Source organism: Nerophis lumbriciformis, linkage group LG13, assembly GCF_033978685.3.
Source record: "Nerophis lumbriciformis linkage group LG13, RoL_Nlum_v2.1, whole genome shotgun sequence".
Classification (NCBI taxonomy): domain Eukaryota; kingdom Metazoa; phylum Chordata; class Actinopteri; order Syngnathiformes; family Syngnathidae; genus Nerophis; species Nerophis lumbriciformis.
The window spans coordinates 3,491,525-3,617,500 of NC_084560.2; the positions used below are offsets into that span (position 1 = coordinate 3,491,525).

Consider the following 125,976-nt stretch of genomic DNA (forward strand, 5'->3'; position numbering starts at 1 on the left):
ATGTGTACCTAATGTTGTGTCCTATGTGTACCTAATGTTGTGTCCTATGTGTATCTAATGTTGTGTCCTATGTGTACCTAATGTTGTGTCCTATGTGTACCTAATGTTGTGTCCTATGTGTACCTAATGTTGTGTCCTAAGTGTACCTAATGTTGTGTCCTATGTGTACCTAATGTTGTGTCTTATGTGCACCTAATGTTGTGTCCTAAGTGTACCTAATATTGTGTCCTAAGTGTACCTAATGTTGTGTCCTAAGTGTACCTAATGTTGTGTCCTATGTGTACCTAATGTTGTGTCTTATGTGCACCTAATGTTGTGTCCTAAGTGTACCTAATATTGTGTCCTAAGTGTACCTAATGTTGTGTCCTATGTGTACCTAATGTTGTGTCCTATGTGTACCTAATGTTGTGTCCTAAGTGTACCTAATGTTGTGTCCTAAGTGTTCCTAATGTTGTGTCCTATGTGTACCTAATATTGTGTCCTAAGTGTACCTAATGTTGTGTCCTAAGTGTACCTAATGTTGTGTCCTATGTGTACCTAATGTTGTGTCTTATGTGCACCTAATGTTGTGTCCTAAGTGTACCTAATATTGTGTCCTAAGTGTACCTAATGTTGTGTCCTATGTGTACCTAATGTTGTGTCCTATGTGTACCAAATGTTGTGTCCTATGTGTACCTAATGTTGTGTCCTAAGTGTACCTAATGTTGTGTCCTAAGTGTACCTAATGTTGTGTCCTACGTGTACCTAATGTTGTGTCCTATGTTGTCATTATCTCAACTTCAACCACACACTTTATTGTCAACCTTTTTTGTCAGAATGTGTTTGTAAAAGTTTGTTTATGTGTACCTAATGTAGTGTCCTATGTGTACCTAATGTTGTGTCCTATGTGTACCTAATGTTGTGTCCTATGTGTACCTAATGTTGTGTCCTAAGTGTACCTAATGTTGTGTCCTATGTGCACCTAATGTTGTGTCCTAAGTGTACCTAATGTTGTGTCCTATGTGTACCTAGTGTTGTGTCCTATGTGTACCTAATGTTGTGTCCTATGTGTACCTAATGTTGTGTCCTAAGTGTACCTAATGTTGTGTCCTATGTTGTCATTATCTCAACTTCAACCACACACTTTATTGTCAACCTTTTTTGTCAGAATGTGTTTGTAAAAGTGTGTTTATGTGTACCTAATGTTGTGTCCTATGTGTACCTAATGTTGTGTCCTATGTGTACCTAATGTTGTGTCCTATGTGTATCTAATGTTGTGTCCTATGTGTACCTAATGTTGTGTCCTAAGTGTACCTAATGTTGTGTCCTATGTGCACCTAATGTTGTGTCCTAAGTGTACCTAATGTTGTGTCCTATGTGTACCTAGTGTTGTGTCCTATGTGTACCTAATGTTGTGTCCTATGTGTACCTAATGTTGTGTCCTAAGTGTACCTAATGTTGTGTCCTATGTTGTCATTATCTCAACTTCAACCACACACTTTATTGTCAACCTTTTTTGTCAGAATGTGTTTGTAAAAGTGTGTTTATGTGTACCTAATGTTGTGTCCTATGTGTACCTAATGTTGTGTCCTATGTGTACCTAATGTTGTGTCCTATGTGTATCTAATGTTGTGTCCTATGTGTACCTAATGTTGTGTCCTAAGTGTACCTAATGTTGTGTCCTATGTTGTCATTATCTCAACTTCAACCACACACTTTATTGTCAACCTTTTTTGTCAGAATGTGTTTGTAAAAGTGTGTTTATGTGTACCTAATGTTGTGTCCTATGTGTACCTAATGTTGTGTCCTATGTGTACCTAATGTTGTGTCCTATGTGTATCTAATGTTGTGTCCTATGTGTACCTAATGTTGTGTCCTATGTGTACCTAATGTTGTGTCCTGTGTGTACCTAATGTTGTGTCCTATGTGTACCTAATGTTGTGTCCTATGTGTACCTAATGTTGTGTCCTATGTGTATCTAATGTTGTGTCCTATGTGTACCTAATGTTGTGTCCTATGTGTATCTAATGTTGTGTCCTATGTGTACCTAATGTTGTGTCCTATGTGTACCTAATGTTGTGTCCTGTGTGTACCTAATGTTGTGTCCTATCTGTACCTAATGTTGTGTCCTATGTGTACCTAATATTGTGTCCTATGTGTACCTAATGTTGTGTTCTATGTGTACCTAATGTTGTGTCCTAAGTGTACCTAATGTTGTGTCCTATGTGTACCTAGTGTTGTGTCCTATGTGTACCTAATGTTGTGTCCTATGTGTACCTAATGTTGTGTCTTATGTGTACCTAATGTTGTGTCCTATGTTGTCATTATCTCAACTTCAACCACACACTTTATTGTCAACCTTTTTTGTCAGAATGTGTTTGTAAAAGTGTGTTTATGTGTACCTAATGTTGTGTCCTATGTGTACCTAATGTTGTGTCCTATGTGTACCTAATGTTGTGTCCTATGTGTATCTAATGTTGTGTCCTATGTGTACCTAATGTTGTGTCCTATGTGTACCTAATGTTGTGTCCTATGTGTATCTAATGTTGTGTCCTATGTGTACCTAATGTTGTGTCCTATGTGTACCTAATGTTGTGTCCTGTGTGTACCTAATGTTGTGTCCTATGTGTACCTAATGTTGTGTCCTATGTGTATCTAATGTTGTGTCCTATGTGTACCTAATGTTGTGTCCTATGTGTATCTAATGTTGTGTCCTATGTGTACCTAATGTTGTGTCCTATGTGTATCTAATGTTGTGTCCTATGTGTACCTAATGTTGTGTCCTATGTGTACCTAATGTTGTGTCCTGTGTGTACCTAATGTTGTGTCCTATCTGTACCTAATGTTGTGTCCTATGTGTACCTAATATTGTGTCCTATGTGTACCTAATGTTGTGTTCTATGTGTACCTAATGTTGTGTCCTAAGTGTACCTAATGTTGTGTCCTATGTGTACCTAGTGTTGTGTCCTATGTGTACCTAATGTTGTGTCCTATGTGTACCTAATGTTGTGTCTTATGTGTACCTAATGTTGTGTCCTATGTTGTCATTATCTCAACTTCAACCACACACTTTATTGTCAACCTTTTTTGTCAGAATGTGTTTGTAAAAGTGTGTTTATGTGTACCTAATGTTGTGTCCTATGTGTACCTAATGTTGTGTCCTATGTGTACCTAATGTTGTGTCCTATGTGTATCTAATGTTGTGTCCTATGTGTACCTAATGTTGTGTCCTATATGTACCTAATGTTGTGTCCTATCTGTACCTAATGTTGTGTCCTATGTGTACCTAATATTGTGTCCTATGTGTACCTAATGTTGTGTCCTATGTGTACCTAATGTTGTGTTCTATGTGTACCTAATGTTGTGTCCTAAGTGTACCTAATGTTGTGTCCTATGTGTACCTAATGTTGTGTCCTATGTGTACCTAATGTTGTGTCCTATGTGTACCTAATGTTGTGTCTTATGTGTACCTAATGTTGTGTCCTAAGTGTACCTAATGTTGTGTCCTAAGTGTACCTAATGTTGTGTCCTATGTGTACCTAATGTTGTGTCTTATGTGTACCTAATGTTGTGTCCTAAGTGTACCTAATATTGTGTCCTAAGTGTACCTAATGTTGTGTCCTAAGTGTACCTAATGTTGTGTCCTATGTGTACCTAATGTTGTGTCTTATGTGCACCTAATGTTGTGTCCTAAGTGTACCTAATATTGTGTCCTAAGTGTACCTAATGTTGTGTCCTATGTGTACCTAATGTTGTGTCCTATGTGTACCTAATGTTGTGTCCTACGTGTACCTAATGTTGTGTCCTATGTTGTCATTATCTCAACTTCAACCACACACTTTATTGTCAACCTTTTTTGTCAGAATGTGTTTGTAAAAGTTTGTTTATGTGTACCTAATGTAGTGTCCTATGTGTACCTAATGTTGTGTCCTATGTGTACCTAATGTTGTGTCCTACGTGTACCTAATGTTGTGTCCTAAGTGTACCTAATGTTGTGTCCTATGTGCACCTAATGTTGTGTCCTAAGTGTACCTAATGTTGTGTCCTATGTGTACCTAGTGTTGTGTCCTATGTGTACCTAATGTTGTGTCCTATGTGTACCTAATGTTGTGTCCTAAGTGTACCTAATGTTGTGTCCTATGTTGTCATTATCTCAACTTCAACCACACACTTTATTGTCAACCTTTTTTGTCAGAATGTGTTTGTAAAAGTGTGTTTATGTGTACCTAATGTTGTGTCCTATGTGTACCTAATGTTGTGTCCTATGTGTACCTAATGTTGTGTCCTATGTGTATCTAATGTTGTGTCCTATGTGTACCTAATGTTGTGTCCTATGTGTACCTAATGTTGTGTCCTATGTGTACCTAATGTTGTGTCCTAAGTGTACCTAATGTTGTGTCCTATGTGTACCTAATGTTGTGTCTTATGTGCACCTAATGTTGTGTCCTAAGTGTACCTAATATTGTGTCCTAAGTGTACCTAATGTTGTGTCCTAAGTGTACCTAATGTTGTGTCCTATGTGTACCTAATGTTGTGTCTTATGTGCACCTAATGTTGTGTCCTAAGTGTACCTAATATTGTGTCCTAAGTGTACCTAATGTTGTGTCCTATGTGTACCTAATGTTGTGTCCTATGTGTACCTAATGTTGTGTCCTAAGTGTACCTAATGTTGTGTCCTAAGTGTTCCTAATGTTGTGTCCTATGTGTACCTAATATTGTGTCCTAAGTGTACCTAATGTTGTGTCCTAAGTGTACCTAATGTTGTGTCCTATGTGTACCTAATGTTGTGTCTTATGTGCACCTAATGTTGTGTCCTAAGTGTACCTAATATTGTGTCCTAAGTGTACCTAATGTTGTGTCCTATGTGTACCTAATGTTGTGTCCTATGTGTACCAAATGTTGTGTCCTATGTGTACCTAATGTTGTGTCCTAAGTGTACCTAATGTTGTGTCCTAAGTGTACCTAATGTTGTGTCCTACGTGTACCTAATGTTGTGTCCTATGTTGTCATTATCTCAACTTCAACCACACACTTTATTGTCAACCTTTTTTGTCAGAATGTGTTTGTAAAAGTTTGTTTATGTGTACCTAATGTAGTGTCCTATGTGTACCTAATGTTGTGTCCTATGTGTACCTAATGTTGTGTCCTATGTGTACCTAATGTTGTGTCCTAAGTGTACCTAATGTTGTGTCCTATGTGCACCTAATGTTGTGTCCTAAGTGTACCTAATGTTGTGTCCTATGTGTACCTAGTGTTGTGTCCTATGTGTACCTAATGTTGTGTCCTATGTGTACCTAATGTTGTGTCCTAAGTGTACCTAATGTTGTGTCCTATGTTGTCATTATCTCAACTTCAACCACACACTTTATTGTCAACCTTTTTTGTCAGAATGTGTTTGTAAAAGTGTGTTTATGTGTACCTAATGTTGTGTCCTATGTGTACCTAATGTTGTGTCCTATGTGTACCTAATGTTGTGTCCTATGTGTATCTAATGTTGTGTCCTATGTGTACCTAATGTTGTGTCCTAAGTGTACCTAATGTTGTGTCCTATGTTGTCATTATCTCAACTTCAACCACACACTTTATTGTCAACCTTTTTTGTCAGAATGTGTTTGTAAAAGTGTGTTTATGTGTACCTAATGTTGTGTCCTATGTGTACCTAATGTTGTGTCCTATGTGTACCTAATGTTGTGTCCTATGTGTATCTAATGTTGTGTCCTATGTGTACCTAATGTTGTGTCCTATGTGTACCTAATGTTGTGTCCTGTGTGTACCTAATGTTGTGTCCTATGTGTACCTAATGTTGTGTCCTATGTGTACCTAATGTTGTGTCCTATGTGTATCTAATGTTGTGTCCTATGTGTACCTAATGTTGTGTCCTATGTGTACCTAATGTTGTGTCCTATGTGTACCTAATGTTGTGTCCTATGTGTACCTAATGTTGTGTCCTATGTGTATCTAATGTTGTGTCCTATGTGTACCTAATGTTGTGTCCTATGTGTACCTAATGTTGTGTCCTGTGTGTACCTAATGTTGTGTCCTATGTGTACCTAATGTTGTGTCCTATGTGTACCTAATGTTGTGTCCTATGTGTATCTAATGTTGTGTCCTATGTGTACCTAATGTTGTGTCCTATGTGTATCTAATGTTGTGTCCTATGTGTACCTAATGTTGTGTCCTATGTGTACCTAATGTTGTGTCCTGTGTGTACCTAATGTTGTGTCCTATCTGTACCTAATGTTGTGTCCTATGTGTACCTAATATTGTGTCCTATGTGTACCTAATGTTGTGTTCTATGTGTACCTAATGTTGTGTCCTAAGTGTACCTAATGTTGTGTCCTATGTGTACCTAGTGTTGTGTCCTATGTGTACCTAATGTTGTGTCCTATGTGTACCTAATGTTGTGTCTTATGTGTACCTAATGTTGTGTCCTATGTTGTCATTATCTCAACTTCAACCACACACTTTATTGTCAACCTTTTTTGTCAGAATGTGTTTGTAAAAGTTTGTTTATGTGTACCTAATGTAGTGTCCTATGTGTACCTAATGTTGTGTCCTATGTGTACCTAATGTTGTGTCCTATGTGTACCTAATGTTGTGTCCTAAGTGTACCTAATGTTGTGTCCTATGTGCACCTAATGTTGTGTCCTAAGTGTACCTAATGTTGTGTCCTATGTGTACCTAGTGTTGTGTCCTATGTGTACCTAATGTTGTGTCCTATGTGTACCTAATGTTGTGTCCTATGTGTACCTAATGTTGTGTCCTATGTGTATCTAATGTTGTGTCCTATGTGTACCTAATGTTGTGTCCTATGTGTACCTAATGTTGTGTCCTGTGTGTACCTAATGTTGTGTCCTGTGTGTACCTAATGTTGTGTCCTATGTGTACCTAATGTTGTGTCCTATGTGTACCTAATGTTGTGTCCTATGTGTATCTAATGTTGTGTCCTATGTGTACCTAATGTTGTGTCCTATGTGTATCTAATGTTGTGTCCTATGTGTACCTAATGTTGTGTCCTATGTGTACCTAATGTTGTGTCCTGTGTGTACCTAATGTTGTGTCCTATCTGTACCTAATGTTGTGTCCTATGTGTACCTAATATTGTGTCCTATGTGTACCTAATGTTGTGTTCTATGTGTACCTAATGTTGTGTCCTAAGTGTACCTAATGTTGTGTCCTATGTGTACCTAGTGTTGTGTCCTATGTGTACCTAATGTTGTGTCCTATGTGTACCTAATGTTGTGTCTTATGTGTACCTAATGTTGTGTCCTATGTTGTCATTATCTCAACTTCAACCACACACTTTATTGTCAACCTTTTTTGTCAGAATGTGTTTGTAAAAGTGTGTTTATGTGTACCTAATGTTGTGTCCTATGTGTACCTAATGTTGTGTCCTATGTGTACCTAATGTTGTGTCCTATGTGTATCTAATGTTGTGTCCTATGTGTACCTAATGTTGTGTCCTATGTGTACCTAATGTTGTGTCCTATGTGTATCTAATGTTGTGTCCTATGTGTACCTAATGTTGTGTCCTATGTGTACCTAATGTTGTGTCCTGTGTGTACCTAATGTTGTGTCCTATGTGTACCTAATGTTGTGTCCTATGTGTATCTAATGTTGTGTCCTATGTGTACCTAATGTTGTGTCCTATGTGTATCTAATGTTGTGTCCTATGTGTACCTAATGTTGTGTCCTATGTGTATCTAATGTTGTGTCCTATGTGTACCTAATGTTGTGTCCTATGTGTACCTAATGTTGTGTCCTGTGTGTACCTAATGTTGTGTCCTATCTGTACCTAATGTTGTGTCCTATGTGTACCTAATATTGTGTCCTATGTGTACCTAATGTTGTGTTCTATGTGTACCTAATGTTGTGTCCTAAGTGTACCTAATGTTGTGTCCTATGTGTACCTAGTGTTGTGTCCTATGTGTACCTAATGTTGTGTCCTATGTGTACCTAATGTTGTGTCTTATGTGTACCTAATGTTGTGTCCTATGTTGTCATTATCTCAACTTCAACCACACACTTTATTGTCAACCTTTTTTGTCAGAATGTGTTTGTAAAAGTGTGTTTATGTGTACCTAATGTTGTGTCCTATGTGTACCTAATGTTGTGTCCTATGTGTACCTAATGTTGTGTCCTATGTGTATCTAATGTTGTGTCCTATGTGTACCTAATGTTGTGTCCTATATGTACCTAATGTTGTGTCCTATCTGTACCTAATGTTGTGTCCTATGTGTACCTAATATTGTGTCCTATGTGTACCTAATGTTGTGTCCTATGTGTACCTAATGTTGTGTTCTATGTGTACCTAATGTTGTGTCCTAAGTGTACCTAATGTTGTGTCCTATGTGTACCTAGTGTTGTGTCCTATGTGTACCTAATGTTGTGTCCTATGTGTACCTAATGTTGTGTCTTATGTGTACCTAATGTTGTGTCCTATGTTGTCATTATCTCAACTTCAACCACACACTTTATTGTCAACCTTTTTTGTCAGAATGTGTTTGTAAAAGTGTGTTTATGTGTACCTAATGTTGTGTCCTATGTGTACCTAATGTTGTGTCCTATGTGTACCTAATGTTGTGTCCTATGTGTATCTAATGTTGTGTCCTATGTGTACCTAATGTTGTGTCCTATATGTACCTAATGTTGTGTCCTATCTGTACCTAATGTTGTGTCCTATGTGTACCTAATATTGTGTCCTATGTGTACCTAATGTTGTGTCCTATGTGTACCTAATGTTGTGTTCTATGTGTACCTAATGTTGTGTCCTAAGTGTACCTAATGTTGTGTCCTATGTGTACCTAATGTTGTGTCCTATGTGTACCTAATGTTGTGTCCTATGTGTACCTAATGTTGTGTCTTATGTGTACCTAATGTTGTGTCCTAAGTGTACCTAATGTTGTGTCCTAAGTGTACCTAATGTTGTGTCCTATGTGTACCTAATGTTGTGTCTTATGTGTACCTAATGTTGTGTCCTAAGTGTACCTAATATTGTGTCCTAAGTGTACCTAATGTTGTGTCCTAAGTGTACCTAATGTTGTGTCCTATGTGTACCTAATGTTGTGTCTTATGTGCACCTAATGTTGTGTCCTAAGTGTACCTAATATTGTGTCCTAAGTGTACCTAATGTTGTGTCCTATGTGTACCTAATGTTGTGTCCTATGTGTACCTAATGTTGTGTCCTACGTGTACCTAATGTTGTGTCCTATGTTGTCATTATCTCAACTTCAACCACACACTTTATTGTCAACCTTTTTTGTCAGAATGTGTTTGTAAAAGTTTGTTTATGTGTACCTAATGTAGTGTCCTATGTGTACCTAATGTTGTGTCCTATGTGTACCTAATGTTGTGTCCTACGTGTACCTAATGTTGTGTCCTAAGTGTACCTAATGTTGTGTCCTATGTGCACCTAATGTTGTGTCCTAAGTGTACCTAATGTTGTGTCCTATGTGTACCTAGTGTTGTGTCCTATGTGTACCTAATGTTGTGTCCTATGTGTACCTAATGTTGTGTCCTATGTGTACCTAATGTTGTGTCCTATGTGTATCTAATGTTGTGTCCTATGTGTACCTAATGTTGTGTCCTATGTTGTCATTATCTCAACTTCAACCACACACTTTATTGTCAACCTTTTTTGTCAGAATGTGTTTGTAAAAGTGTGTTTATGTGTACCTAATGTTGTGTCCTATGTGTACCTAATGTTGTGTCCTATGTGTACCTAATGTTGTGTCCTATGTGTATCTAATGTTGTGTCCTATGTGTACCTAATGTTGTGTCCTATGTGTACCTAATGTTGTGTCCTGTGTGTACCTAATGTTGTGTCCTATCTGTACCTAATGTTGTGTCCTATGTGTACCTAATATTGTGTCCTATGTGTACCTAATGTTGTGTTCTATGTGTACCTAATGTTGTGTCCTAAGTGTACCTAATGTTGTGTCCTATGTGTACCTAGTGTTGTGTCCTATGTGTACCTAATGTTGTGTCCTATGTGTACCTAATGTTGTGTCCTACGTGTACCTAATGTTGTGTCCTATGTTGTCATTATCTCAACTTCAACCACACACTTTATTGTCAACCTTTTTTGTCAGAATGTGTTTGTAAAAGTTTGTTTATGTGTACCTAATGTAGTGTCCTATGTGTACCTAATGTTGTGTCCTATGTGTACCTAATGTTGTGTCCTATGTGTACCTAATGTTGTGTCCTAAGTGTACCTAATGTTGTGTCCTATGTGCACCTAATGTTGTGTCCTAAGTGTACCTAATGTTGTGTCCTATGTGTACCTAGTGTTGTGTCCTATGTGTACCTAATGTTGTGTCCTATGTGTACCTAATGTTGTGTCCTATGTGTACCTAATGTTGTGTCCTATGTGTATCTAATGTTGTGTCCTATGTGTACCTAATGTTGTGTCCTATGTGTACCTAATGTTGTGTCCTGTGTGTACCTAATGTTGTGTCCTATGTGTACCTAATGTTGTGTCCTATGTGTATCTAATGTTGTGTCCTATGTGTACCTAATGTTGTGTCCTATGTGTATCTAATGTTGTGTCCTATGTGTACCTAATGTTGTGTCCTATGTGTATCTAATGTTGTGTCCTATGTGTACCTAATGTTGTGTCCTATGTGTACCTAATGTTGTGTCCTGTGTGTACCTAATGTTGTGTCCTATCTGTACCTAATGTTGTGTCCTATGTGTACCTAATATTGTGTCCTATGTGTACCTAATGTTGTGTTCTATGTGTACCTAATGTTGTGTCCTAAGTGTACCTAATGTTGTGTCCTATGTGTACCTAGTGTTGTGTCCTATGTGTACCTAATGTTGTGTCCTATGTGTACCTAATGTTGTGTCTTATGTGTACCTAATGTTGTGTCCTATGTTGTCATTATCTCAACTTCAACCACACACTTTATTGTCAACCTTTTTTGTCAGAATGTGTTTGTAAAAGTGTGTTTATGTGTACCTAATGTTGTGTCCTATGTGTACCTAATGTTGTGTCCTATGTGTATCTAATGTTGTGTCCTATGTGTACCTAATGTTGTGTCCTATGTGTACCTAATGTTGTGTCCTGTGTGTACCTAATGTTGTGTCCTATCTGTACCTAATGTTGTGTCCTATGTGTACCTAATATTGTGTCCTATGTGTACCTAATGTTGTGTTCTATGTGTACCTAATGTTGTGTCCTAAGTGTACCTAATGTTGTGTCCTATGTGTACCTAGTGTTGTGTCCTATGTGTACCTAATGTTGTGTCCTAAGTGTACCTAATGTTGTGTCCTATGTTGTCATTATCTCAACTTCAACCACACACTTTATTGTCAACCTTTTTTGTCAGAATGTGTTTGTAAAAGTTTGTTTATGTGTACCTAATGTAGTGTCCTATGTGTACCTAATGTTGTGTCCTATGTGTACCTAATGTTGTGTCCTATGTGTACCTAATGTTGTGTCCTAAGTGTACCTAATGTTGTGTCCTATGTGCACCTAATGTTGTGTCCTAAGTGTACCTAATGTTGTGTCCTATGTGTACCTAGTGTTGTGTCCTATGTGTACCTAATGTTGTGTCCTATGTGTACCTAATGTTGTGTCCTATGTGTACCTAATGTTGTGTCCTATGTGTATCTAATGTTGTGTCCTATGTGTACCTAATGTTGTGTCCTATGTGTACCTAATGTTGTGTCCTGTGTGTACCTAATGTTGTGTCCTGTGTGTACCTAATGTTGTGTCCTATGTGTACCTAATGTTGTGTCCTATGTGTACCTAATGTTGTGTCCTATGTGTATCTAATGTTGTGTCCTATGTGTACCTAATGTTGTGTCCTATGTGTATCTAATGTTGTGTCCTATGTGTACCTAATGTTGTGTCCTATGTGTACCTAATGTTGTGTCCTGTGTGTACCTAATGTTGTGTCCTATCTGTACCTAATGTTGTGTCCTATGTGTACCTAATATTGTGTCCTATGTGTACCTAATGTTGTGTTCTATGTGTACCTAATGTTGTGTCCTAAGTGTACCTAATGTTGTGTCCTATGTGTACCTAGTGTTGTGTCCTATGTGTACCTAATGTTGTGTCCTATGTGTACCTAATGTTGTGTCTTATGTGTACCTAATGTTGTGTCCTATGTTGTCATTATCTCAACTTCAACCACACACTTTATTGTCAACCTTTTTTGTCAGAATGTGTTTGTAAAAGTGTGTTTATGTGTACCTAATGTTGTGTCCTATGTGTACCTAATGTTGTGTCCTATGTGTACCTAATGTTGTGTCCTATGTGTATCTAATGTTGTGTCCTATGTGTACCTAATGTTGTGTCCTATGTGTACCTAATGTTGTGTCCTATGTGTATCTAATGTTGTGTCCTATGTGTACCTAATGTTGTGTCCTATGTGTACCTAATGTTGTGTCCTGTGTGTACCTAATGTTGTGTCCTATGTGTACCTAATGTTGTGTCCTATGTGTATCTAATGTTGTGTCCTATGTGTACCTAATGTTGTGTCCTATGTGTATCTAATGTTGTGTCCTATGTGTACCTAATGTTGTGTCCTATGTGTATCTAATGTTGTGTCCTATGTGTACCTAATGTTGTGTCCTATGTGTACCTAATGTTGTGTCCTGTGTGTACCTAATGTTGTGTCCTATCTGTACCTAATGTTGTGTCCTATGTGTACCTAATATTGTGTCCTATGTGTACCTAATGTTGTGTTCTATGTGTACCTAATGTTGTGTCCTAAGTGTACCTAATGTTGTGTCCTATGTGTACCTAGTGTTGTGTCCTATGTGTACCTAATGTTGTGTCCTATGTGTACCTAATGTTGTGTCTTATGTGTACCTAATGTTGTGTCCTATGTTGTCATTATCTCAACTTCAACCACACACTTTATTGTCAACCTTTTTTGTCAGAATGTGTTTGTAAAAGTGTGTTTATGTGTACCTAATGTTGTGTCCTATGTGTACCTAATGTTGTGTCCTATGTGTACCTAATGTTGTGTCCTATGTGTATCTAATGTTGTGTCCTATGTGTACCTAATGTTGTGTCCTATATGTACCTAATGTTGTGTCCTATCTGTACCTAATGTTGTGTCCTATGTGTACCTAATATTGTGTCCTATGTGTACCTAATGTTGTGTCCTATGTGTACCTAATGTTGTGTTCTATGTGTACCTAATGTTGTGTCCTAAGTGTACCTAATGTTGTGTCCTATGTGTACCTAATGTTGTGTCCTATGTGTACCTAATGTTGTGTCCTATGTGTACCTAATGTTGTGTCTTATGTGTACCTAATGTTGTGTCCTAAGTGTACCTAATGTTGTGTCCTAAGTGTACCTAATGTTGTGTCCTATGTGTACCTAATGTTGTGTCTTATGTGTACCTAATGTTGTGTCCTAAGTGTACCTAATATTGTGTCCTAAGTGTACCTAATGTTGTGTCCTAAGTGTACCTAATGTTGTGTCCTATGTGTACCTAATGTTGTGTCTTATGTGCACCTAATGTTGTGTCCTAAGTGTACCTAATATTGTGTCCTAAGTGTACCTAATGTTGTGTCCTATGTGTACCTAATGTTGTGTCCTATGTGTACCTAATGTTGTGTCCTACGTGTACCTAATGTTGTGTCCTATGTTGTCATTATCTCAACTTCAACCACACACTTTATTGTCAACCTTTTTTGTCAGAATGTGTTTGTAAAAGTTTGTTTATGTGTACCTAATGTAGTGTCCTATGTGTACCTAATGTTGTGTCCTATGTGTACCTAATGTTGTGTCCTACGTGTACCTAATGTTGTGTCCTAAGTGTACCTAATGTTGTGTCCTATGTGCACCTAATGTTGTGTCCTAAGTGTACCTAATGTTGTGTCCTATGTGTACCTAGTGTTGTGTCCTATGTGTACCTAATGTTGTGTCCTATGTGTACCTAATGTTGTGTCCTAAGTGTACCTAATGTTGTGTCCTATGTTGTCATTATCTCAACTTCAACCACACACTTTATTGTCAACCTTTTTTGTCAGAATGTGTTTGTAAAAGTGTGTTTATGTGTACCTAATGTTGTGTCCTATGTGTACCTAATGTTGTGTCCTATGTGTACCTAATGTTGTGTCCTATGTGTATCTAATGTTGTGTCCTATGTGTACCTAATGTTGTGTCCTATGTGTACCTAATGTTGTGTCCTGTGTGTACCTAATGTTGTGTCCTATGTGTACCTAATGTTGTGTCCTATGTGTATCTAATGTTGTGTCCTATGTGTACCTAATGTTGTGTCCTATGTGTATCTAATGTTGTGTCCTATGTGTACCTAATGTTGTGTCCTATGTGTATCTAATGTTGTGTCCTATGTGTACCTAATGTTGTGTCCTATGTGTACCTAATGTTGTGTCCTGTGTGTACCTAATGTTGTGTCCTATCTGTACCTAATGTTGTGTCCTATGTGTACCTAATATTGTGTCCTATGTGTACCTAATGTTGTGTTCTATGTGTACCTAATGTTGTGTCCTAAGTGTACCTAATGTTGTGTCCTATGTGTACCTAGTGTTGTGTCCTATGTGTACCTAATGTTGTGTCCTATGTGTACCTAATGTTGTGTCTTATGTGTACCTAATGTTGTGTCCTATGTTGTCATTATCTCAACTTCAACCACACACTTTATTGTCAACCTTTTTTGTCAGAATGTGTTTGTAAAAGTGTGTTTATGTGTACCTAATGTTGTGTCCTATGTGTACCTAATGTTGTGTCCTATGTGTACCTAATGTTGTGTCCTGTGTGTACCTAATGTTGTGTCCTATGTGTACCTAATGTTGTGTCCTATGTGTATCTAATGTTGTGTCCTATGTGTACCTAATGTTGTGTCCTATGTGTACCTAATGTTGTGTCCTATGTGTACCTAATGTTGTGTCCTATGTGTATCTAATGTTGTGTCCTATGTGTACCTAATGTTGTGTCCTATGTGTACCTAATGTTGTGTCCTGTGTGTACCTAATGTTGTGTCCTATCTGTACCTAATGTTGTGTCCTATGTGTACCTAATATTGTGTCCTATGTGTACCTAATGTTGTGTTCTATGTGTACCTAATGTTGTGTCCTAAGTGTACCTAATGTTGTGTCCTATGTGTACCTAGTGTTGTGTCCTATGTGTACCTAATGTTGTGTCCTATGTGTACCTAATGTTGTGTCCTACGTGTACCTAATGTTGTGTCCTATGTTGTCATTATCTCAACTTCAACCACACACTTTATTGTCAACCTTTTTTGTCAGAATGTGTTTGTAAAAGTTTGTTTATGTGTACCTAATGTAGTGTCCTATGTGTACCTAATGTTGTGTCCTATGTGTACCTAATGTTGTGTCCTATGTGTACCTAATGTTGTGTCCTAAGTGTACCTAATGTTGTGTCCTATGTGCACCTAATGTTGTGTCCTAAGTGTACCTAATGTTGTGTCCTATGTGTACCTAGTGTTGTGTCCTATGTGTACCTAATGTTGTGTCCTATGTGTACCTAATGTTGTGTCCTATGTGTACCTAATGTTGTGTCCTATGTGTATCTAATGTTGTGTCCTATGTGTACCTAATGTTGTGTCCTATGTGTACCTAATGTTGTGTCCTGTGTGTACCTAATGTTGTGTCCTATGTGTACCTAATGTTGTGTCCTATGTGTATCTAATGTTGTGTCCTATGTGTACCTAATGTTGTGTCCTATGTGTATCTAATGTTGTGTCCTATGTGTACCTAATGTTGTGTCCTATGTGTATCTAATGTTGTGTCCTATGTGTACCTAATGTTGTGTCCTATGTGTACCTAATGTTGTGTCCTGTGTGTACCTAATGTTGTGTCCTATCTGTACCTAATGTTGTGTCCTATGTGTACCTAATATTGTGTCCTATGTGTACCTAATGTTGTGTTCTATGTGTACCTAATGTTGTGTCCTAAGTGTACCTAATGTTGTGTCCTATGTGTACCTAGTGTTGTGTCCTATGTGTACCTAATGTTGTGTCCTATGTGTACCTAATGTTGTGTCTTATGTGTACCTAATGTTGTGTCCTATGTTGTCATTATCTCAACTTCAACCACACACTTTATTGTCAACCTTTTTTGTCAGAATGTGTTTGTAAAAGTGTGTTTATGTGTACCTAATGTTGTGTCCTATGTGTACCTAATGTTGTGTCCTATGTGTATCTAATGTTGTGTCCTATGTGTACCTAATGTTGTGTCCTATGTGTACCTAATGTTGTGTCCTGTGTGTACCTAATGTTGTGTCCTATCTGTACCTAATGTTGTGTCCTATGTGTACCTAATATTGTGTCCTATGTGTACCTAATGTTGTGTTCTATGTGTACCTAATGTTGTGTCCTAAGTGTACCTAATGTTGTGTCCTATGTGTACCTAGTGTTGTGTCCTATGTGTACCTAATGTTGTGTCCTAAGTGTACCTAATGTTGTGTCCTATGTTGTCATTATCTCAACTTCAACCACACACTTTATTGTCAACCTTTTTTGTCAGAATGTGTTTGTAAAAGTTTGTTTATGTGTACCTAATGTAGTGTCCTATGTGTACCTAATGTTGTGTCCTATGTGTACCTAATGTTGTGTCCTATGTGTACCTAATGTTGTGTCCTAAGTGTACCTAATGTTGTGTCCTATGTGCACCTAATGTTGTGTCCTAAGTGTACCTAATGTTGTGTCCTATGTGTACCTAGTGTTGTGTCCTATGTGTACCTAATGTTGTGTCCTATGTGTACCTAATGTTGTGTCCTATGTGTACCTAATGTTGTGTCCTATGTGTATCTAATGTTGTGTCCTATGTGTACCTAATGTTGTGTCCTATGTGTACCTAATGTTGTGTCCTGTGTGTACCTAATGTTGTGTCCTGTGTGTACCTAATGTTGTGTCCTATGTGTACCTAATGTTGTGTCCTATGTGTACCTAATGTTGTGTCCTATGTGTATCTAATGTTGTGTCCTATGTGTACCTAATGTTGTGTCCTATGTGTATCTAATGTTGTGTCCTATGTGTACCTAATGTTGTGTCCTATGTGTACCTAATGTTGTGTCCTGTGTGTACCTAATGTTGTGTCCTATCTGTACCTAATGTTGTGTCCTATGTGTACCTAATATTGTGTCCTATGTGTACCTAATGTTGTGTTCTATGTGTACCTAATGTTGTGTCCTAAGTGTACCTAATGTTGTGTCCTATGTGTACCTAGTGTTGTGTCCTATGTGTACCTAATGTTGTGTCCTATGTGTACCTAATGTTGTGTCTTATGTGTACCTAATGTTGTGTCCTATGTTGTCATTATCTCAACTTCAACCACACACTTTATTGTCAACCTTTTTTGTCAGAATGTGTTTGTAAAAGTGTGTTTATGTGTACCTAATGTTGTGTCCTATGTGTACCTAATGTTGTGTCCTATGTGTACCTAATGTTGTGTCCTATGTGTATCTAATGTTGTGTCCTATGTGTACCTAATGTTGTGTCCTATGTGTACCTAATGTTGTGTCCTATGTGTATCTAATGTTGTGTCCTATGTGTACCTAATGTTGTGTCCTATGTGTACCTAATGTTGTGTCCTGTGTGTACCTAATGTTGTGTCCTATGTGTACCTAATGTTGTGTCCTATGTGTATCTAATGTTGTGTCCTATGTGTACCTAATGTTGTGTCCTATGTGTATCTAATGTTGTGTCCTATGTGTACCTAATGTTGTGTCCTATGTGTATCTAATGTTGTGTCCTATGTGTACCTAATGTTGTGTCCTATGTGTACCTAATGTTGTGTCCTGTGTGTACCTAATGTTGTGTCCTATCTGTACCTAATGTTGTGTCCTATGTGTACCTAATATTGTGTCCTATGTGTACCTAATGTTGTGTTCTATGTGTACCTAATGTTGTGTCCTAAGTGTACCTAATGTTGTGTCCTATGTGTACCTAGTGTTGTGTCCTATGTGTACCTAATGTTGTGTCCTATGTGTACCTAATGTTGTGTCTTATGTGTACCTAATGTTGTGTCCTATGTTGTCATTATCTCAACTTCAACCACACACTTTATTGTCAACCTTTTTTGTCAGAATGTGTTTGTAAAAGTGTGTTTATGTGTACCTAATGTTGTGTCCTATGTGTACCTAATGTTGTGTCCTATGTGTACCTAATGTTGTGTCCTATGTGTATCTAATGTTGTGTCCTATGTGTACCTAATGTTGTGTCCTATATGTACCTAATGTTGTGTCCTATCTGTACCTAATGTTGTGTCCTATGTGTACCTAATATTGTGTCCTATGTGTACCTAATGTTGTGTCCTATGTGTACCTAATGTTGTGTTCTATGTGTACCTAATGTTGTGTCCTAAGTGTACCTAATGTTGTGTCCTATGTGTACCTAATGTTGTGTCCTATGTGTACCTAATGTTGTGTCCTATGTGTACCTAATGTTGTGTCTTATGTGTACCTAATGTTGTGTCCTAAGTGTACCTAATGTTGTGTCCTAAGTGTACCTAATGTTGTGTCCTATGTGTACCTAATGTTGTGTCTTATGTGTACCTAATGTTGTGTCCTAAGTGTACCTAATATTGTGTCCTAAGTGTACCTAATGTTGTGTCCTAAGTGTACCTAATGTTGTGTCCTATGTGTACCTAATGTTGTGTCTTATGTGCACCTAATGTTGTGTCCTAAGTGTACCTAATATTGTGTCCTAAGTGTACCTAATGTTGTGTCCTATGTGTACCTAATGTTGTGTCCTATGTGTACCTAATGTTGTGTCCTACGTGTACCTAATGTTGTGTCCTATGTTGTCATTATCTCAACTTCAACCACACACTTTATTGTCAACCTTTTTTGTCAGAATGTGTTTGTAAAAGTTTGTTTATGTGTACCTAATGTAGTGTCCTATGTGTACCTAATGTTGTGTCCTATGTGTACCTAATGTTGTGTCCTACGTGTACCTAATGTTGTGTCCTAAGTGTACCTAATGTTGTGTCCTATGTGCACCTAATGTTGTGTCCTAAGTGTACCTAATGTTGTGTCCTATGTGTACCTAGTGTTGTGTCCTATGTGTACCTAATGTTGTGTCCTATGTGTACCTAATGTTGTGTCCTAAGTGTACCTAATGTTGTGTCCTATGTTGTCATTATCTCAACTTCAACCACACACTTTATTGTCAACCTTTTTTGTCAGAATGTGTTTGTAAAAGTGTGTTTATGTGTACCTAATGTTGTGTCCTATGTGTACCTAATGTTGTGTCCTATGTGTACCTAATGTTGTGTCCTATGTGTATCTAATGTTGTGTCCTATGTGTACCTAATGTTGTGTCCTATGTGTACCTAATGTTGTGTCCTGTGTGTACCTAATGTTGTGTCCTATGTGTACCTAATGTTGTGTCCTATGTGTATCTAATGTTGTGTCCTATGTGTACCTAATGTTGTGTCCTATGTGTATCTAATGTTGTGTCCTATGTGTACCTAATGTTGTGTCCTATGTGTATCTAATGTTGTGTCCTATGTGTACCTAATGTTGTGTCCTATGTGTACCTAATGTTGTGTCCTGTGTGTACCTAATGTTGTGTCCTATCTGTACCTAATGTTGTGTCCTATGTGTACCTAATATTGTGTCCTATGTGTACCTAATGTTGTGTTCTATGTGTACCTAATGTTGTGTCCTAAGTGTACCTAATGTTGTGTCCTATGTGTACCTAGTGTTGTGTCCTATGTGTACCTAATGTTGTGTCCTATGTGTACCTAATGTTGTGTCTTATGTGTACCTAATGTTGTGTCCTATGTTGTCATTATCTCAACTTCAACCACACACTTTATTGTCAACCTTTTTTGTCAGAATGTGTTTGTAAAAGTGTGTTTATGTGTACCTAATGTTGTGTCCTATGTGTACCTAATGTTGTGTCCTATGTGTACCTAATGTTGTGTCCTATGTGTATCTAATGTTGTGTCCTATGTGTACCTAATGTTGTGTCCTATATGTACCTAATGTTGTGTCCTATCTGTACCTAATGTTGTGTCCTATGTGTACCTAATATTGTGTCCTATGTGTACCTAATGTTGTGTCCTATGTGTACCTAATGTTGTGTTCTATGTGTACCTAATGTTGTGTCCTAAGTGTACCTAATGTTGTGTCCTATGTGTACCTAATGTTGTGTCCTATGTGTACCTAATGTTGTGTCCTATGTGTACCTAATGTTGTGTCTTATGTGTACCTAATGTTGTGTCCTAAGTGTACCTAATGTTGTGTCCTAAGTGTACCTAATGTTGTGTCCTATGTGTACCTAATGTTGTGTCTTATGTGTACCTAATGTTGTGTCCTAAGTGTACCTAATATTGTGTCCTAAGTGTACCTAATGTTGTGTCCTAAGTGTACCTAATGTTGTGTCCTATGTGTACCTAATGTTGTGTCTTATGTGCACCTAATGTTGTGTCCTAAGTGTACCTAATATTGTGTCCTAAGTGTACCTAATGTTGTGTCCTATGTGTACCTAATGTTGTGTCCTATGTGTACCTAATGTTGTGTCCTACGTGTACCTAATGTTGTGTCCTATGTTGTCATTATCTCAACTTCAACCACACACTTTATTGTCAACCTTTTTTGTCAGAATGTGTTTGTAAAAGTTTGTTTATGTGTACCTAATGTAGTGTCCTATGTGTACCTAATGTTGTGTCCTATGTGTACCTAATGTTGTGTCCTACGTGTACCTAATGTTGTGTCCTAAGTGTACCTAATGTTGTGTCCTATGTGCACCTAATGTTGTGTCCTAAGTGTACCTAATGTTGTGTCCTATGTGTACCTAGTGTTGTGTCCTATGTGTACCTAATGTTGTGTCCTATGTGTACCTAATGTTGTGTCCTAAGTGTACCTAATGTTGTGTCCTATGTTGTCATTATCTCAACTTCAACCACACACTTTATTGTCAACCTTTTTTGTCAGAATGTGTTTGTAAAAGTGTGTTTATGTGTACCTAATGTTGTGTCCTATGTGTACCTAATGTTGTGTCCTATGTGTACCTAATGTTGTGTCCTATGTGTATCTAATGTTGTGTCCTATGTGTACCTAATGTTGTGTCCTATGTGTACCTAATGTTGTGTCCTGTGTGTACCTAATGTTGTGTCCTATGTGTACCTAATGTTGTGTCCTATGTGTATCTAATGTTGTGTCCTATGTGTACCTAATGTTGTGTCCTATGTGTATCTAATGTTGTGTCCTATGTGTACCTAATGTTGTGTCCTATGTGTATCTAATGTTGTGTCCTATGTGTACCTAATGTTGTGTCCTATGTGTACCTAATGTTGTGTCCTGTGTGTACCTAATGTTGTGTCCTATCTGTACCTAATGTTGTGTCCTATGTGTACCTAATATTGTGTCCTATGTGTACCTAATGTTGTGTTCTATGTGTACCTAATGTTGTGTCCTAAGTGTACCTAATGTTGTGTCCTATGTGTACCTAGTGTTGTGTCCTATGTGTACCTAATGTTGTGTCCTATGTGTACCTAATGTTGTGTCTTATGTGTACCTAATGTTGTGTCCTATGTTGTCATTATCTCAACTTCAACCACACACTTTATTGTCAACCTTTTTTGTCAGAATGTGTTTGTAAAAGTGTGTTTATGTGTACCTAATGTTGTGTCCTATGTGTACCTAATGTTGTGTCCTATGTGTACCTAATGTTGTGTCCTGTGTGTACCTAATGTTGTGTCCTATGTGTACCTAATGTTGTGTCCTATGTGTATCTAATGTTGTGTCCTATGTGTACCTAATGTTGTGTCCTATGTGTACCTAATGTTGTGTCCTATGTGTACCTAATGTTGTGTCCTATGTGTATCTAATGTTGTGTCCTATGTGTACCTAATGTTGTGTCCTATGTGTACCTAATGTTGTGTCCTGTGTGTACCTAATGTTGTGTCCTATCTGTACCTAATGTTGTGTCCTATGTGTACCTAATATTGTGTCCTATGTGTACCTAATGTTGTGTTCTATGTGTACCTAATGTTGTGTCCTAAGTGTACCTAATGTTGTGTCCTATGTGTACCTAGTGTTGTGTCCTATGTGTACCTAATGTTGTGTCCTATGTGTACCTAATGTTGTGTCCTACGTGTACCTAATGTTGTGTCCTATGTTGTCATTATCTCAACTTCAACCACACACTTTATTGTCAACCTTTTTTGTCAGAATGTGTTTGTAAAAGTTTGTTTATGTGTACCTAATGTAGTGTCCTATGTGTACCTAATGTTGTGTCCTATGTGTACCTAATGTTGTGTCCTATGTGTACCTAATGTTGTGTCCTAAGTGTACCTAATGTTGTGTCCTATGTGCACCTAATGTTGTGTCCTAAGTGTACCTAATGTTGTGTCCTATGTGTACCTAGTGTTGTGTCCTATGTGTACCTAATGTTGTGTCCTATGTGTACCTAATGTTGTGTCCTATGTGTACCTAATGTTGTGTCCTATGTGTATCTAATGTTGTGTCCTATGTGTACCTAATGTTGTGTCCTATGTGTACCTAATGTTGTGTCCTGTGTGTACCTAATGTTGTGTCCTATGTGTACCTAATGTTGTGTCCTATGTGTATCTAATGTTGTGTCCTATGTGTACCTAATGTTGTGTCCTATGTGTATCTAATGTTGTGTCCTATGTGTACCTAATGTTGTGTCCTATGTGTATCTAATGTTGTGTCCTATGTGTACCTAATGTTGTGTCCTATGTGTACCTAATGTTGTGTCCTGTGTGTACCTAATGTTGTGTCCTATCTGTACCTAATGTTGTGTCCTATGTGTACCTAATATTGTGTCCTATGTGTACCTAATGTTGTGTTCTATGTGTACCTAATGTTGTGTCCTAAGTGTACCTAATGTTGTGTCCTATGTGTACCTAGTGTTGTGTCCTATGTGTACCTAATGTTGTGTCCTATGTGTACCTAATGTTGTGTCTTATGTGTACCTAATGTTGTGTCCTATGTTGTCATTATCTCAACTTCAACCACACACTTTATTGTCAACCTTTTTTGTCAGAATGTGTTTGTAAAAGTGTGTTTATGTGTACCTAATGTTGTGTCCTATGTGTACCTAATGTTGTGTCCTATGTGTATCTAATGTTGTGTCCTATGTGTACCTAATGTTGTGTCCTATGTGTACCTAATGTTGTGTCCTGTGTGTACCTAATGTTGTGTCCTATCTGTACCTAATGTTGTGTCCTATGTGTACCTAATATTGTGTCCTATGTGTACCTAATGTTGTGTTCTATGTGTACCTAATGTTGTGTCCTAAGTGTACCTAATGTTGTGTCCTATGTGTACCTAGTGTTGTGTCCTATGTGTACCTAATGTTGTGTCCTAAGTGTACCTAATGTTGTGTCCTATGTTGTCATTATCTCAACTTCAACCACACACTTTATTGTCAACCTTTTTTGTCAGAATGTGTTTGTAAAAGTTTGTTTATGTGTACCTAATGTAGTGTCCTATGTGTACCTAATGTTGTGTCCTATGTGTACCTAATGTTGTGTCCTATGTGTACCTAATGTTGTGTCCTAAGTGTACCTAATGTTGTGTCCTATGTGCACCTAATGTTGTGTCCTAAGTGTACCTAATGTTGTGTCCTATGTGTACCTAGTGTTGTGTCCTATGTGTACCTAATGTTGTGTCCTATGTGTACCTAATGTTGTGTCCTATGTGTACCTAATGTTGTGTCCTATGTGTATCTAATGTTGTGTCCTATGTGTACCTAATGTTGTGTCCTATGTGTACCTAATGTTGTGTCCTGTGTGTACCTAATGTTGTGTCCTGTGTGTACCTAATGTTGTGTCCTATGTGTACCTAATGTTGTGTCCTATGTGTACCTAATGTTGTGTCCTATGTGTATCTAATGTTGTGTCCTATGTGTACCTAATGTTGTGTCCTATGTGTATCTAATGTTGTGTCCTATGTGTACCTAATGTTGTGTCCTATGTGTACCTAATGTTGTGTCCTGTGTGTACCTAATGTTGTGTCCTATCTGTACCTAATGTTGTGTCCTATGTGTACCTAATATTGTGTCCTATGTGTACCTAATGTTGTGTTCTATGTGTACCTAATGTTGTGTCCTAAGTGTACCTAATGTTGTGTCCTATGTGTACCTAGTGTTGTGTCCTATGTGTACCTAATGTTGTGTCCTATGTGTACCTAATGTTGTGTCTTATGTGTACCTAATGTTGTGTCCTATGTTGTCATTATCTCAACTTCAACCACACACTTTATTGTCAACCTTTTTTGTCAGAATGTGTTTGTAAAAGTGTGTTTATGTGTACCTAATGTTGTGTCCTATGTGTACCTAATGTTGTGTCCTATGTGTACCTAATGTTGTGTCCTATGTGTATCTAATGTTGTGTCCTATGTGTACCTAATGTTGTGTCCTATGTGTACCTAATGTTGTGTCCTATGTGTATCTAATGTTGTGTCCTATGTGTACCTAATGTTGTGTCCTATGTGTACCTAATGTTGTGTCCTGTGTGTACCTAATGTTGTGTCCTATGTGTACCTAATGTTGTGTCCTATGTGTATCTAATGTTGTGTCCTATGTGTACCTAATGTTGTGTCCTATGTGTATCTAATGTTGTGTCCTATGTGTACCTAATGTTGTGTCCTATGTGTATCTAATGTTGTGTCCTATGTGTACCTAATGTTGTGTCCTATGTGTACCTAATGTTGTGTCCTGTGTGTACCTAATGTTGTGTCCTATCTGTACCTAATGTTGTGTCCTATGTGTACCTAATATTGTGTCCTATGTGTACCTAATGTTGTGTTCTATGTGTACCTAATGTTGTGTCCTAAGTGTACCTAATGTTGTGTCCTATGTGTACCTAGTGTTGTGTCCTATGTGTACCTAATGTTGTGTCCTATGTGTACCTAATGTTGTGTCTTATGTGTACCTAATGTTGTGTCCTATGTTGTCATTATCTCAACTTCAACCACACACTTTATTGTCAACCTTTTTTGTCAGAATGTGTTTGTAAAAGTGTGTTTATGTGTACCTAATGTTGTGTCCTATGTGTACCTAATGTTGTGTCCTATGTGTACCTAATGTTGTGTCCTATGTGTATCTAATGTTGTGTCCTATGTGTACCTAATGTTGTGTCCTATATGTACCTAATGTTGTGTCCTATCTGTACCTAATGTTGTGTCCTATGTGTACCTAATATTGTGTCCTATGTGTACCTAATGTTGTGTCCTATGTGTACCTAATGTTGTGTTCTATGTGTACCTAATGTTGTGTCCTAAGTGTACCTAATGTTGTGTCCTATGTGTACCTAATGTTGTGTCCTATGTGTACCTAATGTTGTGTCCTATGTGTACCTAATGTTGTGTCTTATGTGTACCTAATGTTGTGTCCTAAGTGTACCTAATGTTGTGTCCTAAGTGTACCTAATGTTGTGTCCTATGTGTACCTAATGTTGTGTCTTATGTGTACCTAATGTTGTGTCCTAAGTGTACCTAATATTGTGTCCTAAGTGTACCTAATGTTGTGTCCTAAGTGTACCTAATGTTGTGTCCTATGTGTACCTAATGTTGTGTCTTATGTGCACCTAATGTTGTGTCCTAAGTGTACCTAATATTGTGTCCTAAGTGTACCTAATGTTGTGTCCTATGTGTACCTAATGTTGTGTCCTATGTGTACCTAATGTTGTGTCCTACGTGTACCTAATGTTGTGTCCTATGTTGTCATTATCTCAACTTCAACCACACACTTTATTGTCAACCTTTTTTGTCAGAATGTGTTTGTAAAAGTTTGTTTATGTGTACCTAATGTAGTGTCCTATGTGTACCTAATGTTGTGTCCTATGTGTACCTAATGTTGTGTCCTACGTGTACCTAATGTTGTGTCCTAAGTGTACCTAATGTTGTGTCCTATGTGCACCTAATGTTGTGTCCTAAGTGTACCTAATGTTGTGTCCTATGTGTACCTAGTGTTGTGTCCTATGTGTACCTAATGTTGTGTCCTATGTGTACCTAATGTTGTGTCCTAAGTGTACCTAATGTTGTGTCCTATGTTGTCATTATCTCAACTTCAACCACACACTTTATTGTCAACCTTTTTTGTCAGAATGTGTTTGTAAAAGTGTGTTTATGTGTACCTAATGTTGTGTCCTATGTGTACCTAATGTTGTGTCCTATGTGTACCTAATGTTGTGTCCTATGTGTATCTAATGTTGTGTCCTATGTGTACCTAATGTTGTGTCCTATGTGTACCTAATGTTGTGTCCTGTGTGTACCTAATGTTGTGTCCTATGTGTACCTAATGTTGTGTCCTATGTGTATCTAATGTTGTGTCCTATGTGTACCTAATGTTGTGTCCTATGTGTATCTAATGTTGTGTCCTATGTGTACCTAATGTTGTGTCCTATGTGTATCTAATGTTGTGTCCTATGTGTACCTAATGTTGTGTCCTATGTGTACCTAATGTTGTGTCCTGTGTGTACCTAATGTTGTGTCCTATCTGTACCTAATGTTGTGTCCTATGTGTACCTAATATTGTGTCCTATGTGTACCTAATGTTGTGTTCTATGTGTACCTAATGTTGTGTCCTAAGTGTACCTAATGTTGTGTCCTATGTGTACCTAGTGTTGTGTCCTATGTGTACCTAATGTTGTGTCCTATGTGTACCTAATGTTGTGTCTTATGTGTACCTAATGTTGTGTCCTATGTTGTCATTATCTCAACTTCAACCACACACTTTATTGTCAACCTTTTTTGTCAGAATGTGTTTGTAAAAGTGTGTTTATGTGTACCTAATGTTGTGTCCTATGTGTACCTAATGTTGTGTCCTATGTGTACCTAATGTTGTGTCCTGTGTGTACCTAATGTTGTGTCCTATGTGTACCTAATGTTGTGTCCTATGTGTATCTAATGTTGTGTCCTATGTGTACCTAATGTTGTGTCCTATGTGTACCTAATGTTGTGTCCTATGTGTACCTAATGTTGTGTCCTATGTGTATCTAATGTTGTGTCCTATGTGTACCTAATGTTGTGTCCTATGTGTACCTAATGTTGTGTCCTGTGTGTACCTAATGTTGTGTCCTATCTGTACCTAATGTTGTGTCCTATGTGTACCTAATATTGTGTCCTATGTGTACCTAATGTTGTGTTCTATGTGTACCTAATGTTGTGTCCTAAGTGTACCTAATGTTGTGTCCTATGTGTACCTAGTGTTGTGTCCTATGTGTACCTAATGTTGTGTCCTATGTGTACCTAATGTTGTGTCTTATGTGTACCTAATGTTGTGTCCTATGTTGTCATTATCTCAACTTCAACCACACACTTTGTTGTCAACCTTTTTTGTCAGAATGTGTTTGTAAAAGTGTGTTTATGTGTACCTAATGTTGTGTCCTATGTGTACCTAATGTTGTGTCCTATGTGTACCTAATGTTGTGTCCTATGTGTATCTAATGTTGTGTCCTATGTGTACCTAATGTTGTGTCCTATATGTACCTAATGTTGTGTCCTATCTGTACCTAATGTTGTGTCCTATGTGTACCTAATATTGTGTCCTATGTGTACCTAATGTTGTGTCCTATGTGTACCTAATGTTGTGTCCTAAGTGTACCTAATGTTGTGTCCCATGTGTACCTAATGTTGTGTCCTAAGTGTACCTAATGTTGTGTCCTATGTGTACCTAATGTTGTGTCCTATGTGTACCTAATGTTGTGTCCTATGTGTACCTAATGTTGTGTCCTATGTGTACCTAATGTTGTGTCCTATGTGTACCTAATGTTGTGTCCTATGTGTACCTAATGTTGTGTCCTATGTGTACCTAATGTTGTGTCCTATGTGTATCTAATGTTGTGTCCTATGTGTACCTAATGTTGTGTCCTAAGTGTACCTAATGTTGTGTCCTATGTTGTCATTATCTCAACTTCAACCACACACCTAATTGGACACAATATTAGGTACACTTAGGACACAACATTAGGTACACTTAGGACACAACATTAGGTACACTTAGGACACAACATTAGGTACACATAGGACACAATATTAGGTACACATAGGACACAATATTAGGTACACTTAGGACACAACATTAGGTACACATAGGACACAACATTAGGTACACTTAGGACACAACATTAGGTACACTTAGGACACAACATTAGGTACACATAAGACACAACATTAGGTACACTTAGGACACAACATTAGGTACACATAAGACACAACATTAGGTACACATAGGACACAACATTAGGTACACATAGGACACAACATTAGGTACACATAAGACACAACATTAGGTACACTTAGGACACAACATTAGGTACACATAAGAAACAACATTAGGTACACATAGGACACAATAATAGGTACACTTAGGACACAACATTAGGTACACATAGGACACAACATTAGGTACACATAGGACACAACATTAGGTACACTTAGGACACAACATTAGGTACACATAAGACACAACATTAGGTACACTTAGGACACAACATTAGGTACACTTAGGACACAACATTAGGTACACATAGGACACAATATTAGGTACACATAGGACACAATATTAGGTACACTTAGGACACAACATTAGGTACACATAGGACACAACATTAGGTACACTTAGGACACAACATTAGGTACACTTAGGACACAACATTAGGTACACATAGGACACAATATTAGGTACACTTAGGACACAACATTAGGTACACATAGAACACAACATTAGGTACACTTAGGACACAACATTAGGTACACTTAGGACACAACATTAGGTACACATAGGACACAATATTAGGTACACATAGGACACAATATTAGGTACACTTAGGACACAACATTAGGTACACATAGGACACAACATTAGGTACACTTAGGACACAACATTAGGTACACTTAGGACACAACATTAGGTACACATAAGACACAACATTAGGTACACTTAGGACACAACATTAGGTACACATAAGACACAACATTAGGTACACATAGGACACAACATTAGGTACACATAGGACACAACATTAGGTACACATAAGACACAACATTAGGTACACTTAGGACACAACATTAGGTACACATAAGAAACAACATTAGGTACACATAGGACACAATAATAGGTACACTTAGGACACAACATTAGGTACACATAGGACACAACATTAGGTACACATAGGACACAACATTAGGTACACTTAGGACACAACATTAGGTACACATAAGACACAACATTAGGTACACTTAGGACACAACATTAGGTACACATAAGACACAACATTAGGTACACATAGGACACAACATTAGGTACACATAGGACACAACATTAGGTACACATAGGACACAACATTAGGTACACTACCTAATGTTGTGTCCCATGTGTACCTAATGTTGTGTCCTAAGTGTACCTAATGTTGTGTCCTATGTTGTCATTATCTCAACTTCAACCACACACCTAATTGGACACAATATTAGGTACACTTAGGACACAACATTAGGTACACATAGGACACAACATTAGGTACACATAGGACACAACATTAGGTACACTTAGGACACAACATTAGGTACACATAAGACACAACATTAGGTACACTTAGGACACAACATTAGGTACACATAAGACACAACATTAGGTACACATAGGACACAACATTAGGTACACATAGGACACAACATTAGGTACACATAGGACACAACATTAGGTACACTACCTAATGTTGTGTCCCATGTGTACCTAATGTTGTGTCCTAAGTGTACCTAATGTTGTGTCCTATGTGTACCTAATGTTGTGTCCCATGTGTACCTAATGTTGTGTCCTAAGTGTACCTAATGTTGTGTCCTAAGTGTACCTAATGTTGTGTCCTATGTTGTCATTATCTCAACTTCAACCACACACTTTATTGTCAACCTTTTTTGTCAGAATGTGTTTGTAAAAGTTTGTTTATGTGTACCTAATGTTGTGTCCTAGGTGTACCTAATGTTGTGTCCTATGTGTACCTAATGTAATGTCCTATGTGTACCTAATGTAGTGTTCTATGTCTTTATGTCCCTTTATTGTCAGAACAACATAATAGTGTGTATAAAAGACATTAAATGTCAGAACAACATAATAGTGAGTATAAAGGACATTTAAGGCCTACTTCTCGTCATCTGCATGGCTGACTTATAATCGACCTTCTAGAAGTCCGAGGAGAACATTTGGGATATATTTCACCAGGAGTCAGCTGCTTATCGGCTTGGAAAGGCGGGACTTATATCTCCTTGGACCCAACGTTCCTGTCGTGTCCACTTCCTGCGAGACTAAACATGCTGGATTGGTGATAATAATACGTTCGTCAAATATGGCTGAACAAGTCATCACAGTTTTCTCTCGCACTCAGCGGCCTTGGGGTGTGGAAATCAAACACCCAAGCAGCGGCCTTTTTTCTGAACCAGTCGACAACGGTAAGCGCTTGCTTCTCCAAGGACGAAGGAGGAATTTGGGGAGGAAACATGACTTTTTTTCCCCCCCTCACACCTTCTTTGCAAACCAGATGACTTGTGTTCATATTCCCTGCAGTACTCATTGAAACAGTGACTATGTATGTATGTATGTATATATGTATGTATATATGTGTGTATGTCTCTGTTGAAGCGTCACTGAAGACGGCAGCATGAACTTCCGTGCAAGAAGAGTCACCTTGCCGGCCATCACACCTCTTTGTCTGCAGAAGCGGGTAGGAACCCTAAAAAGTCCTTTTTTTTCTTGTTTCCATTGACTCCATTGTGTCGACGCGCTGCCCTCTGGTACGTGGCCGTGCTTGTGTAAATGGTAAATAAAAAGAGAATACAACAAATACTTTTCAACTTATATTCAATTGAATGGACTGCAAAGACAAGATATTTCATGTTTACACTAAAAAAACTTAATTTTTTTGGCGAAGCGTTTCTGGGTGTTGTTGATAAATATCTGTGGCTTTGCGTAGGAGAGTTTTAACTTTTTACTAGCTATTGGGGGCGGCATGGCGTAGTGGGTAGAGCGGCCGTGCCAGAAACCTGAGGGTTGCAGGTTCACTCCCCGCCTCTTACCATCCAAATCGCTGCCGTTGTGTCCTTGGGCAGGACACTTCACCCTTGTACCCGGTGCCGCTCACACTGGTGAATGAATGATGAATGATAATTGGTGGTCGGAGAGGCCGTAGGCACAAGCTAGTAGCCACACTTCGGTCAGTCTACCCCAGGGCAGCTGTGGCTACAAATGTAGCTTACCACCACCAGGTGTGAATGAATGAATGATGGGTTCTTACTTTTCTGTGAAGCGCTTTGAGTGTCTAGAAAAGCGCTATATAAATCTAATCCATTATTCTTATTATTATTGCAAGGAATTTAGGGATTTCCTTGCAATAAAAAAAAAAAACGTAATTTTTTTGGCGAAGCATTTCTGGGTGTTGTTGATAAATAGCTGTGGCTTTTGCGTAGTAGAGTTTTAACTTTTAACCAGCTATTGCAAGGAATTTAGGGATTTCACCATCTATGCTCCGTAATATCATCAAAGGGTTCAGAGAATCTGGAGAAATCACTGCACGTAAGCCATGATATTACACACCTTGGATCCCTCAGGCGGTACTGCATCAAAAAGCCACATCGGTATGTAAAGGATATCACCACATGGGCTCAGGAACACTTAAGAAAACCACTGTCAGTAACTACAGTTGGTCGCTACATCTGTAAGTTCACGTTAAAACTGTACTATGCAAAGCCACGGCCATTTATCAACAACACCCAGAAACGCTTCGACAAGCAATTTATATTCAATTGAATAGACTGCAAAGACAAGATATTTCATGGTCACACAAAAAAAAAATGTAATTTATTGGCAAAGCGTTTCTGGGTGTTGTTGATAAATAGCTGTGGCTTTTGCGTAGTAGAGTTTTAACTTTTAACTAGCTATTGCAAGGAATTTAGGGATTTCACCATCTACGCTCCGTAATATCATCAAAAGGTTCAGAGAATCTGGAGAAATCACTGCAGGTAAGCCATGATATTACACACCTTGGATCCCTCAGGCTGTACTGCATCAAAAAGCCACATCGGTGTGTAATAGATATCACCACATGGGCTCAGGAACACTTCAGAAAAGCACTGTCATTAACTACAGTTGGTCGCTACATCTGTAAGTGCAAGTTAAAACTCTACTAAGCAAAGCCACGGCCATTTATCAACAACACCCAGAAACGCTTAGACAAGCAACTTATATTCAATTGAATAGACTGCAAATACAAGACATTTCATGTTCACACTAAAAAATGTTTTAATTTTTTTGGCAAAGCGTTTCTGGGTGTTGTTGATAAATAGCTGTGGCTTTTGCGTAGTAGAGTTTTAACTTTTAACCAGCTATTGCAAGGAATTTAGGGATTTCACCATCTACGCTCCGTAATATCATCAAAAGGTTCAGAGAATCTGGAGAAATCACTGCACGTAAGCCATGATATTACACATCTTGGATCCCTCATGCAGTACTTCATCATAAGTGACATCAGTGTGTAAAGGATATCACCACATGGGCTCAGGAACACTTCAGAAAACCACTGTCAGTGACTACAGTTGGTCGTTACATCTGTTAGTGCACATTAAAACTCTACTATGCAAAGCCACGGCCAATTATCAACAACACCCAGAAATGCTTCGACAAGCCACTTATATTCAATTTATTAGACTGCAAAGACAAGATATTTCATGGTCACACTAAAAAAAACCATAATTTTTTTGGCGAAGCGTTTCTGGGTGTTGTTGATAAATAGCTGTGGCTTTTGCGTAGTAGAGTTTTAACTTTTAACTAGCTATTGCAAGGAATTTAGGGATTTCACCATCTATGCTCCGTTATATCATCAAAAGGTACAGAAAATCTGGAGAAATCACTGCACGTAAGCCATGATATTACACACCTTGGATCCCTCAGGCAATACTGCATCATAAGTGACATCAGTATGTAAAGGATATCACCACATGGGCTCAGGAACACTTCGGAAAACCACTGTCAGTATCTATAGTTGGTCGCTACATCTGTAAGTGCACGTTAAAACTCTACTATGCAAAGCCACGGCCATTTATCAACAACACCCAGAAACGCTTCGACAAGCAACTTATATTCAATTTATTAGACTGCAAAGACAAGATATTTCATGTTCACACTAAAAAAAACTAAATTTTTTTGGCGAAGCGTTTCTGGGTGTTGTTGATAAATAGCTGTGGCTTTTGCGTAGTAGAGTTTTAACTTTTAACTAGCTATTGCAAGGAATTGAGGGATTTCACCATTTACGCTCCGTAATATCATCAAAAGGTTCAGAGAATCTGGAGAAATCACTGCACGTAAGCCATGATATTACGCACCTTGGATCCCTCAGGCTGTACTGCATCAAAAAGCCACATCGGTGTGTAATGGATATCACCACATGGGCTCAGGAACACTTCAGAAAAGCACTGTCATTAACTACAGTTGGTCGCTACATCTGTAAGTGCAAGTTAAAACTCTACTAAGCAAAGCCACGGCCATTTATCAACAACACCCAGAAACGCTTCGACAAGCAACTTATATTCAATTGAATAGACTGCAAGGACAAAATATTTCATGGTCACACAAAAAAAAAAGTAATTTATTGGCAAAGCGTTTCTGGGTGTTGTTGATAAATAGCTGTGGCTTTTGCGTAGTAGAGTTTTAACTTTTAACTAGCTATTGCAAGGAATTTAGGGATTTCACCATCTACGCTCCGTTATATCATCAAAAGGTTCAGAAAATCTGGAGAAATCACTGCACGTAAGCCATGATATTACACACCTTGGATCCCTCAGGCTGTACTGCATCAAAAAGCCACATCGGTGTGTAATAGATATCACCACATGGGCTCAGGAACACTTCAGAAAAGCACTGTCATTAACTACAGTTGGTCGCTACATCTGTAAGTGCACGTTAAAACTCTACTATGCAAAGCCACGGCCATTTATCAACAACACCCAGAAACGCTTCGACAAGCAACTTATATTCAATTGAATAGACTGCAAAGACAAGATATTTCATGGTCACACAAAAAAAAACGTAATTTATTGGCAAAGCGTTTCTGGGTGTTGTTGATAAATAGCTGTGGCTTTTGCGTAGTAGAGTTTTAACTTTTAACTAGCTATTGCAAGGAATTTAGGGATTTCACCATCTACGCTCCGTAATATCATCAAAAGGTTCAGAGAATCTGGAGAAATCACTGCGCGTAAGCCGTGATATTACGCACCTTGGATCCCTCAGGCTGTACTGCATCAAAAAGCCACATCGGTGTGTAATAGATATCACCACATGGGCTCAGGAACACTTCAGAAAAGCACTGTCATTAACTACAGTTGGTCGCTACATCTGTAAGTGCACGTTAAAACTCTACTATGCAAAGCCACGGCCATTTATCAACAACACCCAGAAACGTTTTGACAAGCAACTTATATTCAATAGAATAGACTGCAAAGACAAGATATTTCATGTTCACACTAAAAAATGTTTTAATTTTTTTGGCGAAGCATTTCTGGGTGTTGTTGATAAATAGCTTTTGGCTTTGCGTAGTAAAGTTTTAACTTGCACTTACAGATGTAGCGACCAACTGTAGTCGCTGACAGTGGTTTTCGGACGTGTTCCTAGCCCATGCTGTGATATCCTTTACACACTGAAAAACTATTTTTTTTTGGCGAAGCGTTTCTGGGTGTTGTTGATAAATAGCTTTTGGCTTTTGCGTAGTAGAGTTTTAACTTGCACTTACAGATGTAGCGACCAACTGTAGTTTCTGACAGTGGTTTTCGGACGTGTTCCTAGCCCATGCTGTGATATCCTTTACACACTGAAAAAAACTAAAACATTTTGGCAAAGCGTTTCTGGGTGTTGTTGATAAAACTCTACTATGCAAAGCCACAGCCATTTAACTTGCACTTACAGATGTAGCGACCAACTGTAGTTACTGACAGTGGTTTTCCGAAGTGTTCCTGAGCCCATGTGGTGATATCCTTTACACACTGATGTGGCTTTTTTGATGCAGTACAGCCTGAGGAAACCAAGGTGCGTACTATCATGGCTTACCTGCAGTGATTTCTCCAGATTCTCTGAACATTTTGATGATATTACGGAGCGTAGATGGTGAGTCCCTAAATTCCTTGCAATAGCTGGTTGATAAATGTTGCTCTTAAACAATTTGCTCAGGCATTTGTTGACAAAGTGGTGACCCTCGCCCCGTCCTTGTTTGTGAATGACTGAGCATTTCATGGAAGCTGCTTTTATACCCAATCATGGCACCCACCTGTTCCCAATTAGCCCGTTCACCTGTGGGATGTTCCAAATAAGTCTTTGATGAGCATCAGTCCATCTTAGATGAGCTCGGGCCCAGCGAAGCATTTCTGGTTTCTGGGTGTTGTTGATAAATGGCTTTGGCTTTGCATAGTAGAGTTTTAACTTGCCCTTACAGATGTAGCGACCAACTGTAGTTACTGACAGTGGTTTTCTGCAGTGTTCCTGAGCCCATGTGGTGATATCCTTTACACACTGATGTCGCTTGTCGAAGCGTTTCCGGGTGTTGTTGATAAGTGGCTTTTGGCTTTGCACAGTAAGAGTTTCTCACATGACCTACCTTTTTCCCAGGTGTTCCAAATAAGTCTTTGATGAGCATCAGTCCATCTCAGATGAGCTCGGGCCCAGCCAAGCGTTTCCGGGTGTTGTTGATAAATGGCTTTGGCTTTGCATAGTCTTTTTTTCCACCCACTTTTTTTTGAAACACGTCGCAGGCATCAAATTCCAAATGAGCGAATATTTTTCAAAAAAAAAAAAAATAACACAGTTTCTCAGTGTGAAAGCCACAGCTATTTATCAACAACACCCAGAAACGCTTTGCCAAAAAAAAATTTTTTTTTAGTGTGGACATGAAATATCTTGTCTTTGCAGTCTATTCAATTGAATATAAGTTGAAAAGGATTTGTTGTATTCTCTTTTTATTTACCATTTACACAACGTGACAACTTCACTGCTTTTGGTTTTTTTTTTTTTAGATCCTTGGACTTAGTTAAGGGAAGGTTCTTGTCTTTGTGCGCGAGTCGTTTGGAGTTTTTGTGCAGCAGCGTGACCAAGCTGGAGGCCACATCACTCTCAGATAGACTGTGGGGTTTAGGTCAGGGTAGCAGCAGACCAGTCTAAGTGGTGCCGTCCTTGAGAGAAGGTCAACACATTTACTTGGTCTGCACGTCGCCTGCTTTTTGTCAGGGATGCATTTTTTTTTTTTTACACAAATTCATGCTCGGAGGTTTTCTTTCAAGCGTTTCCTGAGATAAATGCAACACATCACAAACCACAATAATACGAGGTTAACACCGGGACTTTTTTTATTTGTCAGGAATGGTATTGGACGGAATAGTACTTGAAATATTTCAATATACAAAGTAACACATTGAAAAACAGGCGTGTAGAGCATCCTGATTGGCAACCAGGAACATTTGTTTGCATAATAATAAACTTCTCCTGCTTTGTCTTACAAGTATTTGACTCATAGCACGTTTGTGTCTGCAGGTCATCAAGATCTACAACGAGGACAACAGCAGCAGAGCAGTGGAGGTCCCCAGCGACATTGTTGCCCGGGACATATGTCACATGTTGGCCTTGAAGGGCCACGCCGTGGACGAACACAGCTTGACTCTGTACGAGCACCTCTCTCACCTGGGAATAGGTAGGTCGTGGGAGAAAAAGACGTTTATCAACAACACCCAGAAAAGCTTCCACAAGCGACATCAGTGTGTGAAGGATATCACCACATGGGCACTTCAGAAAACCACTGTCAGTAACTACAGTTGGCCGCTACATCTGTGAGTGCCAGTTAAAACTCCACTATGCAAAGCCACAGCCATTTATCAACAACACCCGGAAACGCTTCGACAAGCGACATCAGTGTGTAAAGGATATCACCACATGGGCTCAGGAACACTTCAGAAAACCACTGTCAGTAACTACAGTTGGTCGCTACGTCTGTAAGTGCAAGTTAAAACTCTACTATGCAAAGCCGCAGCCATTTATCAACAACACCCAGAAACGCTTCGACAAGCAAAATCAGTGTGTATAGGATATCACCACATGGGCTCAGGAACACTTCAGAAATCCACTGTCAGTAACTACAGTTGGTCGCTACATCTGTAAGTGCCAGTTAAAACTCCACTATGCAAAGCCACAGCCATTTATCAACAACACGCGGAAACGCTTCGACAAGCGACATCAGTGTGTAAAGGATATCACCACATGGGCTCAGGAACACTTCAGAAAACCACTGTCAGTAACTACAGTTGGTCGCTACGTCTGTAAGTGCAAGTTAAAACTCTACTATGCAAAGCCGCAGCCATTTATCAACAACACCCAGAAACGCTTCGACAAGCAAAATCAGTGTGTATAGGATATCACCACATGGGCTCAGGAACACTTCAGAAATCCACTGTCAGTAACTACAGTTGGTCGCTACATCTGTAAGTGCCAGTTTAAACTCCACTATGCAAAGCCACAGCCATTTATCAACAACACCCGGAAACGCTTCGACAAGCGACATCAGTGTGTAAAGGATATCACCACATGGGCTCAGGAACACTTCAGAAAACCACTGTCAGTAACTACAGTTGGTCGCTACGTCTGTAAGTGCAAGTTAAAACTCTACTATGCAAAGCCGCAGCCATTTATCAACAACACCCAGAAACGCTTCGACAAGCAAAATCAGTGTGTATAGGATATCACCACATGGGCTCAGGAACACTTCAGAAATCCACTGTCAGTAACTACAGTTGGTCGCTACATCTGTAAGTGCCAGTTTAAACTCCACTATGCAAAGCCACAGCCATTTATCAACAACACCCAGAAACGCTTCGACAAGCGACATCAGTGTGTAAAGGATAACACCACATGGGCTCAGGAACACTTAAAAAAAACTGTCAGTAACTACAGTTGGCCGCTACATCTGTGAGTGCCAGTTAAAACTCCACTATGCAAAGCCACAGCCATTTATCAACAACACCCAGAAACGCTTCCACAAGCGACATCATTGTGTAAAGGATATCACCACATGGGCACTTCAGAAAACCACTGTCAGTAACTACAGTTGGCCGCTACATCCGTGAGTGCCAGTTAAAACTCCACTATGCAAAGCCACGGCCATTTATCAACAACACCCAGAAACGCTAAGACAAGCAACTTATTTTCAATTGAATAGACTGCAAATACAAGATATTTCATGTTGACACGAAAACATTTTTTAATTTTTTTGGCGAAGCGTTTCTGGGTGTTGTTGATAAATAGCTGTGGCTTTTGCGTAGTAGCGTTTTAACTTTTAACTAGCTATTGCAAGGAATTTAGGGATTTCACCATCTACGCTCCGTAATATCATCAAAAGGTTCAGAGAATCTGGAGAAATCACTGCACGTAAGCCATGATATTACACACCTTGGATCCCTCAGGCGATACTGCATCATAAGTGACATCAGTGTGTAAAGGATATCACCACATGGGCTCAGGAACACTTCAGAAAACCACTGTCAGTATCTACAGTTGGTCGCTACATCTGTAAGTGCACGTTAAAACTCTACTATGCAAAGCCACGGCCATTTATCAACAACACCCAGAAACGTTTCGACAAGCAACTTATATTCAAATAATAGACTGCAAAGACAAGATATTTCATGTTCAGAAACGCTTCGACAAGCGACATCAGTGTGTAAAGGATATCACCACATGGGCACTTCAGAAAACCACTGTCAGTAACTACAGTCGGCCGCTACATCCGTGAGTGCCAGTTAAAACTCCACTATGCAAAGCCACGGCCATTTATCAACAACACCCAGAAACGCTTAGACAAGCAACTTATATTCAAGTGAATAGACTGCAAATACAAGATATTTCATGTTCACACGAAAAAATGTTTTAATTTTTTTGGTGAAGCGTTTCTGGGTGTTGTTGATAAATAGCTGTGGCTTTTGCGTAGTAGCGTTTTAACTTTTAACTAGCTATTGCAAGGAATTTAGGAATTTCACCATCTACGCTCCGTAATATCATCAAAAGGTTCAGAGAATCTGGAGAAATCACTGCACGTAAGCCATGATATTACGCACCTTGGATCCCTCAGGCGAAACTGCATCATAAGTGACATCAGTGTGTAAAGGATATCACCACATGGGCACTTCAGAAAACCACTGTCAGTAACTACAGTTGGCCGCTACATCCGTGAGTGCCAGTTAAAACTCCACTATGCAAAGCCACGGCCATTTATCAACAACACCCAGAAACGCTTCGACAAGCGACATCGGTGTGTAAAGGATATCACCACATGGGCACTTCAGAAAAACCACTGTCAGTAACTACAGTTGGCCGCTACATCCGTGAGTGCCAGTTAAAACTCCACTATGCAAAGCCACGGCCATTTATCAACAACACCCAGAAACGCTTCGACAAGCAACTTATATTCAAGTGAATAGACTGCAAATACAAGATATTTCATGTTCACACGAAAAAATGTTTTAATTTTTTTGGCGAAGCGTTTCTGGGTGTTGTTGATGAATAGCTGTGGCTTTTGCGTAGTAGCGTTTTAACTTTTAACTAGCTATTGCAAGGAATTTAGGGATTTCACCATCTACGCTCCGTAATATCATCAAAAGGTTCAGAGAATCTGGAGAAATCACTGCACGTAAGCCATGATATTACGCACCTTGGATCCCTCAGGCGATACTGCATCATAAGTGACATCAGTGTGTAAAGGATATCACCACATGGGCACTTCAGAAAACCACTGTCAGTAACTACAGTCGGCCGCTACATCTGTGAGTGCCAGTTAAAACTCCACTATGCAAAGCCACAGCCATTAATCAACAACACCCAGAAACGCTTCGACAAGCGACATCGGTGTGTAAAGGATATCACCACATGGGCACTTCAGAAAACCACTGTCAGTAACTACAGTCGGCCGCTACATCCGTGAGTGCCAGTTAAAACTCCACTATGCAAAGCCACAGCCATTTATCAACAACACCCAGAAACGCTTCCACAAGCGACATCAGTGTGTAAAGGATATCACCACATGGGCACTTCAGAAAAACCACTGTCAGTAACTACAGTTGGCCGCTACATCCGTGAGTGCCAGTTAAAACTCCACTATGCAAAGCCACAGCCATTTATCAACAACACCCAGAAACGCTTCCACAAGCGACATCAGTGTGTAAAGGATATCACCACATGGGCACTTCAGAAAAACCACTGTCAGTAACTACAGTTGGCCGCTACATCCGTGAGTGCCAGTTAAAACTCCACTATGCAAAGCCACGGCCATTTATCAACAACACCCAGAAACGCTTCCACAAGCGACATCGGTGTGTAAAGGATATCACCACATGGGCACTTCAGAAAACCACTGTCAGTAACTACAGTCGGCCGCTACATCCGTGAGTGCCAGTTAAAACTCCACTATGCAAAGCCACGGCCATTTATCAACAACACCCAGAAACGCTTCGACAAGCAACTTATATTGAATTGAATAGACTGCAAATACAAGATATTTCATGTTCACACGAAAATTTTTTTTATTTTTTTTGGTGAAGCGTTTCTGGGTGTTGTTGATGAATAGCTGTGGCTTTTGCGTAGTAGCGTTTTAACTTTTAACTAGCTATTGCAAGGAATTTAGGGATTTCACCATCTACGCTCTACGTAATATCATCAAAAGGTTCAGAGAATCTGGAGAAATCACTGCACGTAAGCCATGATATTACACACCTTGGATCCCTCAGGCGATACTGCATCATAAGTGACATCAGTGTGTAAAGGATATCACCACATGGGCTCAGGAACACTTCAGAAAACCACTGTCAGTATCTACAGTTGGTCGCTACATCTGTAAGTGCACGTTAAAACTCTACTATGCAAAGCCACGGCCATTTATCAACAACACCCAGAAACGCTTCGACAAGCAACTTATATTCAATTGAATAGACTGCAAAGACAAGATATTTCATGTTCAGAAACGCTTTGACAAGCGACATCAGTGTGTAAAGGATATCACCACATGGGCACTTCAGAAAAGCACTGTCAGTAACTACAGTCGGGCGCTACATCTGTGAGTGCCAGTTAAAACTCCACTATGCAAAGCCACAGCCATTTATCAACAACACCCAGAAACGCTTCCACAAGCGACATCAGTGTGTAAAGGATATCACCACATGGGCACTTCAGAAAACCACTGTCAGTAACTACAGTCGGCCGCTACATCCGTGAGTGCCAGTTAAAACTCCACTATGCAAAGCCACAGCCATTTATCAACAACACCCAGAAACGCTTCCACAAGCGACATCGGTGTGTAAAGGATATCACCACATGGGCACTTCAGAAAAACCACTGTCAGTAACTACAGTTGGTCGCTACATCCGTGAGTGCCAGTTAAAACTCCACTATGCAAAGCCACGGCCATTTATCAACAACACCCAGAAACGCTTAGACAAGCAACTTATATTCAATTGAATAGACTGCAAATACAAGATATTTCATGTTCACACGAAAAAATGTTTTAATTTTTTTGGTGAAGCGTTTCTGGGTGTTGTTGATGAATAGCTGTGGCTTTTGCGTAGTAGCGTTTTAACTTTTAACTAGCTATTGCAAGGAATTTAGGGATTTCACCATCTACGCTCCGTAATATCATCAAAAGGTTCAGAGAATCTGGAGAAATCACTGCACGTAAGCCATGATATTACACACCTTGGATCGCTCAGGCGATACTGCATCATAAGTGACATCAGTGTGTAAAGGATATCACCACATGGGCACTTCAGAAAACCACATTCAGTAACTACAGTCGGCCGCTACATCCGTGAGTGCCAGTTAAAACTCCACTATGCAAAGCCACGGCCATTTATCAACAACACCCAGAAACGCTTCGTCAAGCGACATCGGTGTGTAAAGGATATCACCACATGGGCACTTCAGAAAAGCACTGTCAGTAACTACAGTCGGCCGCTACATCCGTGAGTGCCAGTTAAAACTCCACTATGCAAAGCCACGGCCATTTATCAACAACACCCAGAAACGCTTAGACAAGCAACTTATATTCAATTGAATAGACTGCAAATACAAGATATTTCATGTCCACACGAAAAAATGTTTTAATTTTTTTGGTGAAGCGTTTCTGGGTGTTGTTGATAAATAGCTGTGGCTTTTGCGTAGTAGCGTTTTAACTTTTAACTAGCTATTGCAAGGAATTTAGGGATTTCACCATCTACGCTCCGTAATATCATCAAAAGGTTCAGAGAATCTGGAGAAATCACTGCACGTAAGCCATGATATTACACACCTTGGATCCCTCAGGCGATACTGCATCATAAGTGACATCAGTGTGTAAAGGATATCACCACATGGGCTCAGGAACACTTCAGAAAACCACTGTCAGTATCTACAGTTGGTCGCTACATCTGTAAGTGCACGTTAAAACTCTACTATGCAAAGCCACGGCCATTTATCAACAACACCCAGAAACGCTTCGACAAGCAACTTATATTCAATTGAATAGACTGCAAAGACAAGATATTTCATGTTCAGAAACGCTTCGACAAGCGACATCGGTGTGTAAAGGATATCACCACATTGGCACTTCAGAAAACCACTGTCGTAACTACAGTTGGCCGCTACATCTGTGAGTGCCAGTTTAAACTCCACTATGCAAAGCCACAGCCATATATCAACAACACCCAGAAACGCTTCGACAAGCGACATCCGTGTGTAAAGGATAACACCACATGGGCTCAGGAACACTTAAAAAAAACTGTCAGTAACTACAGTTGGCCGCTACATCTGTGAGTGCCAGTTAAAACTCCACTATGCAAAGCCACAGCCATTTATCAACAACACCCAGAAACGCTTCGACAAGCGACATCAGTGCGTAAAGGATAACACCACATGGGCTCCGGAACACTTAAAAAAAACTGTCAGTAACTACGGTTGGTCGCTACATCTGTAAGTGCAAGTTAAAACTATACTATGCAAAGCCGCAGCCATTTATCAACAACACCCAGAAACGCTTCGACAAGCGACATCAGTGTGTAAAGGATATCCCCACATGGGCTCAGGAACACTTAAAAAAAACTGTCAGTAACTACAGTTGGTCGCTACATCTGTAAGTGCAAGTTAAAACTCTACTATGCAAAGCCACAGCCATTTATCAACAACACCCAGAAACGCTTCGACAAGCGACATCAGTGTGTAAAGGATATCACCACATGGGCTCAGGAACACTTAAAAAAAACTGTCAGTAACTACAGTTGGTCGCTACATCTGTAAGTGCAAGTTAAAACTCTACTATGCAAAGCCGCAGCCATTTATCAACAACACCCAGAAACGCTTTGACAAGCGACATCAGTGTGTAAAGGATATCCCCACATGGGCTCAGGAACACTTAAAAAAAACTGTCAGTAACTACAGTTGGTCGCTACATCTGTAAGTGCAAGTTAAAACTCTACTATGCAAAGCCGCAGCCATTTATCAACAACACCCAGAAACGCTTCGACAAGCGACATCAGTGTGTAAAGAATAACACCACATGGGCTCAGGAACACTTAAAAAAAACTGTCAGTAACTACAGTTGGCCGCTACATCTGTGTGAGTTCCAGTTAAAACACCACTATGCAAAGCCACAGCCATTTATCAACAACACCCAGAAACGCTTCGACAAGCGACATCAGTGTGTAAAGGATATCACCACATGGGCTCAGGAACACTTAAAAAAAACCCGTCAGTAACTACAGTTGGTCGCTACGTCTGTAAGTGCAAGTTAAAACTCTACTATGGAAAGCCGCAGCCAATTATCAACAACACCCAGAAACGCTTCGACAAGCAAAATCAGTGTGTAAAGGATAACACCACATGGGCTCAGGAACACTTAAAAAAAACTGTCAGTAACTACAGTTGGCCGCTACATCTGTGAGTGCCAGTTAAAACTCCACTATGCAAAGCCACAGCCATTTATCAACAACACCCAGAAACGCTTCGACAAGCGACATCAGTGTTTAAAGGATATCACCACATGGGCTCAGGAACACTTAAAAATAACTGTCAGTAACTACAGTTGGTTGCTACATCTGTAAGTGCAAGTTAAAACTCTACTATGCAAAGCCGCAGCCATTTATCAACAACACCCAGAAACACTTCGACAAGCAACATCAGTGTGTAAAGGATATCACCACATGGGCTCAGGAACACTTCAGAAAACCACTGTCAGTAACTACAGTTGGTCGCTACATCTGTAAGTGCCAGTCAAAACTCTGCTATGCAAAGCCACAGCCATTTATCAACAACACCCAGAAACACTTCGACAAGCAACATCAGTGTGTAAAGGATATCACCACATGGGCTCAGGAACACTTCAGAAAACCACTGTCAGTAACTACAGTTGGTCGCTACATCTGTAAGTGCCAGTTAAAACTCTGCTATGCAAAGCCACAGCCATTTATCAACAACACCCAGAAACCAGAAACGCTTCACTTGGCCCGAGCTCATCTGAGATGGACTGATGCTCATCAAAGACTTATTTGGAACATCCCACAGGTGAACGGGCTAATTGGGAACAGGTGGGTGCCATGATTGGGTATAAAAGTAGATTCCATGAAATGCTCAGTCCTTCACAAACAAGGACGGGGCGAGGGTCACCACTTTGTCAATTTGTCAAATTGTTTAAGAACAACATTTCTCAACTATTCTTTTATTGTTGGTGCAGAACAGGAACAAACGAGGAATTAAATGTTGACTATTGATGTGCATCTGGTCCTGACTAGAGAGGACCATTGAGGACCATGAGTCCATCATGGAGGTCCTCTCCAGCTGGGGGATAGACTCCGACAACCGCTTGCATTTTCGGAAGAACTACGCAAAATACGAATTCTTCAGGAAACCTCTGGTGAGTTAAATAATGTGTTATTCACATACATATATACACTTGTAAAGGATGGACTTGTTTCTTCAGCATTGTCCACACCTTTAAGTCAGGTCAATCTAAAACATTCAGTCTAGCCTGATTTAGCCATTCCTTTACCACTTTTGACCTGGGTTGAAAAGCAGTCGCCAGAAAAAAAAAGGGTGGAAATAGGGCTTTGCAAAACCTGGAATTCTGGAAAATCCTGGAATTTTTTTGAACTTGGAAAAATGATAGTTTGAATGTCCAGGATGAGTGGAATGTGTTGAAGGTGGAATGGTTGGAATGGGTTGAAAAATGTGTAAATGGTGCAACTTCATTCATTTTGAATGAGGTAAAATGTCCCTAAAAACTGGGAAATTCTTGGAAATCCGGGAATTTTTTTTGAATTTGTTGAAGGAGACCACACAATTTTGAAAATGTTGAATATTTTGGAGTTGGAACAGTTTGAATCGGATGAAAAATTGTGGAACTTTGAAAAATGTCCCATTGATTTCAATGGGAATTTCATAAAAAAGCGGGAATTTTTTTTTAGAAAATGTTAAAAGATTTGAATGTTCTAAATGAGTTGAAATGGTTGGTGTTGGAATTTTTCAAATGGGTCAAGAAATGTTGAAGTAGTAACATGTTGAATTGAGAAATGGTATTAAGGAATTCCAGGAATTTCGGGAAAACCGGGAATTTTTCCAGTTCAAAAAATAACTTTGTTTTTTTCCTAATTAAGAGGAATGTTTGAACGGTTGAAGTGGGTTGAAAAATGTGGAAGGAGTAGTCTACAGAAAAAAGGGTGGAAATAGGGCTTTGCAAAACCTGGAATTCTGGAAAATCCTGGAATTTTTTTTAACTTGGAAAAATGATAGTTTGAATGTCCAGGATGAGTGGAATGTGTTGAAGGTGGAATGGTTGGAATGGGTTGAAAAATGTGAAAATGGTGCAAGTTGGAAAAAATGCCCCATTCATTTTGAAAAGAGGAAAAATGTCCCTGAAAACTGGGAATTCTTGGAAATCCGGGATTTTTTTTGAAATTGTTGAAAGAGAACACACAATTTTGAAAATGTTGAATATTTTGGAGTTGGAACGGTTTGAATCGGATGAAAAATTGTGGAACTTTGAAAAATGTCCCATTGATTTCAATGGGAATTTCATAAAAAAGCGGGAATTTTTTTTTAGAAAATGTTAAAAGACTTGAATGTTCTGAATGAATTGAAATGGTTGGTGTTGGGATTTTTCAAATCGGCCGAGGAATGTTGAAGTAGTAACATTTTTAATTGAGAAATGGTATTACGGAATTCCAGGAATTTCGGGAAAACCGGGAATTTTTCCAGTTCAAAAACAACTTAGTTTTTTTTCCTAATTAAGAGGAATGTTTGGACATGGGAACAGTTGAAGTGGGTTGAAAAATGTGGAAGGAGTAGTCTACAGAAAAAAAGGGTGTAAATAGGGCTTTGCAAAACCTGGAATTCTGGAAAATCCTGGAATTTTTTGGAACTTGGAAAAATTATAGTTTGATTGTCCAGGATGAGTGGAATGTGTTGAAGGTGGAATGGGTTGAAAAATGTGGAAATGATGCAACTTGGAAGAATGTCCCATTCATTTTGAATGGGGAAAAATGTCCCTGAAAACTGGGAATTCTTGGAAATCTGGGAATTTTTTTTAAATTGTTGAAAGAGAGCACACTATTTTGAAAATGTTGAATATTTTGGAGTTGGAACGGTTTGAATCGGATGAAAAATTATGGAACTTTGAAAAATGTCCCATTGATTTCAATGGGAATTTCATGAAAATGTGGGAATTTTGGGAAAGGCGGGAATTTTTTCAAACATATTAAAAGACTTGAATGTTCTGAATGAGTTGAAAAGGTTGGTGTTGGAATTTTTCAAATCAGTCGAGAAATGTTGAAGTATTAACATTTTTAATTGAGAAGTGGTATTAAGGATTTCCTAGAATTTCGGGAAAACCAGGAAAATTTCCAGTTAAAAAAAAAAAACGTTGTTTTTTTTCCTAATTAAGAGGAATGTTTGGACAGTGGAACGGTTGAAGTGGGTTGAAAAATGTGGAAGGAGTAGTCTACAGAAAAAAGGGTGGAAATAGGGCTTTGCAAAACCTGGAATTCTGGAAAATCCTGGAATTTTTTTGAATTTGGAAAAATGTTAGTTTGAATGTCCAGGATGGTGGAATGTGTTGAAGGTGGAATGGTTGGAATGGGTTGAAAAATGTGGAAATGGTGCAAGTTGGAAAAATGTCTCATTCATTTTGAAAGGGAAAAAATGTCTTTGAAAACTGGGAATTCTTGGAAATCCGGGAATTTTTAAAAACATGTTGCAGGAGAGCACACCATTTTGAAAATGTTCAATAATTTGGAGTTGGAACGGTTTGAATCGGATGAAAAATTGTGGAACTTTGAAAAATGTCCCATTGATTTCAATGGGGATTTCATGAAAATGTGGGAATTTTGGGAAAAGCGGGAATTTTTTTTTTTAAAACATATTAAAAGACTTGAATGTTCTGAATGAATTGAAATGGTTGGTGTTGGGATTTTTCAAATCGGCCGAGGAATGTTGAAGTAGTAACATTTTTAATTGAGAAATGGTATTACGGAATTCCAGGAATTTCGGGAAAACCGGGAATTTTTCCAGTTCAAAAACAACTTTTTTTTTTTTTCCTAATTAAGAGGAATGTTTGGACAGTGGAACGGTTGAAGTGGGTTGAAAAATGTGGAAGGAGTAGTCTACAGAAAAAAAGGGTGGAAATAGGGCTTTGCAAAACCTGGAATTCTGGAAAATCCTGGAATTTTTTTGAATTTGGAAAAATGTTAGTTTGAATGTCCAGGATGGTGGAATGTGTTGAAGGTGGAATGGTTGGAATGGGTTGAAAAATGTGGAAATGGTGCAAGTTGGAAAAATGTCTCATTCATTTTGAAAGGGAAAAAATGTCTTTGAAAACTGGGAATTCTTGGAAATCCGGGAATTTTTAAAAACATGTTGCAGGAGAGCACACCATTTTGAAAATGTTCAATATTTTGGAGTTGGAACGGTTTGAATCGGATGAAAAATTGTGGAACTTTGAAAAATGTCCCATTGATTTCAATGGGGATTTCATGAAAATGTGGGAATTTTGGGAAAAGCGGGAATTTTTTTTTTTTTTAACATATTAAAAGACTTGAATGTTCTGAATGAATTGAAATGGTTGGTGTTGGGATTTTTCAAATCGGCCGAGGAATGTTGAAGTAGTAACATTTTTAATTGAGAAATGGTATTAAGGAATTCCAAGAATTTCGGGAAAACCGGGAAATTTTCCAGTTAAAAAAAACAACTTTGTTTTTTTTCCGAATTTAGAGGAATGTTTGGACGGTGGAACGGTTGAAGTGGGTTGAAAAATGTGGAAGGAGTACTCTACAGAAAAAAGGGTGGAAATAGGGCTTTGCAAAACCTGGAATTTTGGAAAAATCCTGGAATTTTTTGGAACTTGAAAAAATTATAGTTTGATTGCCCAGGATGAGTGGAATGTGTTGAAGGTGGAATGGGTTGAAAAATGTGGAAATTATGCAACTTGGAAGAATGTCCCATTCATTTTGAATGGGGAAAAATGTCCCTGAAAACTGGGAATTCTTGGAAATCTGGGAATTTTTTTTTAATTGTTGAAGGAGAGCACACTATTTTGAAAATGTTTAATATTTTGGAGTTAGAACAGTTTGAATCGGAGGAAAAATTTCATGGAATTTCATGGGAATTTCATGACAATGTGGGAATTTTGGGAAAAGCGGGAATTTTTTTTTAAACATATTAAAAGACTTGAATGTTCTGAATGACTTGAAATGGTTGGTGTTGGGATTTTTCAAATCAGCCGAGGAATGTTGAAGTAGTAACATTTTTAATTGAGAAATGGTATTACGGAATTCCAGGAATTTCGGGAAAACCGGGAATTTTTCCAGTTCAAAAACAACTTAGTTTTTTTTCCTAATTAAGAGGAATGTTTGGACGGTGGAACGGTTGAAGTGGGTTGAAAAATATGGAAGGAGTACTCTATAGAAAAAAAGGGTGGAAAAAGGGCTTTGCAAAACCTGGAATTCTGGAAAAATCCTGGAATTTTTTGGAACTTGAAAAAATTATAGTTTGATTGTCCAGGATGAGTGGAATGTGTTGAAGGTGGAATGGGTTGAAAAATGTGGAAATGATGCAACTTGGAAGAATGTCCCATTCATTTTGAATGGGGAAAAATGTCCCTGAAAACTGGGAATTCTTGGAAATCTGGGAATTTTTTTTAAATTGTTGAAGGAGACCACACCATTTTGTAAATGTTGAATATTTTGGAGTTGGAACGGTTTGAATCGGATGAAAAATTGTGGAACTTTGAAAAATGTCCCATTGATTTCAATAGGAATTTCATGAAAATGTGGGAATTTTGGGAAAAGCGGGAATTTTTTTTTAAACATATTAAAAGACTTGAATGTTCTGAATGAGTTGAAATGGTTGGTGTTGGGATTTTTCAAATCGGTCGAGGAATGTTGAAGTAGTAACATTTTTAATTGAGAAATGGTATTACGGAATTCCAGGAATTTCGGGAAAACCGGGAATTTTTCCAGTTCAAAAACAACTTTTTTTTTTTTTCCTAATTAAGAGGAATGTTTGGACAGTGGAACGGTTGAAGTGGGTTGAAAAATGTGGAAGGAGTAGTCTACAGAAAAAAAGGGTGTAAATAGGGCTTTGCAAAACCTGGAATTCTGGAAAATGCTGGAATTTTTTGGAACTTGGAAAAATTATAGTTTGATTGTCCAGGATGAGTGGAATGTGTTGAAGGTGGAATGGGTTGAAAAATGTGGAAATGATGCAACTTGGAAGAATGTCCCATTCATTTTGAATGGGGAAAAATGTCCCTGAAAACTGGGAATTCTTGGAAATCTGGGAATTTTTTTTAAATTGTTGAAAGAGAGCACACTATTTTGAAAATGTTGAATATTTTGGAGTTGGAACGGTTTGAATCGGATGAAAAATTGTGGAACTTTGAAAAATGTCCCATTGATTTCAATAGGAATTTCATGAAAATGTGGGAATTTTGGGAAAAGCGGGAATTTTTTTTTAAACATATTAAAAGACTTGTTAGTTCTGAATGAGTTGAAATGGTTGGTGTTGGGATTTTTCAAATCGGCCGAGGAATGTTGAAGTAGTAACATTTTTAATTGAGAAATTATATTACGGAATTCCAGGAATTTCGGGAAAACCGGGAAATTTTCCAGTTAAAAAAAACAACTTTGTTTTTTTCCCCGAATTTAGAGGAATGTTTGGACGGTGGAACGGTTAAAGTGGGTTGAAAAATGTGGAAGGAGTAGTCTACAGAAAAAAGGGTGGAAATAGGGCTTTGCAAAACCTGGAATTCTGGAAAATCCTGGAATTTTTTTGAACTTGGAAAAATGATAGTTTGAATGTCCAGGATGGTGGAATGTGTTGAAGGTGGAATGGTTGGAATGGGTTGAAAAATGTGGAAATGGTGCAAGTTGGAAAAATGTCTCATTCATTTTGAAAGGGAAAAAATGTCTTTGAAAACTGGGAATTCTTGGAAATCCGGGAATTTAAAAAAAAAATGTTGCAGGAGAGCACACCATTTTGAAAATGTTCAATATTTTGGAGTTGGAACGGTTTGAATCGGATGAAAAATTGTGGAACTTTGAAAAATGTCCCATTGATTTCAATGGGGATTTCATGAAAATGTGGGAATTTCGGGAAAAGCGGGAATTTTTTTAAAAACATATTAAAAGACTTGAATGTTCTGAATGAATTGAAATGGTTGGTGTTGGGATTTTTCAAATCGGCCGAGGAATGTTGAAGTAGTAACATTTTTAATTGAGAAATGGTATTACGGAATTCCAGGAATTTCGGGAAAACCGGGAATTTTTCCAGTTCAAAAACATATTTGTTTTTTTTCCTAATTAAGAGGAATGTTTGGACAGTGGAACGGTTGAAGTGGGTTGAAAAATATGGAAGGAGTACTCTACAGAAAAAAAGGGTGTAAATAGGGCTTTGCAAAACCTGGAATTCTGGAAAATCCTGGAATTTTTTGGAACTTGGAAAAATTATAGTTTGATTGTCCAGGATGAGTGGAATGTGTTGAAGGTGGAATGGGTTGAAAAATGTGGAAATGATGCAACTTGGAAGAATGTCCCATTCATTTTGAATGAGGAAAAATGTCCCTGAAAACTGGGAATTCTTGGAAATCTGGGAATTTTTTTTAAATTGTTGAAGGAGAGCACACTATTTTGAAAATGTTTAATATTTTGGAGTTGGAACGGTTTGAATCGTTTGAAAAATTGTGGAACTTTGAAAAATGTCCTATTGATTTCAATAGGAATTTCATGAAAATGTGGGAATTTTGGGAAAAGCGGGACTTTTTTTTAGAAAATGTTAAAAGACTTGAATGTTCTAAATGAGTTGAAATGGTTGCTGTTGGAATTTTTCAAATCAGTCGAGAAATGTTGAAGTATTAACATTTTTAATTGAGAAATGGTATTAAGGATTTCCAAGAATTTCGGGAAAACCAGGAAATTTTCCAGTTAAAAAAAAAAACTTTGTTTTTTTTCCTAATTAAGAGGAATGTTTGGACGGTTGAAGTGGGTTGAAAAATGTGGAAGGAGTAGTCTACAGAAAAAAAGGGTGTAAATAGGGCTTTGCAAAACCTGGAATTCTGGAAAATCCTGGAATTTTTTGGAACTTGGAAAAATTATAGTTTGATTGTCCAGGATGAGTGGAATGTGTTGAAGGTGGAATGGGTTGAAAAATGTGGAAATGATGCAACTTGGAAGAATGTCCCATTCATTTTGAATGGAAAAAAATGTCCCTGAAAACTGGGAATTCTTGGAAATCTGGGAATTTTTTAAAAAATTGTTGAAGGAGAGCACACCATTTTGTAAATGTTGAATATTTTGGAGTTGGAACGGTTTGAATGGGATGAAAAATTGTGGAACTTTGAAAAATGTCCCATTGATTTCAATGGGAATTTCATGACAATGTGGGAATTTTGGGAAAAGCGGGAATTTTTTTTTAGAAAATGTTAAAAGACTTGAATGTTCTGAACGAGTTGAAATGGTTGGTGTTGGGATTTTTCAAATCGGTCGAGGAATGTTGAAGTAGTAACATTTTTAATTGAGAAATGGTATTACGGAATTCCAGGAATTTCGGGAAAACCGGGAATTTTTCCAGTTCAAAAACAACTTTTTTTTTTTTTCCTAATTAAGAGGAATGTTTGGACAGTGGAACGGTTGAAGTGGGTTGAAAAATGTGGAAGGAGTAGTCTACAGAAAAAAAGGGTGTAAATAGGGCTTTGCAAAACCTGGAATTCTGGAAAATCCTGGAATTTTTTGGAACTTGGAAAAATTATAGTTTGATTGTCCAGGATGAGTGGAATGTGTTGAAGGTGGAATGGGTTGAAAAATGTGGAAATGATGCAACTTGGAAGAATGTCCCATTCATTTTGAATGGGAAAAAATGTCCCTGAAAACTGGGAATTCTTGGAAATCTGGGAATTTTTTTTAAATTGTTGAAGGAGAGCACACTATTTTGAAAATGTTTAATATTTTGGAGTTGGAACGGTTTGAATCGGATGAAAAATTATGGAACTTTGAAAAATGTCCCATTGATTTCAATGGGAATTTCATGAAAATGTGGGAATTTTGGGAAAGGCGGGAATTTTTTTAAACATATTAAAAGACTTGAATGTTCTGAATGAGTTGAAAAGGTTGGTGTTGGAATTTTTCAAATCAGTCGAGAAATGTTGAAGTATTAACATTTTTAATTGAGAAATGGTATTAAGGATTTCCTAGAATTTCGGGAAAACCAGGAAATTTTCCAGTTAAAAAAAAAAACTTTGTTTTTTTTCCTAATTAAGAGGAATGTTTGGACGGTGGAACGGTTGAAGTGGGTTGAAAAATGTGGAATGAGTAGTCTACAGAAAAAAGGGTGGAAATAGGGCTTTGCAAAACCTGGAATTCTGGAAAATCCTGGAATTTTTTTGAATTTGGAAAAATGTTAGTTTGAATGTCCAGGATGGTGGAATGTGTTGAAGGTGGAATGGTTGGAATGGGTTGAAAAATGTGGAAATAGTGCAAGTTGGAAAAATGTCTCATTCATTTTGAAAGGGAAAAAATGTCTTTGAAAACTGGGAATTCTTGGAAATCCGGGAATTTTTAAAAACATGTTGCAGGAGAGCACACCATTTTGAAAATGTTCAATATTTTGGAGTTGGAACGGTTTGAATCGGATGAAAAATTGTGGAACTTTGAAAAATGTCCCACTGATTTCAATGGGGATTTCATGAAAATGTGGGAATTTTGGGAAAAGCGGGAATTTTTTTTTTAAACATATTAAAAGACTTGAATGTTCTGAATGAATTGAAATGGTTGGTGTTGGGATTTTTCAAATCGGCCGAGGAATGTTGAAGTAGTAACATTTTTAATTGAGAAATGGTATTACGGAATTCCAGGAATTTCGGGAAAACCGGGAATTTTTCCAGTTCAAAAACAACTTAGTTTTTTTTTCCTAATTAAGAGGAATGTTTGGACGGTGGAACGGTTGAAGTGGGTTGAAAAATGTGGAAGGAGTAGTCTACAGAAAAAAGGGTGGAAATAGGGCTTTGCAAAACCTGGAATTCTGGAAAATCCTGGAATTTTTTGGAACTTGGAAAAATTATAGTTTGATTGTCCAGGATGAGTGGAATGTGTTGAAGGTGGAATGGTTGGAATGGGTTGAAAAATGTGGAAATGGTGCAAGTTGGAAAAATGTCTCATTCATTTTGAAAGGGAAAAAATGTCCTTGAAAACTGGGAATTCTTGGAAATCCGGGAATTAAAAAAAAAAAATGTTGCAGGAGAGCACACCATTTTGAAAATGTTCAATAATTTGGAGTTGGAACGGTTTGAATCGGATGAAAAATTGTGGAACTTTGAAAAATGTCCCATTGATTTCAATGGGGATTTCATGAAAATGTGGGAATTTTGGGAAAAGCGGGAATTTTTTTTTAAACATATTAAAAGACTTGTTAGTTCTGAATGAGTTGAAATGGTTGGTGTTGGGATTTTTCAAATCGGCCAAAGAATGTTGAAGTAGTAACATTTTTAATTGAGAAATGGTATTACGGAATTCCAGGAATTTCGGGAAAACCGGGAATTTTTCCAGTTCAAAAACAACTTTGTTTTTTTCCTAATTAAGAGGAATATTTGGACATGGGAACGGTTGAAGTGGGTTGAAAAATGTGGAAGGAGTACTCTACAGAAAAAAAGGGTGTAAATAGGGCTTTGCAAAACCTGGAATTCTGGAAAATCCTGGAATTTTTTGGAACTTGGAAAAATTATAGTTTGATTGTCCAGGATGAGTGGAATGTGTTGAAGGTGGAATGGGTCGAAAAATGTGGAAATGATGCAACTTGGAAGAATGTCCCATTCATTTTGAATGGGGAAAAATGTCCCTGAAAACTGGGAATTCTTGGAAATCTGGGAATTTTTTTTAAATTGTTGAAAGAGAGCACACTATTTTGAAAATGTTCAATATTTTGGAGTTGGAACGGTTTGAATCGGATGAAAAATTGTGGAACTTTGAAAAATGTCCCATTGATTTCAATGGGAATTTCATGAAAATGTGGGAATTTTGGGAAAAGCGGGAATTTTTTTTTAAACATATTAAAAGACTTGAATGTTCTGAATGAATTGAAATGGTTGGTGTTGGGATTTTTCAAATCGGCCGAGGAATGTTGAAGTAGTAACATTTTTAATTGAGAAATGGTATTAAGGAATTCCAAGAATTTCGGGAAAACCGGGAAATTTTCCAGTTAAAAAAAACAACTTTGTTTTTTTTCCGAATTTAGAGGAATGTTTGGACGGTGGAACGGTTGAAGTGGGTTGAAAAATGTGGAATGAGTAGTCTACAGAAAAAAGGGTGGAAATAGGGCTTTGCAAAACCTGGAATTCTGGAAAATCCTGGAATTTTTTGGAACTTGGAAAAATTATAGTTTGATTGTCCAGGATGAGTGGAATGTGTTGAAGGTGGAATGGGTTGAAAAATGTGGAAATGATGCAACTTGGAAGAATGTCCCATTCATTTTGAATGGGAAAAAATGTCCCTGAAAACTGGGAATTCTTGGAAATCTGGGAATTTAAAATTTTTTTTTGAAGGAGAGCACACCATTTTGTAAATGTTGAATATTTTGGAGTTGGAACGGTTTGAATCGGATGAAAAATTGTGGAACTTTGAAAAATGTCCCATTGATTTCAATAGGAATTTCATGAAAATGTGGGAATTTTGGGAAAAGCGGGGATTTTTTTTTAGAAAATGTTAAAAGACTTGAATGTTCTGAACGAGTTGAAATGGTTGGTGTTGGAATTTTTCAAATCGGTCGAGAAATGTTGAAGTAGTAACATTTTTAATTGACAAATGGTATTAATGAATTCCAGGAATTTCGGGAAAACCGGGAATTTTTCCAGTTCAAAAAACAACTTTGTTTTTTTTTCCTAATTAAGAGGAATGTTTGGACAGCGGAACGGTTGAAGTGGGTTGAAAAATGTGGAAGGAGTACTCTACAGAAAAAAAGGGTGTAAATAGGGCTTTGCAAAACCTGGAATTCTGGAAAATCCTGGAATTTTTTGGAACTTGGAAAAATTATAGTTTGATTGTCCAGGATGAGTGGAATGTGTTGAAGGTGGAATGGGTTGAAAAATGTGGAAATGATGCAACTTGGAACAATGTCCCATTCATTTTGAATGGGGAAAAATGTCCCTGAAAACTGGGAATTCTTGGAAATCTGGGAATTTTTTTTAAATTGTTGAAAGAGAGCACACTATTTTGAAAATGTTTAATATTTTGGAGTTGGAACGGTTTGAATCGTTTGAAAAATTGTGGAACTTTGAAAAATGTCCCATTGATTTCAATGGGAATTTCATGAAAATGTGGGAATTTTGGGAAAAGCGGGAATTTTTAAAAACATATTAAAAGACTTGAATGTTCTGAATGAGTTGAAAAGGTTGGTGTTGGGATTTTTCAAATCGGCCAAAGAATGTTGAAGTAGTAACATTTTTAATTGAGAAATGGTATTACGGAATTCCAGGAATTTCGGGAAAACCGGGAATTTTTCCAGTTCAAAAACAACTTTGTTTTTTTCCTAATTAAGAGGAATATTTGGACATGGGAACGGTTGAAGTGGGTTGAAAAATGTGGAAGGAGTACTCTACAGAAAAAAAGGGTGTAAATAGGGCTTTGCAAAACCTGGAATTCTGGAAAATCCTGGAATTTTTTGGAACTTGGAAAAATTATAGTTTGATTGTCCAGGATGAGTGGAATGTGTTGAAGGTGGAATGGGTCGAAAAATGTGGAAATGATGCAACTTGGAAGAATGTCCCATTCATTTTGAATGGGGAAAAATGTCCCTGAAAACTGGGAATTCTTGGAAATCTGGGAATTTTTTTTAAATTGTTGAAAGAGAGCACACTATTTTGAAAATGTTCAATATTTTGGAGTTGGAACGGTTTGAATCGGATGAAAAATTGTGGAACTTTGAAAAATGTCCCATTGATTTCAATGGGAATTTCATGAAAATGTGGGAATTTTGGGAAAAGCGGGAATTTTTTTTTAAACATATTAAAAGACTTGAATGTTCTGAATGAATTGAAATGGTTGGTGTTGGGATTTTTCAAATCGGCCGAGGAATGTTGAAGTAGTAACATTTTTAATTGAGAAATGGTATTAAGGAATTCCAAGAATTTCGGGAAAACCGGGAAATTTTCCAGTTAAAAAAAACAACTTTGTTTTTTTTCCGAATTTAGAGGAATGTTTGGACGGTGGAACGGTTGAAGTGGGTTGAAAAATGTGGAATGAGTAGTCTACAGAAAAAAGGGTGGAAATAGGGCTTTGCAAAACCTGGAATTCTGGAAAATCCTGGAATTTTTTGGAACTTGGAAAAATTATAGTTTGATTGTCCAGGATGAGTGGAATGTGTTGAAGGTGGAATGGGTTGAAAAATGTGGAAATGATGCAACTTGGAAGAATGTCCCATTCATTTTGAATGGGAAAAAATGTCCCTGAAAACTGGGAATTCTTGGAAATCTGGGAATTTAAAATTTTTTTTTGAAGGAGAGCACACCATTTTGTAAATGTTGAATATTTTGGAGTTGGAACGGTTTGAATCGGATGAAAAATTGTGGAACTTTGAAAAATGTCCCATTGATTTCAATAGGAATTTCATGAAAATGTGGGAATTTTGGGAAAAGCGGGGATTTTTTTTTAGAAAATGTTAAAAGACTTGAATGTTCTGAACGAGTTGAAATGGTTGGTGTTGGAATTTTTCAAATCGGTCGAGAAATGTTGAAGTAGTAACATTTTTAATTGACAAATGGTATTAATGAATTCCAGGAATTTCGGGAAAACCGGGAATTTTTCCAGTTCAAAAAACAACTTTGTTTTTTTTTCCTAATTAAGAGGAATGTTTGGACAGCGGAACGGTTGAAGTGGGTTGAAAAATGTGGAAGGAGTACTCTACAGAAAAAAAGGGTGTAAATAGGGCTTTGCAAAACCTGGAATTCTGGAAAATCCTGGAATTTTTTGGAACTTGGAAAAATTATAGTTTGATTGTCCAGGATGAGTGGAATGTGTTGAAGGTGGAATGGGTTGAAAAATGTGGAAATGATGCAACTTGGAACAATGTCCCATTCATTTTGAATGGGGAAAAATGTCCCTGAAAACTGGGAATTCTTGGAAATCTGGGAATTTTTTTTAAATTGTTGAAAGAGAGCACACTATTTTGAAAATGTTTAATATTTTGGAGTTGGAACGGTTTGAATCGTTTGAAAAATTGTGGAACTTTGAAAAATGTCCCATTGATTTCAATGGGAATTTCATGAAAATGTGGGAATTTTGGGAAAAGCGGGAATTTTTAAAAACATATTAAAAGACTTGAATGTTCTGAATGAGTTGAAAAGGTTGGTGTTGGGATTTTTCAAATCGGCCAAAGAATGTTGAAGTAGTAACATTTTTAATTGAGAAATGGTATTACGGAATTCCAGGAATTTCGGGAAAACCGGGAATTTTTCCAGTTCAAAAACAACTTTGTTTTTTTCCTAATTAAGAGGAATATTTGGACATGGGAACGGTTGAAGTGGGTTGAAAAATGTGGAAGGAGTACTCTACAGAAAAAAAGGGTGTAAATAGGGCTTTGCAAAACCTGGAATTCTGGAAAATCCTGGAATTTTTTGGAACTTGGAAAAATTATAGTTTGATTGTCCAGGATGAGTGGAATGTGTTGAAGGTGGAATGGGTCGAAAAATGTGGAAATGATGCAACTTGGAAGAATGTCCCATTCATTTTGAATGGGGAAAAATGTCCCTGAAAACTGGGAATTCTTGGAAATCTGGGAATTTTTTTTAAATTGTTGAAAGAGAGCACACTATTTTGAAAATGTTCAATATTTTGGAGTTGGAACGGTTTGAATCGGATGAAAAATTGTGGAACTTTGAAAAATGTCCCATTGATTTCAATGGGAATTTCATGAAAATGTGGGAATTTTGGGAAAAGCGGGAATTTTTTTTTAAACATATTAAAAGACTTGAATGTTCTGAATGAATTGAAATGGTTGGTGTTGGGATTTTTCAAATCGGCCGAGGAATGTTGAAGTAGTAACATTTTTAATTGAGAAATGGTATTAAGGAATTCCAAGAATTTCGGGAAAACCGGGAAATTTTCCAGTTAAAAAAAACAACTTTGTTTTTTTTCCGAATTTAGAGGAATGTTTGGACGGTGGAACGGTTGAAGTGGGTTGAAAAATGTGGAATGAGTAGTCTACAGAAAAAAGGGTGGAAATAGGGCTTTGCAAAACCTGGAATTCTGGAAAATCCTGGAATTTTTTGGAACTTGGAAAAATTATAGTTTGATTGTCCAGGATGAGTGGAATGTGTTGAAGGTGGAATGGGTTGAAAAATGTGGAAATGATGCAACTTGGAAGAATGTCCCATTCATTTTGAATGGGAAAAAATGTCCCTGAAAACTGGGAATTCTTGGAAATCTGGGAATTTAAAATTTTTTTTTGAAGGAGAGCACACCATTTTGTAAATGTTGAATATTTTGGAGTTGGAACGGTTTGAATCGGATGAAAAATTGTGGAACTTTGAAAAATGTCCCATTGATTTCAATAGGAATTTCATGAAAATGTGGGAATTTTGGGAAAAGCGGGAATTTTTTTTAAACATATTAAAAGACTTGTTAGTTCTGAATGAGTTGAAATGGTTGGTGTTGGGATTTTTCAAATCGGTCGAGGAATGTTGAAGTAGTAACATCTTTAATTGAGAAATGGTATTACGGAATTCCAGGAATTTCGGGAAAACCGGGAATTTTTCCAGTTCAAAAACAACTTTGTTTTTTTTTTCCTAATTAAGAGGAATATTTGGACATGGGAACGGTTGAAGTGGGTTGAAAAATATGGAAGGAGTACTCTATAGAAAAAAAGGGTGGAAAAAGGGCTTTGCAAAACCTGGAATTCTGGAAAATCCTGGAATTTTTTGGAACTTGGAAAAATTATAGTTTGATTGTCCAGGATGAGTGGAATGTGTTGAAGGTGGAATGGGTTGAAAAATGTGGAAATGATGCAACTTGGAAGAATGTCCCATTCATTTTGAATGGAAAAAAATGTCCCTGAAAACTGGGAATTCTTGGAAATCCGGGAATTTTTGAAAAATTGTTGAAGGAGAGCACACCATTTTGAAAATGTTCAATATTTTGGAGTTGGAACGGTTTGAATCGGATGAAAAATTGTGGAACTTTGAAAAATGTCCCATTGATTTCAATGGGGATTTCATGAAAATGTGGGAATTTTGGGAAAAGCGGGAATTTTTTTAAAAAAACATATTAAAAGACTTGAATGTTCTGAATGAATTGAAATGGTTGGTGTTGGGATTTTTCAAATCGGCCGAGGAATGTTGAAGTAGTAACATTTTTAATTGAGAAATGGTATTACGGAATTCCAGGAATTTCGGGAAAACCGGGAATTTTTCCAGTTCAAAAACAACTTCTTTTTTTTTTCCTAATTAAGAGGAATGTTTGGACAGTGGAACGGTTGAAATGGGTTGAAAAATGTGGAAGGAGTAGTCTACAGAAAAAAAGGGTGTAAATAGGGCTTTGCAAAACCTGGAATTCTGGAAAATCCTGGAATTTTTTGGAACTTGGAAAAATTATAGTTTGATTGTCCAGGATGAGTGGAATGTGTTGAAAGTGGAATGGGTGGAAAAATGTGGAAATGGTGCAAGTTGGAAAAATGTCCCATTAATTTTGAATAGAGGAAAAATGTCCCTGAAAACTGGGAATTCTTGGAAATCTGAGATTTTTTTTAAATGTTGAAGGAAAACACACCATTTTGTAAATGTTGAATATTTTGGAGTTGGAACGGTTTGAATCGGATGAAAAATTGTGGAACTTTGAAAAATGTCCCATTGATTTCAATGGGGATTTCATGAAAATGTGGGAATTTTGGGAAAAGCGGGAATTTTTTTTTTAAACATATTAAAAGACTTGAATGTTCTGAATGAATTGAAATGGTTGGTGTTGGGATTTTTCAAATCGGCCGAGGAATGTTGAAGTAGTAACATTTTTAATTGAGAAATGGTATTACGGAATTCCAGGAATTTCGGGAAAACCGGGAATTTTTCCAGTTCAAAAACAACTTAGTTTTTTTTCCTAATTAAGAGGAATGTTTGGACGGTGGAACGGTTGAAGTGGGTTGAAAAATATGGAAGGAGTACTCTATAGAAAAAAAGGGTGGAAAAAGGGCTTTGCAAAACCTGGAATTCTGGAAAATCCTGGAATTTTTTGGAACTTGAAAAAATTATAGTTTGATTGTCCAGGATGAGTGGAATGTGTTGAAGGTGGAATGGGTTGAAAAATGTGGAAATTATGCAACTTGGAAGAATGTCCCATTCATTTTGAATGGGGAAAAATGTCCCTGAAAACTGGGAATTCTTGGAAATCTGGGAATTTTTTTTAAATTGTTGAAGGAGAGCACACTATTTTGAAAATGTTGAATATTTTGGAGTTGGAACGGTTTGAATCGGATGGAAAATTATGGAACTTTGAAAAATGTCCCATTGATTTCAATGGGAAATTCATGACAATGTGGGAATTTTGGGAAAAGCGGGAATTTTTTTTTAAACATATTAAAAGAATTGTTAGTTCTGAATGAGTTGAAATGGTTGGTGTTGGGATTTTTCAAATCGGTCGAGGAATGTTGAAGTAGTAACATTTTTAATTGAGAAATGGTATTACGGAATTCCAGGAATTTCGGGAAAACCGGGAATTTTTCCAGTTAAAAAACAACTTTGTTTTTTTTTCCTAATTAAGAGGAATATTTGGACATGGGAACGGTTAAAGTGGGTTGAAAAATGTGGAAGGAGTACTCTATAGAAAAAAAGGGTGGAAAAAGGGCTTTGCAAAACCTGGAATTCTGGAAAATCCTGGAATTTTTTGGAACTTGGAAAAATTATAGTTTGATTGTCCAGGATGAGTGGAATGTGTTGAAAGTGGAATGGGTTTAAAAATGTGGAAATGATGCAACTTGGAAGAATGTTCCATTCATTTTGAATGGGGAAAAATGTCCCTGAAAACTGGGAATTCTTGGAAATCTGGGAATTTTTTTTAAATTGTTGAAGGAGAGCACACCATTTTGAAAATGTTCAATATTTTGGAGTTGGAACGGTTTGAATCGGATGAAAAATTGTGGAACTTTGAAAAATGTCCCACTGATTTCAATGGGGATTTCATGAAAATGTGGGAATTTTGGGAAAAGCGGGAATTTTTTTTTTAAACATATTAAAAGACTTGAATGTTCTGAATGAATTGAAATGGTTGGTGTTGGGATTTTTCAAATCGGCCGAGGAATGTTGAAGTAGTAACATTTTTAATTGAGAAATGGTATTACGGAATTCCAGGAATTTCGGGAAAACCGGGAATTTTTCCAGTTCAAAAACAACTTAGTTTTTTTTTCCTAATTAAGAGGAATGTTTGGACGGTGGAACGGTTGAAGTGGGTTGAAAAATGTGGAAGGAGTAGTCTACAGAAAAAAGGGTGGAAATAGGGCTTTGCAAAACCTGGAACTCTGGAAAATCCTGGAATTTTTTGGAACTTGGAAAAATTATAGTTTGATTGTCCAGGATGAGTGGAATGTGTTGAAAGTGGAATGGGTTTAAAAATGTGGAAATGATGCAACTTGGAAGAATGTTCCATTCATTTTGAATGGGGAAAAATGTCCCTGAAAACTGGGAATTCTTGGAAATCTGGGAATTTTTTTTAAATTGTTGAAGGAGAGCACACTATTTTGAAAATGTTGAATATTTTGGAGTTGGAACGGTTTGAATCGGATGAAAAATTATGGAACTTTGAAAAATGTCCCATTGATTTCAATGGGAATTTCATGACAATGTGGGAATTTTGGGAAAAACGGTAATTTTTTTTAGAAAATGTTAAAAGACTTGAATGTTCTGAACGAGTTGAAATGGTTGGTGTTGGAATTTTTCAAATCCGTCGAGAAATGTTGAAGTAATAACATTTTTAATTGAGAAATGGTATTACGGAATTCCAGGAATTTCGGGAAAACCGGGAATTTTTCCAGTTCAAAAACAACTTCGTTTTTTTTTCCTAATTAAGAGGAATGTTTGGACAGTGGAACTGTTGAAGTGGGTTGAAAAATGTGGAAGGAGTACTCTACAGAAAAAAGGGTGGAAATAGGGCTTTGCAAAACCTGGAATTCTGGAAAAATCCTGGAATTTTTTGGAACTTGAAAAAATTATAGTTTGATTGTCCAGGATGAGTGGAATGTGTTGAAGGTGGAATGGGTTGAAAAATGTGGAAATTATGCAACTTGGAACAATGTCCCATTCATTTTGAATGGGGAAAAATGTCCCTGAAAACTGGGAATTCTTGGAAATCTGGGATTTTTTTTTAAATTGTTGAAAGAGAGCACACTATTTTGAAAATGTTGAATATTTTGGAGTTGGAACGGTTTGAATCGGATGAAAAATTATGGAACTTTGAAAAATGTCCCATTGATTTCAATGGGAATTTCATGACAATATGGGAATTTTGGGAAAAGCGGGAATTTTTTTTTAGAAAATGTTAAAAGACTTGAATGTTCTGAACGAGTTGAAATGGTTGGTGTTGGGATTTTTCAAATCGGTCGAGGAATGTTGAAGTAGTAACATTTTTAATTGAGAAATAGTATTACGGAATTCCAGGAATTTCGGGAAAACCGGGAATTTTTCCAGTTCCAAAAACAACTTTGTTTTTTTCCTAATTAAGAGGAATATTTGGACATGGGAACGGTTGAAGTGGGTTGAAAAATATGGAAGGAGTAGTCTACAGAAAAAAAGGGTGTAAATAGGGCTTTGCAAAACCTGGAATTCTGGAAAATCCTGGAATTTTTTGGAACTTGAAAAAATTATAGTTTGATTGTCCAGGATGAGTGGAATGTGTTGAAGGTGGAATGGGTTGAAAAATGTGGAAATGATGCAACTTGGAAGAATGTCCCATTCATTTTGAATAGGGAAAAATGTCCCTGAAAACTGGGAATTCTTGGAAATCTGGGAATTTTTTTTTAAATTTTTGGAGGAGAGCACACTATTTTGAAAATGTTTAATATTTTGGAGTTGGAACGGTTTGAATCGTTTGAAAAATTGTGGAACTTTGAAAAATGTCCCATTGATTTCAATGGGAATTTCATGACTATGTGGGAATTTTGGGAAAAGCAGGAATTTTTTTTTTAGAAAATGTTAAAAGACTTGAATGTTCTGAACGAGTTGAAATGGTTGGTGTTGGGATTTTTCAAATCGGCCGAGGAATGTTGAAGTAGTAACATTTTTAATTGAGAAATGGTATTACGGAATTCCAGGAATTTCGGGAAAACCGGGAATTTTTCCAGTTCAAAAACAACTTAGTTTTTTTTCCTAATTAAGAGGAATGTTTGGACAGTGGAACGGTTGAAGTGGGTTGAAAAATGTGGAAGGAGTAGTCTACAGAAAAAAGGGTGTAAATAGGGCTTTGCAAAACCTGGAATTCTGGAAAATCCTGGAATTTTTTGGAACTTGGAAAAATTATAGTTTGATTGTCCAGGATGAGTGGAATGTGTTGAAGGTGGAATGGGTTGAAAAATGTGGAAATGATGCAACTTGGAAGAATGTCCCATTCATTTTGAATGGAAAAAAATGTCCCTGAAAACTGGGAATTCTTGGAAATCTGGGAATTTTTTAAAAATTGTTGAAGGAGAGCACACCATTTTGTAAATGTTGAATATTTTGGAGTTGGAACGGTTTGAATGGGATGAAAAATTGTGGAACTTTGAAAAATGTCCCATTGATTTCAATGGGAATTTCATGAAAATGTGGGAATTTTGGGAAAAGCGGGAATTTTTAAAAACATATTAAAAGACTTGAATGTTCTGAATGAGTTGAAAAGGTTGGTGTTGGGATTTTTCAAATCGGCCGAGGAATGTTGAAGTAGTAACATTTTTAATTGAGAAATGGTATTACGGAATTCCAGGAATTTCGGGAAAACCGGGAATTTTTCCAGTTAAAAAACAACTTTGTTTTTTTTTCCTAATTAAGAGGAATATTTGGACATGGGAACGGTTGAAGTGGGTTGAAAAATATGGAAGGAGTACTCTATAGAAAAAAAGGGTGGAAAAAGGGCTTTGCAAAACCTGGAATTCTGGAAAATCCTGGAATTTTTGGGAACTTGGAAAAATTATAGTTTGATTGTCCAGGATGAGTGGAATGTGTTGAAAGTGGATTGGGTTGAAAAATGTGGAAATGATGCAACTTGGAAGAATGTTCCATTCATTTTGAATGGGGAAAAATGTCCCTGAAAACTGGGAATTCTTGGAAATCTGGGAATTTTTTTTAAATTGTTGAAGGAGAGCACACTATTTTGAAAATGTTGAATATTTTGGAGTTGGAACGGTTTGAATCGGATGAAAAATTATGGAACTCTGAAAAATGTCCCATTGATTTCAATGGGAATTTCATGACAATGTGGGAATTTTGGGAAAAGCGGGAATTTTTTTTTAGAAAATGTTAAAAGACTTGAATGTTCTGAACGAGTTGAAATGGTTGGTGTTGGGATTTTTCAAATCGGTCGAGGAATGTTGAAGTAGTAACATTTTTAATTGAGAAATGGTATTACGGAATTCCAGGAATTTCGGGAAAACCGGGAATTTTTCCAGTTCAAAAACAACTTCTTTTTTTTTCCTAATTAAGAGGAATGTTTGGACAGTGGAACGGTTGAAGTGGGTTGAAAAATGTGGAAGGAGTAGTCTACAGAAAAAAAGGGTGTAAATAGGGCTTTGCAAAACCTGGAATTCTGGAAAATCCTGGAATTTTTTGGAACTTGGAAAAATGTTAGTTTGATTGTCCAGGATGAGTGGAATGTGTTGAAAGTGGAATGGGTTGAAAAATGTGGAAATGATGCAACTTGGAAGAATGTCCCATTCATTTTGAATGGAAAAAAATGTCCCTGAAAACTGGGAATTCTTGGAAATCTGGGAATTTTTTAAAAATTGTTGAAGGAGAGCACACCATTTTGTAAATGTTGAATATTTTGGAGTTGGAACGGTTTGAATGGGATGAAAAATTGTGGAACTTTGAAAAATGTCCCATTGATTTCAATGGGAATTTCATGAAAATGTGGGAATTTTGGGAAAAGCGGGAATTTTTTAAAACATATTAAAAGACTTGAATGTTCTGAATGAGTTGAAAAGATTGGTGTTGGGATTTTTCAAATCGGCCGAGGAATGTTGAAGTAGTAACATTTTTAATTGAGAAATGGTATTACGGAATTCCAGGAATTTCGGGAAAACCGGGAATTTTTCCAGTTCAAAAACAACTTAGTTTTTTTTTCCTAATTAAGAGGAATGTTTGGACGGTGGAACGGTTGAAGTGGGTTGAAAAATGTGGAAGGAGTAGTCTACAGAAAAAAGGGTGGAAATAGGGCTTTGCAAAACCTGGAACTCTGGAAAATCCTGGAATTTTTTGGAACTTGGAAAAATTATAGTTTGATTGTCCAGGATGAGTGGAATGTGTTGAAAGTGGAATGGGTTTAAAAATGTGGAAATGATGCAACTTGGAAGAATGTTCCATTCATTTTGAATGGGGAAAAATGTCCCTGAAAACTGGGAATTCTTGGAAATCTGGGAATTTTTTTTAAATTGTTGAAGGAGAGCACACTATTTTGAAAATGTTGAATATTTTGGAGTTGGAACGGTTTGAATCGGATGAAAAATTATGGAACTTTGAAAAATGTCCCATTGATTTCAATGGGAATTTCATGACAATGTGGGAATTTTGGGAAAAACGGTAATTTTTTTTAGAAAATGTTAAAAGACTTGAATGTTCTGAACGAGTTGAAATGGTTGGTGTTGGAATTTTTCAAATCCGTCGAGAAATGTTGAAGTAATAACATTTTTAATTGAGAAATGGTATTACGGAATTCCAGGAATTTCGGGAAAACCGGGAATTTTTCCAGTTCAAAAACAACTTCGTTTTTTTTTCCTAATTAAGAGGAATGTTTGGACAGTGGAACTGTTGAAGTGGGTTGAAAAATGTGGAAGGAGTACTCTACAGAAAAAAGGGTGGAAATAGGGCTTTGCAAAACCTGGAATTCTGGAAAAATCCTGGAATTTTTTGGAACTTGAAAAAATTATAGTTTGATTGTCCAGGATGAGTGGAATGTGTTGAAGGTGGAATGGGTTGAAAAATGTGGAAATTATGCAACTTGGAACAATGTCCCATTCATTTTGAATGGGGAAAAATGTCCCTGAAAACTGGGAATTCTTGGAAATCTGGGATTTTTTTTTAAATTGTTGAAAGAGAGCACACTATTTTGAAAATGTTGAATATTTTGGAGTTGGAACGGTTTGAATCGGATGAAAAATTATGGAACTTTGAAAAATGTCCCATTGATTTCAATGGGAATTTCATGACAATATGGGAATTTTGGGAAAAGCGGGAATTTTTTTTTAGAAAATGTTAAAAGACTTGAATGTTCTGAACGAGTTGAAATGGTTGGTGTTGGGATTTTTCAAATCGGTCGAGGAATGTTGAAGTAGTAACATTTTTAATTGAGAAATAGTATTACGGAATTCCAGGAATTTCGGGAAAACCGGGAATTTTTCCAGTTCCAAAAACAACTTTGTTTTTTTCCTAATTAAGAGGAATATTTGGACATGGGAACGGTTGAAGTGGGTTGAAAAATATGGAAGGAGTAGTCTACAGAAAAAAAGGGTGTAAATAGGGCTTTGCAAAACCTGGAATTCTGGAAAATCCTGGAATTTTTTGGAACTTGAAAAAATTATAGTTTGATTGTCCAGGATGAGTGGAATGTGTTGAAGGTGGAATGGGTTGAAAAATGTGGAAATGATGCAACTTGGAAGAATGTCCCATTCATTTTGAATAGGGAAAAATGTCCCTGAAAACTGGGAATTCTTGGAAATCTGGGAATTTTTTTTTAAATTTTTGGAGGAGAGCACACTATTTTGAAAATGTTTAAAATTTTGGAGTTGGAACGGTTTGAATCGTTTGAAAAATTGTGGAACTTTGAAAAATGTCCCATTGATTTCAATGGGAATTTCATGACTATGTGGGAATTTTGGGAAAAGCAGGAATTTTTTTTTTAGAAAATGTTAAAAGACTTGAATGTTCTGAACGAGTTGAAATGGTTGGTGTTGGGATTTTTCAAATCGGCCGAGGAATGTTGAAGTAGTAACATTTTTAATTGAGAAATGGTATTACGGAATTCCAGGAATTTCGGGAAAACCGGGAATTTTTCCAGTTCAAAAACAACTTAGTTTTTTTTCCTAATTAAGAGGAATGTTTGGACAGTGGAACGGTTGAAGTGGGTTGAAAAATGTGGAAGGAGTAGTCTACAGAAAAAAGGGTGTAAATAGGGCTTTGCAAAACCTGGAATTCTGGAAAATCCTGGAATTTTTTGGAACTTGGAAAAATTATAGTTTGATTGTCCAGGATGAGTGGAATGTGTTGAAGGTGGAATGGGTTGAAAAATGTGGAAATGATGCAACTTGGAAGAATGTCCCATTCATTTTGAATGGAAAAAAATGTCCCTGAAAACTGGGAATTCTTGGAAATCTGGGAATTTTTTAAAAATTGTTGAAGGAGAGCACACCATTTTGTAAATGTTGAATATTTTGGAGTTGGAACGGTTTGAATGGGATGAAAAATTGTGGAACTTTGAAAAATGTCCCATTGATTTCAATGGGAATTTCATGAAAATGTGGGAATTTTGGGAAAAGCGGGAATTTTTAAAAACATATTAAAAGACTTGAATGTTCTGAATGAGTTGAAAAGGTTGGTGTTGGGATTTTTCAAATCGGCCGAGGAATGTTGAAGTAGTAACATTTTTAATTGAGAAATGGTATTACGGAATTCCAGGAATTTCGGGAAAACCGGGAATTTTTCCAGTTAAAAAACAACTTTGTTTTTTTTTCCTAATTAAGAGGAATATTTGGACATGGGAACGGTTGAAGTGGGTTGAAAAATATGGAAGGAGTACTCTATAGAAAAAAAGGGTGGAAAAAGGGCTTTGCAAAACCTGGAATTCTGGAAAATCCTGGAATTTTTGGGAACTTGGAAAAATTATAGTTTGATTGTCCAGGATGAGTGGAATGTGTTGAAAGTGGATTGGGTTGAAAAATGTGGAAATGATGCAACTTGGAAGAATGTTCCATTCATTTTGAATGGGGAAAAATGTCCCTGAAAACTGGGAATTCTTGGAAATCTGGGAATTTTTTTTAAATTGTTGAAGGAGAGCACACTATTTTGAAAATGTTGAATATTTTGGAGTTGGAACGGTTTGAATCGGATGAAAAATTATGGAACTCTGAAAAATGTCCCATTGATTTCAATGGGAATTTCATGACAATGTGGGAATTTTGGGAAAAGCGGGAATTTTTTTTTAGAAAATGTTAAAAGACTTGAATGTTCTGAACGAGTTGAAATGGTTGGTGTTGGGATTTTTCAAATCGGTCGAGGAATGTTGAAGTAGTAACATTTTTAATTGAGAAATGGTATTACGGAATTCCAGGAATTTCGGGAAAACCGGGAATTTTTCCAGTTCAAAAACAACTTCTTTTTTTTTCCTAATTAAGAGGAATGTTTGGACAGTGGAACGGTTGAAGTGGGTTGAAAAATGTGGAAGGAGTAGTCTACAGAAAAAAAGGGTGTAAATAGGGCTTTGCAAAACCTGGAATTCTGGAAAATCCTGGAATTTTTTGGAACTTGGAAAAATGTTAGTTTGATTGTCCAGGATGAGTGGAATGTGTTGAAAGTGGAATGGGTTGAAAAATGTGGAAATGATGCAACTTGGAAGAATGTCCCATTCATTTTGAATGGAAAAAAATGTCCCTGAAAACTGGGAATTCTTGGAAATCTGGGAATTTTTTAAAAATTGTTGAAGGAGAGCACACCATTTTGTAAATGTTGAATATTTTGGAGTTGGAACGGTTTGAATGGGATGAAAAATTGTGGAACTTTGAAAAATGTCCCATTGATTTCAATGGGAATTTCATGAAAATGTGGGAATTTTGGGAAAAGCGGGAATTTTTTAAAACATATTAAAAGACTTGAATGTTCTGAATGAGTTGAAAAGATTGGTGTTGGGATTTTTCAAATCGGCCGAGGAATGTTGAAGTAGTAACATTTTTAATTGAGAAATGGTATTACGGAATTCCAGGAATTTCGGGAAAACCGGGAATTTTTCCAGTTCAAAAACAACTTTGTTTTTTTTTCCTAATTAAGAGGAATATTTGGACATGGGAACGGTTGAAGTGGGTTGAAAAATATGGAAGGAGTACTCTATAGAAAAAAGGGGTGGAAAAAGGGCTTTGCAAAACCTGGAATTCTGGAAAATCCTGGAATTTTTGGGAACTTGGAAAAATTATAGTTTGATTGTCCAGGATGAGTGGAATGTGTTGAAAGTGGAATGGGTTGAAAAATGTGGAAATGATGCAACTTGGAAGAATGTTCCATTCATTTTGAATGGGGAAAAATGTCCCTGAAAACTGGGAATTCTTGGAAATCTGGGAATTTTTTTTAAATTGTTGAAGGAGAGCACACTATTTTGAAAATGTTTAATATTTTGGAGTTGGAACGGTTTGAATCGGATGAAAAATTATGGAACTTTGAAAAATGTCCCATTGATTTCAATGGGAATTTCATGAAAATGTGGGAATTTTGGGAAAAACGGGAATTTTTTTTAGAAAATGTTAAAAGACTTGGATGTTCTGAACGAGTTGAAATGGTTGGTGTTGGGATTTTTCAAATCGGTCGAGGAATGTTGAAGTAGTAACATGTTGAATTGAGAAATGGTATTAAGGAATTCCAGGAATTTCGGGAAAACCGGGAATTTTTCCAGTTCAAAAAACAACTTTGTTTTTTTCCTAATTAAGAGAAATGTTTGAACGGTTGAAGTGGGTTGAAAAATGTGGAAGGAGTAGTCTACAGAAAAAAGGGTGGAAATAGGGCTTTGCAAAACCTGGAATTCTGGAAAATCCTGGAATTTTTTGGAACTTGGAAAAATTATAGTTTGATTGTCCAGGATGAGTGGAATGTGTTGAAGGTGGAATGGGTGGAAAAATGTGGAAATGGTGCAAGTTGGAAAAATGTCCCATTAATTTTGAATAGAGGAAAAATGTCCCTGAAAACTGGGAATTCTTGGAAATCTGGGAATTTTTTAAAAATTGTTGAAGGAGAGCACACCATTTTGTAAATGTTGAATATTTTGGAGTTGGAACGGTTTGAATGGGATGAAAAATTGTGGAACTTTGAAAAATGTCCCATTGATTTCAATGGGAATTTCATGAAAATGTGGGAATTTTGGGAAAAGCGGGAATTTTTTTAAACATATTAAAAGACTTGAATGTTCTGAATGAGTTGAAAAGGTTGGTGTTGGGATTTTTCAAATCGGTCGAGGAATGTTGAAGTAGTAACATGTTGAATTGAGAAATGGTATTACGGAATTCCAGGAATTTCGGGAAAACCGGGAATTTTTCCAGTTCAAAAACAACTTTGTTTTTTTCCTAATTAAGAGGAATATTTGGACATGGGAACGGTTGAAGTGGGTTGAAAAATGTGGAAGGAGTACCCTACAGAAAAAAAGGGTGTAAATAGGGCTTTGCAAAACCTGGAATTCTGGAAAATCCTGGAATTTTTTGGAACTTGGAAAAATTATAGTTTGATTGTCCAGGATGAGTGGAATGTGTTGAAGGTGGAATGGGTTGAAAAATGTGGAAATGATGCAACTTGGAAGAATGTTCCATTCATTTTGAATGGGGAAAAATGTCCCTGAAAACTGGGAATTCTTGGAAATCTGGGAATTTTTTTTAAATTGTTGAAGGAGAGCACACTATTTTGAAAATGTTGAATATTTTGGAGTTGGAACGGTTTGAATCGGAGGAAAAATTTCATGGAATTTCATGGGAATTTCATGACAATGTGGGAATTTTGGGAAAAACGGGAATTTTTTTTAGAAAATGTTAAAAGACTTGAATGTTCTGAACGAGTTGAAATGGTTGGTGTTGGAATTTTTCAAATCGGTCGAGAAATGTTGAAGTAGTTACATTTTTAATTGAGAAATGGTATTAATGAATTCCAGGAATTTCTGGAAAACCAGGAATTTTTCCAGTTCAAAAAACAACATTTTTCAAAGTTCCACAATTTTTCATCCGATTCAAACCGTTCCAACTCCAAAATATTCAACATTTTCAAAATAGTGTGCTTTCCTTCAACAATTAAAATAAAAATCCCGGATTTCCAAGAATTTCCAGTTTTCAGGGACATTTGCCTCATTAAAAATGAATGGGACATTTTTACAAGTTGCACCATTTCCACATTTTTTAACCCATTCCAACCATTCCACCTTCAACACATTCCACTCATCCTGGACATTCAAACTATCATTTTTACAAGTTCCAACAAATTCCAGGATTTTCTAGAATTCCAGGTTTTCTGGGAAATGTTTTCCAATTCAAAATTAGTTGGCCATTTTTCAAACTTCAACCATTCCACCCTCAACATATTCCACTCATCCTGGACATTCAAACTATTATTTTTCCAAGTTGAAAAAAATTTCCAGGATTTTCCAGAATTCCAGGTTTTGCAAAGCCCTATTTCCACCCTTTATTCTGTAGATTACTCCTTCCACATTTTTCAACCCACTTCAACCGTTCAAACATTCCTCTTAATTAGGAAAAAAACAAAGTTGTTTTTTGAACTGGAAAAATTCCCGGTTTTCCCGAAATTCCTGGAATTCCTTAATACCATTTCTCAATTCAACATGTTACTACTTCAACATTTCTCGACCGATTTGAAAAATTCCACCACCAACAATTTCAACTCATTCAGAACATTCAAGTCTTTTAACATTTCTAAAAAAAAATTCCCGCTTTTTCATGAAATTCCCATTGAAATCAATGGGACATTTTTCAAAGTTCCACAATTTTTCATCCGATTCAAACCGTTTCTCCAAAATATTCAACATTTTCAAATTGGTGTGCTCTCCTTCAACAATTTCAAAAAATTCCCGGATTTCCAAGAATTTCCCAGTTTTCAGGGACATTTTACCTCATTCAAAATGAATGAAGTTGCACCATTTCCACATTTTTCAACCCATTCCAACCATTCCACCTTCAACACATTTCACTCATCCTGGACATTCAAACTATCATTTTTCCGAGATAAAAAAAATTCCAGGATTTTCCAGAATTCCAGGTTTTGCAAAGCCCTATTTCCACCCTTTTTTCTGTAGACTACTCCTTCCACATTTTTCAACCCACTTCAACCGTTCAAACATTCCTCTTAATTAGGAAAAAAACAAAGTTGTTTTTTGAACTGGAAAAATTCCCGGTTTTCCCGAAATTCCTGGAATTCCTTAATACCATTTCTCAATTCAACATGTTACTACTTCAACATTTCTCGACCGATTTGAAAAATTCCAACACCAACCATTTCAACTCATTCAGAACATTCAAGTCTTTTAACATTTCTAAAAAAAATTCCCGCTTTTTCATGAAATTCCCATTGAAATCAATGGGACATTTTTCAAAGTTCCACAATTTTTCATCCGATTCAAACTGTTTCTCCAAAATATTTAACATTTTCAAATTTGTGTGCTCTCCTTCAACAATTTCAAAAAATTCCCGGATTTCCAAGAATTTCCCAGTTTTCAGGGACATTTTTCCCCATTCAAAATGAATGAAGTTGCACCATTTCCACATTTTTCAACCCATTCCAACCATTCCACCTTCAACACATTCCACTCATCCTGGACATTCAAACTATCATTTTTCCAAGTTCAAAAAAATTCCAGGATTTTCCAGAATTCCAGGTTTTGCAAAGCCTTATTTCCACCCTTTTTTCTGTAGACTACTCCTTCCACATTTTTCAACCCACTTCAACCGTTCAAACATTCCTCTTAATTAGGAAAAAAACAAAGTTGTTTTTTGAACTGTAAAAATTCCCGGTTTTCCCGAAATTCCTGGAATTCCTTAATACCATTTCTCAATTCAACATGTTACTACTTCAACATTTCTCGACCCATTTGAAAAATTCCAACACCAACCATTTCAACTCATTCAGAACATTCAAGTCTTTTAACATTTTCTAAAAAAAAATCCCGCTTTTTTATGAAATTCCCATTGAAATCAATGGGACATTTTTCAAAGTTCCACAATTTTTCATCCGATTCAAACCGTCCCAACTCCAAAATATTCAACATTTTCAAAATTGTGTGTTCTCTTTCAAAAATTTCAAAAAAAATCCCGGATTTCCAAGAATTCCCAGTTTTCAGGGACATTTTTCCTCTATTCAAAATGAATGGGGCATTTTTTCCAACTTGCACCATTTCCACATTTTTCAACCCATTCCAACCATTCCACCTTCAACACATTCCACTCATCCTGGACATTCAAACTATCATTTTTCCAAGTTCAAAAAAATTCCAGGATTTTCCAGAATTCCAGGTTTTGCAAAGCCTTATTTCCACCCTTTTTTCTGTAGACTACTCCTTCCACATTTTTCAACCCACTTCAACCGTTCAAACATTCCTCTTAATTAGGAAAAAAACAAAGTTTTTTTTTGAACTGGAAAAATTCCCGGTTTTCCCGAAATTCCTGGAATTCCTTAATACCATTTCTCAATTCAACATGTTACTACTTCAACATTTCTCGACCCATTTGAAAAATTCCACCACCAACCATTTCAACTCATTCAGAACATTCAAGTCTTTTAACATTTTCTAAAAAAAATTCCCGCTTTTTCATGAAATTCCCATTGAAATCAATTGGACATTTTTCAAAGTTCCACAATTTTTCATCCGATTCAAACCGTTCCAACTCCAAAATATTCAACATTTTCAAAATTGTGTGTTCACCTTCAACAATTTCCAAAAAAATTCCCGGATTTCCAAGAATTTCCCAGTTTTCAGGGACATTTTTCCTCTATTCAAAATGAATGGGACATTTTTCCAACTTGCACCATTTCCACATTTTTCAACCCATTCCAACCATTCCACCTTCAACACATTCCACTCATCCTGGACATTCAAACTATCATTTTTCCGAGATAAAAAACAATTCCAGGGTTTTCCAGAATTCCAGGTTTTGCATAGCCCTATTTCCACCCTTTTTTCTGTAGACTACTCCTTCCACATTTTTCAACCCACTTCAACCGTTCAAACATTCCTCTTAATTAGGAAAAAAACAAAGTTGTTTTTTGAACTGGAAAAATTCCCGGTTTTCCCGAAATTCCTGGAATTCCTTAATACCATTTCTCAATTCAACATGTTACTACTGCAACATCTCTTGACCGATTTGAAAAATTCCAACACCAACCATTTCAACTCATTTAGATCATTCAAGTCTTTTAACATTTTCTAAAAAAATTCCCGCTTTTTCATGAAATTCCCATTGAAATCAATGGGACATTTTTCAAAGTTCCACAATTTTTCATCCGATTCAAACCGTTCCAACTCCAAAATATTTAACATTTTCAAAATTGTGTGTTCTCTTTCAACAATTTCAAAAAAAATCCCGGATTTCCAAGAATTCCCAGTTTTCAGGGACATTTTTCCTCTATTCAAAATGAATGGGGCATTTTTTCCAACTTGCACCATTTTCACATTTTTCAACCCATTCCAACCATTCCACCTTCAACACATTCCACTCATCCTGGACATTCAAACTATCATTTTTCCAAGTTTCAACAAATTCCAGGATTTTCCAGAATTCCAGGTTTTGCAAAGCCCTATTTCCACCCTTTTTTCTGTAGACTACTCCTTCCACATTTTTCAACCCACTTCAACCGTTCAAACATTCCTCTTAATTAGGAAAAAAACAAAGTTCTTTTTTGAACTGGAAAAATTCCCGGTTTTCCCGAAATTCCTGGAATTCCTTAATACCATTTCTCAATTCAACATGTTACTACTTCAACATTTCTCGACCGATTTGAAAAATTCCACCACCAACCATTTCAACTCATTCAGAACATTCAAGTCTTTTAACATTTCTAAAAAAAATTCCCGCTTTTTTATGAAATTCCCATTGAAATCAATGGGACATTTTTCAAAGTTCCACAATTTTTCATCCGATTCAAACCGTCCCAACTCCAAAATATTCAACATTTTCAAAATTGTGTGGTCTCCTTCGACAAATTCAAAAAAATTCCCGGATTTCCAAGAATTTCCCAGTTTTTAGGGACATTTTACCTCAATCAAAATGAATGAAGTTGCACCATTTCCACATTTTTCAACCCATTCCAACCATTCCACCTTCAACACATTCCACTCATCCTGGACATTCAAACTATCATTTTTCCAAGTTCAAAAAATGTCCAAGATTTTCCAGAATTCCAGGTTTTCTGGGAAATGTTTTCCCATTCAAAATTAGTTGGCCATTTTTCAAACATCAACCATTCCACCCTCAACACATTCCACTCATCCTGGACATTCAAACTATCCTTTTTCCAAGTTCCAACAAATTCCAAGATTTTCCAGAATTCCAGGTTTTCTGGGAAATGTTTTCCCATTCAAAATTAGTTGGCCATTTTTCAAACTTCAACCATCCCACCCTCAACATATTCCACTCATCCTGGACATTCAAACTATCATTTTTCCAAGTTCAAAAAAATTCCAGGATTTTCCAGAATTCCAGGTTTCGCAAAGCCTTATTTCCACCCTTTATTCTGTAGACTACTCCTTCCACATTTTTCAACCCACTTCAACCGTTCAAACATTCCTCTTAATTAGGAAAAAAACAAAGTTGTTTTTTGAACTGTAAAAATTCCCGGTTTTCCCAAAATTCCTGGAATTCCTTAATACCATTTCTCAATTCAACATGTTACTACTTCAACATTTCTCGACCGATTTGAAAAATTCCACCACCAACCATTTCAACTCATTCAGAACATTCAAGTCTTTTAACATTTCTAAAAAAAATTCCCGCTTTTTCATGAAATTCCCATTGAAATCAATGGGACATTTTTCAAAGTTCCAGAATTTTTCATCCGATTCAAACCGTCCCAACTCCAAAATATTCAACATTTTCAAAATTGTGTGTTCTCTTTCAACAATTTCAAAAAAAAATCCCGGATTTCCAAGAATTTCCCAGTTTTCAGGGACATTTTTCCTCTATTCAAAATGAATGGGACATTTTTCCAACTTGCACCATTTCCACATTTTTCAACCCATTCCAACCATTCCACCTTCAACACATTCCACTCATCCTGGACATTCAAACTATCATTTTTCCGAGATAAAAAAAATTCCAAGATTTTCCAGAATTCCAGGTTTTGCAAAGCCCTATTTCCACCCTTTTTTCTGTAGACTACTTCTTCCACATTTTTAAACCCACTTCAACCGTTCAAACATTCCTCTTAATTAGGAAAAAAACAAAGTTGTTTTTTGAACTGGAAAAATTCCCGGTTTTCCCGAAATTCCTGGAATTCCTTAATACCATTTCTCAATTCAACATGTTACTACTTCCACATTTCTCGACCGATTTGAAAAATTCCAACACCAACCATTTCAACTCATTCAGAACATTCAAGTCTTTTAACATTTCTAAAAAAAAATTCCGGCTTTTTTATGAAATTCCCATTGAAATCAATGGGACATTTTTCAAAGTTCCACAATTTTTCATCCGGTTCAAACCGTTCCAATTCCAAAATATTCAACATTTACAAAATTGTGTGTTCACCTTCAACAATTTCAAAAAAAATTCCCGGATTTCCAAGAATTTCCCAGTTTTCAGGGACATTTTTCCTCTATTCAAAATGAATGGGACATTTTTCCAACTTGCACCATTTCCACATTTTTCAACCCATTCCAACCATTCCACCTTCAACATATTCCACTCATCCTGGACATTCAAACTATCATTTTTCCGAGATAAAAAAAAAAATTCCAGGATTTTCCAGAATTCCAGGTTTTGCAAAGCCTTATTTCCACCCTTTTTTCTGTAGACTACTCCTTCCACATTTTTCAACCCACTTCAACCGTTCAAACATTCCTCTTAATTAGGAAAAAAAACAAAGTTGTGTTTTGAACTGGAAAAATTCCCGGTTTTCCCGAAATTCCTGGAATTCCTTAATACCATTTCTCAATTCAACATGTTACTACTTCAACACTTCTCGACCGATTTGAAAAATTCCAACACCAACCATTTCAACTCATTCAGAACATTCAAGTCTTTTAACATTTCTAAAAAAAAATTCCCGCTTTTTTATGAAATTTCCATTGAAATCAATGGGACATTTGTCAAAAGTTCCACAATTTTTCATCCGATTCAAACCGTTTCTCCAAAATATTCAACATTTTCAAATTTGTGTGCTCTCCTTCAACAATTTCAAAAAAATTCCCGGATTTCCAAGAATTTCCCATTTTTCAGGGACATTTTACCTCATTCAAAATGAATGAAGTTGCACCATTTCCACATTTTTCAACCCATTCCAACCATTCCACCTTCAACACATTCCACCATCCTAGACATTCAAACTATCATTTTTCCAAGTTCAAAAAAATTCCAGGATTTTCCATAATTCCAGGTTTTGCAAAGCCTTATTTCCACCCTTTTTTTCTGTAGACTACTCCTTCCACATTTTTCAACCCACTTCAACCGTTCCACTGTCCAAACATTCCTCTTAATTAGGAAAAAAACAAAGTTGTTTTTTGAACTGGAAAAATTCCCGGTTTTCCCGAAATTCCTGGAATTCCTTAATACCATTTCTCAATTCAACACGTTACTACTGCAACATTTCTCGACCCATTTGAAAAATTCCAACACCAACCATTTCAACTCATTCAGAACAGTCTTTTTAACATTTTCTAAAAAAAATTCCCGCTTTTTTATGAAATTCCCATTGAAATCATTTGGACATTTTTCAAAGTTCCACAATTTTTCATCCGATTCAAACCGTTCCAACTCCAAAATATTCAACATTTTCAAAATTGTGTGCTCTCCTTCAACAAATTCAAAAAAATTCCCGGATTTCCAAGAATTTCCCAGTTTTCAGGGACATTTTTCCTCTATTCAAAATGAATGGGACATTTTTCCAACTTGCACCATTTCCACATTTTTAAACCCATTCCAACCATTCTACCTTCAACACATTCCACTCAGCCTGAACATTCAAACTATCATTTTTCCAAGTTCAAAAAAATTCCAGGATTTTCCAGAATTCCAGGTTTTGCAAAGCCCTATTTCCACCCTTTTTTCTGTAGACTACTCCTTCCACATTTTTCAACCCACTTCAACCGTTCAAACATTCCTCTTAATTAAGAAAAAAACAAAGTTGTTTTTTGAACTGGAAAAATTCCCGGTTTTCCCGAAATTCCTGGAATTCCTTAATACCATTTCTCAATTCAACATGTTACTACTTCAACACTTCTCGACCGATTTGAAAAATTCCACCACCAACCATTTCAACTCATTCAGATCATTTAAAGTTTTTAACATTTTCTAAAAAAAATTCCCGCTTTTTCATGAAATTCCCATTGAAATCAATGGGACATTTGTCAAAGTTCCACAATTTTTCATCCGATTCAAACCGTCCCAACTCCAAAATATTCAACATTTTCAAAATTGTGTGTTCACCTTCAACAATTTCAAAAAAAATTCCCGGATTTCCAAGAATTTCCCAGTTTTCAGGGACATTTTTCCTCTATTCAAAATGAATGGGACATTTTTCCAACTTGCACCATTTCCACATTTTTCAACCCATTCCAACCATTCTACCTTCAACACATTCCACTCATCTTGGACATTCAAACTATCATTTTTCCGAGGTAAAAAAAATTCCAGGATTTTCCAGAATTACAGGTTTTGCAAAGCCCTATTTCCACCCTTTTTTCTGTAGACTACTCCTTCCACATTTTTCAACCCACTTCAACCGTTCAAACATTTCTCTTAATTAGGAAAAAAACAAAGTTGTTTTTTGAACTGGAAAAATTCCCGGTTTTCCCGAAATTCCTGGAATTCCTTAATACCATTTCTCAATTCAACTTGTTACTACTTCAACATTTCTCCACCGATTTGAAAAATTCCACCACCAACCATTTCAACTCATTCAGAACATTCAAGTCTTTTAACATTTCTAATAAAAATTCCCGCTTTTTTATGAAATATCCATTGAAATCAATGGGACATTTTTCAAAGTTCCACAATTTTTCATCAGATTCAAACCGTTCCAACTCCAAAATATTCAACATTTTCAAAATTGTGTGGTCTCCTTCAACAAATTCAAAAAAATTCCCGGATTTCCAAAAATTTCCCAGTTTTCAGGGACATTTTACCTCATTCAAAATGAATGAAGTTGCACCATTTCCACATTTTTCAACCCATTCCAACCATTCTACCTTCAACACATTCCACCCTCCTGGACATTCAAACCATCATTTTTCCAAGTTCAAAAAAATTCCAGGATTTTCCAGAATTCCAGGTTTTGCAAAGCCTTATTTCCACCCTTTTTTTCTGTAGACTACTCCTTCCACATTTTTCAACCCACTTCAACCGTTCCACTGTCCAAACATTTCTCTTAATTAGGAAAAAAACAAAGTTGTTTTTTGAACTGGAAAAATTCCCGGTTTTCCCGAAATTCCTGGAATTCCTTAATACCATTTCTCAATTCAACATGTTACTACTTCAACATTTCTCGACCCATTTGAAAAATTCCACCACCAACCATTTCAACTCATTCAGAACATTGAAGTCTTTTAACATTTCTAAAAAAAATTCCCACTTTTTTATGAAATTTTTCAATGGGACATTTTTCAAAGTTCCACAATTTTTCATCCGATTCAAACCGTCCCAACTCCAAAATATTCAACATTTTCAAAATTGTGTGTTCTCTTTCAACAATTTCAAAAAAAATCCCGGATTTCCAAGAATTCCCAGTTTTCAGGGACATTTTTCCTCTATTCAAAATGAATGGGACATTTTTCCAACTTGCACCATTTCCACATTTTTCAACCCATTCCAACCATTCCACCTTCAACACATTCCACTCATCCTGGACATTCAAACCATCATTTTTCCAAGTTCAAAAAAATTCCAGGATTTTCCAGAATTCCAGGTTTTGCAAAGCCCTATTTCCACCCTTTTTTCTGTAGACTACTCCTTCCACATTTTTCAACCCACTTCAACCGTTCAAACATTCCTCTTAATTAAGAAAAAAACAAAGTTGTTTTTTGAACTGGAAAAATTCCCGGTTTTCCCGAAATTCCTGGAATTCCTTAATACCATTTCTCAATTCAACATGTTACTACTTCAACACTTCTCGACCGATTTGAAAAATTCCACCACCAACCATTTCAACTCATTCAGATCATTTAAAGTTTTTAACATTTTCTAAAAAAAATTCCCGCTTTTTCATGAAATTCCCATTGAAATCAATGGGACATTTGTCAAAGTTCCACAATTTTTCATCCGATTCAAACCGTCCCAACTCCAAAATATTCAACATTTTCAAAATTGTGTGTTCACCTTCAACAATTTCAAAAAAAATTCCCGGATTTCCAAGAATTTCCCAGTTTTCAGGGACATTTTTCCTCTATTCAAAATGAATGGGACATTTTTCCAACTTGCACCATTTCCACATTTTTCAACCCATTCCAACCATTCTACCTTCAACACATTCCACTCATCTTGGACATTCAAACTATCATTTTTCCGAGGTAAAAAAAATTCCAGGATTTTCCAGAATTACAGGTTTTGCAAAGCCCTATTTCCACCCTTTTTTCTGTAGACTACTCCTTCCACATTTTTCAACCCACTTCAACCGTTCAAACATTTCTCTTAATTAGGAAAAAAACAAAGTTGTTTTTTGAACTGGAAAAATTCCCGGTTTTCCCGAAATTCCTGGAATTCCTTAATACCATTTCTCAATTCAACTTGTTACTACTTCAACATTTCTCCACCGATTTGAAAAATTCCACCACCAACCATTTCAACTCATTCAGAACATTCAAGTCTTTTAACATTTCTAATAAAAATTCCCGCTTTTTTATGAAATATCCATTGAAATCAATGGGACATTTTTCAAAGTTCCACAATTTTTCATCAGATTCAAACCGTTCCAACTCCAAAATATTCAACATTTTCAAAATTGTGTGGTCTCCTTCAACAAATTCAAAAAAATTCCCGGATTTCCAAAAATTTCCCAGTTTTCAGGGACATTTTACCTCATTCAAAATGAATGAAGTTGCACCATTTCCACATTTTTCAACCCATTCCAACCATTCTACCTTCAACACATTCCACCCTCCTGGACATTCAAACCATCATTTTTCCAAGTTCAAAAAAATTCCAGGATTTTCCAGAATTCCAGGTTTTGCAAAGCCTTATTTCCACCCTTTTTTTCTGTAGACTACTCCTTCCACATTTTTCAACCCACTTCAACCGTTCCACTGTCCAAACATTTCTCTTAATTAGGAAAAAAACAAAGTTGTTTTTTGAACTGGAAAAATTCCCGGTTTTCCCGAAATTCCTGGAATTCCTTAATACCATTTCTCAATTCAACATGTTACTACTTCAACATTTCTCGACCCATTTGAAAAATTCCACCACCAACCATTTCAACTCATTCAGAACATTGAAGTCTTTTAACATTTCTAAAAAAAATTCCCACTTTTTTATGAAATTTTTCAATGGGACATTTTTCAAAGTTCCACAATTTTTCATCCGATTCAAACCGTCCCAACTCCAAAATATTCAACATTTTCAAAATTGTGTGTTCTCTTTCAACAATTTCAAAAAAAATCCCGGATTTCCAAGAATTCCCAGTTTTCAGGGACATTTTTCCTCTATTCAAAATGAATGGGACATTTTTCCAACTTGCACCATTTCCACATTTTTCAACCCATTCCAACCATTCCACCTTCAACACATTCCACTCATCCTGGACATTCAAACCATCATTTTTCCAAGTTCAAAAAAATTCCAGGATTTTCCAGAATTCCAGGTTTTGCAAAGCCCTACTCCCACCCTTTTTTTCTAGCAACTACTTTTCAACCCACTTCAACCGTCAAATAATTCCTCTTAATCAGGACTAAAAAACGATGTTGTTTGTTGAACTGGAAACATTCCCACAAAGGAACTGCTACTTTAAATGGGACAATGAAAAAGGAGGATTAACCTCCAAATTGTTCAGGACAAGCTAAAATCATCAGCCTGGATGTTGGGTCTTGGGCGCAGTTGGGTGTTCCAACAGGAAAATGACCCCAAACACACCTCAAAAGTGGTAAAGGAATGGCTAAATCAGGCTAGAATGAAGGTTTTAGAATGGCCTTCCCAAAGAGTTGTAAGAATGATATATACATATATATATATATATATATATATATATATATATATATATATATATATATATATATATATATATATACAGGTAAAAGCCAGTAAATTAGAATATTTTGAAAAACTTGATTTATTTCAGTAATTGCATTCAAAAGGTGTAACTTGTACATTATATTTATTCATTGCACACAGACTGATGCATTCAAATGTTTATTTCATTTAATTTTGATGATTTGAAGTGGCAACAAATGAAAATCCAAAATTCCGTGTGTCACAAAATTAGAATATTACTTAAGGCTAATACAAAAAAGGGATTTTTAGAAATGTTGGCCAACTGAAAAGTATGAAAATGAAAAATATGAGCAAGTACAATACTCAATACTTGGTTGGAGCTCCTTTTGCCTCAATTACTGCGTTAATGCGGCGTGGCATGGAGTCGATGAGTTTCTGGCACTGCTCAGGTGTTATGAGAGCCCAGGTTGCTCTGATAGTGGCCTTCAACTCTTCTGCGTTTTTGGGTCTGGCATTCTGCATCTTCCTTTTCACAATACCCCACAGATTTTCTATGGGGCTAAGGTCAGGGGAGTTGGCGGGCCAATTTAGAACAGAAATACCATGGTCCGTAAACCAGGCACGGGTAGATTTTGCGCTGTGTGCAGGCGCCAAGTCCTGTTGGAACTTGAAATCTCCATCTCCATAGAGCAGGTCAGCAGCAGGAAGCATGAAGTGCTCTAAAACTTGCTGGTAGACGGCTGCGTTGACCCTGGATCTCAGGAAACAGAGTGGACCGTCACCAGCAGATGACATGGCACCCCAAACCATCACTGATGGTGGAAACTTTACACTAGACTTCAGGCAACGTGGATCCTGTGCCTCTCCTGTCTTCCTCCAGACTCTGGGACCTCGATTTCCAAAGGAAATGCAAAATTTGCATGGTTGGGTGATGGTTTGGGGTGCCATGTCATCTGCTGGTGTCGGTCCACTCTGTTTCCTGAGTTTCTGGAAACATTCCAGATTTTCCTGAAATTCCAGGAAATCCGCAATACCCTTTCTCAATTCAACTTGTTACTACTTCAACATTTCTCAACCGATTTGAAAAATTCCAACACCAACCATTCCCAGAACATTCATGTCTTTTATGAAATTCCCATTGAAATTCCAAAAATTCCCAGATTTCCCAGAATTCCACGTTTTTCCCCATTCAAAAGGAATTGGCCATTTTTCAAACTTCCACCATTTCCACATTTTTCGACCTATTCAAACCATTCCGCCTTCAACACATTCCATCCTGGAAATTTTAAACTACCATTGTTCCAAGTTAAAAAAAAATTCCAGTATTTCCCAGAATTCCTGGTTTTCCAAAGCCCTATTTCCACCCTTTATTCTGGCGGCTACTCCTCACACATTTTTCATCGCATTTCAACCGTTCCACCGTCAAAACATTCCTCTTAATCAGGACAAAAAACTAAGTTGTTTTTTGAACTGGAAACATTCCAGATTTTCCTGAAATTCCAGGAAATCCGCCATACCCTTTCTCAATTCAACTTGTTACTACTTCAACATTTCTCGACCGATTTGAAAAATTCCAACACCAACCATTCCCAGAACATTCAAGTCTTTTATGAAACAGAGTGGAGCGACACCAGCAGATGACATGGCACCCCAAACCATCACTGATGGTGGAAACTTTACACTAGACTTCAGGCAACGTGGATCCTGTGCCTCTCCTGTCTTCCTCCAGACTCTGGGACCTCGATTTCCAAAGGAAATGCAAAATTTGCATGGTTGGGTGATGGTTTGGGGTGCCATGTCATCTGCTGGTGTCGGTCCACTCTGTTTCCTGAGATCCAGGGTCAACGCAGCCGTCTACCAGCAAGTTTTAGAGCACTTCATGCTTCCTGCTGCTGACCTGCTCTATGGAGATGGAGATTTCAAGTTCCAACAGGACTTGGCGCCTGCACACAGCGCAAAATCTACCCGTGCCTGGTTTACGGACCATGGTATTTCTGTTCTAAATTGGCCCGCCAACTCCCCTGACCTTAGCCCCATAGAAAATCTGTGGGGTATTGTGAAAAGGAAGATGCAGAATGCCAGACCCAAAAACGCAGAAGAGTTGAAGGCCACTATCAGAGCAACCTGGGCTCTCATAACACCTGAGCAGTGCCAGAAACTCATCGACTCCATGCCACGCCGCATTAACGCAGTAATTGAAATACTGAATACTGAAATAAATCCAGTTTTTCAAAATATTCTAATTTACTGGCTTTTACCTGTATATATATGGTAAATATACTGTCATCCATCCTAGGACTTCTTCCCGGACCACATGGTGTCCATACCCAGCGAGAGCAACAGAGTGGTGGATCACTCCCAACTTGTGCAGGTCCACATCTTCTTAGTGGTCTTTCTTCTACTGCTCTGGACATGTTCAAAGTATCAACACAGATATTTCTCCACCCGACGCAGATCTTCCTCAGCTCCAGCACCGGTCCAGAGATCCATGGACACCTCCACACCAAGGAACCCAGCCGCAAGTCCTGGAAGAAGTTGTACTTTGTACTGCGCAGGTCTGGGCTCTATGTTTCCAACAAAGGGACTTCTAAGGTCAGTCCGACAATTGCGTTACGCTTCCAGATATTTTCATAGTTAAAAGCATAAAAACTGCTTGTTGAATACACTTTATAATCCAGGGAATCGACTCCTTTCACCCTGTATCGTAGTCTAGAGTTTGTTGTGTGGTAGATAGGCTTGCACGGTATACCGGTACTAGAACAGTATCGCGCTTCTAATGAATCAAAAATGGTTCTACACTCTGTTTGAAAAGTACCGGTTCGAGGGCATGACATTGCTGGTTTTACCAGCAGAGGAGCGTGTTCGGCAGCGCACACACACAGAGTACTTACAAGCAGACACAGTGTGTAGACAGAAAAGGGAGAACGGACGCATTTTGGTGTAAAAAAGTCAAGATAAAGGTGAAGTTATAACACTGAAACACCCTCAGGAAGAGATGCTTAAAAGACATGGCTAGCTAGCTAGCGGCTAACGTCCATCCGCAGTGTTTTAGCTACTTCTAAATCACTAATCCTTGGCCTCCCGTTATCCCTGGAGGAGGAGGAATAGCTAAAGAGGCTTCACTACACACCGTAGGAGGATACAATAGCTCACCGGCGTCACAATGTAAACAAGCGCCATGGGTGGATCTACACCTGACATCCACTGTAATGATACCAAGTACTACATTGATATTTTTAGCATCATTTAAAAATATATATATATTTATAAAGTCAGTAAATACGTCCCTGGACACATGAGTACTTTGAATATGACCAATGTATGATCCTGTAACTACTTGGTATCGGATCCATACCTAAATGTGTGGTATCGTCCAAAACTAATGTCAAGTATCAAAGAAGAGAAGAACTAGTGATTATTACATTTGAACAGAAGTGTAGATAGAACATGTTAAAACAGAAAACAGCGCGACACCTACCCTTTACATCAGTATTTTTTAACCATATTATTATTGGTTTATTAGGTATTATATTTTATTGTATGATCCTGCAACTACTTGGTATCGCATCGATACCTACATTTGTGGTATCGTCCAAAACTAATGTAAAGTATCAAAGAAGAGAACAATAAGTGATTATTACATTTTAACAGAAGTGTAGATAGAACATGTTAAAACAGAAAAAAGCGCGACACCTACCCTTTACATCAGTATTTTTTAACCATATTATTATTGGTTTATTAGGTATTATATTTTATAGTATGATCCTGCAACTACTTGGTATCGCATCGATACCTACATTTGTGGTATCGTCCAAAACTGATGGGACGTATCAAAGAAGAGAAGAATAAGTGATTATTACATTTTAACAGAAGTGTAGATAGAACATGTTAAAAGAGAAAATAAGCAGATATTAACAGTAAATGAACAAGTGGATTAATACAGTTTGTCCCTCATAAAGTGTACAAAATAATAGGTGTATAAATGACACAATATGTTACTGCATAGACTAATTAGGAGTCTTTGTTTGTTTACTTACTACTAAAAGACAAGTTGTCTAGTATGTTCACTATTTTATTTAAGGATTAAATTGGCAAAAAAAGTGTCTGCAGTGATCACTTTGTAAAATGTTTGTTTGAACATTTGAGCAACTTTCTGTGATGGAATCCAGTTTATTCTCTGCTATATTAGTAGTGTTTGAGATCAGAACTAAACGTGAGAAAAGGGAGAAGAGATGTCACATCAATGCTCAGGCAAATTGAACTGCATCCAAACAATATCCTGTCATGTTTACATTTATGGATTGAAACGTCACAGATGAATTTCAGGCGAGAGGTTCAGGGAAATCTATAGGGGGGAGACTTGGAACACTTTGGGGCCCCTGACTGACTGACATGGGCCCCCACAAAATAGGAGTGTGGTGACAAAAGCTGTCCACTGCTAAATGGATTCCAAAACTAGCAAAACAAGTTTTGGACCAAACAGTGCTTTAGTTCCTGTCTTGCGCTGTTATTTTGGTGGGCCCTTCCTGTTTTGTTGGTGTTCCCCTGTATCAGCTTCACGCCTTCCTTTGAGCGCCATTCCCCGCACCTGCTCTGTTCAAGTTTTTGCTGTCGTCCAGCATTCTGTTTTTTCTTTACTTTGCGGCCAGTCCAGTTTTACTTTCGTTTTGCATAGCCCTATCCGACTTTAACAAAGCTATTCCCCGCACCTGCTCTGTTTTTGCAATCAAGACTGTTCCAGTTGTGCGGACGCCGTCCTTTTTCGTGGGGAGGTTGTTGATTGCCATGTCGTGTACGGGCTTACTTTGTGGACGCCGTCTGCTCCTCCACAGTAAGTCTTTGCTGTCGTCCAGCATTCTGTTTTTGTTTACTTTGCGGCCAGTTCAGTTTTACTTTCGTTTTGCACAGCCATCCCGATGCTTCATGGCCTTCTCCTTTCTGTTTTGTTCATTTTTGGTTTAAGCATTAGACACCTTTTTACCTGCACGCTGCCTCCCGCTGTGCTCTGCGTATCGGGATCACGACAAACCATCCTCGTCTCGCCCGCCACGTTCCGACTTTTACAAAGCTATTCCCCGCACCTGCTCTGTTTTCGCAATCAAGACTGTTCCAGTTGTGCGGACGCCGTCCTTTTTTGTGGGGAGGTTGTTGATTGCCATGCTGTGTACGGGTGTACTTTGTGGACGCCGTCTGCTGCTCCACAGTAAGTCTTTGCTGTCGTCCAGCATTCTGTTTTTCTTTACTTTGCGGCCAGTTCAGTTTTACTTTCGTTTTGCACAGCCATCCCGATGCTTCATGGCCTTCTCCTTTCCGTTTTGTTCATTTTTGGTTTAAGCATTAGATACCTTTTTACCTGCACGCCGCCTCCTGCTGTGCTCTGCGTATCGGGATCACGACAAACCATCCTCTTCTCGGCCGACAAGTTCCGACTTTAACAAAGCTATTCCCCGCACCTGCTCTGTTTTCGCAATCAAGACTGTACCAGTTGTGCGGACGCCGTTCTTCTTCGTGGGGATGTTGTTGATTGCCATGTCGTGTACGGGCGTACTTTGTGGACGCCGTCTGCTGCTCCACAGTAAGTCTTTGCTGTCGTCCAGCATTCTGTTTTTGTTTACTTTGCGGCCAGTTCAGTTTTACTTTCGTTTTGCACAGCCATCCCGATGCTTCATGGCCTTTTCCTTTCCGTTTTGTTCATTTTTGGTTTAAGCATTAGATACCTTTTTACCTGCACGCCGTCTCCCGCTGTGCTCTGCGTATCGGGATCACGACAAACCATCCTCGTCTCGCCCGACACGTTCCGACTTTAACAAAGCTATTCCCCGCACCTGCTCTGTTTTTGCAATCAAGACTGTTCCAGTTGTGCGGATGCCGTCCTTTTTCGTGGGGAGGTTGTTGATAGCCATGTCGTGTATGGGCTTACATTGTGGACGCCATCTGCTGCTCCACAGTAAGTCTTTGCTGTCGTCCAGCATTCTGTTTTTCTTTACTTTGCGGTCAGTTCAGTTTTACTTTCGTTTTGCACAGCCATCCCGATGCTTCATGGCCTTTTCCTTTCCGTTTTGTTCATTTTTGGTTTAAGCATTAGATACCTTTTTACCTGCACGCCGCCTCCCACTGTGCTCTGCGTATCGGGATCACGACAAACCATCCTCGTCTCGCCCGACACCTTCCGACTTTAACAAAGCTATTCCCCGCACCTGCTCTGTTTTCGCAATCAAGACTGTTCCAGTTGTGCGGACGCCGTCCTTTTTCGTGGGGAGGTTGTTGATAGCCATGTCGTGTACGGGCTTACTTTGTGGACGCCGTCTGCTGCTCCACAGTAAGTCTTTGCTGTCGTCCAGCATTCTGTTTTTCTTTACTTTGTGGTCAGTTCAGTTTTACTTTTGTTTTGCACAGCCATCCCGATGCTTCATGGCCTTTTCCTTTCCGTTTTGTTCATTTTTGGTTTAAGCATTAGACACCTTTTTACCTGCACGCCGTCTCCCGCTGTGCTCTGCGTATCGGGATCACGACAAACCATCCTCGTCTCGCCCGACACGTTCCGACTTTTACAAAGCTATTCCCCGCACCTGGTCTGTTTTCGCAATCAAGACTGTTCCAGTTGTGCGGACGCCGTCCTTTTTCGTGGGGAGGTTGTTGATTGCCATGTCGCGTACGGGCGTACTTTGTGGACGCCGTCTGCTGCTCCACAGTAAGTCTTTGCTGTCGTCCAGCATTCTGTTTTTCTTTACTTTGCGGCCAGTTCAGTTTTACTTTCGTTTTGCACAGCCATCCCGATGCGTCATGGCCTTCTCCTTTCCGTTTTGTTCATTTTTGGTTTAAGCATTAGACACCTTTTTACCTGCACACCGCCTCCCGCTGTGCTCTGCGTATCGGGATCACGACAAACCATCCTCGTCTCGCTCGACACCTTCCGACTTTTACAAAGCTATTCCCCGCACCTGCTCTGTTTTCGAAATCAAGACTGTTCCAGTTGTGCGGACGCCGTCCTTTTTCGTGGGGAGGTTGTTGATTGCCATGTCGTGTACGGGCGTACTTTGTGGACGCCGTCTGCTGCTCCACAGTAAGTCTTTGCTGTCGTCCAGCATTCTGTTTTTCTTTACTTTGCGGCCAGTTCTGTTTTACTTTCGTTTTGCACAGCCATCCCGATGCTTCATGGCCTTTTCCTTTCCGTTTTGTTCATTTTTGGTTTAAGCATTAGACACCTTTTTACCTGCACGCCGCCTCCCGCTGTGCTCTGCGTATCGGGATCACGACAAACCATCCTCGTCTCGCCCGACACGTTCCGACTTTTACAAAGCTATTCCCCGCACCTGCTCTGTTTTCGCAATCAAGACTGTTCCAGTTGTGCGGACGCCGTCCTTTTTCGTGGGGAGGTTGTTGATTGCCATGTCGTGTACGGGCGTACTTTGTGGACGCCGTCTGCTGCTCCACAGTAAGTCTTTGCTGTCGTCCAGCATTCTGTTTTTCTTTACTTTGCGGCCAGTTCAGTTTTACTTTCGTTTTGCACAGCCATCCCGATGCTTCATGGCCTTTTCCTTTCCGTTTTGTTCATTTTTGGTTTAAGCATTAGACACCTTTTTACCTGCACGCCGCCTCCCGCTGTGCTCTGCGTATCGGGATCACGACAACCCATCCTCGTCTCGCCCAACACGTTCCGACTTTAACAAAGCTATTCCCCGCACCTGCTCTGTTTTCGCAATCAAGACTGTTCCAGTTGTGCGGATGCCGTCCTTTTTCGTGGGGAGGTTGTTGATAGCCATGTCGTGTACGGGCTTACTTTGTGGATGCCGTCTGCTGCTCCACAGTAAGTCTTTGCTGTCGTCCAGCATTCTGTTTTTCTTTATTTTGCGGCCAGTTCAGTTTTACTTTCGTTTTGCACAGCCATCCCGATGCTTCATGGCCTTCTCCTTTCCGTTTTGTTCATTTTTGGTTTAAGCATTAGACACCTTTTTACCTGCACGCCGTCTCCCGCTGTGCTCTGCGTATCGGGATCACGACAAACCATCCTCGTCTCGCCCGACACGTTCCGACTTTAACAAAGCTATTCCCCGCACCTGCTCTGTTTTCGCAATCAAGACTGTTCCAGTTGTGCGGATGCCGTCCTTTTTCGTGGGGAGGTTGTTGATAGCCATGTCGTGTACGGGCGTACTTTGTGGACGCCGTCTGCTGCTCCACAGTAAGTCTTTGCTGTCGTCCAGCATTCTGTTTTTCTTTACTTTGCGGCCAGTTCAGTTTTACTTTCGTTTTGCACAGCCATCCCGATGCTTCATGGCCTTTTCCTTTCCGTTTTGTTCATTTTTGGTTTAAGCATTAGACACCTTTTTACCTGCACGCCGCCTCCCGCTGTGCTCTGCGTATCGGGATCACGACAAACCATCCTCGTCTCGCCCGACACGTTCCGACTTTAACAAAGCTATTCCCCGCACCTGCTCTGTTTTCGCAATCAAGACTGTTCCAGTTGTGCGGATGCCGTCCTTTTTCGTGGGGAGGTTGTTGATAGCCATGTCGTGTATGGGCTTACTTTGTGGACGCCGTCTGCTGCTCCACAGTAAGTCTTTGCTGTCGTCCAGCATTCTGTTTTTCTTTACTTTGCGGCCAGTTCTGTTTTACTTTCGTTTTGCACAGCCATCCCGATGCTTCATGGCCTTTTCCTTTCCGTTTTGTTCATTTTTGGTTTAAGCATTAGACACCTTTTTACCTGCACGCCGTCTCCCGCTGTGCTCTGCGTATCGGGATCACGACAAACCATCCTCGTCTCGCCCGACACGTTCCGACTTTTACAAAGCTATTCCCCGCACCTGCTCTGTTTTCGCAATCAAGACTGTTCCAGTTGTGCGGACGCCGTCCTTTTTCGTGGGGAGGTTGTTGATTGCCATGTCGTGTACGGGCGTACTTTGTGGACGCCGTCTGCTGCTCCACAGTAAGTCTTTGCTGTCGTCCAGCATTCTGTTTTTCTTTACTTTGCGGCCAGTTCAGTTTTACTTTCGTTTTGCACAGCCATCCCGATGCTTCATGGCCTTTTCCTTTCCGTTTTGTTCATTTTTGGTTTAAGCATTAGACACCTTTTTACCTGCACGCCGTCTCCCGCTGTGCTCTGCGTATCGGGATCACGACAAACCATCCTTGTCTCGCCTGACACGTTCCGACTTTTACAAAGCTATTCCCCGCACCTGCTCTGTTTTCACAATTAAGACTGTTCCAGTTGTGCGGACGCCGTCCTTCTTTGTGGGGATGTTGTTGATTGCCATGTCGCGTACGGGCGTACTTTGTGGACGCCGTCTGCTGCTCTACAGTAAGTCTTTGCTGTCGTCCAGCATTCTGTTTTTTGTTTACTTTGCAGCCAGTTCAGTTTTACTTTCGTTTTGCACAGCTATCCCGATGCTTCATGGCCTTTTCCTTTCCGTTTTGTTCATTTTTGGTTTAAGCATTAGATACGTTTTTACCTGCACGCCGCCTCCCGCTGTGCTCTGCGTATCGGGATCACGACAAACCATCCTCGTCTCGCCCGACACGTTCCGACTTTAACAAAGCTATTCCCCGCACCTGCTCTGTTTTCGCAATCAAGACTGTTCCAGTTGTGCGGACGCCGTCCTTTTTCGTGGGGAGGTTGTTGATAGCCATGTCGTGTACGGGCTTACTTTGTGGACGCCGTCTGCTGCTCCGCAGTAAGTCTTTGCTGTCGTCCAGCATTCTGTTTTTCTTTACTTTGCGGCCAGTTCAGTTTTACTTTCGTTTTGCACAGCCATCCCGATGCTTCATGGCCTTTTCCTTTCCGTTTTGTTAATTTTTGGTTTAAGCATTAGACACCTTTTTACCTGCACGCCGTCTCCCACTGTGCTCTGCGTATCGGGATCACGACAAACCATCCTCGTCTCGCCCGACACGTTCCGACTTTAACAAAGCTATTCCCCGCACCTGCTCTGTTTTCGCAATCAAGACTGTTCCAGTTGTGCGGACGCCGTCCTTTTTTGTGGGGAGGTTGTTGATAGCCATGTCGTGTATGGGCTTACTTTGTGGACGCCGTCTGCTGCTCCACAGTAAGTCTTTGCTGTCGTCCAGCATTCTGTTTTTCTTTACTTTGCGGTCAGTTCAGTTTTACTTTCGTTTTGCACAGCCATCCCGATGCTTCTTGGCCTTTTCCTTTCCGTTTTGTTCATTTTTGGTTTAAGCATTAGACACCTTTTTACCTGCACGCCGTCTCCCGCTGTGCTCTGCGTATCGGGATCACGACAAACTATCCTCGTCTCGCCCGACACGTTCCGACTTTTACAAAGCTATTCCCCGCACCTCCTCTGTTTTTGCAATCAAGACTGTTCCAGTTGTGCGGACGCCGTCCTTTTTCGTGGGGAGGTTGTTGATAGCCATGTCGTGTACGGGCGTACTTTGTGGACGCCGTCTGCTGCTCCACAGTAAGTCTTTGCTGTCGTCCAGCATTCTGTTTTTCTTTACTTTGCGGCCAGTTCAGTTTTACTTTCGTTTTGAACAGCCATCCCGATGCTTCATGGCCTTTTCCTTTCCGTTTTGTTCATTTTTGGTTTAAGCATTAGACACCTTTTTACTTGCACGCCGCCTCCCGCTGTGCTCTGCATATCGGGATCACGACAAACCATCCTCGTCTCGCCCGACACGTTCCGACTTTAACAAAGCTATTCCCCGCACCTGCTCTGTTTTCGCAATCAAGACTGTTCCAGTTGTGCGGACGCCGTCCTTTTTCGTGGGGAGGTTGTTGATAGCCATGTCGTGTACGGGCTTACTTTGTGGACGCCGTCTGCTGCTCCGCAGTAAGTCTTTGCTGTCGTCCAGCATTCTGTTTTTCTTTACTTTGCGGCCAGTTCAGTTTTACTTTCGTTTTGCACAGCCATCCCGATGCTTCATGGCCTTTTCCTTTCCGTTTTGTTAATTTTTGGTTTAAGCATTAGACACCTTTTTACCTGCACGCCGTCTCCCACTGTGCTCTGCGTATCGGGATCACGACAAACCATCCTCGTCTCGCCCGACACGTTCCGACTTTAACAAAGCTATTCCCCGCACCTGCTCTGTTTTCGCAATCAAGACTGTTCCAGTTGTGCGGACGCCGTCCTTTTTTGTGGGGAGGTTGTTGATAGCCATGTCGTGTATGGGCTTACTTTGTGGACGCCGTCTGCTGCTCCACAGTAAGTCTTTGCTGTCGTCCAGCATTCTGTTTTTCTTTACTTTGCGGTCAGTTCAGTTTTACTTTCGTTTTGCACAGCCATCCCGATGCTTCTTGGCCTTTTCCTTTCCGTTTTGTTCATTTTTGGTTTAAGCATTAGACACCTTTTTACCTGCACGCCGTCTCCCGCTGTGCTCTGCGTATCGGGATCACGACAAACTATCCTCGTCTCGCCCGACACGTTCCGACTTTTACAAAGCTATTCCCCGCACCTGCTCTGTTTTTGCAATCAAGACTGTTCCAGTTGTGCGGACGCCGTCCTTTTTCGTGGGGAGGTTGTTGATAGCCATGTCGTGTACGGGCGTACTTTGTGGACGCCGTCTGCTGCTCCACAGTAAGTCTTTGCTGTCGTCCAGCATTCTGTTTTTCTTTACTTTGCGGCCAGTTCAGTTTTACTTTCGTTTTGAACAGCCATCCCGATGCTTCATGGCCTTTTCCTTTCCGTTTTGTTCATTTTTGGTTTAAGCATTAGACACCTTTTTACTTGCACGCCGCCTCCCGCTGTGCTCTGCATATCGGGATCACGACAAACCATCCTCGTCTCGCCCGACACGTTCCGACTTTAACAAAGCTATTCCCCGCACCTGCTCTGTTTTCGCAATCAAGACTGTTCCAGTTGTGCGGACGCCGTCCTTTTTCGTGGGGAGGTTGTTGATAGCCATGTCGTGTACGGGCTTACTTTGTGGACGCCGTCTGCTGCTCCGCAGTAAGTCTTTGCTGTCGTCCAGCATTCTGTTTTTCTTTACTTTGCGGCCAGTTCAGTTTTACTTTCGTTTTGCACAGCCATCCCGATGCTTCATGGCCTTTTCCTTTCCGTTTTGTTAATTTTTGGTTTAAGCATTAGACACCTTTTTACCTGCACGCCGTCTCCCACTGTGCTCTGCGTATCGGGATCACGACAAACCATCCTCGTCTCGCCCGACACGTTCCGACTTTAACAAAGCTATTCCCCGCACCTGCTCTGTTTTCGCAATCAAGACTGTTCCAGTTGTGCGGACGCCGTCCTTTTTTGTGGGGAGGTTGTTGATAGCCATGTCGTGTATGGGCTTACTTTGTGGACGCCGTCTGCTGCTCCACAGTAAGTCTTTGCTGTCGTCCAGCATTCTGTTTTTCTTTACTTTGCGGTCAGTTCAGTTTTACTTTCGTTTTGCACAGCCATCCCGATGCTTCTTGGCCTTTTCCTTTCCGTTTTGTTCATTTTTGGTTTAAGCATTAGACACCTTTTTACCTGCACGCCGTCTCCCGCTGTGCTCTGCGTATCGGGATCACGACAAACTATCCTCGTCTCGCCCGACACGTTCCGACTTTTACAAAGCTATTCCCCGCACCTGCTCTGTTTTTGCAATCAAGACTGTTCCAGTTGTGCGGACGCCGTCCTTTTTCGTGGGGAGGTTGTTGATAGCCATGTCGTGTACGGGCGTACTTTGTGGACGCCGTCTGCTGCTCCACAGTAAGTCTTTGCTGTCGTCCAGCATTCTGTTTTTCTTTACTTTGCGGCCAGTTCAGTTTTACTTTCGTTTTGAACAGCCATCCCGATGCTTCATGGCCTTTTCCTTTCCGTTTTGTTCATTTTTGGTTTAAGCATTAGACACCTTTTTACTTGCACGCCGCCTCCCGCTGTGCTCTGCATATCGGGATCACGACAAACCATCCTCGTCTCGCCCGACACGTTCCGACTTTAACAAAGCTATTCCCCGCACCTGCTCTGTTTTCGCAATCAAGACTGTTCCAGTTGTGCGGACGCCGTCCTTTTTCGTGGGGAGGTTGTTGATAGCCATGTCGTGTACGGGCTTACTTTGTGGACGCCGTCTGCTGCTCCGCAGTAAGTCTTTGCTGTCGTCCAGCATTCTGTTTTTCTTTACTTTGCGGCCAGTTCAGTTTTACTTTCGTTTTGCACAGCCATCCCGATGCTTCATGGCCTTTTCCTTTCCGTTTTGTTAATTTTTGGTTTAAGCATTAGACACCTTTTTACCTGCACGCCGTCTCCCACTGTGCTCTGCGTATCGGGATCACGACAAACCATCCTCGTCTCGCCCGACACGTTCCGACTTTAACAAAGCTATTCCCCGCACCTGCTCTGTTTTCGCAATCAAGACTGTTCCAGTTGTGCGGACGCCGTCCTTTTTTGTGGGGAGGTTGTTGATAGCCATGTCGTGTATGGGCTTACTTTGTGGACGCCGTCTGCTGCTCCACAGTAAGTCTTTGCTGTCGTCCAGCATTCTGTTTTTCTTTACTTTGCGGTCAGTTCAGTTTTACTTTCGTTTTGCACAGCCATCCCGATGCTTCTTGGCCTTTTCCTTTCCGTTTTGTTCATTTTTGGTTTAAGCATTAGACACCTTTTTACCTGCACGCCGTCTCCCGCTGTGCTCTGCGTATCGGGATCACGACAAACTATCCTCGTCTCGCCCGACACGTTCCGACTTTTACAAAGCTATTCCCCGCACCTGCTCTGTTTTTGCAATCAAGACTGTTCCAGTTGTGCGGACGCCGTCCTTTTTCGTGGGGAGGTTGTTGATAGCCATGTCGTGTACGGGCGTACTTTGTGGACGCCGTCTGCTGCTCCACAGTAAGTCTTTGCTGTCGTCCAGCATTCTGTTTTTCTTTACTTTGCGGCCAGTTCAGTTTTACTTTCGTTTTGAACAGCCATCCCGATGCTTCATGGCCTTTTCCTTTCCGTTTTGTTCATTTTTGGTTTAAGCATTAGACACCTTTTTACCTGCACGCCGTCTCCCGCTGTGCTCTGCGTATCGGGATCACGACAAACCATCATCGTCTCGCCCGACACCTTCCGACTTTAACAAAGCTGCACCTGCTCTGTTTTCGCAATCAAGACTGTTCCAGTTGCGCGGACGCCGTCCTTCTTTGTGGGGACGTTGTTGATTGCCATGTTGCGTACGGGCGTACTTTGTGGACGCCGTCTGCTGCTCCACAGTAAGTCTTTGCTGTCGTCCAGCATTCTGTTTTTTTTTACAGGAACCGTGGCATCTTCAGTTCCTGGCGGACTTTACTGACCGGAGCGTCTTCACACTTTTGTCCGGCAAAAAAGTCCACGGGGCCCCGACTGACTTCTGCTTCTGTGTGAAGGTAGTCGGACTCGTTTTGCCGCCATGAACGTGGTCTCTCTTGTTTTGACTCGTCTTGCCACCATGAACGTGGTCTCTCTTGTTTCACGCCTGCTTCACTCCTAGTCCATGAAGTGTTCTTCACCCCGGGACATGAAGCTGCTTTGTGCGGACGATGAACGGACCAGGACCTGTTGGATCACAGCCGTGCGCTTGTTTAAGGTTATTATTGTTATGATTCTTATTATTGTTTCTTGTGGCATTGCTGGTTTTAAGAGCAGAGGAGCATGTTGGGCAGCGCACACACACAGAGTACTTACAAGCAGACACAGTGTGTAGACAGAAAAGGGAGAACGGACGCATTTTGGTGTACAAAGTAAAGATAAAGGTGGAGTTATAACACTGAAACACCCTCAGGAAGAGCTGCTTTAAGACATGGCTAGGTAGTTAGCGGCTAACATCCATCCACAGTGTTTTAGCTACTTCTAAATCACTAATCCTGGCCTCCATGGTGACAAACAAAGTGAGTTTCATACACTGACCGTGGTCCATGGTCATGTTTCAGTGGTCCATGGTCATGTTTCAATGGTCCCTGGTCATGTTTCAGTTGTCCCTGGTCATGTTTCCATGGTCTATGATCATGTTTCAGTGGTCCCTGGTCATGTTTCTGTGGTCCATGGTCATGTTTCAGTGGTCCATGGTCATGTTTCAGTGGTCCCTGGTCATATTTCTGTGGTCCATGGTCATGTTTCAGTGGTCCATGGTCATGTTTCAGTGGTCCCTGGTCATGTTTCCGTGGTCCATGGTCATGTTTCCGTAGTCCATGGTCATGTTTCCGTGGTCCATGGTCATGTTTCCATAGTCCATGGTCATGTTTCAGTGGTCCATGGTCATGTTTCAGTTGTCCATGGTCATGTTTCAGTGGTCCCTGGTCATGTTTCCGTGGTCCATTGTCATGTTTCAGTGGTCCCTGGTCATGTTTCCATAGTCCATGGTCATGTTTCAGTGGTCCATGGTCATGTTTCAGTTGTCCATGGTCATGTTTCAGTGGTCCATGGTCATGTTTCAGTGGTCCATGGTCATATTTCCATAGTCCATGGTCATGTTTCAGTGGTCCATGGTCATGTTTCAGTGGTCCCTGGTCATGTTTCCGTGGTCCATGGTCATTTTTCAGTGGTCCATGGTCATGTTTCAGTGGTCCATGGTCATGTTTCAGTGGTCCATGGTCATGTTTCAGTGGTCCATGGTCATGTTTCAGTGGTCCCTGGTCATGTTTCCGTGGTCCATTGTCATGTTTCAGTGGTCCATGGTCATGTTTCCGTGGTCCATGGTCATGTTTCAGTGGTCCATGGTCATGTTTCAGTGGTCCCTGGTCATGTTTCCGTGGTCCATGGTCATGTTTCAGTGGTCCATGGTCATGTTTCCATAGTCCATGGTCATGTTTCCGTGGTCCATGGTCATGTTTCAGTGGTCCATGGTCATGTTTCCGTGGTCCATGGTCATGTTTCAGTGGTCCCTGGTAATGTTTCCGTGGTCCATGGGTATGTTTCAGTGGTCCCTGGTCATGTTTCCGTGGTCCATTGTCATGTTTCAGTGGTCCATGGTCATGTTTCCGTGGTCCATGGTCATGTTTCAGTGGTCCATGGTCATGTTTCAGTGGTCCCTGGTCATGTTTCCATGGTCCATGGTCATGTTTCTGTGGTCCATGGTCATGTTTCCGTAGTCCACGGTCATGTTTCCGTGGTCCCTGGTCATGTTTCCGTGGTCCATGGTCATGTTTCAGTGGTCCATGGTCATTTTTCAGTGGTCCATGGTCATGTTTCAGTGGTCCATGGTCATATTTCAGTGGTCCCTGGTCATGTTTCAGTTGTCCCTGGTCATGTTTCCGTGGTCCATGGTCATGTTTCAGTGGTCCATGGTCATGTTTCAGTGGTCCCTGGTCATGTTTCCGTGGTCCATGGTCATGTTTCAGTGATCCATGGTCATGTTTCCATAGTCCATGGTCATGTTTCCGTGGTCCATGGTCATGTTTCAGTGGTCCATGGGTATGTTTCAGTGGTCCCTGGTCATGTTTCCGTGGTCCATGGTCATGTTTCAGTGGTCCATGGTCATGTTTCAGTGGTCCCTGCTCATGTTTCCGTGGTCCATGGTCATGTTTCCGTAGTCCACGGTCATGTTTCCGTGGTCCATGGTCATGTTTCAGTGGTCCCTGGTCATGTTTTCGTGGTCCATGGTCATGTTTCCGTAGTCCATGGTCATATTTCAGTGGTCCCTGGTCATGTTTCAGTTGTCCCTGGTCATGTTTCCGTGGTCCATGGTCATGTTTCAGTGGTCCATGGTCATGTTTCAGTGGTCCATGGTCATGTTTCAGTGGTCCATGGTCATGTTTCAGTGGTCCCTGGTCATGTTTCCGTGGTCCATGGTCATGGTTCAGTGGTCCATGGTCATGTTTCAGTGGTCCCTGGTCATGTTTCCGTGGTCCATGGTCATTTTTTGTGGTCATCATGCTTTATGGTGAAGACCAACTCCATATTGTCTTGTTTGCTTCTTCCAGTGCCCCATCAACTGCTCATTTGCATATGCAAAACAGCAACACAACAAACATACAACATGTTCATCATGTGATTAATAAGAAATGACTTGAAATAACTCTTGTTTTCTTTCAGTACGGCATGCAGCTGTACCACAACTTCATGCTGCCACACCACAAACAAAAACCTTCTCCAATGGTAATTATTGTGTAAATATACTAATTATGACATGTGTCGTTACTCCATGCTCATGTTTCAGTGGTCCGTGGTCATGTTTCAGTGGTCCGTGGTCATGTTTCAATGGTCCATGGTCATGTTTCAGTGGTCCATGGTCATGTTTCAGTGGTCCATGGTCATGTTTCAGTGGTCCATGGTCATGTTTCATTGGTCCATGGTCATGGTTCATTGGTCCATGGTCATGTTTCAGTGGTCCATGGTCATTTTTCAGTGGTCCATGGTCATGTTTCAGTGGTCCCTGGTCATGTTTCAGTGGTCCATGCTCATGTTTCAGTAGTCCATGGTCATGTTTCAGTGGTCCATGGTCATGTTTCAGTGGTCCATGGTCATGTTTCAGTGGTCCCTGGTCATGTTTTTGTGGTCCATGGTCATGTTTTTGTGGTCCATGGTCATGTTTCATTGGTCCATGGTCATGTTTCAGTGGTTCATGGTCATGTTTCAGTGGTTCATGGTCATGTTTCAGTGGTCCATGGTCATGTTTTAGTGGTCCCTGGTCATGTTTCTGTGGCCCATGGTCATGTTTCAGTAGTTCATGGTCATGTTTTAGTGGTCCCTGGTCATGTTTTAGTGGTCCATGGTCATGTTTTAGTGGTCCCTGGTCATGTTTCAGTGGTCCCTGGTCATGTTTCAGTGGTCCCTGGTCATGTTTCAGTGGTCCATGGTCATGTTTCAGTGGTCCATGGTCATGTTTTAGTGGTCCATGGTCATGTTTCAGTGGTCCGTGGTCATGTTTCATTGGTCCATGGTCATGTTTCAGTGGTCCATGGTCATGTTTTAGTGGTCCATGGTCATGTTTCAGTGGTCCATGGTCATGTTTCAGTGGTCCATGGTCATGTTTCAGTGATCCATGCTCATGTTTCAGTGGTCCATGCTTATGTTTCAGTGGTCCATGGTCATGTTTCAGTGGTCCATGGTCATGTTTCAATGGTTCATGGTCATGTTTCAGTGGTCCATGGTCATGTTTCAGTGGTCCATGGTCATGTTTCAGTGGTCCATGGTCATGTTTTAGTGGTCCATGGTCTTGTTTTAGTGGTCCATGGTCATGTTTCAGTGGTCCATGGTCATGTTTCAGTGGTCTGTCTACTATTATACTATTATTATACTATTATTACAATACTAGTATACTATTATTACAATATAAAACAATACTATTATACTATTATTACAATACAATTACAATACTATTATTACAATATAAAACAATACCATTATACTATTACAATATAAAACAATACTATTATACTATCATTACAATACAATACAATACTAATATATATTTCTTTGTGACTTTGCTTCATTTATTGCTATTAAATATTTCAAAACTTGTCAAAGGTTCTTAATTTTTATTCTCGCATATTCCATTTATCGCTATTGATGTCATGACTTGGTCCTTGGGTTTTGTTTTTCCGGAAGGCAACGGAAATTTGCCTCGGGCGAGACGGGAATGTAAGTACATGATTTATTAAATATTATCAAAAAAGAAAAAACTAAAGGTGCGCACAAGGCGGAAGTACAAACTTGACTAATGAAACAAATACTTGCACGTGGGCAAAAAACTAAGGACATGAACAAAAGTCGCTAACTGTGGCATGAATAGAAAAAACTTACTTGGACATGGCATGAAGTGCGCGGAGGTAAACAGAGTGTGACAGGCGTTGTGGCTTGGCCGGCCGAAAGACCAGTGGTGGTGGCCGAACCGGAGGTTGCGGCTTAGCAGGCCAAAAGACCGGTGGCGGCGGCCGGGCTGGCGGCTGTGGCTTGGCATGGTGATGCTGAGCCACCCCACCTGAAAAGTTCCCAGCCCTAGCCCCCCCCTCAAGGAGCGGATACCAGACGCGCTCCTTGCGGTCTGGAACCGTCTTTTGGGCTAGGTGGAGGGAGGTCAGGAGGGGGGCAGAATCCTCCCCATTAAATTGTCCAAAATATTTTTCTTTAGCCCCCACCTGGGGTTGTGGGGGCGGGGCATGAAATCTGGATGGCTTAGTTTGGCACGATCTAATTTTCAAAAACATGTCTTGGTAGTGCTTTATCTTGTTCTTTGAGTCTTTTGTTGGAGGCGGGTGATCAAAAGAAAAAGCATTGAAAAAAAAATCCTGGTCTGTGACGTCATCAGGGCGAAGCTGGCTGCTGCTTGCTTCCGCCCGGAGGGGGAGGGGCTTGTTGGAGCGGCGTGTCCTGCCGGCTCGCGGAAGTCTTTCCTCGTCCTTGGCGACGTTTCCGGGACGGGAGCGACGCGCCGATCGGCACCAGCTTGCTTCCATTCCCCCACATCATCCCCCTGCGCTCCCTGGGGGGAAAAGCGCAGCGTCTCGGCCTCCATGGCGCGCAGCACCTCCCAAGAAGCCTCATCCAAACTGTCCAACTCGTCCAACTAACGTGCGGAAAAACTATCTTGCTGGCGACATAATGTCCCTGACACACTCTTTATTGTCACTCTGCATAATGCCATGTTCACAGTCCCATGCCAAGTAAGTTTTTGTTTCATTGTTCACAGTTTCTGCCTTTGTGCTATGGTCTTTTTGGTTTCATAGTTTGTTCTCCGCCACTGTGCGCGCTTTTCGTTTGTACTTTTTTGATAGTTTCAAGTCAGAAGAAGTCTCCCATCACCAGCCTGAATGATTACCGACCAGTGGCCCTCACTCCGGTAATCATGAAGTGCTTCGAGCGACTTGTTCTCCAGCACATCAAGGACCATATCCCTCCAGACTTCGACCCCCACCAGTTCGCATACCGGGCGAACAGGTCCACAGAGGACGCCATCGCTGTTGCTCTCCACTCTGCTCTGAACCACCTGGAGCAGCAGCAGAGCTACGTCCGGATGCTCTCTGTGGACTATAGCTCTGCCTTCAATACAATAATCCCGGACAGACTCTGCAATAAACTGGACACTCTTGGCCTCCCCCCTCTCACAAACGCCTGGATAAGGGACTTCCTAACGGACCGACCCCAGAATGTGAGACTTGGCCCGCACCTCTCATCTCCCCCACAGGGCTGTGTGCTGAGCCCCCTCCTCTACTGCCTTTACACCCATGACTGCAGTCCGGCCCACAGTGACAACCTTACCGTCAAGTTCGCCGACGACACCACAGTGGTCGGGCTCATCTCCAGGGGTGACGAGGCTGCCTACAGAGAGGAGGTCCTGAAGCTGACGGCCTGGTCTTCGGAGAACAACCTCGCTCTCAACACCAGCAAGACCAGAGAGATCATCGTCGACTTCAGGAGGAGCAGCACCGACCCTGCCCCCCTCTACATCAACGGCGAGCGTGTAGAGAGGGTCCACACCTTCAGGTACCTTGGAGTCCACGTCTCTAATGACTTCTCCTGGACAGTCAACACCACATCAATCATCAAGAAGGCTCAGCAGCGGCTACACTTCCTTAGAGTCCTCGGGAAGTACAACCTGAAGCCTGACCTGCTGCTGACCTTCTACCGCTCGTCCATCGAGAGCCTGCTGACCTACTGTATTACGGTATGGTACGGCAGCTGCACTGCAGCAGACAGGGAGAGGCTGCAAAGAGTGGTCAAGACGGCTCAGAAGATCTTCGGCCGCCCTCTCCCCTCTCTGACGGACATCTACACCTCCCGCTGCCTCAACAGAGCCAGTGCCATCATCAAGGACAGCACCCACCCTGGCTCTGACCTGTTCCACCTGCTGCCCTCTGGGAAGCGCTACAGGTGCATTAAAACCAAAACAAACAGGCTAAAGAACAGCTTCTTCCCCAGGGCCATAACCATCCTGAACGGACTGCCCCATTGTCCCTCATAACTGCCTTCTCTTCGGTGCAATAACCCATTCCACCAACCACCCTGTTTTTGTTTTTGTTTTTTTCATGTATATACCGTATTTTCCGCACTATAAGGCGCACCTAAAAACCACAAATTTTCTCAAAAGCTGACAGTGCGCCTTATAACCCGGTGCGCTTTATTACGATTCATTTTCATAAAGTTTCGATCTCGCAACTTCGGTAAACAGCCGCCATCTTTTTTCCCGGTAGAACAGGAAGCGCTTCTTCTTCTACGCAAGCAACCGCCAAGGAAAGCACCCGCCCCCATAGAACAGGAAGCGCTTCTTCTTCTACTGTAAGCAACCACCCGCCCCCGGAAGAAGAAGAAAAAACGCGCGGATATCACCGTACGTTTCATTTCCTGTTTACATCTGTAAAGACCACAAAATGGCTCCTACTAAGCGACAAGGATCCGGTTCATAAAAAGACGCAATCTCTCCATCCGCACACGGATTACTACCGTATTTCACAGCAACTGATATTCCTGTGAACCGCACTGTGGAACGGGAGCACGTACGGTGAATATTCGCACCACAGGGAATGAGAAGTCATCCTTCACTGTGGTTCTAGCTTGCCATGCTAACTTCCACCCATGGTGATATTCAAAAGGAAGACCTTGCCAAAAGAGACCTTTCCAGCCGGCGTCATCATAAAAGCTAACTCGAAGGGATGGATGGATGAAGAAAAGATGAGCGAGTGGTTAAGGGAAGTTTACGCGAAGAGGCCGGGTGGCTTTTTTCACACAGCTCCGTCCATGTTGATATACGACTCCATGCGCGCCCACATCACAGATGGTGTCAAAAAACAAGTGAAGCACACAAATACAACACTCGCCGTCATTCCGGGTGGATTAACCAAAGAACTCCAACCGCTGGATATTGGTGTCAACAGGGCATTCAAATCACGACTGCGAACGGCGTGGGAACAATGGATGACCGAAGGCGAACACACCTTCACTAAGACAGGCAGACAGCGCCGGACGACATACGCCAACATTTGCCAGTGGATCGTAAATGCCTGGGCAGATATTTCGGTCACAACTGTGGTCCGAGCTTTCCGGAAGGCAGGATTCACAGAACTACTGGACAACAACAGCGACACTGACTCCGATGACTTCGACGAGACGGAACCGGCCATTTTGGATCCCACGCTTGCGCAACTTTTCAATTCGGACACCGAAGACGAAGAATTCGAAGGATTTACGAATGAAGAATAACTTCAGAAGGTGAGCGCTATGTTTATTTTGTGTGTTGTGACATTAACGTTCGAGCAACATTATGTTGCTATTGCTCTGCACCATTTTGAATTTTACTATGTTTGTGATTGCACATTTGCGTACATTTTGGGACAGAGTTGTTAGAACGCTGGTTTTCAATATATTATTAAAGTTTGACTGAACTATCTGACTGTTTTTTTGACATTCCCTTTAGCGCAGCGTAGGCGCGGCTTATAATCCGGGGCGGCTTATTGGTGGACAAAGTTATGAAATATGTAATTCATTGAAGGTGCGGCTAATAATCCGGTGCGCCTTATAGTGCGGAAAATACGGTATTCATTTCACACCATATTCATTGCACTTCTACATTTTTTATATTTTTATATATTTGCACATTGTTTTTCTAGCATGCACACATCGCACTGTATGGAATGGCCTCAATCTCGTTACCTTGCGTAATGACAATAAAGCTGATTCTGATTCTGATTCTGATGTACTTACATTCCCATCTCGCCCGAGCCAACTTTCCGTTGCCTTCCGGAAAAACAAAACCCAAGGACCAAGTCATGACAATTAACACTATTATTCTCGCTATTTATCATTTTGTTTATATTCTTATCTATATTTTAGTTTTTATATATATTTTGAATGCAATGTTTTGTATTGTTTTTTAATAATAATAATAATTATTATTATTATTATTATTACTGTGCATTTATGATCCTAATGAAGTATTTGTTGATGCATGTTGTGAGAAGTGCAGCACTCCTAAAGATGTCACTTCTGCAGAGGAGCATCTCTGAGAACTCCCTGGTGGCCATGGACTTCTCGGGCCAACACAGTCGTGTGATTGAGAAGCCCTCGGAAGTCCTGTCTGCGGCTGTGGAGGAAGGCCTGGCCTGGCGGGTGAGTCCTGAAACACCCAAGGTCAGCGGTGACAAGATATCCAGTCTCAATTGTGTTTTAGAGGAAGAGCTGCCAGCGTCTGAGTGCCCACGGGAGTCCGTCTGCGTCCCAGAGCTCCGTCTGCTCTCTAGGTGCCACTCTTGTCTGCTCCATGTCAACAACACCCGTCCCAAAAGCACTGACTCGTTACGTGTATCAGCTCTCCATTTAGCGCAGCCTTGGTTCTACGGCCGAATGTCCCGGGATGAAGCTCAGCTCCTCATCACCCAGCAGGGTCCTGTGGACGGGTAGGGGGCGCTGTTGCATGACATCACAACATGACCTAAAGCAGACGTGCAAAGGTCTCCTGAGAATAATAATAATCCATCCATTTGCTACCGCTTGGGGTTCTTAACTTTTTTGACCTCGGTTCAGCCTGGGGCCCACTCAAATCCAGTTGTGCGTTTCCTACCTAGGCCTTCAGTGATGTCCTACCTAGTCCGACTTCAATAAACACCCCTCCAAATACCATCATTTATGTCACCCCATGACCACGGCTGGAGAAATAATTTTAAAAATCAATAAACCCGCATCAGCATTTTAAAACATATCTTACGTGGTACTGTCAAGATTAAATGATTGTAAAAAACATATTAAATGTGGAAAAATAAATAAATAAAATATATAGTTAAAAAATTGAGAACCGATGATTTCTCCGCTGGCCGGGTACGGGTATGGCCCCAGTGCCACTTCCTGCTTTTCGCAAATTGTAAACTTGTGATCGGGTACTCGCTTAGGAAAATCCAATCGCAGTCACGTTTAACGTAAGGCTACCTAGATGGGCTACTGTCCAACAACTCGTCATCCGATTGGCTATCGCAGACTGTCTTATCAACCGGCAGACTGATTAGCACTCCAACAAGTCAATAACATCAACAGAGCTCACCTCTGTGCATTTACGCACAGCATAAAATGTTTGGCGGACAAAATGAGACTGTCTTTCTGTGGCAGCGTGGGAGAAAGTTGTACATGTGAACAAACTACGGTGAGTTCAAGGATCGCTGAAATTAGTAGGACAAAACGGTGCTTGCCGACTACTCTCATCATTGAAGCATGTTTAGTACAAACAGTGGGATTTCTAACAATTAGGAAGGACTTGGAGAAGGCATTCGACCGTGTCCCTCGGGAAGTCCTGTGGGGAGTGCTCAGAGAGTATGGGGTATCAGACTGTCTGATTGTGGCGGTCCGCTCCCTGTATGATCAGTGTCAGAGCTTGGTCCGCATTGCCGGCAGTAAGTCGGACCCGTTTCCAGTGAGGGTTGGACTCCGCCAAGACTGCCCTTTGTCACCCATTCTGTTCTGAACTTTTATGGACAGAATTTCTAGGCGCAGTCAAGGCGTTGAGGGGATCCGGTTTGGTGGCTGGAGGATTAGGTCTCTGCTTTTTGCAGATGATGTGGTCCTGTTGGCTTCATCTGGCCAGGATCTTCAGCTCTCACTGGATCTGTTCGCAGCTTAGTGTGAAGCGACTGGGATGAGAATCAGCACCTCCAATTCCGAGTCCATGGTTCTCGCTTGGAAAAGGGTGGAGTGCCATCTCCGGGTTGGGGAGGAGATCTTGCCCCAAGTGGAGGAGTTCAAGTACCTCGGAGTCTTGTTCACGAGTGAGGGAAGAGTGGATCGTGAGATCGACAGGCGGATCGGTACGGCGTCTTCAGTAATGCGGACGCTGTATCGATCCGTTGTGGTGAAGAAGGAGCTGGCAAAGCTCTCAATTTACCGGTCGATCTACGTTCCCATCCTCACCTATGGTCATGAGCTTTGGGTTATGACCGAAAGGACAAGATCACGGGTACGAGCGGCCCAAATGAGTTTCCTCCGCCGGGTGGTGGGTCTCTCCCTTAGAGATAGGGTGAGAAGCTCTGCCATCCGGAAGGAGCTTAAAGTAAAGCCGCTGCTCCTCCACATGGAGAGGAGCCAGATGAGGTGGTTCGGGCATCTGGCCAGGATGCCACCCGAACGTCTCTCTAGGGAGGTGTTTAGGGCACGTCCGACCGGTAGGAGGCCGCGGGGAAGACCCAGGACACGTTGGGTAGACTATGTCTTCCGGCTGGCCTGGGAACGCCTCGGGATCCCCCAGGAAGGGCTGGACGAAGTGGCTGGGGAGAGGAAAGTCTGGACTTCCTTGCTTGGGCTACTGCCCCCGCAACCCGACCTCGAATAAGCGGAAGTAGATGGATGGATGGATGGATAGGAAGGTTTGTGTTCTCCTACAGAAACCATAGTAAAACAAAAAATACGCTTTTTTTCCCATCTTTTTCCATTTTCACACATCTCTAAAAGAGGTCCACTAGGGCGGTGCTGACCCAAACCAAACCCCCTAACCCTACGGTTCAGAAACAGTAAAAGGCAAACGTGAAACATCAACATATATTTGTCTTTTCTTACCTTACCTTTCTTCTATTCTAAAGTGACGTTTGTGTCCAGCGAACGTCAATTGTTTTATTTTGGGTGTGTAGCTAGCCGAGCCATCCATACACATTTCTCATTTCAATCACTGCAAAAATGTATTTTATCTCAACATTTATGATGTCGACCCCGAGAGGGACAAGCGTTAGAAAATGGATTTAAATTAAAATTAAAAAATAGACATTTCCTGAGCTTACAGTATGCTAAGATCAGGTGGCCCCCTAGTGGTTGTGGCCCTAAACAACCACATAGACTCTAATAAACATTTATAATGCATCTGAGATAGGCTCCAGCACCCCCCGCGACCCCAAAAGGGATAAACGGTAGAAAAATGGATGGATGGGATAGAGTAGACAGCACACTTCTCCAACACTGCAGTAGCAATAAAACACCACCAGATGGCAGTGCTCCTTAGTGAATAACCCAGTTAATGACATGTCTGCTTGTAATCATTCAAAAATATTATTTTTTGGTGATGAAAATACGTGATTTCAATCATTTATGTTTTGTTTTCAGGTTGTTTCTTGTGAGGGAAAGCCAAAGCAAGCCCAAGACCTTCGTGCTGTCGCTGTGCCACATGCAGAAAGTCAAACACTTCCAAATATTACCGGTGAGTGAGCACCTTAAATACAATAAAAGTCATTATCTCTTATTCTGAAGGCCGGCCTTTAGCAAGTCCGTCAGGATTTATTCGTGGGCGCGGGTCAGACGGAGGTCGGTGTGAATGACTCGTCATTAGAGCGTCTTGCAATATTCATTCCGGCAATAAATTGAAGCTGAGAGTGAAATTGGTATCGCTCACATTTTCCAAATCGTCGTAACAAAATGGGCAAATTAAACTATCAATTGTCACAATATTGATTTAATGAGAAACATATTTTCAAAAGAATGCAGAGGTAGTTTAATAGCATTGTAGTATATACCAAAATGTATTTCGATACTGTTCGGTACTTTTCTAAATAAAGGGGACCACCAAAAAAATGTAATTATTGTCTTTATTGTAACAAAAAATGTTAGTGTACATGAAACATATGTTTATTATTGTCATTTAGCCCTTAAATAAAATAATGAACATACTAGACAACTTGTCTTTTAGTAGTAATAATAATAACAATAATAATAATAATAGATTGTATTTGTAAAAAGCACTTTACATTGAGCAAACAACTTCAAAGTGCTACAGTGTATTTAAAAATTAAAAAAATAAAAATTAAAAGATAATAAAAGAAAATAAAAAAAAACTAGAACAGCCTAATAGCTAGAACTAGTATGCATACATAAAAAAGGCTTTTTTAAATTTATTTATTTATTTTAAATAAGGGTTTTTAAGCCTTTTTTAAAAGCATCCACAGTCTGTGGTTACCTCAGGTGGTCAGGGAGAACGTTCCACAGACTGGGAGCAGCGGAGCAGAAAGCCCGGTCTCCCATTTTAATTAAACAAACAAAGACTTGTAATTAGTCTGCAGACGTATGCAGTAACATATTGTGTCATTTATACACCTATTATTTTCTACACATTATGAGGGACAAACTGTAAAAATGGATTATTAATCTACTTGTTCATTTACTGTTAATATCTGCTTATTTTCTCTTTTAACATGTTCTATCTACACTTCTGCTAAAATGTAATAATCACTTATTCTTCTCTTCTTTGATACTTGACATTAGTTTTGGACGATACCACACATTTAGGTATCGATCCGATACCAAGTAGTTACAGGATCATACAATAAAATATAATGCCTAATAAACCAATACTGATATAAAGGGTAGGTGTCGCGCTGTTTTCTGTTTTAACATGTTCTATCTACACTTCTGTTCAAATGTAATAATCACTTATTCTTCTCTTCTTTGATACTTTACATTAGTTTTGGACGATACCACACATTTAGGTATCGATCCGATACCAAGTAGTTACAGAATCATACAATAAGATATAATGCCTAATAAACCAATACTGATATAAAGGGTAGGTGTCGCGCTGTTTTCTGTTTTAACATGTTCTATCTACACTTCTGTTAAAATGTAATAATCACTTATTCTTCTCTTCTTTGATACTTTACATTAGTTTTGGACGATACCACACATTTAGGTATCGATCCGATACAAAGTAGTTACAGGATCATACAATAAATTATAATACCTAATTAAAAGCTGCAAGCAGCGATAGACGGGACCGACTTTGACGGCTCATAAAATCCAAACCGGAGCAGAAATCAAAACTCTTTCATCAACTTTTAATCAGAAGGGTTCAATCTCTCTCCTGTGCTAGTTTGAAGCCGACACGACAAACGCGCTCAGTGACTGTTTTGACCCAACTTTTATTTTGAAGGGGGAATTGCAAACTTCCTGTTGATTTTTGCTGGGGGTTGTCAGTGTATGAAATATAGGTCTAAGTGAGACCTACAGAGAGGTTTTTGTTTCATGTCCCTACGACATTCCTACTGGAAGTTACAAGCAGTTTTGTCTGTGTTTTCTTCCTAGGAGCAGTTTTGTCTGTGTTTTCTTCCTAGGGGGCGCTAGAGTGCAATTTTGAGTTTTGGGGTTTGGTTTTTTGATTAGATCGCAATAAATAAATAAATAAATAAACCAATACTGATATAAAGGGTAGGTGTCACACTGTTTTCTGTTTTTAACATGTTCTATCTACACTTCTGTTCAAATGTAATAATCACGTGATCTTCTCTTCTTTGATTCTTGACATTAGTTTTGGATGATACCACACATTTAGGTATCGATCCGATACCAAGTAGTTACAGGATCATACATTGGTCTTATTCAAAGTAGTACCAAATATTATTCATTAGTACCGCGGTACTATACTAGTACCTGTACAACCCTATACCATTGACAAGTTGGCAAATACATCATTTGACGATTCTTAACCCCGACTGAGCCAATCAAGTGGTCAGTAATCAGTATCGACCTACTTTCGTGAAAACGCACATGTGATCGCTACAGATCTATATCCTTAAGATTTTACCGATACCAATATCGATATTCCTACCAGTTTTAATGGGCACTCTTATTGGTGTAAACAAAGATGCATGTTCTATTACCATTTTGTATTAGCACATATACTTTTCTGTGGTGTTGCTTCCTTATTTGTCATTATTCCAAGTCTTTTTTTTTTTTTTACGACTTTGACAACCAGGACCATACTTTGACAACCAGGACCAGCGTTTGACAACCAGGACCGTAGTTTGACAACAAGGAGCGTACTTTGACAACCAGGACCATACTTTGACAACCAGGACCACCGTGTGACAACCAGCACCACCATGTGACAACCAGGTCCACACTTTGACAACCAGGACCAGACTCTGACAACCAGGACCAGTGTGTGACAACCAGGACCATACTTTGACAACCAGGACCAGACTTTGACAACCAGGACCAGTGTGTGACAACCAGGACCAAGGGTGTGACAACCAGGACCATACTTTGACAACAAGGACCACCGTGTGACAACCAGGACCAGACTTTGACAACCAGGACCAGACTTTGACAACCAGGACCAGGGTGTGACAACCAGGACCAAGGGTGTGACAACCAGGACCATACTTTGACAACCAGGACCAGACTTTGACAACCAGGACCAGACTTTGACAACCAGGACCAGGGTGTGACAACCAGGACCAAGGGTGTGACAACCAGGACCATACTTTGACAACAAGGACCACCATGTGACAACCAGGACCATACTTTGACAACCAGGACCATACTTTGACAACCAGGTCCAGCGTGTGACAACCAGGACCAAGGGTGTGACAACAAGGACCATACTTTGACAACCAGGACCATACTTTGACAACCAGGACCAGCGTTTGACAACCAGGACCGTACTTTGACAACAAGGACCATACTTTGACAACCAAGACCATACTTTGACAACCAGGACCACCGTGTGACAACCAGCACCACCATGTGACAATCAGGACCACCATGTGACAATCAGGACCACCATGTGACAACCAGGACCACACTTTGACAACCAGGAACACACTTTGACAACCAGGACCAGACTTTGACAACCAGGACCAGCATGTGACAACCAGGACCATACTTTGACAACAAGGACCACCGTGTGACAACCAGGACCATACTTTGACAACCAGGACCAGCGTGTGACAACCAGAACCATACTTTGATAACCAGGACCATACTTTGACAACCAGGACCATACTTTGACAACAAGGACCACCGTGTGACAACCAGGACCATACTTTGACAACCAGGACCAGCGTGTGACAACCAGAACCATACTTTGACAACCAGGACCATACTTTGACAACCAGGACCATACTTTGACAACCAGGACCTTACTTTGACAACAAGGACCAGACTTTGACAACAAGGACCAGACTTTGACAACCAGGATTACACTTTGACAATCAGGACTACCTTGTGACAACCAGGACCGTACTTTGACAACCAGGACCATACTTTGACAACCAGGACCATACTTTGACAACAAGGACCACCGTGTGACAACCAGGACCATACTTTGACAACAAGGACCACCGTGTGACAACCAGGACCATACTTTGACAACCAGGACCAGCGTGTGACAACCAGAACCATACTTTGACAACCAGGACCATACTTTGACAACCAGGACCATACTTTGACAACCAGGACCTTACTTTGACAACAAGGACCAGACTTTGACAACAAGGACCAGACTTTGACAACCAGGATTACACTTTGACAATCAGGACTACCTTGTGACAACCAGGACCGTACTTTGACAACCAGGACCATACTTTGACAACCAGGACCATACTTTGACAACAAGGACCACCGTGTGACAACCAGGACCATACTTTGACAACCAGGACCAGGGTGTGACAACCAGGATCATACTTTGACAACCAGGACCAGACTTTGACAACCAGGACCAGACTTTGACAACCAGGACCACCTTGTGACAACCAGGACCATACTTTGACAACCAGGACCATACTTTGACAACCAGGACCAGCGTGTGACAACCAGGACCAGACTTTGACAACAAGGACCAGACTTTGACAACCAGGATTACACTTTGACAATCAGGACTACCTTGTGACAACCAGGACCGTACTTTGACAACCTACAAAGTAAGTGAATTCAACAGCCTGTCGTAATTACGGGTTAGGGTCCTATGAATGAAGAAATAAAAAATACCAACAGCTGTAACATGTGTCCTTCTGTACCAACCCAATTAGGAACCGGTACCAACAAATACCGGTACTAAGTATACATCCCGAGTTATCGCAGTTGCTGATTCATGGCTTTTAATCCTAATCCCCTCTGGTTGACACCGGATTTGTTTTCAGTCTCCCGGCTAACAAGCGAGCAGCTATTTATGTGCCCCCCATACTCTGTGTGCCGCCACTCCTCCTTAGTTAATTACCATCCAAAAACGACGGAATTTTAAATATCTTAAGTATTACCATAAAGTATCGTTATCAAGTAATGTTAACGCTGGGAGATGAGACTAAACATGTTACACACCGAGAGCAGGCATGCTAATAACCAAGCTAACCGCTAAGATAGCTTGAAACAACATGAGAAAGTAGAAGTATTTATTCAGGTTAAAGCAGGAAGGAGCTACTCGGCATGTCCACAACACCCGTGAAGTTGTCACGTTGTGTAAATGGTAAATAAAAAGAGAATACAACAAATCCTTTTCAACTTATATTCAATTGAATAGACTGCAAAGACAAGATATTTCATGTTAGAACTGGTAAACTTTGTTATTTTTTTTGCAAATATTAGCTCATTTGGAATTTGACAACCAGGACCAGCGTGTGACAACCAGGACCATACTTTGACAACCAGGACCATACTTTGACAACCAGGAACATGTTTTGACAACCAGGACCAAGGGTGTGACAACCAGGACCATACTTTGACAACCAGGACCAAGGGTGTGACAACCAGGACCATACTTTGACAACCAGGACCAGGGTGTGACAACCAGGATCATACTTTGACAACCAGGACCAGACTTTGACAACCAGGACCAGACTTTGACAACCAGGACCAGGGTGTGACAACCAGGACCAGCGTGTGACAACCAGGACCATACTTTGACAACCAGGACCAAGGGTGTGACAACCAGGACCATACTTTGACAACCAGGACCAGACTTTGACAACCAGGACCATACTTTGACAACAAGGACCACCGTGTGACAACCAGGACCATACTTTGACAACCAGGACCTTACTTTGACAACAAGGACCACCGTGTGACAACCAGGACCATACTTTGACAACCAGGACCAGACTTTGACAACCAGGACCATACTTTGACAACCAGGACCAGACTTTGACAACCAGGACCAGACTTTGACAACAAGGACCAGACTTTAACAACCAGGACCAGACTTTGACAACCAGGACCAAGGGTGTGACAACCAGGACCATACTTTGACAACCAGGACCATACTTTGACAACCAGGACCATACTTTGACAACAAGGACCACCGTGTGACAACCAGGACCATACTTTGACAACCAGGACCAGACTTTGACAACCAGGACCAGACTTTGACAACCAGGACCAGCGTGTGACAACCAGGACCAAGGGTGTGACAACCAGGACCAGACTTTGACAACCAGGACCAGGGTGTGACAACCAGGACCAGCGTGTGACAACCAGGACCATACTTTGACAACCAGGACCATACTTTGACAACCAGGAACATGTTTTGACAACCAGGACCAAGGGTGTGACAACCAGGACCATACTTTGACAACCAGGACCAAGGGTGTGACAACCAGGACCATACTTTGACAACCAGGACCAGGGTGTGACAACCAGGATCATACTTTGACAACCAGGACCAGACTTTGACAACCAGGACCAGACTTTGACAACCAGGACCAGGGTGTGACAACCAGGACCAGCGTGTGACAACCAGGACCATAGTTTGAGAACCAGGACCAAGGGTGTGACAACCAGGACCATACTTTGACAACCAGGACCAGACTTTGACAACCAGGACCATACTTTGACAACCAGGACCAGACTTTGACAACCAGGACCAGACTTTGACAACAAGGACCAGACTTTAACAACTAGGACCAGACTTTGACAACCAGGACCAAGGGTGTGACAACCAGGACCATACTTTGACAACCAGGACCATACTTTGACAACCAGGACCATACTTTGACAACAAGGACCACCGTGTGACAACCAGGACCATACTTTGACAACCAGGACCAGACTTTGACAACCAGGACCAGACTTTGACAACTAGGACCAGCGTGTGACAACCAGGACCAAGGGTGTGACAACCAGGACCATACTTTGACAACCAGGACAATACTTTGACAACCAGGACCAGCGTTTGACAACCAGGACCGTAGTTTGACAACAAGGACCGTACTTTGACAACCAGGACCAGACTTTGACAACCAGGACCAGCGTGTGACAACCAGGACCAAGGGTGTGACAACCAGGACCATACTTTGACAACCAGGACCAAGGGTGTGACAACCAGGACCATACTTTGACAACAAGGACCACCGTGTGACAACCAGGACCATACTTTGACAACCAGGACCAGACTTTGACAACCAGGACCAGACTTTGACAACCAGGACCAGCATGTGACAACCAGGACCATACTTTGACAACCAGGACCAGACTTTGACAACCAGGACCAGACTTTGACAACCAGGACCAGCGTGTGACAACCAGGACCAAGGGTGTGACAACCAGGACCAGACTTTGACAACCAGGACCAGGGTGTGACAACCAGGACCAGCGTGTGACAACCAGGACCATACTTTGACAACCAGGACCATACTTTGACAACCAGGAACATGTTTTGACAACCAGGACCAAGGGTGTGACAACCAGGACCATACTTTGACAACCAGGACCAAGGGTGTGACAACCAGGACCATACTTTGACAACCAGGACCAGGGTGTGACAACCAGGATCATACTTTGACAACCAGGACCAGACTTTGACAACCAGGACCAGACTTTGACAACCAGGACCAGGGTGTGACAACCAGGACCAGCGTGTGACAACCAGGACCATAGTTTGAGAACCAGGACCAAGGGTGTGACAACCAGGACCATACTTTGACAACCAGGACCAGACTTTGACAACCAGGACCATACTTTGACAACCAGGACCAGACTTTGACAACCAGGACCAGACTTTGACAACAAGGACCAGACTTTAACAACTAGGACCAGACTTTGACAACCAGGACCAAGGGTGTGACAACCAGGACCATACTTTGACAACCAGGACCATACTTTGACAACCAGGACCATACTTTGACAACAAGGACCACCGTGTGACAACCAGGACCATACTTTGACAACCAGGACCAGACTTTGACAACCAGGACCAGACTTTGACAACCAGGACCAGCGTGTGACAACCAGGACCAAGGGTGTGACAACCAGGACCATACTTTGACAACCAGGACAATACTTTGACAACCAGGACCAGCGTTTGACAACCAGGACCGTAGTTTGACAACAAGGACCGTACTTTGACAACCAGGACCAGACTTTGACAACCAGGACCAGCGTGTGACAACCAGGACCAAGGGTGTGACAACCAGGACCATACTTTGACAACCAGGACCATACTTTGACAACCAGGACCAGCGTTTGACAACCAGGACCGTAGTTTGACAACAAGGACCATTCTTTGACAACCAGGACCATACTTTGACAACCAGGACCACCGTGTGACAACCAGCACCACCATGTGACAACCAGGACCACACTTTGACAACCAGGAACACACTTTGACAACCAGGACCAGACTTTGACAACCAGGACCAGACTTTGACAACCAGGACCAGCATGTGACAACCAGGACCATACTTTGACAACCAGGACCAGCATGTGACAACCAGAACCAGACTTTGACAACCAGGACCAGCATGTGACAACCAGAACCAGACTTTGACAACCAGGACCATACTTTGACAACAAGGACCACCGTGTGACAACCAGGACCATATTTTGACAACCAGGACCAGACTTTGACAACCAGGACCAGACTTTGACAACCAGGACCAGACTGGTCCTAATATTGACAACCAATATTAGCTCATTTGGAATTCGATGCCTGCGACGTGTTTCAAAAAAGCTGGCACAAGTGGCAAAAAAGACTGAGGAAGTTGAGGAATGCTCATCAAAGACTTATTTGGAACATCCCACCGGTGAACAGGCTAATTGGGAACAGGTGGGTGCCATGATTGGGTATAAAAGCAGCTTTCATGAAATGCTCAGTCATTCCACTTTGTCAACAAATGCCTGAGCAAATTGTTTAAGAACAACATTTCTCAAGCAGCTATTGCAAGGAATTTAGGGATTTCGCCATCTACGCTCCGTGATATCATCGAACGGTTCAGAGAATCTGGAGAAATCACTGCACGTAAGCCATGATATTACGCACCTTGGATCCCTCAAAAAAAAGCGACATCAGTGTGTAAAGGATATCACCACATGGGCTCAGGAACACTTCTGAAAACCACTGTCAGTAATTACAGTTGGTCGCTACATCTGTAAGTGCAAGTTAAAACTCTACTATGCAAAAGCCACATATATTTATCAACAACACCCAGAAACGCTTTGCCAAAAAAAATTAAGTTTTTTTTTAGTGTGAACATGAAATATCTTGTCTTTGCAGTCTATTCAATTGAATATAAGTTGAAAAGGATTTGTTTTTTTATTTACCATTTACACAAGGGTTTTAGGTTGTGTAAGAGGAGGGTGGATCCATCCATACATCGAAGGTGTGGATAAACAAGTCAGGTCACTAGATTTATTTCATCAAAATCACTTCTGTTGTTGTTTTTGTAAACGTTGACACGTCCAGGCACTAATTGTCTGGACAAAGGAGGACTTTGAGGGCAAAAAGCAAAGTTTTTAAAAGAGTCGTAGACTGTACTAGTTTTATTACTGGCTACATGTCCATAGCACCATGTGAGAGACAGCACCCTCTGGTGGCCACATGGAGTAAAGGTGACCCTCTGTATGAGTCCCGTGGTGGACGTCAACAGTCTGGGTCTGGTGCTGGTTCTCATCTCCATCTTGTACCACACTGCAGGTCCAGGACGAAGGGGACTCGGTCCACAGTCTGGACGATGGTCACACGCGCTTCTTGGACTTGATTCAGCTGGTGGACTTCTACCAGCTCAACCGGGGTGTGCTGCCCTGCAAACTCAAACATCACTGTACTAGGACCACCTTGTGACGACCAGGACCACCTTGTGACAACCAGGGCCGTACTTTGACAACCAGGACCACTGTGTGACAACCAGGACCATACTTTGACAACAAGGACCAGCGTGTGACAACCAGGACCACCTTGTGACAACCAGGGCCATACTTTGACAACCAGGACCACTGTGTGACAACCAGGACCATACTTTGACAACAAGGACCAGCGTGTGACAACCAGGACCACCTTGTGACAACCAGGGCTGTACTTTGACAACCAGGACCACTGTGTGACAACCAGGACCAGCGTGTGACAACCAGGACCATACTTTGACAAACAGGACCAGCGTGTGACAACCAGGACCATACTTTGACAAACAGGACCAGCGTGTGACAACCAGGACCATACTTTGACAACAAGGACCAGCGTGTGACAACCAGGACCACCTTGTGACAACCAGGGCCGTACTTTGACAACCAGGACCACTGTGTGACAACCAGGACCATACTTTGACAACAAGGACCAGCGTGTGACAACCAGGACCACCTTGTGACAACCAGGGCTGTACTTTGACAACCAGGACCACTGTGTGACAACCAGGACCAGCGTGTGACAACCAGGACCATACTTTGACAAACAGGACCAGCGTGTGACAACCAGGACCATACTTTGACAAACAGGACCAGCGTGTGACAACCAGGACCATACTTTGACAACAAGGACCAGCGTGTGACAACCAGGACCACCTTGTGACAACCAGGGCCGTACTTTGACAACCAGGACCACTGTGTGACAACCAGGACCATACTTTGACAACAAGGACCAGCGTGTGACAACCAGGACCACCTTGTGACAACCAGGGCCGTACTTTGACAACCAGGACCACTGTGTGACAACCGGGACCATACTTTGACAACAAGGACCATACTTTGACAAACAGGACCAGCGTGTGACAACCAGGACCAGACTTTGACAACAAGGACCAGCGTGTGACAACCAGGACCACCTTGTGACAACCAGGGCCGTACTTTGACAACCAGGACCACTGTGTGACAACCAGGACCATACTTTGACAACAAGGACCAGCGTGTGACAACCAGGACCACCTTGTGACAACCAGGGCCGTACTTTGACAACCAGGACCACTGTGTGACAACCGCGACCATACTTTGACAACCAGGACCATACTTTGACAACAAGGACCAGCGTGTGACAACCAGGACCACCTTGTGACAACCAGGGCCGTACTTTGACAACCAGGACCACTGTGTGACAACCGGGACCATACTTTGACAACCAGGACCATACTTTGACAACCAGGACCAGACTTTGACAACCAGGACCAGACTTTGACAACCAGGACCAGGGTGTGACAACCAGGACCAGCGTGTGACAACCAGGACCATACTTTGACAACCAGGACCAAGGGTGTGACAACCAGGACCATACTTTGACAACCAGGACCAGACTTTGACAACCAGGACCAGACTTTGACAACAAGGACCAGACTTTAACAACCAGGACCAGACTTTGACAACCAGGACCAAGGGTGTGACAACCAGGACCATACTTTGACAACCAGGACCATACTTTGACAACCAGGACCATACTTTGACAACAAGGACCACCGTGTGACAACCAGGACCATACTTTGACTACCAGGACCAGACTTTGACAACCAGGACCAGACTTTGACAACCAGGACCATCGTGTGACAACCAGGACCAAGGGTGTGACAACCAGGACCATACTTTGACAACCAGGACCAGACTTTGACAACCAGGACCAGACTTTGACAACCAGGACCAGCGTGTGACAACCAGGACCAAGGGTGTGACAACCAGGACCATACTTTGACAACCAGGACCAGACTTTGACAACTAGGACCAGCGTGTGACAACCAGGACCAAGGGTGTGACAACCAGGACCATACTTTGACAACCAGGACAATACTTTGACAACCAGGACCAGCGTTTGACAACCAGGACCGTAGTTTGACAACAAGGACCGTACTTTGACAACCAGGACCAGACTTTGACAACCAGGACCAGCGTGTGACAACCAGGACCAAGGGTGTGACAACCAGGACCATACTTTGACAACCAGGACCATACTTTGACAACCAGGACCAGCGTTTGACAACCAGGACCGTAGCTTGACAACAAGGACCATACTTTGACAACCAGGACCATACTTTGACAACCAGGACCAGCGTTTGACAACCAGGACCGTAGTTTGACAACAAGGACCGTACTTTGACAACCAGGACCAGACTTTGACAACCAGGACCAGCGTGTGACAACCAGGACCAAGGGTGTGACAACCAGGACCATACTTTGACAACCAGGACCATACTTTGACAACCAGGACCAGCGTTTGACAACCAGGACCATACTTTGACAACAAGGACCAACGTGTGACAACCAGGACCATACTTTGACAACCAGGACCAGTGTGTGACAACCAGAACCAGACTTTGACAACCAGGACCATACTTTGACAACAAGGACCACCGTGTGACAACCAGGACCATATTTTGACAACCAGGACCAGACTTTGACAACCAGGACCAGACTGGTCCTAATATTGACAACCAATATTAGCTCATTTGGAATTCGATGCCTGCGACGTGTTTCAAAAAAGCTGGCACAAGTGGCAAAAAAGACTGAGGAAGTTGAGGAATGCTCACCAAAGACTTATTTGGAACATCCCACCGGTGAACAGGCTAATTGGGAACAGGTGGGTGCCATGATTGGGTATAAAAGCAGCTTCCATGAAATGCTCAGTCGTTCACAAACAAGGACGGGGCGAGGGTCACCACTTTGTCAACAAATGCATTAGCAAATTGTTTAAGAACAACATTTCTCAAGCAGCTATTGCAAGGAATTTAGGGATTTCGCCATCTACGCTCCGTAATATCATCGAACGGTTCAGAGAATCTGGAGAAATCACTGCACGTAAGCCATGATATTACGCACCTTGGATCCCTCAAAAAAAAAGCGACATCAGTGTGTAAAGGATATCACCACATGGGCTCAGGAACACTTCTGAAAACCACTGTCAGTAATTACAGTTGGTCGCTACATCTGTAAGTGCAAGTTAAAACTCTACTACGCAAAAGCCACATATATTTATCAACAACACCCAGAAACGCTTTGCCAAAAAAAATTAAGTTTTTTTTACTGTGAACATGAAATATCTTGTTTTTGCAGTCTATTCAATTGAATATAAGTTGAAAAGGATTTGTTGTATTGTCTTTTTATTTACCATTTACACAAGGGTTTTAGGTTGTGTAAGAGGAGGGTGGATCCATCCATACATCAAAGGTGTGGATAAACAAGTATGTGATATCAGGATACTAGAGTGATCAGGTCACTAGATTTATTTCATCAAAATCACTTTTGTTGTTGTTTTTGTAAACGTTGACACGTCCAGGCACTAATTGTCTGGACAAAGGAGGATTTAGAGGGCAAAAAGCAAAGTTTTTAAAAGATGTAATAGTTTTATTACTGGCTACATGTCCATAGCACCATGTGAGAGACAGCACCCTCTGGTGGCCACATGGAGTAAAGGTGACCCTCTGTATGAGTCCCGTGGTGGGCGTCAACCGTCTGGGTCTGGTGCTGGTTCTCATCTCCATCTTGTACCACACTGCAGGTCCAGGACGAAGGGGACTCGGTCCACAGTCTGGACGATGGTCACACGCGCTTCTTGGACTTGATTCAGCTGGTGGACTTCTACCAGCTCAACCGGGGTGTGCTGCCCTGCAAACTCAAACATCACTGTACCAGGACCACCTTGTGACGACCAGGACCACCTTGTGACAGCCAGGACCACCTTGTGACAACCAGGACCACCTTGTGACAGCCAGGGCCGTACTTTGACAACCAGGACCACTGTGTGACAACCGGGACCATACTTTGAAAACCAGGACCATACTTTGACAACAAGGACCAGCGTGTGACAACCAGGACCAGACTTTGACAACAAGGACCAGCGTGTGACAACCAGGACCACCTTGTGACAACCAGGGCCGTACTTTGACAACCAGGACCACTGTGTGACAACCGGGACCATACTTTGACAACCAGGACCAGCGTGTGACAACCAGGACCACCTTGTGACAACCAGGGCCGTACTTTGACAACCAGGACCACTGTGTGACAACCAGGACCATACTTTGACAACCAGGACCATACTTTGACAAACAGGACCAGCATGTGACAACCAGGACCATACTTTGACAACAAGGACCAGCGTGTGACAACCAGGACCATACTTTGACAACCAGGACCAGCGTGTGACAACCAGGACCAGACTTTGACAACCAGGACCATACTTTGACAACCAGGACCATACTTTGACAACAAGGACCACCGTGTGACAACCAGGACCATATTTTGACAACCAGGACCAGACTTTGACAACCAGGACCAGACTTTGACAACCAGGACCAGACTTTGACAACCAGGACCAGACTTTGACAACCAGGACCAGCGTGTGACAACCAGGACCAAGGGTGTGACAACCAGGACCATACTTTGACAACAAGGACCACTGTGTGACAACCAGGACCACTGTGTGACAACCAGGACCATACTTTGACAACCAGGACCAGCGTGTGACAACCAGGACCAGACTTTGACAACCAGGACCATACTTTGACAACAAGGACCACCGTGTGACAACCAGGACCATACTTTGACAACCAGGACCAGACTTTGACAACCAGGACCAGCGTGTGACAACCAGGACCAAGGGTGTGACAACCAGGACCATACTTTGACAACCAGGACCAGACTTTGACAACCAGGACCACTGTGTGACAACCAGGACCACTGTGTGACAACCAGGACCATACTTTGACAACCAGGACCATACTTTGACAAACAGGACCAGCATGTGACAACCAGGACCATACTTTGACAACAAGGACCAGCGTGTGACAACCAGGACCATACTTTGACAACCAGGACCAGCGTGTGACAACCAGGACCAGACTTTGACAACCAGGACCATACTTTGACAACCAGGACCATACTTTGACAACAAGGACCACCGTGTGACAACCAGGACCATATTTTGACAACCAGGACCAGACTTTGACAACCAGGACCAGACTTTGACAACCAGGACCAGACTTTGACAACCAGGACCAGACTTTGACAACCAGGACCAGCGTGTGACAACCAGGACCAAGGGTGTGACAACCAGGACCATACTTTGACAACAAGGACCACTGTGTGACAACCAGGACCACTGTGTGACAACCAGGACCATACTTTGACAACCAGGACCAGCGTGTGACAACCAGGACCAGACTTTGACAACCAGGACCATACTTTGACAACAAGGACCACCGTGTGACAACCAGGACCATACTTTGACAACCAGGACCAGACTTTGACAACCAGGACCAGCGTGTGACAACCAGGACCAAGGGTGTGACAACCAGGACCATACTTTGACAACCAGGACCAGACTTTGACAACCAGGACCAGTGTGTGACAACCAGGACCAAGGGTGTGACAACAAGGACCATACTTTGACAACCAGGACCATACTTTGACAACCAGGACCAGCGTTTGACAACCAGGACCGTAGTTTGACAACAAGGACCGTACTTTGACAACCAGGACCATACTTTGACAACCAGGACCACCGTGTGACAACCAGCACCACCATGTGACAATCAGGACCACCATGTGACAACCAGGACCACACTTTGACAACCAGGAACACACTTTGACAACCAGGAACACACTTTGACATACAGGACCAGACTTTGACAACCAGGACCAGCATGTGACAACCAGGACCATACTTTGACAACAAGTACCACCGTGTGACAACCAGGACCATACTTTGACAACCAGGACCAGCGTGTGACAACCAGGACCATACTTTGACAACAAGTACCACCGTGTGACAACCAGGACCATACTTTGACAACCAGGACCAGCGTGTGACAACCAGGACCATACTTTGACAACAAGGACCAGACTTTGACAACCAGGATTACACTTTGACAATCAGGACTACCTTGTGACAACCAGGACCGTACTTTGACAACCGGACCATACTTTGACAACCAGGACCATACTTTGACAACAAGGACCACCGTGTGACAACCAGGACCATACTTTGACAACCAGGACCAGCGTGTGACAACCAGGACCAGACTTTGACAACCAGGACCATACTTTGACAACCAGGACCTTACTTTGACAACAAGGACCACCGTGTGACAACCAGGACCATACTTTGACAACCAGGACCAGACTTTGACAACCAGGATTACACTTTGACAATCAGGACTACCTTGTGACAACCAGGACCGTACTTTGACAACCAGAACCATACTTTGGCAACCAGGACCATACTTTGACAACCAGGATTACACTTTGACAATCAGGACTACCTTGTGACAACCAGGACCTTACTTTGACAACCAGAACCATACTTTGACAACCAGGACCATACTTTGACAACCAGGACCATACTTTGACAACCAAGACCATACTTTGACAACAAGGACCAGACTTTGACAACCAGGATTACACTTTGACAATCAGGACTACCTTGTGACAACCAGGACCGTACTTTGACAACCAGGACCAAACTTTGACAACAAGGACCTGCGTGTGACAACCAGGACCAAGGGTGTGACAACCAGGACCATACTTTGACAACCAGGACCAGACTTTGACAACCAGGACCAGTGTGTGACAACCAGGACCAAGGGTGTGACAACAAGGACCATACTTTGACAACCAGGACCATACTTTGACAACCAGGACCAGCGTTTGACAACCAGGACCGTAGTTTGACAACAAGGACCGTACTTTGACAACCAGGACCATACTTTGACAACCAGGACCACCGTGTGACAACCAGCACCACCATGTGACAATCAGGACCACCATGTGACAACCAGGACCACACTTTGACAACCAGGAACACACTTTGACAACCAGGAACACACTTTGACATACAGGACCAGACTTTGACAACCAGGACCAGCATGTGACAACCAGGACCATACTTTGACAACAAGTACCACCGTGTGACAACCAGGACCATACTTTGACAACCAGGACCATACTTTGACAACCAGGACTAGATTTTGACAACCAGGACCAGACTTTGACAACTAGGACCATACTTTCACAACCAGGACCAAGGGTGTGACAACCAGCACCAGAATTTGACAACCAGGACCAGACTTTGACAACCAGGATCAGGGTGTGACAACCAGGACTAAGGGTGTGACAACCAGGACCATACTTTGACAACAAGGACCACCGTGTGACAACCAGGACCATACTTTGACAACCAGGACCAGGGTGTGACAATCAGGACCAGACTTTGACAACCAGGACCAGACTTTGACAACCAGGACCGTACTTTCACAACCAGGACCAAGGGTGTGACAACCAGGACCAGACTTTGACAACCAGGACCACCAGCATGTGACAACCAGGACCAGCAGAGTCTCACAGGATCAAGACTGCTCTAGAAGAGATCAAAGTGTACATCACATGAATGTAGTTGATCAGTTTTAGTCCAGGTCAGTATTTGGGATTACTTGGAGAGGTTTTAAAATGTTTTATTTGAACACTTTTATTTCTTCTAAACTACAAGCAGTATGATATCATTCATGGAATCTCCTTTA

General features: G+C 40.4%; 1 protein-coding gene across 1 annotated transcript; it reads left to right on the forward strand.

Moving 5' to 3' along the window:
* Positions 1-30,291: 30,291 nt before the first annotated feature.
* Positions 30,292-118,334, forward strand: LOC133603047 (growth factor receptor-bound protein 14-like). Its single transcript, XM_061956194.1, has 14 exons — positions 30,292-30,346; positions 30,537-30,618; positions 36,462-36,618; positions 44,723-44,844; positions 85,021-85,095; positions 85,179-85,316; positions 96,892-97,002; positions 97,107-97,202; positions 99,647-99,709; positions 105,539-105,655; positions 105,717-105,786; positions 105,855-105,942; positions 108,620-108,713; positions 118,188-118,334. Exons 2-14 carry the CDS (start codon positions 30,556-30,558, stop codon positions 118,332-118,334), a joined length of 1,341 nt encoding a protein of 446 aa, XP_061812178.1. The 5' UTR covers positions 30,292-30,346; positions 30,537-30,555.
* Positions 118,335-125,976: the final 7,642 nt, after the last annotated feature.

Bases quoted from the DNA above. Each gene is read 5' to 3' on its own strand.
- LOC133603047 (XM_061956194.1), top strand. From the start codon at position 30,556: ATGAACTTCCGTGCAAGAAGAGTCACCTTGCCGGCCATCACACCTCTT. The intron at 30,619-36,461 runs GTAGGAACCCTA...TTGTGTCTGCAG, and splicing joins CTCTTTGTCTGCAGAAGCGG to GTCATCAAGATCTACAACGA. The intron at 36,619-44,722 runs GTAGGTCGTGGG...GGTCCTGACTAG, and splicing joins CCTCTCTCACCTGGGAATAG to AGAGGACCATTGAGGACCAT.